The following is a 131,920-nucleotide window of genomic DNA, read 5'->3' as shown; positions in this document are numbered from 1 at the left end:
ACATCTGCAGCAGAACTGTGCTCAAACTTTCAACCTTAGGACAGGAACACTTTAATTGTCCACTAATCTTCAGATTTCCTGCTATGTTTTAAAAAACTTTATTTGTGAAAACCTTCAGCGTGGCGGACAGCTGGCCGCCTTAGGCGGCTAGTAAATAAATAAAAAGGAATTGAGCTTCTTCAACTTTTTAATTTTTTAGTCGCCTTTTGGCATTATAGTATAAAGTCTTTTCAAATTATTGTTTCATTTTCTTAATATTTCGTCTTTAGATTTGCTATTGATTCACAATAAACAATTCATGCATTTATACCAGTGGTAAATTTTTTTAAATAATACTGTTTCTTTATTAGTTTTATAAGACAATAAAAAAACTCACCTTTCTATTAAAAGCACGAGTCTTCTTTGAAAGATTTCTTTAATCGAAAGGGGCGATGTTACACGACAGAAATGATGTACTTTTCACTTAGCACAGTGAATGAAACGGTTTTGCATTTCACTAAAGCACGATTAAACTTTCATCTTAGCACTTATTGTAGGTTCCATATTAATTTACCCATTTAATTGTGCATACTACTTCAACAACAATTTACTACCTTGCATATGTTGTATCTTAGTTTAAATATTCTAATCATGCAGTCAATTTCACCACATATACCAAGAGTTTAGTATTTAATAACTAGAACTGTAATGTTAACGTATAAGATGTGGCTACCATATTTATCTCAAACCAGCCTTTAAAAGAATTGGCTATTACGCATTTATTATTACGAAATGAAACCAATGATCCAAATAACTTTTTAAATTCCACTAATTTCTTTTCTCTTCACAAAAAATCTTTTCTAAATATCATTTCAAAGGTGTTTAGATCAATAGCTATCGGTTTCTTGAAATAACAAATTATATTGCCATTGATTGTAACTGTTAACCATTTAATTATTAAGAACAAAATATTGCATATTTGTGCCAGGCAGTTTTGCCATTACAAACGTTTTGTATCATAAATTTTTGTTTCATTTTATGTTTGCAATAAATTCCATACATAGTTTGCTACCACAGATGCCAATCGAAGAAAGATAAATCTTTCGAACAAATCCTTTTTTCCAAGCTGCTATTTTTAATGATTACCAATTCATGAAGAGTGTAAATTTTGTAAATAAAAAACCTTCAGTTGGCCTTTATATTCCCTATTTTATTGGACAGAAACTTATTTTTTGCTTATTAAATCAACACCAGAAAATAACCAACTTTTCTTCAATTTGGAAAATATCGTTTTCTTCACCCAGGATATGAACGATATTTAGATCTTTACCTTTTTTTTTATTCTTTTGGCACAGATAACTTCTTTTTAATCCATAAACAAAACCCAGTTTATCAAATCAAAAAAAGCTTTTTTCTATAGTGTAAAACGTATCACACCATCAAATAAAAACATCTTCAACTAGTTAGTATTTTTCACCTTCTAATTGCACCAGTAACCTCTTTTCGATATAACCAGTAATAGCTTTTTTTGGTCTCTTTTTCACAGTTTTAAAAAAGATTAAAATCTTTAACCAATCAAACGAAATTCTTCGAATGAATTAATACTTCCAGTTTTAATGAAAGCTGTGATTTCCTTTAGATCCCAGCGTAAAATCCTGTCCATTAAATCAACACCAGTCATTATGGCTTTAAAATTATCACATTCTGAGGCAGTTGAAAGTTGATATTGATAGTTTATGTGGGCTGAGTTCGTTATCAAAGCAATTTGATTAGTTTATAGCTCTTTTATCCACAATTCCAATGCCTGCATCAGAAAATATTTCTCCGCACAGAATAGAATAGAATCATTGATGGGGGACCCCTAGCACTTGTCTGTTACATACTTTGGAATGAAATAAGAGGAGTTCGAGGTTGATTTCCTCAAAAAAGGGTTGCCACGACATCATTAAAGAGGATATGCCATAGATTATAGTTTGGGGTGCTTCATAAATGAAAGGGGGGGTCTGAGAACAGAAAGGGGATGAATAATTCGATTATTGTCCATCTGCATTCGCCGTCCTGAAGAGATTCGTCACGCTAAAAGGGAAAGTAGAACGAGCAGAATGTTACGTTCACAGTAATTTCCTGAAATCATAATCAGAAAACTATAGAATGGGTTAAGGATAGAAATAAAATTCCATTAGAAAAATGAAAGATAAAGGCCAACGTAAACTCAATGGGCTTTTCCAGTTTTTTTTTTAAATAAATAAATAAAATTACGTTGGGCCTTGATTTAGCGAATTCATCGGCACGAACTAAGGGTTTAATCGTAAAATCCGGGAGCAGAACTAAAAACAAAAAATTTCTGTACTTTCTTTATAAAGAAGAACTATTAGGTAAATGTGCAAAAATATATTAAAAATTTTGCAATTTTTATAGAGTAGTTAAAAACACGGAATTCAGTGGAACTAACTGGCTTCACTTTATAGAAATTTTTTATCTAGAGATAGCAAAATTTTTGATATAGTTAGGGTAGTCCCGGATGATTTAAAATTAAGAAACAGAGATGCCAACTTTCACTCGACAGCGGATCAATATTTTCGACTGGTAGTCTTTTTAAATATATATATATATATATATATATGTGTGTCTGTGTGTNTAGAAAAATCAATTAATTTCGATAATATATTATACCACTTTTTCCATAAAACCACTTTTTGTATCATTTCAATACATAAATACTGGACTAAACGGGTTAACATAGATGCAAACTGTTCCCGACGCGCCAAAATAATTTAAAAAACGGTAAATGACTACAAACTAAATTTTGCAAATATTTGACTAATTTTGCTTGTTTCTTAAAAGGTTTAGCATGGCAAAGCTATAAAAAAGAGGTGAATTATACAAACCTACGAATTATTCTGAAATAGTGGTAGATAATTGAATTCATTAAACCAAGAATCGCAATTAATAAATTGCCACTTGAAAATATTTCTTTGCAGTCCGGAGCAAGTTGGCATCGCTGCAAGTATGATGCTTGGAATGTGTAACATCTCGGCGTTTAGCGCGAAGCGCCACTAGACGATTCATCGAATCTTTATATCCTTAAATTAGTTAGTCATAAATTGAAAACAAATTATGTACTAATAAGTTTAAAGAAAAATAGGAGAAAACCCCATTGTCAAGTTAGAAATTATGTAAAAATTAAAGCACACAATGACAAGCACAATATTTAGTGGATAAGTTTAGTAAAATAGCTACTAATAATCATCAGAATAAATTGAGAATAATATACACTAAATGACGATAATAATAATAAAAGTAATAAAAATTACTTACAAATTCTATATATATTTCGTATTCCTCTGTTAGAATAGTGACCGGTTGTCCTGGTAGTAACTGCTCGTCCTGAAAGCAAAATTAACTAACTACTAACTAATCAACTTTTTTCAGAGTACCTATCCATGTATGGATATCTGCTCTTTCATCTAAATTGGATAATATGTGGTGGAAGGGAAGGGAGGTGCTGCGTTAACATTAAGTTAAATCTCAGAATGAACAATAATTGATAAAATCAAGTCTGAGTCATACATAAAAATAAGTCGCAAGTTGATACATAATAAAGGGAACAAATTGAAGATAAAGATAAAGAAAGAATATTTACACTATTTACAAATTTACAAAAGGGGGAAGACTCCCTGTGCACTCTCTCGCCTCCCACCGGTATAGCCGGGCTTCATTGGTGCAGAGAACACAGTTTGTCTAGGGCAGTGGGGATAGTCATGATTATCCGAAATGCTTAGAGAGAACACAGTCGCTTAAGAAAAAAGCGGTTATCGGGCTGAAATTTTTATTGTCATCTATGAAATCAATGTCTAATAACTTATTGAATTTACATGTTGAACAATTTTTGGCACCTTTAAAAAAGGATGCATTGAGTTTAAAAAGGTACTCGTCTATTTTGTCGATTTTGAGGTCATTATAGAGGGTGTTATTTCTGACAAACCAGGGAGCCCCAGTGATTCGTCTTAGGGTTTTGTGTTCGAAGACTCTGAGTCTCTTTCTTTGTGTATTTGTAAGCGTCCCCCATGCCGGGGATGCATAGCTGAGGATTGGTCTTATGCACATTAGATAAATGTGCCTTTTCGTGTTTAAAGCCATTTTGCTATAGCTATTTAAAATGGGTTTCAAAGCTTGATAAGCAGCTTCAGCTTTTTTAAGTATATTAGAGACGTGATATTTCCAATTTAGGGTGCAGTTTATAGTGATACCCAAATAGTGGCAGCCATGATAGAAACACACATTAATATATGTTCTTAATCTTTTTAAGAATAGTGGTGATCAAAATCATTTAAAAATTAAGTTTATAAAAGAAAAAATAGCATATATTTACTACCACTTTAAATGTGAAAATGAAATTTTACGCCAAATGCGTAAAAGTTGGCAGATATGCCCTTATACAGCAAGACGGAAAAGAGAAAAACCTGGTACGTAAAACATTTCATTCCAGCATCTTTTTCGAAAAAAATGAAATATCTGTAACTATCAAGATTTCTTTTATAATTCTGGCATATATATAAAACTGCTTCTTTTCCAAGATAAGGTAGATATTGATGAAAAATTTAAAAAAAGAATAAGTAAACTCATCCCCAAAATTAGCTATAACTGGAAAGGTTTTACTACCAGCCTTTCCTCGTTTCCGTCTCGCTTTCATCCCTGTACAGAAGTCAGTACGGGTTCCATGAATTTCTTTTCATAATGAAGGGGGAATTTATTTTTTTACCTTGTTCTTTTTATGCGTATTTTGAAGCGTTTTTTAAGGTGTTTGTAAAGTAAAATGGGTGAAAAGCGAAAGTTAGATAATTATGATACAGAAAGCTTATCAAGTTTTGAGTCTGATGTAGACTTTGTTCAAAGTATTTAGGTAATTACTGTATTTAAATGCTTCATAAAGTTTTACATTAGTTGTATTTATTTAGTCCTTTCAATTTAATATTTGTCTTATTTATAATTAACTATTATTTATATAATTGATTATAATCATTTATTATTTACTATTAATAATTATCATTTAATATTTTAAAGTGCGTAAAAACTGTTATTTATGTACTACAAATGACTTAAGAAATTTTTAAACAGCGTAAGGCGAGCTATCTACGGCACCACTTTGTTAAATAGTATTTTCTAGAGGTAGCGAAATTCAAGTTACTTTCAGTTTAGTATTTTTTCTCTTAAGTAATTTTTTACCACTAAATATCAAAAATTATAAGTATCATATAAAAAAACAACGTTAAAAGAACAATCTACTGGTTACTCAATTAAAAAGTAGGCGTAACTGTCCTTCTCCGACGAATTTTACTACATAATTTGCTACCACTTTATTATAACAATTCCAGAAAGCAAAGCAGTTGGCATTGCCAGAGAAGGGTGACATTTTCGGAAGAACGGCGGAGTAAAACAGCTGCCACTTTCGACAACTGCTCCTAATACTGTGCGAATTAATGAAACGAAAACTGCTCATATCCCTGACCGTCAAAGGGTTAAATTTGAATGCAAGGAAGATGTTAAGGAACTTACATCATTGATAATCCAATGCATAGTTAGATAGAGAAAATTAATCAAGTTTCTATCACTATTAACAACTTTAGGCACAAGTATCATCACTGTGTTTCAAGTTTTAAAATTAACGCTAATAAAATGAAATTTATAGCTCCTTTTATGACAATATTGATTTTAGGTTCTAAGATGGTCTCACAACCTACAGAGAATCCAAAGCGGTGGCTTTGTATATCTTTTCTCGCATTCTATTCAATGATGATTTAGTTTTTCTCATAAGCAACATTCTGAAAATATTTTTGAAAGAAAAATCTTCATTTAGAATTTACTACAAAGGGTTTTTAAACACTAGAGGTTTACGAACACGCGTCAATTTGACACATGAACGAATGCATATAACAGCACTTACAGAGATGCCAACTTGCTCCGGACAGCAAATATATATTTTAAAGTGGTAGTTTATCAATTGTGATTCTTGGTTTAATAAATTAAATTTAGTAGATTTTTATCCACCACTATTACTAAATAATTCATAGGCTTATATTGTTAGAAAATTGAAGTAAAAATATTTATTTTTATATTGCCACGACATTTATATTTACAGTCTTATATATATTACATACATATATGTAGGATTTGTATTTTACCATCATCCTTGAAGAATTTCTTCATTCTGGCTCAACGGTCCCCGAATTATTTACTGAATTTTTTATTATATCTTTAACAAAAAATATTGCACTTGTCTATACTAGCTATCTTCTTTCCGATATAACATTAAAATTTCTTNCCTGTGGTAACCCAGTAAATAGAATTATCTGGTGTCTTAAATAAATCTTAATATTAAAACACTTAACTTAGATCAACTATCACTTCTTTCATTTGTGAGAAAAAAAGGAGTTGCGATTTTTTACGAACGCTAAGCATTAATGGGTTAAATATGTGCAACTTAAAAAAAAAATTCTAAGAAGAGGGGAGTGGTTGCTATCTCTGAGAATTATAAATGAACTAAGAGTTCGCATTGCCTTTGAAAAAATAAACAAGGGTTTGATAAAGTAAGAAAAAAACTTTTTTTAAAGGAGTTCGCATTAACCATGCTTTGTATTTCGAAATAAATATATCCAGTTGTGTACTCGATTGTTTTGTAATTTCAAAGCTGCTTCCTGCACCAAAAAGTGAAAGAAGTGGTAACCGATAAAAAGATAAAATCTGAAAAAAAGATGTAAAAATTGGCAGTTAAACATTTTTAATCAGCTTATTATTAACCCTTTGACGGTTATGAACGAGTTCAGCTCGCAGTCGAATCGTGCTTCATAATGCGCGCAAACAAGTTCCGCTCGGGAGCAAGATTTCGACCGTAATGGTTAGTAACGAGCACTACTCGCGAAGTGAAATTTCTCCCCAATGCGCGCTGACGAGCTGAGCTCGTTCGCCATTATTATTCTGCATTAACTATGTTAAAAACGAATCCTACTCTCGAAACGTAGTTAGTTTTACTGCCTGCAGAAGTCAGTACGGGTTCCATGAATTTCTTTTCATAATGAAGGGGGAATTTATTTTTTTACCTTGTTCTTTTTATGCGAATGCATTTATTATTTCTTTAACTGAAATATTGCACTTGTCTACACTAGCTATCTTCTTTCCGATATAACATTAAAATTTCTTCGGTAGTCTGACTCACTCATTGAAATTTACTCAAGTTGAAAAAGAGAACCTCTTATTGGAAGACCAGAAACGCTTAGCGGCAATGTTTTTCTTAAAACGTTCACGCCGGGAAAAGTGAAAATACTGGTAGAAGAACTATTTCAATATTAGATAATATTCGGGAGTAGTTGATCTAATCTCAACAATAACAATTCACTGTAAGGAAATTTATCACGGCGAAGAAGCAATTCAATATAAAAATTGCATCCGTTAAAAACAATTGGTACTCATGGATTTTTATTTTTCTCGGAAAAAAACTAAAAAATGAAATTTATTGTTACCAGTTTTTACTCCGGTGCGCTGCCAAGATGAGACAATATAGCGTGACCCACCGGCGTGAACGTGTTAAGAAATCATTTGTTCTATGGTGTCATGTAACAATACCAAATTCTTTTTCACAAAACGATACGTTATTTTTCAAGGGAGATAGGGTTCATTACAGGGCCTGATCTAGAAAAGCGGGAGCCCTAGGCACAGAAATGTCAGGGATCCCCTTGTCGTTAAACTAAATTTACATGTTGTTAAATTATGAAGTGTTTTAAAATTATTAATAACACAATTGAATTACGATTTACTAGCAATTTTGAGTTTTTATACTTATTTAAATTTTTGTTAACTCATAACTCTAATAGACAACTCTTAAGGAAAAACACAAAAGGAATTATTTGTAACTTTAAGGCCTTAAGATAAATCAGGCATTGTATGCTTATATGCGAGTAGGTATAAGGGAATTTTCTTCAACTGAAAATTAGAAGTGTTTAGACCAGGGGTCGGCAACCTGTTTGTCCTTAAGGGCGCAATACTAAATTTGAAAATCACCGAGGGCGCATATTTTACAGATAATCATGCACAATCCTAAACTCAACTGACTACTTGCTGTATATCGCCGTTTGACAAGAGTTAAGTAAATCGCTCTGGCTATCATACATTTACATTAGTCCAGCGAGGGCGCATTAAAAATAGATCGGGGGCGCCGCGTTGCCTACCCCTGGTTTAGACAGTAAGAGCAAGGGTTTTCTTTTACTTTTAATAGCATTAAGAAATCAACGGAAGAGAAGTGACTAAAATTTATGGATCTCTAATCTTACTAACATTAAACTTGAATTTAAAGTTTAATCTACTTTTAAGATTTCTAATTCATAATAAAATTATGTTAACATACATAAATTTACTTAAATGCATTTTATTGTCTATTTATACTCATTAACTGAGGAAATATAATTTAATTTCTTATGCCAAGAAAATGCCTTATCAGTGAACTCAGCTATAATTAGAATCAAAAGTACCGTTGTGATCAACATAACAGCAGGCAATCACACTTACTATTTAACTAATTCTTTTTACGCCAGATGGTGCATGAAGCCATAACTTCGGTTTTCCATACCTGCCGGTCAAGACCAAGAGTCACTTCCATTACATTTCCCCAACTGGACCATCTCAGGATGTTTCTTCCCTTTATCACCAATCGTCTGTAGGACAGTTTCGGCCGGCCTCTTTTCTGTTTTCCATCTGGCACCCATCTGTTCAAGTTGGGTATTTTGGGGATAATCTTAGCAAACGCTCACAATTAGATTTTAAAGAATTTTTATAATTGTAAGTTTTGGACATTTTAGTTCACTTTTGAACAAATTTTAGACAGTCAAATAAAATGTGCTCTTTCTAAAATCTCATGACTTATGAAGTATTTAATAAGAGATCAAAACACAATGAATAAGGAATATTTTTTATTAAAGTTCAGAACAACCGCACATGACTAGAGAAAGGATCTCTCGCTTACAAACAACACAGCATTTTGTTTTTCAAAGTAAAAAAAGGACAGGACATTATATACAGATATAAATTGATGAAAATGCCAGCATTTCGTTTTTTTACCTATATAATAAATTAAGATAAGTCTAGATTATATTAAAAATATGGAGAAAAATATCAGACACATAATGATGAATTTTCATAAAAACACAACATTGCACATTTCAATAAGCGAAGTATAGTGAAGCAAATGTACAGAAAGAAATGGCATCAATTTTTACACTAAAAGCACTTTATAACTTTTACAATGATGTTTTTTACAATATTAATTAACTTCTTTTTACACTGTAAAACTTTGTGTTTTTTTTTCTTCAAAAAAGAAGAAAAAGTCATCAGAACCATATACAAACATCGAATACATTTTCGACAGTTTACAAAACAAATTTTGATGAAAATGCAATCAATACCAAAAGGCAACTAATATTTTCATTTACAAGGGAGAACTTTAATTATTCTGCAATAAAAAATACTCAGAAGTTGATATAGTTTAAAATAGAACTTTCAAACAAAAGCAGAAATTGAATCCAAAATAGTTTTGAATTATATAGAAATGAACCAGAAAATAAACGTTAGTAATTGAGCCTGATTAAAAAATGAAATGATATATTTGGAATAAAAAACTTATATGACAGAATTAATAAAAATGATAGTAGTATGAAATATAGTACAGATGAAGAGTCATGTAAAAGGAGTTTGTCTCAAGTTAATTACTAAATGAACTTTGTGGAACAAATGGCTAAAAATGAAGTGTTTAATATATATTTTTGAAAGTGTGTCAAGATTTATTTAGTTATGTTACAAAAAAACAAACTACAATGAAATAGTTTATAGAAACTGCATTGAACAATTCTCAGAAATAAAATTTAGATACAATTTAAAATAGCTTACCAAAAACTTAATAGATAGTAAACTATAAAAGTTATTTATAGCTTAAGACACAGACATTTTAACTATAAAATCAGCTATATTTATTTAAAAAAATTGTGCTTGAAAAAGAAAATTTAAGATAAGGTTTGCATTTTTTTTTCCAGAGGGGAGAGAATATACATTGAAAGACAGTATAGAGCTTCATAAAAATTAAAATAAGTTCACTTCGACACAAATAGCTTATAATTTTGCTTCATTTCCTAAGTTTAAATAATTGCTGAAGTTTCATTTTGAAAAATTTATTTTTTAATCATCTCCAATCTAACATACCTGGCAGGAGCAGCTGAAAGCAATAAGGTCCAGCCCTAGGAACAGATATATAACTAACTGGTTAAATAACACAAATTTGAAAATAAGCTTATTGAATATAATGAAGAAAACATATGAAATATGCCATAATATCAGGTTGGTGGGAAAATTGTGGCCAAGGAGTATCCAAAAATAATGGCTTATTATTACAGTACTACCCATTATACTATTACATACTGTAATAATAAGCTTTTACACTAGGATACTTCTAAAATGGACACTTTGATATTAAAGTAAACCTCCACTAGTTGAGATATTAATCTAATAAACTAAAACACATTTTAGGTGCTATAAAAATACTTTGTATTGCTTATTATTTTATTATTTAATATGACTAAATTTTTTTTTAGCAATTCTTAACTATTGAAAAAATTAACCAAATTTAACAAACTTAATTGTCAGGAGATAATTTCATACCAACCTAAAAAAAAAATAAACTAGCACTTTTATTTAATTCGTAGGATTTTTGGCACTCAATCACCGATTTCACACAAAAAATAAAACATAGAGACATTTGATAGAAAACAGTTATCAATATCAATTGCTGATTATTTTAAATAAAACATAGAAGTCTTTTTTTAAAATTAAACACTGTGTAATAACTTGTTAATTTTGAGTATAATAAAAACTAGTTTGTTGATTGGTCAACGGCACTTCAAGGTTAATTTTTGTTTATTAAAAAAGGCTAAATTATAAAGATTTAAATAGGTTGAAATTTTGACTTGGTTTTATAAAACAATTTAGATAAAAAATATTATGGAAAGAAATTTTTTTTTTCAAAATTAAAAATAATTTTCTAACAACATGGTAAATCCGTATTGTTAGAAGAATTTCGAAGAACTATGTACTTTTCACAAAGGAAGACATTATTAAAATTACATAGGTAACTTCCAATACATATTTGAAGTAAAATATTGAAATAGATCCACTTAAATTATCAAGCCATGAGCCAAGAAAATATGTACATATTTTCTTTATATCAATGATACTTTCAATTAGTTATTGTTTAAAATTGATATTTTAACATATAGAAATATGTTTATAATATTATGAATTTAAAACTTTTTTTCAGTCAATAAATGGTATTAAAATCAGTCTATGTTTGAGCATTTAATTACTATCTTAACTAACTAATTGAGCTTAATTAGCAAATTTATAAGTATAGATGATACTAAAATATCAATTACTTATCATAGTTACTTATCATAAAAAAATTTACTTTTAATGGTTTGAAATACATAAATTCTTTTTTGGTGTTAATAGAAAAAATTTTTTTGCTATAAGTTCTCATAAAACATTGGTTGTAAATTAAATCACTAATAATAAAAACCTATTGAATAAAAAATAACACACACAAAAAAAATTAAACATGAAAAGCTCTTATTATCTCATAGTTAAGAGATAGTAAAAGAACATTAGTCTTAAATTTAAGAACATTAGTCTTAATGTTAACATAAAGTAGTCTTATTCAAACAAAATAAATTCAACTTTTTAAACGTTTGAAAACTTGCCTGGAGTAAAATTTGTAGCTTTTTAACACAGAAAAATGTGTTCAATAGGGTTACACTACTTGATAGGAAAAAGTTTGATCAAGTAGCTCAATAACTTAAAAGGTAAGTACATAAAATAAAAAAAGTATGCTTAACATAAAATAAGCATTTTGATTTGAACTAAAAGGATAAAATGTTAAAAAGTTACAGATAAAATGTGTTAAAGTTAAAATGTTGGATGCATATTTTAATTTTGTTAACCAATATTTAGCAAGTTATATTATTTATAGTATATTAATATTATTTAAAAAATTATACTGAAGTTTAGTTTTCCAAACTTTTCAATATATACATTAAAAAAATCAGCGTTTTGTTATAATAAATTCAGAAAGTTCATGTTAAATTGGTAAATATCATTCCCATCATTCAAGTACAATGAGGCATAACATAGTATATTTGATAAAATAAAAGTATTATTTTTTTTTACATTTTAAAAACTAGTTTGTAAGTCTAGTTGTCTGACTGATTCAAAATGTTAAAAGAAATAAAATGAATTTCAGGCATCGAGAATTCCAGTATAATCTAGATTAAACATATACGAGCATATCACAATAAAAAATTATAAAAATTGTGAAATGTACAAAAAACATCACAAGTCATAGTAAAAACAATACAAAATTTTAAGAAGAAATATCAAAATAGAAATTTTTGCAGTGAACTCTTTACTAAATTCATATCTATACACAAATATATCTACATCTTCTTGCAACAGTCACACATAAGCTTGCCAAAAATGAAAAGTGGCAACAATGTTTTATGAATTATGTGAACACATTATTTGGTAAATACCACAGCAGCAAACTCTCAATTTTTTAAAATAAATATCGACTAATATTACAGTAGGGATTAAATTCATCATATATTCAACCTTGTTTATATTTCATTCATTATTCAATATTTCATGAAATTCATTCAACAGTTGCTCTCCTAACAACATCATTGTATGAAGAGATTTTTCTGAAGAGGAAATGCATAAAAATGTATTGTCTGTCTATGGAAAGAACTTCCCTCCCCATTTGTCTGTAGCGGTGACTATAATTATTATTAACTATTTCAAGTTGGGTCAATATTTAAGATAGCTTTTTGGCTTGGATCGACAAGAGAAAGAGAATCAGGGAAGAGTGAAGCTCCCCTCTTTGAAATACGCTATTTCTTGTTCTTATAACAATAGGAGAGAGAAGTATGCACTTATATACATTTACAAAACATTAGAGAGGTCTATTTAAATCAGAATCTGACTGACATTGACAGCTAAAACTTGAACAAAACTTTCTAAATGGAATCAATTATAGTACATTAACATATAAATCTTTTTGTTTATGTAATCTTATTTACTTACTTTAAACTGAATAAAAAAGTTAGTTTGAAGAAAAGGAAATAAGTTTAAGAACAATAGAAATATACATAAATTTATTTTTAAAGCAATGTAAAGGTAAAACAACTTTAGAAAAAGAACCTTGATAAAAAGGAATAAAGAGCAAAAATATTATTATTCACTCAAATATTGATCTCATGATAATAAAATTTTAGAAGTAAAAAATGAAAAGGAACTCTGACATAAAAAAATTAAAAGAAATATATATATATATCACTTTGATTTCTTATATCTGAAACGATATTAAGAAGAATTAAAAGTCTTAAGAAACATACAGTATTGTATCTATACAATAGAGTCTAATTATTCAAAAGATTTTAAATGCACATTTAAATCTGTAACTGAAAAAAAATTTAATAAGTATGTTATTTAAGCTTTGTAATAGAAATAAAGATCATGTATATTTTTAAATGACTGAATGTTTGAAGATATCTATTCACTTTTAGTTTTTCCTGTAGAAAAACTTACTTTCCTTCATGTTATTTTATAAGAAAGATGTGTATTAAGAAGAGATTTCTCAACAAACTTGTTGAAAGTCGAAAGGCTTAACTGGTAAAAGTATTCAATAAGTTTGCAATCTCAATACTCAAATAAAAAAAAAAAAGGTTCAGATATGTTTTCGGGCATCAGGCAGTAAGGTGTATATTTAGAATTGAGAGTTTGCTGCATATATTTTAGTGCCAGCTTAGTGGAACTAAATAATTTTAGTTTAAGGATGGCATAAATTGTAAAAATTATAAATGACTGTCAACAGTCACTTGTCCTATCCTCTGGACAATGTCTGTAAATGTAGGACGGTCTCTGGCACAAGAACTCCAACAAGTCTGTAACAAAGAACACAAACTCAGTGGTGCCCCACTTGGTGGCTTCCACCTCAGTTCCCCATTGTCCAGGAACCTCAACACAGCTTCATTGGTCAGATCAGAAAAGGGGAGTTCCGCTTGTGTAAACAACTCCCACACAAGAACTGCAAATGACCAGACATCACTCTTTGTTGACCACTCATCCTCGAGTATCGCTTCTGAGGGAGCCCATCTCAAAGGGACGTTCTTGTTACGATACATAAAATATTCCTCGGCGTAGGTATCACGAGACAAGCTTGGAAAACTGATTTTGATGTTCAAACGTGAAGATACAAGGCAATTTCTGGTGGCTAGGTCTTTGTGGGTAAAACGTTGGTTGGATAGGTGTTCCATGGCTGTAGCAATTTGATGGCACACACCCAGCATCTGTGGGACATTTAGAGGTGGTGGTTTGGGACCTTTTCTAGAAACATTATCTCGACGAGTAGCGAGGAGAAATTGTTTCAAATCTCCCTGCAAAAATAAATAATATTATACATAAAAGTTACACAGAGTTAAGCGTTAAAAAATTTAGGATCTAAATTATTTTTGAATGTAAGTTTCAAATAAAAGGAACTTTGAAAACTCACTAAATGGGTGTTTTTACGGAAGAATTTTTATCTAATTTATAGTACCTTTCAATACAAAAACAATAGGCAGCTATTAAAATCAAATTTAAAGGATAGATGACACTATAGTAGAAACTTTTTATACTCATTTAATAATATTATACTCAACTCATAAAAATATGATAAATAAGTTACTGCAATTACAATAGAAGATCGTTATAACAGAAACCTTGAAATATGATTTTTTGTATTTTGAAAATTTTGTGTTATATAGATGAGTGCTTCCAACCTTTTTATAGCTGCAGACCGGTCAATCTTTGATAATTTTAATGCTGCCTGCTGAGGGGAGTAAGTAGATTGATAATTATATTTTAGATTGTTTTGATTGAATAATCTTAATTTAATTGTATTTAAACATGCTTTCAAAATAAAATACAATTACATGCGAGGTATAAGTGCAGCTTTTTGTGACGTTTCTGAGCTCTCAGTTAACCTTTTGTTCATGTGAAGTCGTACAAACACTACAATATATAAAATGGAAATAATTTAATGTTTATTAGGCTGTCTGCTATTATTTGATCCACAGGCTAATAACGGTCAGCGATACGGGGGTTAGAGACCACTGATAAAGATCATTTCATTTATTTTTAAACTTCCTATTTAAACATGGCAATATATATCAGAAACAGATTAATAGTAATTTTTAAAATAATTTTTAAATACTAATGAGAACTTAAATACTTATTATGAGCATTAAAACTAAAAACCAAAATATTTAAAAATTTTTGTTTGCTTCAGAGATTGTTTGGCTAATATAGCTTATGAACACATTCTTATTTCAGCTAGATTGCAGCTGAAAGAAGAATTGCATAATATAGATCTTCTAGTACATCTGAAGATCACTATTTCTTGTACGGATTTTATTTAGTGTTAATGCAATTATAATCTTTTATATTAAAGTTTATACGATAGCTAAAAACTTTTGCTTATTTTCTTTTTAAAAAAATCTAGAAAAATTTCACAATTATTTTTTTACTGTTACAAACAATTTTGAACATCGGGTAAAACAATTAGATAGTTCCACAATTTATGCATAGGATCTGCATTTATTGAACCTCATAAATCACTTTTACAAAATAAATTTCAGGAGAAGATTTTTTTTTTTATTGTTAACCGTAAAACATTTTGCAATTTTTTTCAAAAAAATATTGAAGAAGATATTTACCCAATCACTGTATTCTGTTATAAATAAAAATGGTTCTGTCTCTCGACATATTCCTAAGAGCTTAGCAATATTTTCATGGCGTAGTTTGTTAAGCATATCCATTTCTCTTCGGTATTCGAAATGTGAGTTTTCATCTCTAGTCTGCAAGGCTTTAACCATGACTACAACCTCTTGGTCTGGATCGACAATGCCTTTTGCTTTGGCCAGAAACACCTCACCATACTCTCCATGACCTAAAATAATATCTCTAACTTAAAAAACATTTTTACAGAAATAAAGGATGAAAAATACATCTTACATTTGATATTACTCAATTAACAGCTTAAAAATACAGACAAATTTTAGCTTTTAATATATTAAAATACAATCTTCGTTAAAGGTTCAAAATTTTCATGAATTGAACTATTAGGCTATCATTATTTTTCGGGTAGGTGACTGTAATATTCCTTATGATTATTATGTGGTTGGTTCTCATGAATAACTATCACTTATATGGACAACACTTTTTATTATTAACATATATAAAAATAATATGAAATTAAAGGTAAGTTATTGACATGATTTTATCTGACTTCACAAGTCAGTTCCGAGAACGCTTCTCTCTTATTTTAATTAATTACTTTTTGGAGGTGAGTGTGCGAAGCGCCCTCTGGCGAAGATGTCCGCACTCTACAGGTGACCATTCAGTTTAATTTATGATATCAAACATCATTTGCATATTGCTATCAATAACCTGTTGAAGTCATTACATGCCTGATAAACGAACTAATACATTGTCTAATTTTCAAATATTTCTTCCTTATTCAAATTTAAGTGATTTAACAAAGCTATTTATTTCAAAATTTTTTAACATTAATAAAATTTATTTTGCTATTTAATTAAGTATTGTAAATAATACATTATCAAGTTCTTTGCATTAAAAAACAACATATTTCCAATCCTAGCTTTCATAAATATAAAAATTCAGCCCAACTTAAACTTCAAAAATCAAACTGTCTTAAACCTTATCAGGAGCATTAATTATTTGATCTATTCTCTTTAAAATTTAACAATGTTTACAGGCTAACTCTTATTTAGCTACTATTTTTATTAAGAAAGCACGCTCATAGTTTCAATTCAAATTACTAGGTCATATATTTAAAAATTATCTAAAAAACGAAAGAAAAAAATTTTACATAAAAAAAAATAAAAGAAAAATGCAAGCAGTTTAAAGGGCAGCAGTTTTGAAGTTAAAAAAAAAAAAAATAGTATAGAATGCATATTATGTATGTTATTTTGAGATGAACTACAAAATTTTAGACAAAATGTGATCCAACAACAAACATTTATACAAGCATATTTTTGACAAAACAATTTTATCATTCTCTCAAGATACAGTAACAAAAACAGAAATGAATAGACTTCATACTCAAATGAAAAAAGATTTGTTTACAACATTTTGAATTCTTGGCATTGATGATAATTTATCTCATTATGAATGCAGGGAAAAAACATGTTTCAAATGTAAACAAGACTTTATAAAAAGGGACATTTTTAATGAAATAGAAAATAATGAAGTTCTATAAGCAAAATTGTTTTTATCACCGTGTGCAATTCTAGAAAATGATTTTTTTTGGTTTCTATGTTTTCTCTTCCTTTAAACATAACAAGAAAACAATTCATCCATGCACTAATATCAATGGTAAAACAGTGATTTAACATAACAGATAACAAAATCAACTCCCTTCAGAAACTTTTAGGCGAAAGAACTATGATAGCACTATATACCACTGAGTTAGTTTTTTTTTAACAATTAGTTCTCAAATTTCTAAATAAAAGCTAATCTCAAAAAATAATGTTTCTCATGTATAGTTTAAAATAAATATGCTTTTCTTGTTTACATTACAAATTTATTTTAGAAATATTTTATAATTGAAAATATGTTTAAATGTAATCATTTTTAGAAACTATTTATAATTATAAATGGCACAATTAGAATTACCCATAAAAATTAGAAATATTAAGATTTTAGCTAAAAAAACGAAATAACAATTAGTTTATTCTTGATAAAATAAAAATACTGTAATATAACAGTTTGAAATATAAATTTAATAAGACTTGCCTTTTTCATTATATAAAAACGTAACATAAGAATATCAATAATGTTTAAATCAGTTTTAATTAACATTCTGTTTCGTTGTTATAAAACTTTGAACAATAACTTTTTTTTATATTATCAAGCTTGAAAATAAATTCAATAAGACATGGGCTTTTCCATTACATAAATCATGACATAATCCAAATATAACTAATGTTTAAATCAGTAATGTATAATTTTTTAAATAATGCTTTTTTGTACATAATGTTATAAATAATGTTTTTTTTTTGTACTGAAAAAAATAATGTTTTTTTTGAACTGAAACTATAACATAAAAACTTAAAATTAAATAAACCTAGAATTCATTTCAATTAACTACTCACCTAGCAGCATCATTGTCTGAAGTTCACTTCTAGGAAAGTGAGATTTTTCTAAAGAGGAACGACTTTTCTTTGAGTAATGAGAACCAGAGCTGTGAGACTGGGCTTCACAATCACTTCTCCCAGCACTCCCATTTAGTGGTTTTGTCACAATAGCATTCATTTCTGTGTCATTGGGCAATGTTCCATTTTCACTCTTAGCTGTGGGTAAAAATGAGGTTATTAAATTCTGTAAAATATTTATAAATTTGTGTTCTTTTAAAACAGTCATCTAAGAAACTTTATGCTTAGTCTTTTTTCTTTACCTAAAATTTATACCTTATGAGTACTTCTACAGACAGCGATTCCCAAAGTGGTCTGTATCGACCCCCAGGGATCGATGACAACCTGCAAGGGGTCCATGCCAAGTGAAAAAAAAAATTGGGGGTCCATGAAATGAAAATGGGGGTCAACGACAGTGGATCTCATATAAGCAAGTCATGACTTTAATTTTGGCATTTCATGAATGGAATAATCAACATACACTGATAGTACCTATTTACTTACATTATACTACCTTATAATATAAAGACATACATATATCTAAATTCTACATAATTTATAAAAGTAGCAATGAAGTAAAAATGTTATTAAAATTTAAGTTATTAGGATTATTTTCTGATATATGAAACTGAATTATTATAAACTAGCAGTTGCCTGCAGCTCCGCCCGCGTATGTTTTTTTTATTTTCTCTGTGTGTAAGGTTTTATTTTGTAACAAAAAAGTATTTTTCCGCGGTAAATTAATTTGAATTTAATTAATAAATGTATAAAATTAACATGTGTTTCTTCTTAAGTTTTTCACACTACAGTTAGAAATTTAAATCTTTCACAGTGAGTAGCACTATACTAGCTGTCAAAAATACATTTGAAGTACAAAAAATCAATATGAGGTCCACCCAAAACCGGAAAACATGGCAAGGGGTCGACAAGACCAAAAAGTTCAGGAACCACTGATTTAAAATTAAGGATTTGAATAAAGTAAGATAGATAAATGGTTTTTGTGTGTATGGATGAATAAGCAATTTCGTAAAATTCAAAAGTTATGTTAATTAAATTTGCTAATACTAAAGTTTATCTACATATCAGTGTATGTTTTTTAATGCAGAAGAGCTTGAATCAGCTATATTGAAACAAATTTATATGTACTTAAAGTAATAAAATCAGATAGGTAACTGGTTGAACTCTTTTATGATACATATAACTTCCTTTTCAATTTGTTTGCAAACTTTTTGTCAAGAAATAACTTCTTAGTAAGAAAATTAATGTTTTGTTAGAAAATTAACAATTTTTCTCTCTCTTTTATTGGCAAATAATAGCATACATAACTTGATAAAAGTGTAAAGATGAATTACTTGAAACTTAAAAAATACAGCTATCACAGTTTTTAAAAGCTCGTTTATTTTACAAATTATATTATTAATAAATAATTATAGTAAGATTAATTTTAAAAGCAGCAAAAATGAAAGAGAGAGAGAGAGAGTCAGATAATAAAGTAATTGTATATATCAAATGAGAAAATGATTAATAACTTCAGTTGATTCAAATAATAACTTCCGTTAATTGCTTATAAATTAATAAAGATAATACCAGACTTCTCCCGAGGAATAAAAAAAAGACAAGGCACTATAAGTTTTAAAAAGGCACTCATTTAACGCTGCACAAATTTATCAAAATGTGTAATAAGTAAATATATGTAATAGTAATCAGAATTAAACTTCTAAACACAGATAATTTTACCAATGTGTAATTATTATTTATACTGTGAATTAGTTTAAAAAAAATAGAATATGATTAAAAAAGCAATGTTTGTAAGGGATGGGCGGCTTATTTTTACAAAAAGGACTAAGACGGTGCATTTATAGGGGTCAAAGGGCAGGCAGAATGGATTGCTTAAGGGAGAACATTGATAATACGGATAAAAAAATTGCAAATAAAAGCTGTTAAATTCTTATTAAGGAATTCTTTAAGAACAAACAAATTGCTTTAATAAGCTTTAAACTTATAAAAAAAAGTAAGTATACCAAAGAATGTATTTTTTTGGAGCATTCAAAATAAATTTTCGAAACAAGAGTTTGATGGAAAAGGTTGTGATATCTTTTAATGTGATTAATACACTAGTGCTACTGAAATTTTGCAAATAATCATGTTTTTTTATTAAAAAATAAGAAAAAAAATTCAAGTTCTTCAATATCAGTACTGATGAATCAATGCTGCTTGAACATTCTATTCATGAAGGCCGAAAGACATAAACAAAATTGATTTTAGACAACAAAATTTTTTGAAATGAATAAAAATATTTCATTAAAAATAACAAAACAAGTAACATGTTTACAATTACAATACTTATATATTACATAACAGCAATTATATTTTCCAACTATTTTAATGTTCAATAAATTGAAAAAAGTTTTATAAAAGTTACAAAGTAATAGGAACTCACCAAAAAAAAGTTAGTTTATGGTAAAAAAAAAAAGTGTAGCAAAGAGTAAAAAAAGTAAAAAAGTAACACAAATTATTAACCCATTGCATTTCAGAGGGGGTCCTCACTGTTACATATTATTTTGTGGCCTCTAGGTATTACATGATTAATGTGAAAATAATGAGTTACATCTTGTAAATATTAAGTGGTTATAACTATTTTTTTAAAAAGATTAATAAAAAAAAGATTAGGTAGGTAGGTATTTTATTTACGTTGCATTTAAGCAGCACAATGGGTATTGGCGACAGTCTGGGAAACATCCCAGATGATGATCCGAATACACGCCATCACGAGTCAACACTAGTGTTAATTCATGACTCCTCTGCACAGGGGATGACTCCTCCAATTTGAAAAAAATAAATAAAAAAGGTCATTAAATGACCATGAAGAGCTAAGGGTTATTAAACTTCAAATAATAAAAATAAAAACAGGGTGCATAACCAAATCTCTCAACAAAAAATACGCACCTTTTAAGCACTAAAAAATATTTTTAAGCACTATATAACATTAACAAAATGCAAAATAATTTTCAAAGACTTTACATAATCATGACAAAATAACTAGTGTCTGACAAAGAACTCTTTTATTGATTATATTAGCCACCATAAAAAGATCTAGAGATTTTTCGGTTCAACTTAAGAGGGTGAAAGATGAAGCCTGAAATTGAGAATATCTTGCAAAATGCAGCAGAGTTGCACATGAGAGTGCAAGAATCTCATCGAATCCAGCTCAGTAGTCACTCCCAAGTATTTCATTAAGCATGATTGGCGCTATCATACATTACGGATCCATGGCACACCGAAATGGATCGTGGTTGAATGAATTGTGAAAACATAGAATAGAAAAATGTGAAAACCATGCATAACATGTAGCAAAAATCAACACGATAAAGTAAAAAAAAAAAATTTCCTTTTCGAAAAGGGAAAATTAAGCACTTTTTAAAAACATCTCATGAAAAGAGCACCAAAAGGGCTTAAAAAAAAAAAAAAAAAAAAAAAAAAAAATTGAGACCTGAAACAGCACCATCTTCAGTTTGGTGGCTGAGTTGTGGCGCAAAGAAAATCTGATTATAAGAGTGCTTGATATCTGCCATTTCTCTAGTTTTAGCCACATTGAACTCCAACAAGAGGAACTTGTATCAGTGCAAGAAAGGGCTCCTCTCAAACTATGGTGTTGGGTGAGAATGAGAATCCTCCTCTGGAGCATNCTGATGAATCAATGCTGCTTGAACACTATTCATGAAGGCCGAAAGACATAAACAAAATTGATTTTAGACAACAAAATTTTTTGAAATGAATAAAAATATTTAATTAAAAATAACAAAACAAGTAACATGTTTACAATTACAATACTTATATATTACATAACAGCAATTATATTTTCCAACTATTTTAATGTTCAATAAATTGAAAAAAGTTTTATAAAAGTTACAAAGTAATAGGAACTCACCAAAAAAAAGTTAGTTTATGGTAAAAAAAAAAAGTGTAGCAAAGAGTAAAAAAAGTAAAAAAGTAACACAAATTATTAACCCATTGCATTTCAGAGGGGGTCCTCACTGTTACATATTATTTTGTGGCCTCTAGGTATTACATGATAAATGTGAAAATAATGAGTTACATCTTGTAAATATTAAGGGTTATAAATATTTTTTTAAAAAGATTAATAAAAAAAAGATTAGGTAGGTAGGTATTTTATTTACGTTGCATTTAAGCAGCACAATGGGTATTGGCGACAGTCTGGGAAACATCCCAGATGATGATCCGAATACACGCCATCACGAGTAAACACTAGCATTAATTCATGACTCCTCTGCACAGGGGATGACTCCTCCAATTTGAAAAAAATAAAAATAAAAAAGGTCATTAAATGACCATGAAGTGCTAAGGGTTATTAAACTTCAAAGAATAAAAACAAAAGCAGGGTGCGTAACCAAATCCCTCAACAAAAAATAAGTGTCTTTTAAGCACTAAAAAATATTTTTAAGCACTATATACATAAACAAAATACAAAATAATTTTCAAAGACTTTACATGATCATGACAAAATAACTAGTGTCCGACAAAGAACTCTTTTCTTGATTATATTAGCCACCATAAAAAGATCTAGAGATTTTTCGGCTTAATTTAAGAGGGTGAAAAGTGAAGCCTGAAATTGAGAATATCTTGCAAATTGCAGCAGAGTTGCACATGAGAGTACAAGAATCTCATCGAACCCAGCTCAGTAGGCACTCCCAAGTATTTCAAGAAACATGATTGGTGCTATCATACATTATGGACCACAGTAAACTTAAATTTTTTTTTTCTTGAAGTTTAAAGCTTATTGAAGCAATTTGTTTGTTCTTAAAGAATTCCATTAATAAGAATTTAACAGCTTTTAATTTGAAATTTTTTAATCAGTATTAGCAATGTTCTCCCTAACAGATCCATTCTGCCTGCCCTTTGACCTCTATAAATGCACCCACTTTGTCCTTTTTGTAAAAATAAGCCGCCCATCCCTTACAAACACTGCTTTTTTATTCATATTCTATTCTTTTTAAAAATTAATTCATTGTTTAAATAATAATTACACACTGGTAAAATTATCAGCGTTCAGAGGTTTAATTCTGATTACTATTACAAATATTTACTTATTACACATTTTGATCAATTTTGCGGATCGTGGTTGAATGAATTGTGAAAACATAGAATAGAACAATGTGAAAACTAAGCTTTTACATAATACGTAGCGAAAATCAACATGGTAAAGAAAAAAAAATCTCCTTTTCGAAAAGGGAAAATTAAGCACTTTTCAAAAGCATGCCATAAAAAGAGCACCAAAAGGGCTTTCAAAAAACAAAAATAAGCACCTTTAAAATATGCTAAGCACCAGGAAAAAATATAACAAAAAATTATTACAAAAAATAAGCCACAAATTATTCGAATTGCTTTCATGCCAATGCTTCACAATCTAATAAATTAAAAAATTGAGATAAAATTATGTTATTTATAAAAATTTAGATATAATATAATACAATGCAGATAACTATTTCAACTTTTTTTTTTACAATAAATAAATAAATATAATAAAATCTAGATTATCAGGAAAAACAGAAAAAAACATTGAACATTATTTACTTTCAGCAGTAGCTTCTGCTAATAATCTTGCCTTCTTTCTAGCTCTTCTCATTCTGCAATAAACCATTAAACCAATCACAAGAAACATATAGACTCCTGCAGCTCCTAATGTGATTCCAACAGTTTTGGACATGGGTATATCCTCGTCGGTATTAAATCCTTTACCAGCACTATTTGGACTGTAATGTTCAGCACCTGCAAATACAATTGAATAAAATGTTAAAAGGTTCAACAAAGGATTGGAAATACTTGACTATGTAGAATAAAGCAAAAAAAGTTAAGGAAAAAAAAGCACAAATGAAAAGACATAAATTGACATACTATAGTTTCAGTTTTATTAACAAGAACATTCCTCAGTATTTAAAAGTCAAAATAATAATAATAAATAAAAAATTGTTTTTGATGTTAAGACACTGAGGGAAGGTTTTTGTTAATAGAACTGAAACTATAGTATGGCAATAATGCTTTTTCACGTTTTTCTGCATAAAAGTAGGATAAATTTTCCAGTGTAGATTCCCAGATGTTGTTACAATTTATTTATTCACTCAATTTTTTACAATTATTTGCATTTGCTAAAACAAACAAAAGATCAATGCTGATTTCTAATTTGACTGTTAAAATACAGCGCAATTGAACTTATTATAATGAATTCTGATAACGGCCTGTACAGAAAAAATTAACTAATTCATTACAGTAATGGAAATTGTTCATAAAATCATATTGCAAAAACACACTTCACTAATAAAATGGATTTTCATTTTTTTTATATTAACAAGATAATGCAAAATGAATAACACTTATTTTAAGTGTTATTCAACACATGATAATGTTAACTAAAAGATAAATAATTAGTTTTAGTTGAAAAACAAATATGTTAAATCCACTAACATACTGTGTTAAAATAACAAACAAGTTTCAATGCTACATTGAAGCATCTTCTTACTACACCAGACAATATAAAAAATGTGATGAAAAATATTGCTAAAGAGCACTAATAAATAAATAAAAACAAAATTATTCAATAAAAATTGAGAGCTATTAGACATCAAAATACATCAGGGGTTTTATAATATGACAAAACTAAAACAGATTAAATGGGAGGAAAAATCACAAATTTCATGTTTTCATTATTTCCTACCCATTCATTTTAGTTTCCATTTTACTGCATTTTGCATAGATGTTGCTTCAATGTAAAATTAAAACTAGTATTGTATTTTAACTATTTCAATATAATATATTCGTGAGTTTTAATATAATTTTTGTTTTTCGTATAGATTTGTATCTTAATTCAGAGCAATAAGTATAATTTAAGCAATAAGTATAAAATTTATATAAAATCATTCTGAATCAAACATTTCAGGTTAAAAATAAAAAATTAAACATAAATATCACATAGTAGACACTAACTTTTGACGTTCAAGGTTACTTCTGCCCTCTTAAATCCTCCACTATTGCCAACTGTACACCCATATTTTCCTTCATCTTCCATATGAACTTCAGAAACATAGAGAGACCCATTCTCCATCACTTGAAAACGTTTCTTGTCAAAATTGTCCATCATGTTGTTTTTATCCCACTGTACGGCAGGCATGGGATCTCCTAAAGCTTGACAATGCAAGATTGCAGGATAACCTTCATACGCCTGAGTGTCAACAGGTTCAACAACAAATTTTGGCATTACTAAAAAAGAAAATTATACATACAGAAATCAATGACAAAAGTTTCTAGACTTTCATAAGCATTTTTTAATCAACTTATATGGGAAATTGTCTTAGAATTCCAGAACATTACAAATATACTACATGAGAAATAACAATTTTTACATAGTGTTATAATGTTGTATAAGGTCATTTTGGCACTCTTTCTAGACTACAAACAAGTTGACAATCCAGCTTTCTGCATGAAACAGCATACTAAGTTAGATCATAAATTTATTTATGGCTAAGAAGTATGGCTTGAGTTAACTGTAAGATGGAAAGAACTAGTATTCTGTGTACAGTCATTAATAATCATGACTCAATAGTTGATAACCATTGTGAACAAACATATCACTTCGAACTCAAGATGATATTCAGGAAGGCTCATGAATTATACAGATTATAATGGTATTTAAAAAAAAAACTGAAAAATGTAATATTAAAATATTTATAGCAATAACAATTAAAATTTTCGTTTGGCTTGAAAGTATAAAAGTATAACTAACTTAAAGATTTTGCATAGCATTTACTAAAATCAAGTTAAATTTATTATAATTGTAACGTTTAATCAAAAGTAATTTTCATATCTATATTTATAGCTAGAGTAAATATATTTTTATGAGCTGTACATAAAATAATAGCTTTGAAAATCCAAAAACAATATAAAAACTAAACCAGCGTCTTTAATAATTTACTTTCATATCAAAATAAAATACCAAAATTAACAAATGATTAGCATCCAATTTCATAAATTATATGCATATCAATTTAACAAATTATAATTAGATTAAAAGAAAACAAGAACAAAAGTTAGTAGAGTTATTAATATTTAAGAACATGAACAACAAATGGATCTTTTAATTTTTAAACTCAGCTTTAAAACAAGTATTTTAATTAGCAAACAATAAATTTTAATCACATAAATCTGTGTGACAAACAAATTACAAGTCTTTTTGACAATATTTAGATTATAACAAAATGAGCATACATGATTATATAAAACTATGCATATGTGACTCACCAACCACATCAACATTAATTGTGGCATTGATGATTCCCTGAGAACTGGTAGCAATGCAGGTGTATTTTCCAGCATCTTCATGAGTGACTCCCTTGAAAGTGAGAGTCCCATTATCGTCTTGTATGTGAGAAGGCCAATCAAAAAAGGGCTGACCCATCTTTTTCCACCGGACAACTGGGGCAGAATTTCCCCTGGCCTTGCAATAGATCTTTGTATAAGCTCCCAACTCTAGTCGCGTGCTAACAGGAGGTGGTACAAATTTAAGTTGTTCTGAAAAAAAAAAAAGTTTTTTTTTATCAATACATTAATAGAAATTCCACTTAGAAAGATAAAGAAAAATTAGTCATAAACAGACAAGTAAATACAAATTACAGATATAGCAGAAAATAACAAAAAGTATTAATTATGTGACAAAAACCTGAAATTTAAATATACACAACAAAAAGAAGAGAAATGATTGTTAAATGGTACATATTTTATAAACAAACATACTTAAATTTGTCAGTTTTAAAATGTTATAACAGGGTGTTATAACATTTTAAAACTGACAACAGCCAAATTATTCAACAAAAATAAGCACCTTTTAAGCACTTAAAAATATCACTATTAGGCAGGGTTGGAAAGTTTTAGCCAAATGACGGTTTGATCTTGTTTTAACCAACATCTCGAAAAAAATGTTTGGGCATTGTTTTTGACAAAATTGGCATAAATCATGTAATTTTGAATCATGTAAAACGAATAGCATTTTCATACGCTATGGACCGACAATACGCCGAATTTATCAATGGATTGGCACTTCAGTATAAAATTTAAATTTTCTTATTTAAATTTCCCATTCTTAGAAAGGTAGTTTCAGAAATATGTTTCAAATGTACAACTGTAAAGAAAATGTCAGATAGCTTAAATATACTAATTCAGTGATGTCACTTTCATATTCCATCTAAATATTTTATTTTACTTAGGCTTACCTGACATAAGAAATAAAAAAATACTTAAGAACATCACCTTGCAATAACTTGCCACGTGTCTCATTTTTGATTAAATACACCTAATATCAAACATCACTAATTAGATTTTTTAAATTTATTTTTTACTTATTAAATTATTATACTACTTATTTATTAAAACAAATACAAATTTTAAAGATATATATATTCTTTTGCTTCTTTTACAAAATGTTAAGATACACAGGAAAAAAGTGTATAAAAGAATAGAAACATTGCATATTTATTGAACAATTAACATATTTAATATGTTACTGTGTCTAGATTTCTTTAACAACCTAAAAAATATAAAAAAAATATGGACTAAATTACGTTCAGACGGATAAATGATATATTTAATTCTAGGACATACTTAATATAATAAATTTAAATAATCAAAACACGAAAAGTAAAAATTATTGCCATTTATTTAACAATTAAGATACTGATTTTAACATTTCTCAAATGTTTAATTGCAGTAAAATGGTGAAGACAAAGCATATTGAATAAAACATTTATAACAATTTACATACTTCATTTAGCTATGTTTTAAAAGCTGAACTATATTCCAACAATTCAAACCAAATTATTTAACAATAATTTTTTTTTAAAAAATTCCATCTTAAAAGTACCTTTAACTACTAATTTAGCTTCTTCAGATGTAACAGGTGGAAAACCATTAGTGATGACCTCACATGAGTAATCTCCAGCATCAGACAGAGCAACCTTGTGAATAAAAAGTGTGCCGTTGTGGGAATAGATGTGTGAATGCCCATTTCTGGCTTTAAATGGTTGTTTATCTTTTAACCACCTAACAGAAGTAACTGGANAAAAGTACAACCCTATTATAGTAAATGTTTTTTCAGTATTCTGAGAAATATCGTGAGAAAAAAAAGTAGGCATAAGGAAGATAAAAATATATTGTCTTAAAAAATAATAGCTCGCATAATTTCTACTAAAATTTCTATTTTTGCCATTTTGTCTGAGCTCAAGGGGGGTGTTTAAACCCGTAAACCCCTCCCTTGCGTACGCCACTGGTACGAAAATGTGTATTTGGAAATGTGTATCTCACTGAACATTCTTCATTGTTAAACTTCTCCAGCATCTGAGTCAAAGTTAGTGAAATGAACAAAACTTTTTGGCATCTCTACCTGCACAACATCCATTTTATCAATAAAAGAGATTTGTATTTAAATTCATGGAGAGTTTCTTTTATCTCATCTAGCCCAAACTGAAGAATTTTTCTCTCCAGAAAGTCAAAATGCATGCAACATGGAAGGCAAAAACCAAACAGAGATATTATAACATCTATTAACATGGATTGCAGTCTTTCTGTAATGCACATCTTTGCATATTTAATTTATCTCTCTCTTAAAGTCTGAAACTAATGCTTCCCATTTTTTATATTTTATTTTATTAATCGATGTTAAACAGTTGACCTAATTCTGAGTTTATGACTTATCTTGAATCTAATTCAGAAGACAAGGAGAACACTTGGATCAAGTACTGGGAGAAATTTCGCTTTTGTGGAGGACTTTTTGATGGAACTAACCAGCATTTGAGTTACATGGAAAGGAAAACAATGAAAACCTTCCACGTTTAGCCTCATGGGCAAGGGGACACTAACCCATGATCCGTCTACCACTGAGGATATACAACAGCACTGGAGTCTGTGCGAGCAGAATTCGTATTGACTAGTCATCACTGGGATTCCAACCCGGTCACCTCATTGGAAGGCGAACACTCTATCCTGTAAGTCATCACGGCTCCATTTTTTATATTTGTCAGCTGACAGCTCAGAACTGTTAAGAAAAGTATTGTAGTTTCATTTCAAAAACAGCATTTTGTAAGACATATCTTACCCAACAGCCCTAAATATTCAGTCACCAATGATGTGATAATGGAAAAGAGAACTTGCCTCACAAATAAGCAATTGATCAATAATTTTTTAATTAAATTACTCAGAACAAAAAAAAGTTTTAAACTAATTTCTATAAATAAGGCTTTATTATGTATTAGTAATACTTATTTAATTATTAAAGCAAAGAATAAACTGTGGAAAAATTCTACTCAATACGGAATTTTTTAGAAACTTACTCAATTTTAAGAAATTTTCTAAATTAGAATTTAGAATTTTTACTAAACCAGTAGAAACTGGCAAAATCCAGTAGCGTGAGTAGGCAACTATGAATGTGGACTCATATTAGATTCAAACATTTAAAATAAAATAAATCAAACATGTAAAATAAATCAAGTTCTAGAAGATAATAAAATAAAATAGTTAACTCTTAGACTCAGAAAAAATTTTAATGTGGAAGATGCAGATACTTTAACTGGCATAAAAATGTTAAAATAAATATGAAAATTACCTGCAACATAAAAGTATAAAGATGTTTTTTCTTCACCAGCAATATTTGTAGCGACACACGTATAATTGCCAGTATCAGTCTTCTTTGCATTATCTACTATCAGCTGAGAATCATCCACACGAATTCGTCCGCTATCGCTAATTACGTGGCCACTGGGATCTTCCCACCAGATTCGTACTTTTGGCGTTCCACCAGGATTGACACACGTCACTTCAAACTGACTGCCTAATGCCACAACTTTTAACTCATCGTGCGTAATTGGAGGTTCAAAGGGATTATCCTCAAAAGAATTGATATCTAAAAAAAAGGATATTTAAATTGTAAAAATATATATATTTATTACAAATATTTTGTCTTTATGAATATCTTTTAGTAATGCAATTTAGTCTGTACAAAAATATTTGTTGCTTCAAGCTTATATAATTTTAAAACTTTAGAATACTATCTTTATAGCTTAATGAAAAAGTCTCAATAGTTTTAAATAAAAACACAATAGAATGAACAAGAAATTTTGCATACATTTGCCTAAAAAGCTCAAGAGTCAAAATTTCAAAGTTTTTTTTTCCACAATAAAATTTAAATTATCTGAAAATCGAAACAAAAGCATAGAAACTTTTAAACATTTACAAACAAATAATTAATCATTAACTCAAATTGGGCCAAGATGAAAGTCAAAGTTGTAGAGTTTAATTTATAATCAGATTAATTTAAAGAAAAGATATTTTTTTAAAAAAAAGGTTTTAAAACAAAGTAGGACAGGATTTTGAAGAATCTGCACTTCCAGGAATCTAATTTTTAAACTTAAGCTTCTTATTACCACCTTGTTTATTTATAAGAGGGAATGATAACAGATTGTTAGAATGCTGCTTTAAAAGCGATTTTACAACTCAATAATTTGTTTTGCAACATATGAAATACTAGGTCATTGCACAATCAAAAAGGTAGCTATAATAAGTACACTTTAAAAGTTACTTTAGGCGCTTACTAATTTAGATATTCAAAAAATTTTAAAGCAGGAAAAAATAAAATAGAATACATGTGTGTTTGTAAGACAGCACTTCTTCAAGGGTTCTTCTATACGTTTTCATTCTCCTACTAACACATAGGAGCCTTTTTGTTGTCAGTGGAAAAACCATACATAACTGACGGGGCCCCGAGGCCCCATAATGGATAGACAAATAAGAAAATCATTACCAGAATTGAAAAGCACTGAAAAATAATGAGCCAGCAAACACTACTTAAAAGTATACAAAGTAAGACTTAAAAATGAAAGGCCTACTTATAAATCAAAATATAAATATATAAATATAGTAAAAGTTGCAGTTAGATTAACCAATTCAAAATAAAATAAAATATAAATTGCCGAATCAGTAAGAAAATATTATAAATCAAGTGCTGACACCTGTTTGAAAATCCTGAACAACGAAACAAAAATATTCAATGATCAAAAAATTCTTCAAGTGATGTCACCTGCTTTTGAAAAAGAAATCCTTAATTTTCACCACATAGGCCTATTTAGGCGGGCTGCAATATCGGCCAAACTATTTTAATGTATTTAAAATATTTTGAATTAAAACATCAAAATTATAGTAATTAAAAAGAAAATTATTATTCTTTAAGGCAATCCTGAAAGTTCCAATAGCTGATAGAAAATCTGTTTAATTATTACAAAAAATTTTAAATCTAAGAATTTGACCAAAAACAATATTCTTAAAAATCTTAAAATAAAGGTTAGAATTAAAATGTGTTAAACTAATTACACTAAATTTAAAACTCATTGCGCAATCAAAAAGGTAGCTATAATAAACATACCTTAAAAGTTACTTTAGGCAGCTTTTTCTAACAAAGTTAAATGACATTTTAAAAATAACAATTAAATTCTTATTATTCCTGTTTTTCAAAATATTGTAGTACCCTGATGAAAATCTCACATCAACAGGAAAGGCACAAGTTTTTTTTATCAACCTATTAGTTTGTGGCAGCTGAAATTAGCCACAACCTGGAGAAAAGTTAATAAAATACTCCATGAACAATGTTACTATTTGATTAAGTTCTACTAGAAACGGTTACCTTGTAAATGAACTGTTTTTTTTTTGTTTTTTTTTGCAGATTGATCACAATTAAAAAAAAAATCATACAATTTAAAGGACAGTTACAGAAATTAAAGTTTAATTACATAAAGAGAAGAAATTTTTTTTTTTTAAGAATGCGGAGAATAAAATAAAGTGTGTTTCAGAAAAAATTTCTGACAGAAGATCATAAAATTAAACAACTTTGGATGACATTATAAACAAGATAATATCACCCAAACAACTTATAAACAAGAGTATATTGAACTTACAAGCTAATTTTAGTCTGGCAGCATATATCTGTTGAGGAGCTTCTTTGCTTATGTCACTTATACCAACACACTTGTATATTCCTTCATCAGAATCCAATATACCCTTAATGTGCAGGGAACCATTGGGAAACAGTGTAAATCTGTTTAATAAAAAGAATAATTTTAATATTCAACATATCAATTGATTAACACCATATTTGTATGCTTTGCACATAATTTAAAGGAAAATATGTAATTTTCAATTTTTGAGATGTGCTTTAAACTCCCCTAACACTATGTTGCAACATTTTTGAGACACCCAATATATTTAACAGAATAGGTAGGGTCTAAAAAATTTATTTTTTAAAACTTACCAATTTAAAGCTTTGATAAAATGTATTAATAATACTTAATATTATTCAAAAACAATAATATAGCTAAAATATTTAATATTTCCAACTAAAAATATTGCTTAATTACGACAAACTAATCAATCAGGGGTCTGTCTAGGTTTTTCTGAGAGGTACCTATTTTGTGAAAATTAAAAATATCAAAAAAATCAACACAAAAATACAGATTTATCCTTTCTTACGGAATACAAAAATAAAATTTTAAGAAAGAGTATTTTGTGAAACTACCGTTTTTCCTAAAGTTGAATTTGTGAATGTACCGCTCTACGGTAGTTAATTTGGCCTAGACAGACCCCTGTCAATGAATAAATAAAAACATGCAATTTTTATGCAAGCACAACAAACATCATAATTGTAATTAAATATCATTATTTATATAATTATATTTTATAAGTTTTAAGTACATGCATTTAAATAACTAAATTCAAAATGGAGATAATTGAGACATTTTCATTAAACAGCAAATTATTTGACATGCAGAAATTATAATTTAAAACTTATATCCACAATTTATTATTACTTATTAGTTTATTTTGAGCATCAAGTAATAACATACATATGCTTGTCATTATTTCTTTAACTTTATTAAAAATACAGTCTTAAGAATGTACTTATACATTATAGTGTTATATTGTATAAAAAAATATTTTGACTTAAGTAAATGCTTTACATAATTGCTTGATTTAAATCAAGTGCTAAATTTGATTTAAATCAAATACTACACCAACCCTGACACATTGACAAATAGATTACTGTAAATGAATATTTACATTTGGATACCTGCAAGTGACATCATTGTAGGCAAATTGTGTAATTTGTCGATTCAAAAGCCAATCACATTCAACACACACATGACGTTGCTTACAGATAGCTAATTATAACCAATTTAAATCACATGGTTAAGCATAATCACTTCACTTCTTTCGGAGTTGCAAGTATCCAGTTAAGGCTGTTTTTCAAAGACTCTGTCATAATATGAAATTATGCTTTTTTTTTTTTAAACGAATAATATGCTATTTTTTAATGACTGATGTGAGTTTGCAATTGTTAGGTCAAGTTTAGCCAATCTAAATGATACTAAACGTCAATATAGAGAAAAGCTTAAGTTTTGTGAAAATGAAAAGCTTTTGTGGTCTAATTTTTTAATCTTTAAAGACTTACTCCAACGCTGCATTACCTGGGCTCATAAAATTTGCAAAAACTGAGAATACGCAGTGATTCTGAAAATGCTTAACTAGGTGGGAAAATGACGATTTAAAAAAAAATTTAATAACTTTTAAAATTATTTTAGTTATTTGTTCTTGAGTCCATATAATTCTTTATGGCAAGATTACATACAGGGAACGTAGCCAAATCTTTCAACAAAAAATAAGCACCTTTTAAGTACTTTTTAAGGATTAAGAATATTTTCAAGCACTATATACATTAGTGTTTCCCAAACTTATGACTTTTGTGTACCTTTACTACATTTTTCGTGACGCTGTGTACCACTAAAAAAAAATAATAAATAAATGCATTTTTTAAAAATATGTTTCTTTTTCTTTTTTGGTACAGTTTCTTACATACCAACCATATTCTATGTTAGGAATAAAAATTATATTTTATAAAAATAATCAAAATAAGTAGAATTTATTACAAAGTTTTACTATAAAAAAATTGCACAAAAGTNTAACCCTGAGCATTTTTCCTTGGAATTAAAGACGGTTCCATCTGGGGGTAATCATAGACAATGCTACATTAAACATTAAAAAATTTATGTCACTACCTTTGGGGGCCAATTTTTTTAAATAAATAAAATTTTAATGGAACACAGATATTTTTAATTTGGATTTAAACCTAGGAATTTAAATTCCGTTTCAATGGAATGGGCGGCCCGGTACCATTTGATCAACGGACCCGTACCGGTCCGGGGGTTGGGGAACACTGCTTTACATGATCATGATAAAATAACTAGTTTCTGACAAAGAACTCTTTTCTTGATTATATTAGCCACCATAAAAAGATTGAGAGATTTTTCGGATCAATTCCAGAGAGTGGAAAATGAAGTATGAAATTGGGAGTATCTTGCAAAATGCAGCAGAATTGCATAAGAGAGTGCAAGAATCTCACCGAACCCCGTTCAGTATACGCACATGAGGACCCGCAAGTATTTCATCAAACACGTAAAATGATTGGCGCTTTCATATGCTATGGACCCCGAAATGGATTGTACTTGAATGAATTGTGAAAACGTTGAATAGAACAATGTGAAAACCACGCCTTTGCATAATACGTAGCAAAAATCGACATGGTAATGAATAAAAGACAAAATTTTCGAAAATTGAAATTTAAGCACTTTTAAAAAACACCCAATTAAAAAAGCACCTCCAAGACCTTTTAAAAAACGAAAATAAATAAATTTAAGCACTTTTTAAAAACTTTATGCATCATGATATAGTTTAAAATTATCGCATTGCTTCAAGTGCTAGGCACCTAAACTGCGGCTTTTTTAAAGTTTTCCTCATCAGCAGAGATTCGAAAAACAGCGTCAAACAGTTTAATAGGAAACATGTACCTGCTATTATTGACTAATGGAACATCATTTGTTTGAGTATACCACTCAATAGCAGCAGCATTTTCAAACACACAATCGAACCATGCAGATCCGTTTCTGGTAGATATTGTATCTTTTGGTAATACTTTAATATGAGCAGCTGTATCACCTAAAATACAACACAAATATATTATTAAATAAGAAAAGTACAGAAGTACTTATGGCTAACTTTATTTTCTGTTATTTATACACAGTCTTTTGATATAAACAAAGCACATTTTCGAAGTTAGGCAATGTTATGCAGATATAAACGTTTTTCCGTTTACAGCTAACACAAATAAATTAAGACAACTTTTATACAGAAATATAGTACTCAGTATGTACTTCTATAACACAACATACACAGAATGATACTTATATTTACAAAACTTAATAACATAGAAGCATTATCAATAAATATATAGATTTTCAAATTGTCCTTGTTATTTACTTTTTCATATAACTGTCCGAATCTCAAACTTTACTGAAAACAATGATCTGCAACAATCAAGTAAGGCAATTTGAATTTAAAATTAATAATAATGAATAGTAAGAAAAAAGTAAACATATTGATTTACCTTAACTCAGGTTATCATAAGTAAAAAAAAAATATATCTAACTGATTCACTTATGTATAGATAAATCAATCTTTTTTTTTATAATTTAATTTAAGTAATAATTCTATTGTTAGAACAAATGATAATTTTAAAGCTAAAGAATAATTTAGTTAAACAATGAAATATTTGAAATGCATTGAATTACAAGGAACAGAAAACAAGCAAAAATAAATAATGAAGTAAATTGCACAAGTAGAAAATTACATTTAATGACACTGATTAGAATGGTAAAATGATAAAATTAATGCACAAAAGACCAGCCATAAGTAAGCATTAGGTTTTGTAGTAAAGAAGCTGTCTAAAATATGAGGGAAGAAACTCAAGTTTAGCATTATTGTTCAATAAAAAGAATATTAACAACTTGGAATGCAAAACAAGGTGGAAAAAAAGTTAGAAGTTTAAGATAAATCAATAACAGAAATAAGTATAAACTAAAAATTAAAATAAATATAATGCTGCATTGTGTTTAGCCAAGATATTTAATAAGAAATAAATTTACCTTAAAATAATTTTTAATGGAGATCAAAAAGTTGGAAAGTATTATACAAAATAAGAAATTCTTAAAATTGGAAATTTTTCTCAGTTAAATATTTATGAATTCTGTTATTAAGATATTCACTTTACTTATGAATGACGTGAGGCAATAGAATGACTATTATAGAATTTTGAACTACCTATCTGGAAATAATATCTAAGAATTAGTTTGGTGTAAAAATGTTGCTTTTGTAAAAACTGTGTAGATTAAGATTACAATTATAAACTGCATAATTTTTTTTTTTAAAAGTTTGTTTTATTTCTTTTAACTTGGGCTGGAAGAAACCTATTTCTTCTGGAGTGGTTTGTCCATGGTTTTATCCATTGTGGAATAGGGAAGGTATTTGCCATCCCTGAATTTCAATTTTTGCACAAAATGTGAGCTATCGATATCGATGAAATGGTAATGTTAAAAAATTCTTTAATAGTGTAATTAGTTAAAAAAACAAAAACATACTAGGTAGAATCAAAGCAAAGTTGTCAGCACTATCAACAACACCCACATCGCTGATTGCTCGACAAGAGTATATTCCATTGTCTGATGGTGTGAGGGATGCAACCTGTAAACGCTTGTTCCGGAAAGAGATTCTTTCATTCCTGAACAGTCTCAGACCATTGTGGAACCACTCAAACCGAACTTCAGAACTTCCTTCCACTTTGCATCTCAGGACCATTTCACCCCCTTCCTTCAATTCCTCAGGAGAATCTGGACTTTGAAGGACAACGCGAGCTTGGTCTCCTATCCCTATAAAATAAAGAGATAAATCACTTTAAAAAAAGAACACCATTAATGTATTCTGAAGAAGTTCAATATAAAAAAATAGAAAAATTTAAAACAAAATTTTTTAATAGGACAAAAAAGGTTAAAACAACTCAGTTTTTGTCAGATCCAAAACGAAATAGCATGTCCTACGCCAGTGATCGCCTCACTTTTGATCCTCGCGGACCACCACCTCAATTTTTTGAACTCATATGATTTAGAGAGAGCGTTTCTAAATGTCTCCTTATAAAACAAAATTGATGTATTTCAGCTACTGTTGAAAAAAGTACTTTATTCTTAAAGACATTTTAAATTAACATGACGACCAAGATTGAGAAAGAAAAGTTGAATGATGATAATGATTGAGAAAGAAAAGTTGAATGATGATAAAGAATGAGAAGTTGAATGATGATAAAGAATGAGAAGTTGAATGATGATAAAGAATGAGAAAGAAAAGTTGAATGATGATAATGGTTGAGAAAGAAAAGTTGAATGATGATAATGATCGAGAAAGTAAAGTTGAATGATAATACTGATTAAGTAAAGTTTGCTTAATAAATAAAAGTACATAATAATATTCAATCCGCGTGACTTCACCTCATCAGATCAATGGGAAAGCAGGAATCCTCGTTCATTTATTTTTTCGCGAACATAAAAAATTCGTTCACGGACCATCAGTGGTCCTAAGTCCACCGTTTGACGACCGCTGCCCAGCAGCGTTATTGGTCTGACAAAAATTAATATTTCTCAATTTTAGTATACCTGAATACAAAAATACAAAAATTAATATTTCTCAATTTTAGTATACTTTAATTATTTTATTCATTTACTTTTGTTTGTTAATATTGGCAAGTTTTTAAAGTTTCGATTATAGATTGAATGGCGAAAAATGTTGCCTTTCACGAAAGAATGTTCAGATAAAATAGAAACTTTTATAATTAATTATAACATTAATCATTAGTAAAATTATCTTCTTCTATATTATAATATTTTAACAATTTTGGTAAATATAAAAATTTTCTTCCATTCTGCAGTGTTTCCTCAACACAAGAACTCCAGTAGTTGTGTAAAAGAAATACTATGAGATAATATGGAAAGTCCAGATTTTTGAGTCACCATTACTAAGAAACGTACTGGTACAATTAAATGAAAATTTGGTAGTTAAAATTGTGTCATACTTGACCGAATTAATCAATTGGTTTTGTAGTAAAATAAGCTTTTTTTTTTGCATTAAATACATATTATCACACAAACTTAGAATATGTTACCATTAATAATAATACGACCGTAGATTTAAATAACTTAGTTTAAAGAAAAAATGTATTCCCTGACTATGGTATAATTATCTGTTGCAAATATTTGTTTTTCGGGATGAAATAAAGTCGATTTTTGGAACTATTATTTAGAGAGGTAAATAAAAAACATTTTAAATTTAAGAGCACAAAGATGCTGCTTTTGCACCAGCAACGGTTTTTTCCAATTTTCTTTTCACTTTTATGAGTGCCTAGTAGATAATGAGCAGATTATCTAGGTAGTTCGCAGATTACCTAGTCAATTCGAGAAATGAAACAGTTTTTCTGACTTTTAAAGGATCACCCTAGTGAAACCGCACATTAGCTAGATAAAGTGCAAAATAACACTGATTTCTACACTTCGGCGGTAACATATTAATTATTCAGTGATTGATAAGGAATAAACAAACAGTAACGTCCATCTCCCCACATAGCAAAATTTAAAATAAACATTTGGGGGTGAGTCCTGTCTTAGTAGATAATACCTATATCTTAGTACATTTGAATATAATAGCATTATTAATCAAAAAGTAAATAAAAAGTATTAAGCTTAATTGGCTTAAAAAAACATTACCCGGATTTTAAAAATTTCAGCAAAAATCTCAAAGTACTTTAATGGCAGTGATTAACTATGTTTTGAATGTTCTACAAGGGGCATGAAAAAGGTTCGATCTACAGCAAAGTCAAATCATTAGTTTCCTTATATTTTTCCTCCCTCCCTCAAACATGACTCAACAGTTATTCCTATCTTCATTTTTTATGAGTTATTTCATCTACAAATGTGATTACTATCGATAAACTGAATAAAGAAAAAGAAGGGGGAAAAAAATGGCGATGGAACGCCGAAAAACTCGATGTGGCCAATGTTGCCACCACTACTCAAAAGATTTGCCGCCTAGTTATTGAGTGGACAGGTAGCATTTAAGCTGTCAGTCGAGCCTGGATCTAAACCTTCTCGAGGCGGTTGGCACTTAATCATCATCAGAAATACCACGAAATAAAAAAATAAATAAAACAAAGAGCAAACGAAAACAAGCTTTTCCTCCATGCATAGAAAAGAACGTTTTTCAACAATGTCGGCCTCGTCTGTTTTTATGAGTTTTTGTTTTCTTCAGAACTTCAATAAGTTTAAGATCTGCAAATACCCATCCCAGCAAAAACCCGAGGGTCACGCCCAAACCGGAAACCTACGCAGAAGGAATGTCTACAAATCTTCCCAACTACTGGGCAAGAAAAGGCCCCTTAATTATCATTACTCTATCATCGATGTGGGTAATTGGTCTTCTAAAAAGTAAACAGAATATAAAGAAATGAAGGCTTACAAATGCTTGCCGATATGCTATTAGCAGAAACAAAATCTGTCATCCTGTCAACGACGTAGAGAGTAATGAAAACTGCAGAAAAATAGAACCTATTCATGGAATAATCATCTGCTAACTAATAAGAGCCAGAAGAAAAGAAAAAAAAACAAGCTTTAAAATTATATTGATGACATGACATATTGAGGATTATATCTTCAAGGTACTTTGTATAATTAACAACAAATAATTGTCGACCATTTTTCTTCAAATTCGATAATGAAGCACGTTCCTCTATTTATAATCATACAATAAAATGCAACAATAATTCCAGATTAGGAGGTTATTGACAAGGGAAAAAAACATTTTTATTGAATTCTTTTTTCGCAGCCGGAGTATATACTGCTACCGAGTGTTATTTACGCGAATTTGTAAAAATACGAATGCCTGCTTTAATTTCAAACAGTCACCACCACCAATAACTACTAGTGCACTTCTAAGGCGACGTTAACAAGCAATTAAAATCATAAAGGGCAGTTTCAGGTATGGCAAATGATTTTGAAAATATTTTGTAATGTGCAGATATCATCCTTTTACAGTTTTTACGTTTAAGAAGCATCATAAACGGCAATAAATAATTTTGAAGATCCTTGTATATANATATATATATATATATACAAGGATTAATAATTATGAAGAAATATGAGATTAATATAAAAAACTAGTTTAACTGTTCAATGAAATTTAAAGATATTTCTTATCCGTCTTTCTACCCAGCGTTCTAAGGCATTCTAATAGGTTTTGACGCTTTGAATCTTCCATTTCTCGTTAAAACGATTGGTCAGTTTTTGATAAAGTATTTCTTTTTTCCCCCCGATTAAATATCGTTTTCTGACATTCATTTTGTGCATTTTATTGCATCAATTCTGTCAAGGATTCTGGAATTATATATTTATTTCGAATGCAGTAGCAGATTCAGAAGATATTACAAAGTGAAATTCTCACTCACTTGGGTTTATCGATTGATAAAATGTGGAGTTGGGTGGATTAGGCTGAACTCGTACGACACACTTAAATATTTAATACATGCATCCGACATACATGAAAACTTTAGATAATTAAATTAAATGGCTGTCACAAAAAATGCCCATTACTTTATTTTTTTAATTTGAAGATAACATTTTAGTTGGACTGTCGGTCAGATAAAAACAAGGAAACAAGCAAATAAATATATCAAAATGACATGTAAAGGATTGGTAGGTTGAGTGCATGCAATGTTCAATAGCATAAGAGCCAGAAACAACTATACTGATGCAACGAAATCAAAGAAAGAACAAAAGACTAAGAAATAATTAGGGAAGTGAAACTCGTGTTTACTTAGGGAAAAAAAAGTTTCGGTACAAAATTTTTATTAGTCCGTTTAGGACGGATATCTGTAAACCAATTTATTTTCATAGGATTAGCAGTATGCCTTGTTGCAATTCAAATTGCAGACGATTTTTTAATATTATTTTTAAAATAACACCAGTGATATTTTCCAGCTTACAGCTCCATTTAATCAAAGAAAGCGCTTCACTGATAGTAATTCTTGAGTAATTGGGTATTTGCAATTTGAAAAGAAGACGATCACTGATACACAGACAGGTGACCTATCACCTCAGAGCCAGCTGATTGTTTACAAACGAGACATTTATTAAATACAACGCCGTACCTCACATCGAATCTGTTAAAATATAATTTGTTCTCGTCAAAGTCTTTTACTTAATTTAGATTTTATGTATTTTATTGTAACCGTGATATATTTTTGCTTTGTGTACCTGGCAACTTCGATGCATTATTAGTTTGTCTATGTTCTATATGGCTCCGTGTGTGTTACTACATGTGTTAAATAAGAAATATATGGTGAGAAATTTTAAATCTTAGTGAAAGAATATAGTATGTGTCAATTAAGAGAATTGACATTCGACGCACTTGGATTACTCGAAAAAGAATGGAAAGAATAGTTGCTTACGTAAACAAATGCTACGTTTCAACAACCAATCAGGATCGAGATACTATGTCACTTGCAGGTGTTCCCTTATTTAACTTAGTCTCATCATGCCAAGCAAGCATAAATAAAATGAACGTGGACAGGTGCAAGTTAGGGTAGACGTCATAAACTAGTATTTTGAAAGCCTATCAAGCAATATTGGAGCAAACAAGTTCGCAAGTTAACGTTATGTTAGTATTAATTATGCTAGCTCTTTGCTCCAAAAATAAATGATAAGTCGGCCTGTCTAATTCAGGGGCTCTATTGAAAGCTATATGAAATCACGTGCTTACTTTGCAGATAAATAAGATTTTGAAACACGTTTCTAAAAACTTAAATAGTTTAAAGTAAACGAAAATTGAAGTAAAAAAAAATCTAAGTTTACATACTATGGACCAATTTATTGGGAAAATTACTTGGTTTTGGTAAATCTTAACTATCATTTGTTGACCGCGACCAATAGCATAATTTTCGATGCAGAATTAGAGCAGGGTATGCTGCGAGTCCTTCGAATACATCGTTTAAATTAGTTCAAGTATAGTTAATCTTTTTAGTGATAATTTTTATCTCTAAAAACGTGTTTTTCTTATTCTAGTAATGTTAAGTCACCAAAAAGTAAAGTGACCACATTTTCACTGAGACAAAGCGGGACAAATGGGATGAAATGAGAATTACAATTTAGTTATATATATTTTATTGTATACATTCATATGCTTGTACAAAAATGTATTTATTATTAATTATCGGTGACTATAAAAATATTTGTAAAAAATAATAATTTGAACATTATGATTTTTAATCAAATTAAATTTTTTATTTAAAAAAAATTATGATTTTCTTTCACGGTCATATTTTTGATCCGAGTGAATACTTTGCAATAGATTCGGATCATTTATTAAAATGTCGTGAAATATTTCACATGAATTGGTCAAATTATATTTTACACTTAAAATAGATTTTAAAGTTTTAATGTTCAACTGCGTTTTTTCAGTTGTCCATATTTTATTGATACTAGAAAAAACACGTTCTGTTGCTGCATTTGTTCCCGGAAGGGAGAGCGCGAATTCTACAATTTTCAAAATATTTTGATAAGGAATATTATTCTGTTTAAAATGAAGGAATAACTCCGTCCATTTTTTGTCTGTTTCCACATTTGCAGACAACCAACATTTAATTTTTTCATCTGTAACATATCTTTNTTTGTCTCTATGAAGTTTTAATGATTGTGATTTGAACGGTTTAATTTATTCGTATCAATAAATTCTATATTCGAATTTTAATACGTATTTTTTTTTTAAATCTAGGAAGTAACTTTAGTAGCTAGAAGCACAAATCCGATTCTGTGCCACCATTCCTAAGGGGGCCTATCACGGTAGCGAGTTGATTTTTTCGCGCGCCCCATGGTGGGTAAATCGAAGGTACGATTCTCTTATTAGCTAAGAGCTGCGATGGCTCAGCGGATAGAGCTTTCGTCTTCCAATGAGGTGAACCGGGTCCAAATCTCAGCGATGACTGATTGATACGAATCCACATCCGGCTTGCACCGACCACAGTGCTGACATAAAATATTCCCAGTGGTACACGGATCATGGGTTAGAGTCCCTTAGCCGTCAGTCTGACCGTGGGAGGTTCTCGTGGTCTTCCTCTCCATGTAACGTAAATGCGGGTTAGTTCCATCAAAAAGTCCTCCACGAAGGCAAAATTTCTCCCAATACTTGATCCAGGACTTCCCTTGTCTATTGGGTATACTATAGCCTACGTCACAGGTTGTGTTATTCCTACTAAATTTAACTAGTAAACAGCATTTTCTGCGAACCTGATTTTTAGCAACAAGTAAACATTAAATGAAGTGTGTTGTTATAAGTCGCTACTCGGCAACTTGGAATTGTATTTGTCTAGTTCCTTTTGAAATAATTTATTTTGTTGTTTTATCTAGGCTTATGAATTTAGTAAACATATTTAGAACTCAGTTTATTAATTAAAGTAAAAGGTAAATGTTATTCCTAGTAAAATTTTCGCAGTGGAAGTAGTTGTGTTTTTTTCATATTATACCCAATTCAAACTGCAGACGATTTTTTATATTATTTTTAAAAGAAAACCAGTGATATTATCTAGCTTACAGCTCCATAGCTCCTTTAAGTAAAGAACGCGCTTCAATGATAGTAATTCTTTGGTAATTGTGTACTTGCAATTTGAGAAGACGATCACTGATACACAGACAGGTGACCTATGACCTCAGCGCCAGCTGATTGTTTATAAACGAGAAATTTATTAAATACAACGCCGTACCGCAACATCGAATCTATTAAAATATAATTCGTTCTCGTCTATGTCTTTCACTTAACTTAGATTTTATGTATTTTATTGTAACCGTGATATATTTTTGCTTTGGCAACTTCGATGCATTATTAGTTTGTCTATGTTCTACATGGCTTCGTGTGTTACTGCATGTGTTAAATAAGAAGTATATGATGAGAAAATTTAAATCTTAGTGAAAGAATATAGTATGTGTCAATTAAGAGAATTGATATTCGACGGACTTGGATTACTCGAAAAAGAATGGAAAGAATAGTTGCTTACGTAAACAAATGCCACGTTTCAACAACCAATCAGGATCGAGATACTACATCACTTGCAGGTGCTCCATTATTTAACTTAGTCTCATCATGCCAAGCAAGCATAAATAAAATGACCGTGGACATGTGCAAGTTAGGGTAGACGTCATAAGCTAGTATTTTGAAAGCTATATGAAATCACGTGCTTACTTTGCAGATAAATACGATTTTGAAACATGTTTCTAAAAACTTAAATAGTTTAAAGTAAACGAAAATTGAAGTAAAAAAAATCTAAGTTTACATACTATGGACCAATTTATTGGGAAAATTACTTGGTTTTGGTAAATCTTAACAATCATTTGTTGACCGCGACCATTGGCATAATTTTCGATGCAGAATTAGAGCAGGGTATGCTGCGAGTCCTTCAAATACATCGTTTAAATTAGTTCGAGTATAGTTAATCTTTTTAGTGATAATTTTTATCTCTAAAAACGTGTTTTTCTTCTTCTAGTAATGTTAAGTCACCAAAAAGGGCCTTTTTGGTAAAAAAAAACCTTTTTTTCTTTGCTTTCGAAAAATCTTATAATTTGGCGAAATATAAGAAAAAAATCTTAAGAGATTAAGTATTTTTTGTGATATTGGGAAAAATTACAAAAACTAATCTGTTGAGAATTTTGAAAAAAAAAAAAAAAATCCTGTTTTGTGAAAAATTATTTCATAATTTTCTGAATCTAAGAGTAACGTAGAATTTGATTCTTTCTGATAGGGCCCTGGTTTTGTCAATAAGTAAAAATAAGGTTTAACTCTTGAAAGGAAAGGGGAAAAAAACACTCTGTTTTCTAAAAAATTATAATTTTAAATTGTGAATTAATGGCATCATCGATTATATTTTTCAAAAGAACAATTTTGAAAAGGGTCCATTTGTAAAGTGAAAAATATTGTGCAATAATTATTATTTGAATAATTAATATAATTATTCAAATATTAATTATTAGTATTATAATTATTAATATAATATAATTATTTGAATAATTAATTATTTAAATAATAATTATTCAAGGTAAATATTTTGCAAAGTTCGGCTTCCACGATAAAATTAAGAAAAGTCTTGTCTTTAAAATAAAATAATCTGTGAACGTAAACTGTTTTTATGTTAATATAATTTGAGAAAGGTTCGTTAACAGATTCAAATTTTTCATATAGAGACCTCTAATTATTAAAAAATAATAAGATTTTTCGATGTTTTTTAAAATTATTTCAATATATGCCTTTCAGTTTTGTGCATCAGCATGCAATTTTAATTACTATCACTTTTTTATACACCATAAAAAGAAAGGCTATTCAGTAATCATAAAATCAAATTCTATCAACTTGAAAAGTTCACCCAGCATTAAAAAGAATTCTATTTAATCATTGTAAATTAATAACGAAATAAATTCGCTAACAAGATAATTACGGATTTCCTTCAATTTCATTACATACGACAGGTGAATTTTAATCAATTCAGACGGATTATATACGGATGAATAATAAAAATAATTGCAGAGCTAATTTAATATGCATCGATAGACGGTTATCGCCATAAATAATCAGACGGGGAATGATATTATAAGGAACAAGATCCCTTCAGACGGCTGTCACTTATAATTGCAATTTCGAATTAAAGCTTAATTAACGTTTTAAATCATGTCGACAGTTTAATATGAATTACGCGTTATTACGTTATTCCTCTTGTCTTTAAAATATGTGAGATCCTTTAAAACAATTGAACGATGATGTAGAAAGCTATCTTCCATAAATGTTTAGTCACTGGAAAACTTAACATTAGAGATAGGTGGCAATAGAGATAAGAAATATGTAAAAATTATCTTTTATGTTCCACACAACTCACAATATAAGGCCGATTCAAAATTATTTAGATACCATATTCCTCAAAGTTGTCTTGTCTTTAAAAAAAAAAAGATTATTTTAAAACTAATGTATTTGTTATCGCGTTGCGTAATGAAGAGTTGCTAACTTGCTCCGGACTACGAATAAATATTTTCGAGAGGTAGTCTTTTAATGAATGATTTTTTGTTAGGTAAAATCGATTTAGAGGGTTTGTTTTCACCACTATTTCTAAATAATTCAAAGGCTTATGCTATACGTCTCTTTGTTACGGTTAAGCCTTTTAAATAGCTGGCAAACTTAACAGAATTTTTTAAATTTTAGTTTGTTCTATCGTTTTCTAAAATATTTTGTTGAATCCGAGCATTTGGCATCTCTGGTAATGTATCATTTAAATTATGAATTTGTTGTAATGTACATTGCCATAGTCATACCATTGGTCATGAACTTGTGCAGCGATATTCGATTTCTGCGATTTCNCTTTTAAATAGCTGGCAAACTTAACAGAATTTTTTAAATTTTAGTTTGTAGTTCTCTATCGTTTTCTAAAATATTTTGTTGAATCCGAGCATTTGGCATCTCTGGTAATGTATCATTGAATTATGAATTTGTTGTAATGTATATCAACAGTGTGCAATGCAGAGCACATTGCCATAGTCATACCATTGGTCATGAACTTGTGCAGCGTTAACCTCCATGAACAACCCGCCCCGCAACGAAAAAGCTTCATACTCTACTTCGTCGTTGGTTTATCACTATAAATTTCTTATTTATTCATGTTTACAAGGCAGCTGATTCTTTTTACAACAACACTCCCGAATGCGCGAAGACCAGAATCATGAAGTTTGGGGATAGAATATAAAAATGGTAACAAAATTGGACTCAACTGCAGTTTGGAAAATATCATATGATAATACCATACTACAATAGTGTTAAACGAAAAACCCTTGGTTAGATACCTATTGACCAAGCATGCAATGTTATCACATTTCTTCGTTCCTTCGACAGGTATTCGTTTTTTTCTGACAGATGCATCTACTGGTCATGCTTTTCATACTAGCTTATCAAATGTATTCACCATCTTTTACAAATATATTCTTTAATGAGACCACGGAAAACAGAAGCCACATCTGCTATCATAGACACTCATCCTTGCAATACAATTGTTTATGCTAATAATATTCCAAGATACAATAACGATACAATAGTATTCAATACAATAAAGCCTTAAACCACGTGACGTAGTGACCAAAGATGCAAAGTAATGACACGTTCTTGGACAAGTATTTTTTCCCCTACTCTACTTTAAGTGTCTGTCTATCGTCTAAAATCAATCTAAATCATCTATCAACTCTTATAAACGTACTCTTTATTAGGCCATCATACGTCTTCCACTAATATCATGAGCTAGTCTCGTAATACGATAGATAGATACTACTATATAGTACTAAAAGCACTTAACGATGAGAAATGAATACTAGTTCAGGGCTAGTCCTCGTCGTCTAACCAGGGTTCAAATTTAAGTGGTATTACCATGGCTGTCAAAAACGATAGACCTGGAAAACGGGGCTAGGTGCTTGGCAATGGGCGTGTGGCGTGCATAGCTCACGATAATGCCTTTGGTAAAACACCTACTGGTCAGAAATGCCACGTTTACCTGCACCAGATGTGTTCGTTCCCACTAACAGATGTGCTAACAAGCCGAATCCTTCAGTACCAGCAGCAGGCGTAGCATTCAACAGCAATTACTGAGGTACCTGGTACCTCTCCAGTACTTGCCAAACGATATATATTTTGCTTAATTAGGCACCAAAATCTAAGACAATAATTGAGTCTACAATAATTTTTATAGATAATAATTTTTAACTACCTTAAATAATTAATTCACGTACGGTAATTCGTATTAAAAGCGTATTGAATTACGCTGAATAAGAATTACATCGCTCATATACACATATTATTGCACATATATAAGCTTAAAAGTTGAAACTGATGAAGCTTATTTATGAGCAATGTTTAAAAAACAAAAATGTAATATATTTTAATGTATCAAATACGTTGAAAATTATAATAATGCAGCAACTCGTTGTCGGTCTTTAGTGAAAAAAAAAGGGAAAAATTCTAAAACAAACCCTATCTCTACCATCGATAGTTTGTTCAACGATTATCTTTAGACTTGAATCTTCTTTTAACTGTGACCGCCGCCAGAGGGTGTGTCGATGATAAAAACTGTTTTCCATGTCAGTCACGAAATCTTTCAGGACGGCGGAAAAGCCGATTACGTTGGCTAATCATGCTTTCATTCTAGTCGCCACAACCTCCCCTTTTTCCAAAAATAAAACTTTTTTAAAACTTTCATTCGGTATCCATTTTCGTTTTTACACCCCGTTTCACTTTCAAACAATCGTTATTTTCCCACATTTTTCACCGCAAAAGTGATTTTTTTTATTTTTTTTAAATGGTTGAGTAAGCCCTTTGGAATATACAAGTTTTAATGTGTTATTTCTATAAATAGAAAAAAAAATTAGATAGAGAGTTAGCTTACATTTCAGAAACTGTAAATAGTTTAGATTAAAAATAAGCTTTTTTAACAAACAAAAACAATGCAAAAAAAATTACATCCTCTTATAAGAATTTTTTAGCATTATAAGAATTTTTTAGCTTTATAAGAATTTTTTAACAAATTAAGAAAATAAAACAACTAAAGTCTTAGAACAGTAAAAAAANAAAAAAAAAAAAAAAAAAAAAAAAAAAAAAAAAAAAAAAAAAAAAAAAAAAATTCTTCACTTACAGCGAAACTAAAAAACAGCAATGTTATCAGTAAAAATAACTTAACACTAGATTGTCTAAGGAAGTCATTTTGACTGCTTTTTAATTTCAATTAGAAAAACAATGGTGTATAGAATGACTCAATTTCTTAGAATTTTGTGACTTTTTCCACAACACCAAATTTTTTTTATTGTTAATATTCACTAATAACTTGTTATATAACTCTAAATAATATAAAAAACATTAAAAATTAATTTTAAATAAATTTCTTTATTTATTCTTTTACAATCCAGTCATTTTGACTGCTTTTGGGCAATGTAGGTATATACTAAGTTTCAGTCTCTCTAGTGTTAAATTTGAGATATTAGAACAGTTACATTTTGGAAGCTGTTAAAAAAAAAAAATACGTGTGATTTAATGAGAGGTTATTCTACATGAATATAAGGTACTAGTTAACTTTCACAACTGAATGATTCAAAATCGTATTTGGGAAGGATGATTCAGATCCAGACATGAAGGCTACACCATTATGGATTTTACAAAATATAAATCGATATAGGCAATTCGACCCGTTTAGAAATACTACTCATTTACCAGCCATTGGCCAGGTATAGTTTCCATTAAAAAATCTTTGTTCTGATTTTTATTTGAATCAACTCTTTACCCAGCATGTCATTTAAAATACACATCAGAGGCATTTCGGTAAATCCATACTTCGTGGAGATCAAGTCATTTTTATCTGTCCACAATTCAAAGATATCAGGGGTAGGCATTTTCCAAAGAACTATGCCCAACAAGCCATTTTTGATTGTTTTAATAGACCCCAAATCCAGATAATTGAAATTTTCAATTTTAGAATTCAAACAAACCTGAAGAGACAAAATTATGTTTTGGAACTACTATCAGACTCGAGAGGATCTTCGGAAGTCAAAATAAGTTGACTTTGACCTCGACTTGGATTTCTTTCTAATGATAATTAATTTTCTGGTATTTGAACAAAAATTCCTTTTAAATTTTTTTAAACCTCAAATTGCTAGTTTTCTTGAATTTCTTTTAAAAATTTTGCATGTAAACCACAAGCATTTGTAGATATAGCATTTCTTAATATAAACGAAATGAGAACGGTAATTGAGTCATATAAGATACATCACGGGCATCAAACCTTAATTCATCCCAAAAATATCTTAACCTGTTTTAACATTTAGTTAATTCAGGCATTTTACAGGGCAGATTTGTTGGCCACTCTTCCAGGGGCAGCATATTAGGTGGGTCAATGTTGCTCCCACAGTAAGAATAGATAGTACAGAGAATAAAAGAACATTCATGCCTAGCCCGGGATTCGAATCCAGAACCCTTGAATGAGAGAGCATTTCCTCTCTCATTCACAGCAATTTGCGGACAAGTGATCATTAATTTTATAAATCACGCTTACGAAATAATTGAATAGCTTCTAATAACAATACAGATAGCGATTTTGTGAAAAAAACACAAAAACAAGTGGCCGGTTCAAAGTTTTTGTAAAAGGTCCTGTTTTGTAATACTGTGGAAAACTTAGCCTCTACATAATTTTGCGAAAATAGGGTCCTGTTTCTGTGATTCCGTGGGAAACCTACTCCGAATTTTGTAAAATCTCGTTTTCTTTTTTTTGTGATGCTGAGGAAATCCTATTAATAATTTTGTGAAAATAGGATCCTGTTTTGTGATAGTGGGGAAAACCTTAATTTTGTGATCCAGTTTTTGTGACACTGTGAAAAACCTTTTTATAATTTTGTGAAAATAGGGTCCTGTTCTTATGATAGTAATAGGGTCCTGTTCTTATGATAGTGTGAAAAATCCATTTGTAATTTTGTGAAAAATAGGGCTCTGTTTTTGTGATTTTATAAAAAATTACAAAAACTAGTAGTCTGCCAAAACTTTAGTAAATGATCCCATTTTTTATTTATTTATTTAATTTTTTTTTTAAATGTAAAGTTGCCGTACAGTTTTTATTTATTTATTTTTAATGTAAAGTTGCCGTACAGTTTTTATTTATTTATTTTTTTTTAATGCAAAGTTGCCGTACAATCGGATTTTGCTGGTAGGTTTATGTTTTTGTGAATATCTGAAAATATGAGTTTTTGTGGAAAAAACTATATTATTCAAGGAGTTTTGGTAATAAAGTTATGAATTAAGGACGTCATTGACAAAGTTTTCAAAGGGAAAAAAAAAAGAGTTTTATGAAGGACCCATTTTTAAAATGAAAAATGTAGTAAAAACGGACCCAATTTCCTCCTAAAATAACCCCTGCAATTACTCAAATATTAACAATATATTCAAATACGAACACTATTGCATTCATTTTGGCGCTTTTTAAAAACTTATTTAAGGTACAAAAGAAATAAAACAAAGAGGATTTAGAAAAAAAAAATACATGAAACTTAAAATCCAGTGAGGCTTGCGATCTTCTTTTTTCTTATCTTCAAAAGTACTTCCAAAAAATGGTTTAAATATTCCCCAAGAGACGCAAACAACGATCACCAACCAATTTTGAAAAGAGAAATTTTCCTTCAGAAAAACTTCTTTTTTTGGCGTGAAAATAAACTCTAGGCGATACTTTTTTACGAGAGTAAAAGCTATAAAAGTTCTTGAGAACAAAAGTATTACAGATATGGAAGCTTAGAGAGAACATGTTACTGTTAAAACTATTTCGCAAGGGTAAATAACTTATTTTAGAAAGTAGTTGGTTTACTTTGAGCACAAAGAACAAAAACACTTTCATAAATTAAAAGAAACTTTATTTTTTATGGGAAGTCTTAACATCTAAAGAAAATGGGGAAACATCTTATAATTACACGAACAACATTATTCGAATTATTTTGTAACAACCATGTGTTGTTTTGTTCTTAACTATACAAGTAACAGTTTTTTAAGGTATATACAATAGTTTTAAGGAATAAAGAAGTATGTACAATAGTTTTAAGGAATAAAGAAGTATATACAATAGTTTTAAGGAATACAGAAAATAAAGGGGATTCTTTAGCAGATGAGGAGAAATAGTTTGAAAATTTTTTGAATTTCTAAAGATTGTTTTTCAGAAAGGAAAAACAATAAATTTAAGCGATTTGCGGTTTCAAGTACGGAATTTCAAGCTACACATTTGTGAATTTTTAGATTTCTTTTCTTTTCTTAAACAACGGCCTAGTATTTTTCAAGTTACGATAGATATTGATTATAAAGTCAATAAGCACTATCACTTTATTTGCAAACAATAAAAAGGAATAAAAAGGAAGGCACATTAAGAATTTTCTCTCCCATTCTCCACTACATCGATAGTTGGAGGGAAAAAAAAAGAGGTCTCTTGACAATTTTTTTGATCCTTGAAAACGAGCCCCTAACTAATAATCATTAAAATATTCCCAAAAAAGAGAGAAATTTGATGAAGTCCTGGGTACATTACCTAAGGAGAAATGGTATTCTTTGATTAGGTGATCCATCAATATTTTGATTGCATTGCACGTCAATAAATAATGAAAATTTGTTTTGAGCATAAAAATCATGCTTCTGATAAGTTTTGGATTAAGGGGAAGGCAGTAAAGCTGATATATTCTGAATTAGAATCAAAACACAATTTCTGAAATTTACCAAATATCACACTTTTTTATCGCTCCCCTGAGATGAAAGTTGACGCTTCATCCGAAAAACACCAATTTAAGAACTACGATAAGATAAAATGAAGATATTTCTCTTTCTCTCTCTTTCCCTAGGGCGGGTGACATTGATGACACATTTATGAGTGTGAAATTGAGAAGAAACATTTGAGTGGTCGTTAGCCTGAAGCAGACGATTTTATTTCATTCCTCAGTCATCAGCGACATAGAATAAAAAAATATACAAAACTGATATAAAATTTTGTTCGATTCCTTTGATGTTATGTTTCGATTATTTATACTGGATAATAAAGCTAGAAAGTAATTTCATTTGCATGCAGAGAGCTTCGCGATGATATTATTTTATTCTACAAAAAGTATCGATACTAAAAAGTGACATAATGTAAATCAATAGTCCATATAATCGTCATTCATCCCTACTTTACATTAAGATAATGTGGTACCCTATAAATTCTAATTTTTATGATTTACTTCTAATCTTTATTACATCTAATTTTTACTTCACAAAGTAATTATCTTTGTGAAAATATAAATGGTTTTACGCTGGTTGGACGGATTTTGTTTCCAGACTCAATTGTGAAGAAATACATTATAAAATATACGACAATATACGAGGTTTAATTAGCTGAATCTTTTTAAAGAAAATATTTTATTTCCTTCATGGTTTTACTTTCTACTAAGATACATATTTTCTAATGCATTTTCATTTATTATTTAAAGTTACGGTTTCGGAAGACGGACGAGAATTCTCTATTTTACGATAATCTAAGACTTCAAAATTTTAAATTTAAAATCTAGGTAACTTGAATACGTCACCTCACTCAATACTAGAAAGGAGAAAAAAACAAACATATTCTGACAAAATATTCCGAATTTTTGTATTCCATTTTCGCCAAAACTTTAATCTCTTAAAGTTATACTTTTCTAAACCCAGGGGTCTGTCCAGACATTTTGTGAAAGGTCCGTTTTCGTAAAATTGTGAAAAAATTACTCGTAATTTGTGAATATAAAATAAATGTTAAGTCACATTCTTTCAACCAGGGTCCGGCTTTTGTGAATTTGGGCAAATAGGGTCCTGTTATTGCAAAAAACTTTTTCAAGGAGTTTTTAAATTGTAAAGAGATACAAGATTATGCTCAACGCTGTAAAATTATAATAAAAAAAATTTTATTTAAAAAAATAAACAGCAATTGCTGCTACTAAATTAGAGATGCAACATACAAATATTTGCTATTTAGCCTACACTGCTGAACGCAGAATATTCATTTCGGACGAATAAAGGAAGAAGCGTCTGCAAAGACAAAACTTAGTTCGTTTACATGTCTTTCTTTCCCCCCTCTCCCCTGGGAAGGGTATATTCGATTAAAAAAACGATAATGAAGATAAACAAATTAGTGAAGGGTCCGATTAAAAGATAAAAACGGACCCTTCACAAAATAATTTAAGTTAAAATATTTTGTGAAGGGTCCGTTTTTATGAAAAGATATTTTGTGAAGGGTCCGTTAACGGACCCAAATTTCTTCTAAACAGATCCCTGAAACCTTTATATTATTTTCTTGCAAAAAGTTTGGGGTTTAGTTGTCATTTTTTGCTTAGTAAAAACTCTTTATTCTTGTGCAGCCTGTGTAATTATTAGTTAGTTACAGCATTAAAATTAACGCTTTGTTCCTTTGCAGCCTGCGTTATTAATAGTTAGTTACTGCAGTAAAATTAAAAAATCTTGACAGGCAAAGCATTAAGATAAATGTCTTGAACGCGTGACTGAATAAGACAGCATCAACAATTACACTTTTTTTAAAAAGCAATTTTAAACCTATTCTTTACATTCTCGTTTGTGTTATCTGATCCCAACTGGGCCTCTTCATTCGATTCGTGAGCCTTCATCAAATAGAACAAATTACTGTCCTACTTTTATTTCAAGTAGGCATAGGAAGGGAAACTCAAGATTAGAAATGGATACCTTGTTGAAAAGCCTCAAGAACCGTGGTGTTTTTTTTGGACGAAAATTATGGTGACGGAGACTGAAACCTGTAATCTGAGACATTAAAAGATGGGACTAGCGAATAATCAAAGGACAGAAGGCGAGGGGGGGGGAGGTTCATCGTTTTTTTTGTAAATTTTATAGTATATATCTTCAGGACATTTTCTTCTTTTATAATCCTGAAGAAACAAAACTTAGTTTGAACTATTTTTAGTAGAACTAATCAAATTTTTAACTTAGCTCAAAATCTCTGCAGATCAAATTTTTGACTTAGATCAGAATCTTTTAATCAATTTTATCTTAAATCAAATATTTAACTTAGTTCAAAATCTCTTTAGTAGAATAGAACTTATCAAATTTTGCACCTCAGCTCAAAACCTCAGTAGAACATATTTCCAACTTCTCTTCCAAGATCTCTCATATTCCCTAGTTTCTGAGGCTTAGTAGGACGTAACATATCGAAGAGAATCAACCTATTAAAGCCTGCGTTTCTTTTATGTGCCGTGACGGAAAAAAAAGCTGTTAAAAAGTAATGATTTATTTTAAATAAATGAATATTTTCCTCTGTTAGCTACTACTCTGTTGATTTTTGAAAAGAATAAGATAGGTAGGTACTTTATTTACGTCGCACTAGAGCTGCACAAGGGGCTATTGGCGATGGTCTGGGAAACATCCCTGAGGATGATCTGAAGACATGCCATCGTAATTCTGATCCTCTGCAGAGGGGATGACTCCCCTGCTTTGGTAGTCCGACGACCTGAGTGCGAAGTCGAGCACTTTACGGCAGAACAGTTTAACGAGGACCGATATCGCACACCCTCGGTCCTTACGCAGGCCGATCAAAGTGGACATCCAACCGCTTATTGACTGCAGCCAGTGATGCTTGGTTTCGGTGTTCTGCTGGGAACCGAGTCTTTACGATCAGTCTAATACGGGACTGTGAAAATAATTATATATTTAAAAAAAAAAAATAAATAAATAAAAAAAAAACATATGCTTGGTGCGAAATTAGTCCTTTTTCCAAATCAGAAGAATTCTTATAATTTCCATTACATATATGTCCGTATAAAATCAAATGGAAAGAGTCTTATAAGACTGACTTTATTCAAGTTCTGAGAAAAATAATCAATAAATAAAAATGTGTGAATATAATTCAATCTTGTCTGCGTCATTTATTTAACTATTGGTAGTTTTATCATTTGTTTAATTGTATCTGTGATTATTTTTGTTTTAAGTATCTGGCAATTTCTTTTAATGTTAAGTTTGTTTTTTTAGTTCTAGATGACTTCGTGCCTGTTTTGTAAGTAAGGAATAAATCTAATCATTCTTAGGAAAGAAAATAGAATATATCATTGAATAAAAAAATAAAAAAACAAATATGAATTACAATTCCTCGAAAGGAGAAGAATGTTTGTTTTTTTAAATTTGGAAGCAAACTTTTTATTTTAAAACGAACATTAAAAATAAATAAATAAAATAATTCCAAACGCCATTAGTATCGGCATACAATACGCAGGATTTACAGCATAACTTTAATCATAAATCAATACGTTAACCAATAAAAAGATAAATTTTAATTAGAGCACAAATTAATTAAAAATATCAATGCAACTAGAAGAAAGATAAGAAAATATGCATATCGATAATTAATTAGGCTAGCAAAAAAGAATAACGAAATTACCTATCTTTAACAGCAAACGATTTAGTATAAAATTTTATCAAAATCAATAGAAAGCAGATGTTCTTTCTTTCAAAAAAAATTACTCGTGTTGCCAAAGTAGGAAGTGAAAAGAGATGGCGATAATGCAATTGCATTTAAGTCTCGGAAAAATTCATTCTTGGCGGCATTTTCCCCCATGATCAACAGTAATGGCACGGAAGACGCGCGGAAATTATCTCGGCATTTAATCAAGAAATGCACACAGAACAGCGGAACGCCTTTTGCGGAGGAGGTCATTATCGTTAATTTTAATGGCTGGCGGAGTTTACAAGCGGATTTTGGGAAACATCCCTTGTTTTCGGGGGTGGAAAGCTTCGTGTCGGAAGTGAAGGGGTTTCGCGGGCTTTTACATCAGAATGAGAATAAGAGGGGCGGATTTCAATGGGAAGGAAAGGAATGCTCAAATGTGAGAATTTCTACATCTGTGATGAATTGCACTTGAATTTCTCTATGTAATTTCAAATAATGTTATGATGCGGGGGAGGTTACATAAAACACAGCAAAAAGAAAAATTTATCGCAAGCCTATTTAGAAAGGGTTTAATAAAAGAAATTACAAAATGAGCAAGAAAAAACATCATAGCATACAACAAGCTTTGATATTTTAATGAAAGAAAACTAGTCAACTTAAAAAAAAAAGGCAATATTATGAAACAAAACACTTTATGTGTTCTGCCATTGGCGAAATTTAAAAGCGAAATTTATGACGAACAAACAATACCAACGATCCAACGAACTTCAGGGATGAGAGTAGTCAGAAAGTAAAAAGGAGGAAATTCAATNACTTCAGAAAATACGGAAAATTTTATTTTCTGAGGGTATAAGCGGAGAAAATAGCTATAAGTAAAAAATGGAAGGGTTGGCATGTACGTAGATTGAATTTTCTGTTTATCTTTGAAAATCGGAAATAAATATCATCATTTTATTTCAACGACTGAATTTTCAGAAAAAACGGAATATTTATAAAAAAAATCGAAATTTTAGAGAATCGGAGTTTTTATAAAAAGACTGAAATTCGAGAGACAAAAGCTGAAATCCGCTAAAAAGCGGAAAAATCTAATCCCTGGAACTTATAATGCATTTTAAAACCGTTCCCATAAAAGGACCGTGGTCACTAATGGGTTAATGTTAGCTTGTAATTGCTATGCAGAGAACAACACTATGAATGCTTTTACACAAAAGAAAAACAAGTATTTGCACGAATAGATCAAGTATCGTTATAGACTTTGGAGCTATTTATTCTAGTTAAAAATATAAAGTTAAATTTATCGATGATAATATTCATTTGATAAAATCTACTAACTTTTACGAATTGGCGCCAGTGTGTTGTTCCATCCATATTCTTATGTCCTCAACTATGTGGGAGACTTAATTTACAACAATTAATGGCATAATGATGACGTCATATATTAAAAGCGTAATTGAAGAGATGAGTAGATGAAAGTTCTAAGAGACATTTTACTGAAATTGCGTAGATTAGCTTTACAAATTTATTTTATTTCATGACCGTCGTTGAACAACCGACCTAATGTTTTGGGTTTACGACTTCTAATGTTCAAATCCGCCCCCTTCAAATTTGAACCAAATCCAGAAGACAAAGGAACACCTGGATCAAGTATTGGGAGAAATTTGTCTTCGTGGAGAACTTTTTGATGGAACTAAAACGGATTTGTGTTGCATGGAGAGGAAAACTACGGAAACCTCTCACGGTTAGCCTGACGGCAAGGGGGCTCAAACCCATTATCCGTCTACCACTGAGGATATTTTACGTCAGCACTGTGATTGAATACGGAATTCTTATCGACCAGCCATTGCTGGGATTTGAGCCCGGTTCACCTCATTGGAAGGTGAACACTCTCCCTGAGCCATCACAGCTCTAACAATTTTATTTTATTTAATATCCGTCATTGAACAGTCGACCCAATTTTTGGGTTTACGACTACTAATGTTCAACTCCGTAGCCTTGTCATTTTGAACCAATCCAGAAGACAAGAAACTCCTGGATCAGTACCCCCAGAGGTGTTGATTTGTTATGCTAACATGGAGGACTTTGCGACTCGACAGATTTAACGTGCATCAGTCACCATTTACTACACGGGGACTCTTCGGCCGGTGGGGATCGACTTACAATATTATTGTTGACGGAAGGAAATAAAGAATATGCCTTGTATATAAGTTTTGCCAACAAACTTCTAATTAGCGATGAAGATAAATTTCCAACGCCTATTTAAACTGCTTGCAAAACAATGTTCGCAGTCTTTCCGTTTAAATTTGCCAAAAGTCATCTTTAGGGTTACTTGTGCCGCTGTGGCTCAGGGGATAGAGCGCTTGCCTCCCAATAAGGTGACCCAGATTTGAATCCCAGCGGTTTCTGGTTGACACAAATGCTGCACGCGGCTCGCACCGACCACAGTGCTGACGTAAAATATCCTCGGTGCTAGAAGGATCATGGGTTAGAATCTACTTACCATCGGGCTGATCGTGGGAGGTTTTCCACTCTCTGAAACACAAATATGGGTTAGTTCCATAAAAAAACGAAGGCTAGTTTGTCCCAATGATTGATCCAGGAATTCCCTTGTCTTCTGGGTTCGGTTTAAAATTACAAGGCTACGGAGTTGAACATTGAATTAAGTCAAAATTGTGTCGGCTGTTCAACGCCGGCTTTAAAATAAAAGATAATGTTAAATAAGGTTAATTGGTTTGTTTCCAAATGCAGTTCGCGGTACTTTTCATCCAATTCCTATGAGATAACTATAAAAATTCGTCATCTTTCTTCTTCATTCTCTGAGATTCTCGAAATTCAAAGACTTGGCGAAATGAATGAGTAGTTAAGTAAGTTTAAAATAAGATCTTTTCTCGAGAAATCGCAATTTTTTTCAAAAATGTCTCTTAGAAAACCTTTTTTCTTACTAATCTCTTTTATTATAACAGCACTAATTACCCATTTTTAAGGATGAATAATCAATGCAGAATATTAAAAAAAAAAAAGTATATATTACTTCCAGGGTTGGGGTTTTGGACGTCCTTAACTGGTTTTGGACAGGACACGTGGGTTTTACTGTCTTAAACTGGGTTTTACTGTCCTAAACTGGGTAAAACTGTCCAAAACCTTGAACTTTGGTAAAAGGTAAAAATTCTATAGGTGTAACCATTGTACACATAATAATTACATGTATCAATAAATATTTGATATTTTTTATACAATTTACTTTAACTTATCAAAAGAAAATAATATAATATAATAGGAAAAGGTTTATAATTTTTGAAGCTCCACAATTCATTGAACAACAAAAGTGAATACCTAATCCTTTAAATATAAATATGCTTTTAATACTGATAAATAATATTTTTGCATAAGGATAAATATGGCAATATTAAAAAATAATAATTTTTCTTAAAAAAAATACTAAATTTGTTCAAAAATTAACCTTTTATTTTTCACAATATTTTTTTAAAAAAATTTTATAATTTCTGCATCACAGGATGATAAAAAAGACATCTATTTTAAAAAAAAATTGTTTTTAAATATAAATATATTAGTTTAAATTGAAAATACAAAATAACTGAAAAATGTATTAACAGTTTTGAAGGGCATAACATCAGTTTCAGTTACTGACACTGGTGATGTATCACCACTATGCTAAAAGAATTGAACATGAATGAAATAAAAGTATTCTTGAATAGTACTATAGATAAATAAACCTGTTTATGACGAACCAAGCACTTAGTCCCTAATATTTTAACCTGTATGGCAAGGCCAAACTTCAGTTATGTACTATTGAATGAGAGGACCAATTGAACTTGATTACTGATTAATCTTCCTTTGTTTAAATTGAAGAGTCAAACAATATTAATAAAACATTATACTTTTAAAAACAAATATTCTCTAGTATATTTAATTATCAATATGTTATTAGTTCTATGTTTATTTTACCTCTTAAATATTGTTCAGATAAAATTGTGACATAATTTGAGTAAAAGGGTTTTGGACAAAGGGGTTTTGGACAGGACGGTTTAAACCAGGGTTTAAACCGTGGATTAATCCATTCTGTCCAAAACCTTGCTAACCCTGATTACTTCCCTTCTACATCAAGTGGCGACTTTAATTTAATAGAATTATTAACCAATAAAATGGCCTTTAAGAAAGCTAGAAGACGCGTATTTCTTTAAACAATATATACAGAAAAAAGGAGGGAAAGAAAAAACAGTGGAAGGACAAATTATCAATCGAAGCCATGAACGTGTTTTCTCGAACAGTTTTTACTTAAACCTGGCTACGTGATAGAAAAGAAAAAGTTCGATTAGGCAACAAGAAACAGTTAGGTCAATTAATATCCAACCACCATTTCAACGCTCTTGCTCAAATGGGTTAAAACGAAGAAATCGAACAACCCTTCGGGCACCATCACTAAATATATTCTCGTTTGCTCTTCCACCCCTTCACCGACAAGATAAAAAAAAGAAGCCTTTTGATCATGCCGCTTAATGAAAGATTGGAATCGCCAGTCGTGTACGAGAGGCGTGGTGTTACTTGAACGCAAAAAGGTAGCCCTTATCTTTGCTCGCCAAAGAAATGGCAAAAAATGCATGCCCATCGACTAACCTTCCACCATCCAGGATAATGCATTATTCTTATGATTAGTCTCATAAAGTTCTTCTTGAAACAACAGATCATTTCCTTTTCGTGGACGGATTAAATCATGTGGAGATCAGAAGGCGGTCCTCGCAAATGGCGAGGTAATTTCGGCATGTCCTTACATCTCTGGCGATAGAAACAAAGAATGGGATTTCGCGGATTAGAGAGTTAAGATCGGATGATGACGAAAGGCGTTGATGTTCTGTAACGATCAAATTACCTTTAAGAAGTGCAAATTATCGAGCAAAGGAATGGTAATAAAGATAAGGCATGAGAACCTTAATAATGAATTGCTATCATTATCACCCATAAAATGTAATAAGATGGAATTTCATCAAATAGAGTAGTAGTGCAAATGTACAAATGTCTCATTGCTTAAAAAGCTTCAGTTTTGGTAGCAGGTTTCATGACCTAAGTTCATATTTTTTGTAATCTGCATTTTCGTAAGATAGTATTAGTTCTCTTTCACCTGCATCACCAAGACAAGCGTAGAACATTCAGAAATTATAATCATCAAAAGTATTGGAGAGTTCGTGAGCTAGTGGCATGATAATGAGAGCTTGGCATTTGTCCACAACAACATTGTGTACTGCAGCGTCTTTTAGAGGACTCCATATCGCGGAAAAATTCATCGCAAATCCTATTTCACCTCCATAACTAATTTAAAGTTTAAAGCATAGAAAAAGTTAGTTCTAACAAACATAGAGTAAACCCTGAAATGTTAATTGCTGAAAAAAAAAATTAAAATATCAAAATGCAAGCAAATTATTGGAAGAGAGTTTCTCCATTGCGTAATCTTTAGTTACCTTCTCTTAATTTGCATGAAGGTGAAAAATAATTTGCAATGAAAAATTTCTCCCTTGGTATGGCGTCCTCTTAAAAATATTCAACGACCTGATAAACAGGACAAGATATTTGTTTGAGGTTATCGATTAGACCAAAATAGTGACAAGGATAAAAAAAAGCAGAATTGTTGACCAGATAACATTCATTTTTTGCACTTTATTCTAATTCTAAATCATCACCAGTTTATAGAGTAGGAGGGTTCAATTCTAAGTACACATGGTCAGTTTAACTTGCTATTAACTCTTTAAAAGAGTGTTTAGGCTTTGACACCCTTGTATTTTGCATTTAATCTTACATAAAAAAGAAAAAATCAATAATACAACGAAGATTTAGTATTTCAGAAAATAACAGATAACTATCTCCAGTATTTTGTGTAATTCTTTAGATAAATAAATGTCTCGAATTGACAACAATAAATAATTAAATCATCTGACAGAAAAATATTTCAGAATTTAACCATATTGAAATAATTAAGTTTAGCAGTTTCAATTACCGAAAAGAATTTATTAACAAACAAGTAATTTAAAACCAGAAAAATCAAACAAAGCGCCAACCTTTATTTAACGAAGCGAAACAATTTTCCCAAACAAAATCAGACAAGAATTTTCAACTTCTCGCTAATTAGGAAGCAGTCGTAAACTTTTTAGTTTGTTCTCTCCCCAAATATTTGTAGCTAATTCCCTGATGTTAAAAATGAAGATAGGAAGGAAGTAAATCAAGCAAATGAGCGGGAATATGATGAAATTTGAGAGTATCTGGAGAAGGACCATCAGTGAAGGAAGAAAAAAAACTACTCTACCCCCCCCCACACACACAAGTTTTTCCCCAATTAATAATAATAATAGAAGTTAAAAGAAATAGGATATCATATTTCGGTCCCGTTCCACAACTTGGGAGTTCGAGTTCAACCATATAAAAACTGAAATGAGACATATGGTGAGGTAAGAAAACAACCATAGCGTGCTGATGAGGAGACAACAGCTGCATGCCGAAACGCCAAACATCATTTAACTGCCATCTTTGGGTTTCACAATAACATACAATAAAACAATAATCGTTATACGAAAAACTTATTTAATTTTAGTTAGATAAACAATAACGTTAACTCAGATGATAAAGCGTTAAATATTATTAACTTCTTATAAATTAAGCAGCGATTTTTAATTATCATAATATGGGAAGACCAGAAAAATAACGACATGAAATAAATTACTTTTGCTACAAGTTACAATATATTTTCTACTTGTCCACCTCTTTTTGTTACTACTTAAAAGCTCTTATAATAAATACTTGTTGAATAAGAACATTGGAAGAATTGTCAGCGATTTTGATTAATTCTTAAATAGTTCACAATCTTTTGGGAACAGACATGAAGTAGGAAGTTCTTGTTTAAATAAGCATATTTTTATTTCTCTTGTTAAGCTAAGAACTGAAATTCTATTCTGATTTGATAGTGCTATATATTTTTTTTTTAATAAAAATATAGAAAGTTTAATTTCAATATCTCTCCCTATGCAGCTAGTCAGAGAATAGCAACAAACGACAATTGTTTAATCATTTACATCGATTTATAAAACGAAATTTGATTTTTTTACACTTTGTTCCTAAAAGCGGGATATTCGAATATCCATTATTCAATTGTATGGGTGAAGGATTAATATTTCATCTTTTTTAAAATATTTATTCTTCAAGTTGTACAACGGGCATGTTGTACAATGACATTACGCCATGGAAAATTAAAGCAATTCAAAGCATTTCAGCATTAACAAAATAAATATTTTGTGTTCAGATCATTAACAAAAAAGAAACAACATGAAGATAAGTAAAACAAAAATGGAGGATAAACAAACTTGACGTTTCATTGCGTTTCTCACTATACATAAGAAACATTCTACTGGGGAAATAAAGTAATAATATAAAACAAGCCATTCCCAATTAACGTTCGGTTCACCGAATCAAGAAACGTGTTTGCCCCTACAGAGGTCCCCATAGAGAGGGCAAAACCTCCCTTAAACACATAAAAAGAAAGATGGACGCCAGAAAGGGCAAAAGGTTCGATTCGAGATATCGATGGATGCCGAAACGAACATGCAATCTCGTCCGAACCTCTCAACTCTTTCCATATAAACGATCCAATAAGATTAGGGAGAGGGCAGGGGATAATAGCCGGCAGTGAAAGAAAAGAATATTTCCAACCGAAAGAATATATTCGATAGCGAGCAGATGGATCAAGTTTCGAGAACTTAACTCTTTTTTACTCCAGATTTCTTGCTATGGAAATTCGAATGTTATTCATGAACGGAACGGCAGATAAAAATGACTACAGTAAAGATGTCAAATATTTTTTTCGTAAAGGTATGAAGGAATTCAAGATTTCCCTGGAGCGGACGGGTGCAGAATAAATTCTTTTTGCAAAAGAGATGTGGAAAGGCTATTCCGGGAAAAAGTAATATCCACACAAGGAAAAACTAAAGCATATATTTTCTTTTCTTTACATACCAACACCTCCAAACGATTTCATGTTAAGAAGTAGGGGTTTATTTATTTCGAAAACAGACGTCACCATTCGAAACTCAACTTAGGCACACAATTTTTTCAAAATAGTTTATGCTTTTTCTGGAATATTCCTTTTTCAAAACCATTTATTTTTCAGTCTTTTTATTTATTTCTTCAATTTTTATTTTTCAAAAGACCTATTTTAAGCTTTTTCACGTTTTGCGCTTACGAAGAAAAATAGTGCGGAAAAGGAATTACCATTTTATTTCATTCTTCAAAGAATAAAAGTTTTAATACGGAAAAAATACAAAAAATATTCTCGTGTGCATTATCATATCCTAGAGTACATCATGCCACATCCTAAAACATATCCTCCAGCACATTATCTTATCCTATGCAGAGCAAGTCATTCATCTTTATTTTAACATATACGGGTTATTCTCAAATAACATATATATATGTGCATATTTTAGAACTCTTGCGTAAATAAACAATAACGACTGTCATTGTAAGGTTGTTCACAAATGATAATTTGAATTAGGAAAAAAATTAAAAATTTTAAAAGACCTGACGAACCATCCATTGTTTGGAAGACTCGCTTTCTAAGTAAAATTAAAATAATCAAAATTACTTTTTTAAATTAAATGCAATTGAAGTAATTTGAATAGTTATAGTGAGTGATTCAGTAATGCAATTGCAAGCTTAGTGTGGAGGTAGTGAACATCATAAGGATTAGTCATTGCTTAGCAACGCATGGCCAGAAATAACATCGAATGCCACTAGGGGCGATTTTCAATTATGAAATTCTTGTGTATTTAGAGCTATTTTTTAGTTTTATGCTTTCGAATAATATTGTCAAAAATTTTAATAGCTCGAAAGTAGCTATTTTATAATAATCCTACGATTTGGAGACTAACTTAGAAAACCCACTAAATTGGTCGCCAAATTTTTAAATTGTGTAGCAGCCTTTTACATACCTGCCAACTCTTCGGAATTTTCGGATGATTTTTGTTTTGATATTTAATATGGTGGGGAAATGCATACGTTTAAAATTTTTATAAATTTAATCTTGTTTTGGATAAATTTGATTTAAAGTTATATGGGTTTCCACTGCATTTTAATAATTTAACGCTGTTTTTTAAAGATCTGTCGCCAAGAGAAAAAAAAAAGCCATAGTTTAAGTACCTTACAGTTGAAGCAATGCGATGATTTTAAACTATACAATCTTGCCGTGAAGAATTATCTGGTCCTTAGAACAGACGAATAACTTAAATATTTTAAGAGTTATTTGCTCTATTAACGACTGTTAGGTTACGTTTTATAGTTCTTTAGCCGCATCTTTTCATGATAATTGTGAAAATGAAGTGAAATGTCATAACGAAGAAAAGCAGGTTTTGAGGAAATAAAAAGCGTTTTGTGACTAATGCTTTTATTCAAAAAAGTAACTTAACAACTGCATTGTGTGGATTCATAAAGTGATGAAAAAAGTTAAGAATTATTCTATGATTTTAATAAATGAAGAAAATCTCGCAAAATTTGCTGTTTCTTGAAAAGTTCGACATATTTTCTTTAAAAAAAATGTTTCAGCAATTTGCGCGTTATTAAAAAAAAAAAAAAATCTCTACAACTAAAGGAAATATGCAGCTTACACAACACAAGAGTTTTTGGGAGCCCACCCTAATTTTTTCAACTTTAGAAAAGTTTATTGTTTAACGATTGATTTTTCGATTGATTCAATTGGATACCTGAGAGGGACGTCACCGTAGGTAAATTGTGGCATTTGTTGATTCAGAAGCCAATCAGGTTTGAGACACACGCGTGACGCCGCTTACAAGTATCTAATTAAATCTGTTTTAAATCACTTGGTTAGGCATAATCACTTCCTTTTTTCTCGAGTTGCAAGTACCCAATTCATGATCTTTACGTGACGTCATTATTCTTATTTAATAAGAATTCTTTTATCAATATTTTAAGCAATTTTATCAGACAATTGAGCTAAAATAATAAAGTTAAAGTCCTAGAAAATAATAATAAAAATTAAAAAAAAAACAATTCACGATTTTTATAAATTTAGAGAACATTCTTAGTGTACGTGATTAGATCGTACTACTTAAAATGCATCTATCAAATTCTCAATTTCTAAATGTATATTTTACATGAATTTTAATTTTGATGAAAAAGCGACAATATTGTCGGTGCAGCATTGGAAAATATTTTGCATTACCATAAAAATTTTGTTTTCAAAACACTTGACTTAATACAAAATCATTTATTTATAACAAAAAGAGAAGAAAGGAACATCTCAACTCTTCTCTAAGATGAAAACAGATTAAACTTTTCATTCTGTTTTCGAACGGGCTTCAAAAGTTCCGTGTCGTGGCTAACAAATGTAAGTTAAAAAGTAAAACTTAGTTTAAAGTTTAATGCACTCCAACTTACGTTTTATTTTCCTGTTCGAAAAAGCTTTAAGAATCTCAGTATTAGTCAATTTCTATTACATTAAAAAGTGAAAAGACGATCGGGGGAAAAAATCGAATCCAGGAAATCCAGTCCATGGGAAAGTGTTTCATCAAGTTCTGGAAGACCGATTTCAAGTGAAATAAAAAGCCATTAGGTACGCTTTAATAATATTACCGGCATCGACTTACTTCGAGGAAGAGGGGCTCTACGCTTGGCAGTTTTTATTATACAGAAAAGAGTAATTTAATATCCGTTAATTTAGGGCACCTGAGAACACAGTATGCACCGGTACAGAGGTCAAGCAAAACCAAATTCGAAGGACACATGTGATTATACGGTAAGATACAATTTTAAAGAGGAAACAGCTGTGAGTATTTAAGCACGATAATTTGCATTGATGTTTCTGAGTAATAAAATGGCTATGATTAGTATCATCTCAAAAGCTAGAATTGTCGTATTATTTGAACAGCGGAAATAGAACATAGAGTGTTCGACGGCGGCTAGTTAAAATTAAATAAAAGATGGTTCACACTGCCCGTAATTTAAGCAGACCCCTTAGATTCTTCCCAGTAAAACTTTCTCTGACTTTTCATATGGTTATCACTTTTCTTTAACACTATAAAACGAGGGATAAATTCCATTATATCCGGCACAGTCATAGGGTAATCGAAAAAATCAGGCTCCAGTCACCGATATTCGGTTATGCGAAAAGTTAATTGGTTGAATTGAAAAGTTAAAATTAATTCCTCAGTATTTTCGAAACAACCTGATATTTTTAGACTTATTACAATATGCTAATACAGCTATATTGGCTAGGTTAATTAGAAAAACTGTGAAGAAATACTCAGACTAAATTTGTTAGCATTTCCAGCAAAAAATATTAATGAGGCCCATAAACAGTAAGCCTTTACTACCATCTATCTGCTGAAATAAATCAGGCTAATTGAGAAATCTTATTTTCTAATTAACGTAAAGGTATGAGGCCTCCCTGCAATAAGCCTAAAAAGTGCCAGGCTGATTAGAAAAAGATTGGAGATTTTTCTCAATTAGCCCAACGCATTGCAAAATGACGGTAGCTGTTTGCTAGGGCTACGATGTACGTAATGAAATTGATTCATATGAAATAAGTACAAATAAGGAAATTATTGGACACCCTTCGTGTTTATATTTTATTCAAGAGGATCTATATCGCAAAAGAAAACCTTTATCGCAAATTCTCTTTTACTTACATAAATAATTTACAATTTAAAATATAGAAAAATTAAGTTCAGATTAACCGATAGTAAACCATTTTGTTCCAAATGCTGAAAAAAAATTTACAATATCAAAATGCAAATAAATTATGGCAGGATTACGCAATGGAAAAGTAATCTAGCAGTTTAAAAAAAAAAAAAAGTTTTTTTTTACAAACTAGAGACTAAAATAGCATGGGATGCTCCCTGATTTTTTCTCTGAATCTCTTGAAAATTTCTTGACATTTCTCCGGGAAATTTCGTTTTTTCTTTTCTTATTTTATTATTTTTTTTTTAAATACTTTATCATCTTGGAAGCACATTTTTAATAAAAAAATTTTCCTAAAGCAAGAGTTTGCAAATAGTTATAATATTTTATAGGAAAAAAATCATTTAAAGGAAATTTAAGAAGCTGATGTCAAGTTATGTTCCTTTTTTAGCAATGTCTCGCCTTCTCAGATCCTTATCGAGCAGAAACGTGCTTCATTCCACACCGACGAGATCTTCTCTTCTTTGTGCATTTGCCTCAGTCGCCGAAACGCTCATTATTTTTCGAATTCTCCGAAACCACTTCTGTCAACTAGCTCAGCACCACCAAAAGGCGTGAAGCCAGAATGAAAAAAGTCTTCATTCAAGAGTTTTCAACCAAAAACTAGCTGTGTGGGGTCACGTTTTCAAAACTGTTGAGAATTTTCTTCCATCCCTTCGCGAGGGCCTCTGCCTGAATCTACTGTTCTGTTCCAAAGGAAGTAATAACCCACGACCACCCCCTACTCGCATCGCCGAATTTTTAGTATTCTCTTTTACTCTAGGAGGGCACTGTTTATGGAATCTATCCCTTTTTATTGGCTTAGTAAATCGTCCACGCCACGTGCGCTGTTCTTGAGTTATAGATATCCATGGTTCAGCAGATGACGCTTTCCTTGGGGCTCTGCGAAAATTGCCAGGAGGGTTGGTGATGGGGGAACACTTTAAAATGGTGCTGACTCATACCCGGGGCTTAAACCAAAAAGACTGGCATGCCTTTTTCGCATAAAACATTCTGAGTAAAGAGAATATTAAAAGTGTTTAGGGCTTTCTAGATGAGGAATGCAAGCGCGTCTTGTTTTATGTCTTTTCATTTTGGAAGCATTAATTCGTGCAGTTTGCGGTACATTATGGATGTCACTAAAACAAAAAATGTGAAATAAATTCTCTAGTTTCCATAAGCACGAGTTTTGAGTTTGAGTTTTAAATAAACAATTTAATTTCTAAGCTGGGATTAAATAGAGATAAATTTCTAGAACCTTCTTAGGACAATTCACATAATTTTGATCGCTAAAAAAAGGACCACAAAATTCTTAAGTACGTCCATTTAACTTCTTGTTTAAAAGTTTACCAAGGGTCTGTCCAGACATTTCGTGAAAGGTCCGGTTTTTGTGAAAAAATTACTCACATTCTTTCAACCAGGGTCCTGCTTTCATGAATTTGTGCAAATAGAGTCCGGTTATTGCAAAAAACTTTTTCAAGGAGTTTTTTAATTGTAAATAGATACAAGATTATGCTCAGCTCTGTAAAATTTTAATAAAAATAATTAAATTTTCAAAAATAATCAGCCTTTGCTGCTTCTAAATTAGAGATGCAACATACAAATATTTGGTATTTAGCCTATACTGCTGAACGCAGAATATTCATTTCGGACGAATAATGGAAGGATCGTCTGCCGAAGACAAAACTTAATTCGTTTACATCCATCTTTCTTGTTTTCTGCCCTAGGAAGGGTTTATTCGATTAACAAAACAATAATGAAGATGAACAAATTTGTGAATGGTCCGATTAAAAGAAAAATCATTTTGTAAAGGGTCCGTTAACGAACCCAAATTTCATCTAAACACACCCCTGTTTACATATTTTTATATGAACATAAAATTATTTATTTCTTAGAAATATGGCTTTAGTTTAGAACTAAAATAAACTCCCTTAAATTAATAAATAAATGTTGGAAACAAAAACAGCTCAATTTTATTTATATGAATAAATTAAATTGAAAAAAAATATTATGAAAAATACATATTTTCTGACACTATGAAACGATATTGAAATTCTGAAACAGTTCATTCCTGTTTATAACCATCTGAATCGGGTAAATAATCATTTTCAAGAGTTAAAAAATAACCTTTCTTTTCTATAAAGTTCTGGCAAGAGAACAAGTACCTGCTTTTTATAGCACGCACTCAAGAATTACAATGTAACATGTTTATAAATAAGCTAAAATGAAAAGCGTTGAAGAAAATAAATTGAAATGTTTTCAGCGCGTCAAAAAATATTTTTTCTGGAAAAAGGCAATTTGCATACAAATGTTCGATTCTTTCCTTCCAGTTCAAGATAAGCTACTTCCATCTAGCGTTGCAATATATCTTCACCTTTCCTATTTTAAACAAGATTTGAAAAGAAAAACTCGGAATAATCACGCAATTTATTTCCCTTTGCTATCCAAGAAATGTCTTGAGTTCGAGTCTTTCTTTAATGGGATGCGACCGCTGATGCGTCCCCGTGGGCAAACACTCCCTCCTCTAATTTCCCCCATCGCTCCTCTTGAATCTGTAATGCAAGTCACGACGCCAATCTAATTGTTGGAAGAAAAACAACTTTAAGACTTAGATTTGTTGTAGAGATCCTCCGTAAGTTATTTGGATGGAAAGAAAAAGTATTTCATTATTTATTTTTATCCAAAAAGGTTTGGCGTTGACTAAACTAAGTTAATCTATTGCTCTAAAAGCAGTTTTCTGATGATTGTAATTATATTTCAAAACAAAGTAGATCGATGAAGTTTTGCAGTTGGTTATATGAACATGAAACATACATAGAGGAACAACGTGTAATAGTTTGAGATCAATGTATAGTAAAATCAGTATAAATTTGTAAATATTTTCTCATAGCCATACCCATATTTGATTAAAATTTGCAAGATTTCCTCAATCAAATAATTTTGAAGATAGAATTTCAATAATCCCGAAATGAAAACACGGTGAATATGCCATTTAACATATTTGTACAAAAATAATTTAGCGGATGATCTCTGAATTAACTTATTAAAAATTCTAGCATATGATTATTGTATTGTTGATTACAATGGAGCATTTCTCAAATCAGATCAAGAGACGAATCAATAATTGTGAAACTACTAAACTTCACTCTTTAAGGCTTGTTATCGCATTTGTTGAAAATAATAAAAAAGTATGCGGATCCCTGAATTCATCAATTTAAATTTGACAATGTAAGATTGCTAAATTAGAATTTGTAAAATTAAATTTAATAATGTAAAAATTGCTAAATTACATTTCAATTTTTAAAATTAAATTTGATAATGTAAAAATAAAAATTTGATAATGTAAAATTATTAACAGTTTCTTTTTATAAAATGATAGAATTCAAGGAGAAATTAAAATAATGAGTCCTGCAGGTAAGGCTACATGTCTGAATAATATATGTACAAAGTAGATGGTCCTAAGTTTGAACTATCGAAATTTGCAATTTTTATTAGCATTTTTAATAGGGTTCCCACTCAATTTCAGAAAAAAAATTTCCTGATTTTTCCAGGTATATCAAGTAAATTTCAATGAAAATCAATACCATATTTTATCTATGCGATGAAATTTTTCATCAGAAAATTTTGATTCTTTTATTTGTAATGCCAAATATTGGATTTTCCATGTAAAATAAATATTATATGAGGAGGGAAGCATTTCAATTTGTCTAAAATGTAAAATTTTTACAATAAATAATTGTAATAGATGTTAGAATTATTTAACTCGAATCTCAACAACTGAGTACTGTTACTGACAATTTTAAGACTGGTTTTTTTCCAGGTATAATGAAGAAATTTTCCAGGTTTTTGTAAAAAAATTGCAACTTTCCCAGACCATTCCCTGATTTTTGGAGTTGAAATAAAATTCCCTGACAATTCCAGATTTTCCCTGACCAGTGGGAACCACCCTGATTTTAATTAAAATAAAAAGATGGTGGTCCAAAAATTCAAATTTTTTGATACTTAATATCGATTATTTTAGAATCCGTCGAAACATGTCGAAAACATGAACCCAGCCATAAGCTTTTTTCCATCAACATCATCTGCTTTCAGAGATCTAGATGTAAAACGCTCATGCTTCTCCGATCGATTAACCGAAAGCCCAAAAGGCACACTCCACGCACCGTCAAACCACCTAATCTCACATAAATTAAATTTATTTAAGAGTTAAAAAAAAAAAGCATAGGATCTTATCGAATGCTTGTTGGCAGGAACCAGATTTTGATATCCGTGTGACAAGCAGAAAATGATGCACGTTAAATTCTATTTCTTATCTTATCAGAATGAAAAACCTGGCGAGGGCTGGTTTACAAGCTTTATGAAACGAATCCTAGGAAAAAGCTTAGCGTCTTTGATCGTTATGCAAACCTGACACCCGTGTCTCATGTGAATGGAATAAGTGTTAACATGCGAATGGAATAAGTGTGGCCATTGTAGATGGAAGAGCTGAAAATGAGTCAATAACTGATATCACAATTGTGACCGGTAGGGTTAAGTGATAGGTATGGAATACAATATATTCTTCAACACATACGTAATTAGTAATTTTAGACCGATGCAACCTTAGTACGATGCTAAGTTTTTTCATAGTGTCGTACGAATTAATTCCTTGCATTTAATCATTCAATATTACCGTTCAACGTAAACAGATATACCACTTAAACCAACATATTTATTAAGGTAGCGGCAAACTTGTATGATACAGTGGTTCTAAGTACCAACATTACCATGTATTAATGTTAAAGATCTTTTTTTATTTTTTATCAAATCCATGTCACCGATTTGAACTATTCTAACAAATAAGATTTTAAGATTTCAAAAGTGCATTTATACTAACAAATAAACAGCTCTTCATACAGATTCACTAACGAGCCTGACATAATAGTCAGTGCTTATTCAACGAGAATATTCACTAAAATGGTTACAAAAGAAAGCAATACGCTTAGAAAAAAAAAAAATTAATATTGCACATAAATCTTGTACGCTTTAAATAAGCTTAAAAGCCGCTGTTTTTAAAAAGAATCGTTCGTATAATTCATTTAACTTTTTCACAGAAATGATCGCGTAGACATATCCGGCCTGCATAACGTTGGAATTTACGAGGACATAAAACGTTCTTTCACCAAATACTTAACCCAACACTGACAAGACTTTAAGAAAGGACGACGAAACTTTTTGGTCATTAAGTAACAAAATCTAATGGTTTTTTTCCTTCTTTTTATCGTCTTTGGTTGACACTCAAGTCTGCTCGCAAATCATATTAAGATGCCTTCTTCTTAAGATCTCTTCCAAGTGAAATAAATCCGCGCATCATTAGTTTCACTCAACGAGTTTTATCGGAAAACTGGCTCAGCTTTCACGGGCGATGAATCAACAGCGTCCATTTGTATCCCAGAAGACTGGACGGTCACCATTCTTGTAGGTTTTACAGATGAATCTTCTATCGGAATCAATATTCCGTTAAAGGAACGTTAAAAGGTTTCCAAAACTTACACAAGAGAAATGTAAGAATATTTTGAAAGGTTTGCTTTCTTCTTGAGAGGCTCATCTTCTTTATTTAGTTACATTTATTTGAATTTTCTAGCAATATACACACCGTTTAAATTTCTGAAGACAATCGAATCAAAATATCATTTAAATTTATTGCAATTTCAGGGTGTGTAGCCAAATTATTCAACAAAAAGTAAGCACTTTTCACCGCACTCAAAAAATTTTTTTAAGCACTTTAAAAAAATATCATAATTAGGCAGGGTTGGGGAAAGTTATTGACAAGTGACTGTTTTATCTTGTTTTAACCGTCATGTCAAAATCTTTTGGCGTTGTTTTTGTCAAAAATCATGAAATTTAGAATCATGTAAAACGAATGGCGTTTTTATACAGAATGGACTAACAATACGGCGAAATAGATTGGGGTAGAATTAATTGTGAAAATGTTGAATAGAATAATGTGAACTGTGTCTTTTTGGATAATTCGAAGCGAAAATCAGCATAGTAAAGGAAAAATCTCATTTTGAAAAAGGATAAATTAAGCACCTCTTAAAAACACCTAATGAAAAAAGCACCTTTAAGGGCTTTTAAAAAACGATAATCGAAAATAATAACCTTTAAGCACTTTTTAAAAACGCTACGCACCCTGAATTTCAATATAGTGCTAAGTTGAGCCATATCATACTTCATCAACTTAATTTCATGATGCTATGGTTCAACTCTAACTGAAACGGGATTCAACTGAACACAACTTTGCAGATTGTAGGAAATTTGCAACGTTGATTCGATTTTTCTGACAGCGTAATTAAAGTGAAAAAAAATTTATTAATGTTCATTTATTACTTTCACTCAGACTAATGAATATCATTAATTAAACCCTCAACGAGTTTTAAAGAAAAACTAGCTCAGCTTTCACGGGCGATGAATTTAGAGCCATTTGTATCCCAGAAAACTAGACGGTCGCCATTCTTGTAGGTTTTGCTGAATCTATCAAAATTAATATTCCGTTAAGTACGATAAAATGTTTCCAGCACTTAAACAAGAAAAATATAAGAACAATTTGAAAGGTTTGTTTTCTACTTAAGGCTTACCTTCTTTATTTAGTTGTATACATAATAATTATTTCAATTTGGTAGTAATGCACCGTTAAAAATCTTGAAGAATAGAATCATAATATCGTTTAAATAATTGGGTGTGATTTTTATAGGGTGCTAAGTTGAGCCATATTATCGTACTTCATCAACTTGATTACATGATACTATAGCTTAACTGTAACTGAAACGGGATTCAACTGAACACAACTTTACATAATGTAGGAAATGTGTCCCATATTATAGCTAAACGTTGATTTGATTTTTTGACTAAGTGAAAAAAAAAATCTATTTTGATAAGGACTTTTTTATGGGATGGGAATCTTTCAATATGTACCACAAAATCCAGGAGAATGTTTGATAAAACCAAGAGAAACTAGCAATACATAATCCCGTATTGAAAAATCTTTTAAAAATGGTTATCTATGTAATCAGGGGTGATTGTGAGCCCAAGTTAAAATTCCGGAAAATTTCTTGAGAAAAAAAAAAAACAGTTTAAATGGGAAAAAATTTAAACAGGGTTTTTTTCTTTTCCTCAATCTTTCTTAGTTTACTTAAAATAAACAGGGTGATTCTAAAAAGATGGGCAAAATTTTAGGAAGTGATAGTACACACCCAAGCAAACAATTTTTATCAAAGAATGCATGGTCGAAAACAAAACGCAAAGGTGCTGGCGCATTTGGAAAGTTGTTTGATGCCAAAAGTGAAAGCTCCATTCCTGTTGCAAGTCACTGCGCTGCGTTACTTGTCGCCAAGCTTTCGGCCGCTGCAGGGAAAGTTCGTGATATGCTTGGTGTGTTTCAGAATGTTCGCCTATCTTTTCTTCGCCGTTGTACTGCGAGAATAGCCGCTGCCGGCCACTGTTTTGAACATTTATTGTAATCACATGCCATTAAATTTGTTTTTATAATTTAACTTCATCGTTCTTTGTGTGTTTTTGCCTCATATAAGAACATAAACTTTGACGCCCTCTAGCGGTTTTGCGTTTTGCTTTCGACCATGCATTCTTTGATAAAAATTGTTTGCTTGGGTGTGTACTATCACTTCTTAAAATTTTGCCCATCTTTTTAGAATCACCCTGTATTTAAAATTTACACATACTTATACCATTTACACATACTTATGATAACCTGGAGAAGTAATTGAAATTTACAATTTTTCTTTCGTGAGTTTATGATTATAATAACTATAATACAGATAAAAAATTTATATTAATCTTGAATATAAAGCTTATAATTATATAGTATCTGGCTCTCCCTTACAAACAATTAGGACAAACTGTGTTTTTAAGTTCCACCTTTCAAAATTTGATTTCCGGAAACTTTTGTGATCAATGATTTTTTGAAACGTCTGGACCTTCGTTCTCCGGAAACTTCCGGATCAAGGTTAGCGAAAAATCCGGAAATCCGGATTCTTTCCGGAGCACAATCAGCCCTGACGTAATAAACGTCTTTAATTAAATATATCATAAATCATTCGATCGGAAAAAAGATCCAATCTCTATGTTTCGGCAGAGGTTTAAAAAAATAATATATCCTGGCTTACTTTAGGTTTACCAGAATTCATGAATGAATTTTTTTTATACGTTAAATTTTAAATTTCCTACGTAGGTTAAAGAAAATTTGCCATTAATGGAATTCTAGAGTTTTTGAACAGCCTTCTATGGAGAATTCTTGAAGAAATCAGAATTCTTCGAGAACTATATCCCTCATGGTTGTAAAAATTGTTAACAAAACGTAGTGACAAACAAATATTTGCTCTGTGTTTCACAAATCAGTTATACCAAGTGGATTTCTTCTAAGATTATGCATTAAAAAAAACTTGTGTACTTACAAAGAATATTTAATTGAGCTCCTTGACTAGCCAGAGATATTCCAGTAGTGACGTTAGTAGCAATGCACTTGAATTCTCCAATATCCTTAGATGGGTCAACTCTAGTTATGTGCAAATTGCTACCAACCTGAAACCGGCGAGACGTGTTAGCAACTGAATCCCCATTCAATGTCCAATAGAACACCACGTGTCGGTTGTTTGACACGCCACATTCGAGAGTGACACTTTGTCCCTTTCGAACATCCTGATCTTGTGGATGTGGTTGGAAATAGTAACTGTCTTGTCCGAATGTCAAGGCCAGCAGAAAGTATTCTGAAAAAAAGTGCCGAATAAATTTATTAAGCTCAACAGAAAATAAAGTACAGTACGCACAAATAAATCCAGAATGTAGTTAACTTAGCTAAAGTTTAAGTCAACTTATAGCTTATGTACCAATGGATGATTAACAAATGTAAACAAAAAACAGGCAACTGTGTATACTATTTAATTACGAATCAAAAACGTTTGATTGCAGAATTTTATTGGCATAATTTTGCCATCTGTAGCCTCTTTCGATAGCCAGAAACGGACAGTTGGAAGCGTGAAAATTTACGGATCAAATAATTTTGTGTTTTTGTTAGCAGTATTTTCTCATTAGCTTATTAAATATTCCGTGCGGCTTGGTGTAATAATCGATAATAATAGAACACCGATAAGTAATAAAACGATTAATAATAGAAGTAAAATCTGAAAGTTTTCTGATTCATTTCCAATTTCTATTGGTTAAAGTTACTTTAAAAAGCTCTCTTTTCTGGTCTGTACTTAAGTTTTTTAAAAGCGTTTTACTTTAGAAATTGTAGTTTTCTTTAAACCTTCGAAGTTCCGGCATTATATTTTCTCCTTTCTTTATTGCTGCTCAAAATGCTACAATCCCTTCCTTTTCATGAAAAAAGATTTTTTTTTTTTAAAAAATCAGCCACTTATACTTAAGAATCTATTCAGTAAGGAAAGCAACTGATTCGCTTTCGAAAATAAATTCAAATCTAAACGATTTAAAAAAAATATTTATTCACTGTCAGTCGAAAAAAAGTCTTAACAAAACACGAAAGTAAAACATGTGCATAGTCGTTTAACTTATCCTCAAAATAAATAAATAATCAAATAAAAGACATCGTAGATTCCGAGAACCTCCATTATCCTCAAAAATTATGATTCAAAGCATTGTTCGCAAAGTGGTGATTATGTTTGAGTAGTGCTTCTTAGCCAAAGCTGGCTTTCATTTCAAATTTTTATACTTTCTCTTTGCTCGAGAGAAAGCAATAAGAAAAAAATCACGATGCGTGGCGAAAAAAAAATCAAGAAACATGATATAAAGCAAAACAGAAAAATGAAAAATAAACGAGCACAACAAAAACAATAAATAAAAGGTAGTTAATTTTCTAAGACGATGCCAAGTTATTCGGAATAGCGTGACCACCTGTTGTGACGTCAGCGGCCCGTCATCACTCATTGGAGATGATTAACGAGAGTGGGCGTGGTCTGACCAAGACCTTAAAAAAAAAGAAAAAGTTCATCTTGGCAAAGAACTCAAGTGGTTGTGTATTTATTTCCTTTTAAACCAAACCACCTTAACCTTCAGGTACAAAGATGACTTATACAATTTCAATAATTTTATGTTGATGATAAGATGCAGCTGCATTTTAAAAGAATTTGAAAATACAATCGCAATCACTTTCGGCAAATTATTTTTGTCTAAAATATCTGTCTTGAACTTTCGTCGGCAGGTGATGAGTTTTTTAAGATTCGTATCGCGTTTGAGTGAAGTATTGACAGAATAATTATTTTTCTGCTGTTGATGTAATTGAGCTAAAATGATACAATCCGCATACGGGACAGGTGTCAGGAAAAAATGTTAAACAGTGTGCATAGCCAAATCTTTCAACAAAAAATAAGCACCTTTTAAGTACTTTTTAAGCACTCAAAAAATATTCCTAAGCACTATGTACATTAACAAAATGCAAAATAATATTCAAAGACTTTACATGATCATAATAAAATAACTAGTTTCTGACAAAGAACTATTTTCTTGATTATATTAGCCATTAGAAAATAATCGAGAGATTTTTCGGTTCGATTTCAGAGGGTGGAAAACGAAGCTTAAATTTGAGAATATCTTGTAAAATGCAGCACATGAGAGTGCAATAATCCTCACCATACACACAACTCACTATGCGCACATGCGGATTTGAAAGTATTCCACCAAACCTGTAAAATAATTGGCGCTTTCATACATTATGGACTGACAGTACGCCAAAATGAATTATGAAAACGGCTGAATAGAACAATGTGAAAAGCACGCTTTTGCATAATGTGAAAATCGAAATGGTAACGAAAAAAAATCTTATTTTTGAAAAGGAAAAATTTAACACTTTTTAAAAAAATACCAACAAAAAAAAAGCACCTTTAAGGACTTTTAAATAACGAAAATCGAAAATAAGCACCTTTAAGCACTTTTCAAAAACGCTACGCATCATGTTAAATAAAGCCAAATTTCAACGACGAAGGGGGAAAAAACTGTTGAAATTTTTTTTTCAATCCACTTGTTTAGTTTACTATGAAAACATATTTGCAGTTTTACAATATTTCTTTACTCACCATTTTTTTAAAAAAAAAATACAGTAAAACTAAAAATATTTTTATTTTAAAAAAGTTGATAAAATTTTAATGATAAATAGTCAAAAATAAACAGGGCCATTAAAATTTATTTTTGATTTGAAATATATTTTTTTATTTGTTTTATTTATTTATTTTTTCTTTGTATTAAACGGAGAGAGATTTAAAAAAGTTAGTAAGAAGGCCTTATTTGAATAGTGAACCACTAAATCTTTTAAAAATACGGCGTCAGCCTATTTTTCATGTCCATACAAATTATTACTATCTTAATATAAAATTAGTTAATTATTTCTGCAACCAAACAGGGGTCACTACAAAAACAAATTAAATAAGAAAGGAAAAATAATGCACACACGCGATCATGATGCTCAGGACAAATTTTGTTAGAATACACATTGAAGAATTTTTAAAGGATAATTTTCAAAACTTGTTGACAGTTTTGTAGTAGCAACTCGAGAAGTGAAGTCATTATGCTTAACTATGTGATTTAAATCAGATTTAGTTGGATACCTGTAAGCAACGTCACACGCATGTGTCGAACCTGATTGGCTTCTAAGTCGACAAATGCCACGATGACGTCNAATACCTTGTAAAGGCAAAATCTTCTATGATGATGCACCAAAAATATTCAATGCTTTAAAAAATAGAAGAAGTTAAAAATTTATTATAATTAAAGAAATAATTTTTTAAAAGAGTTTTTGTGTTTTTTTTAGTTTTTAGAAATCTCACTTAACTTTTTGAAATCTCACCCTGCTTTTGAGAAAGGGTGAGAAATTCTCACCCATTTTTTTTTTCTATGATGAAAACACTGCTTGTAGGTATCCAATTGTAAAAAAATGTCAAGTTATCTAAGTTGGTAACGGTACGGTATTTTACGTTCATTGAGTTGATGTGCAAGTGGAAACTTTTTTCTTTTTCTAGCCATTTTTAAGCATTTTTTTCCCTGTTGAAAATATAAATTTAATGATTCTAGATTCAAGAGAAAAACTGCTTTCGAATTGGCAATTAATATAAAGAATTAAAAAATATATATATACCAACTCCGAAAAGTCCCTTTTAAAAGACGTTTTCTCCAAAACCAAATATAATTTTAAAAGGGATGTTTTCGAAAGGTGAGGATAGAAAAAGATGCTTCTATCCATTGTTATTTAAAGTTAACAAATAAATTGATAACTGTTATTTACTCGGCAGTATCTTTCTCGGCCAATACAGGATACAAGGTCGTAGCTCTATCAGAACTATATTTACCGAGAGGAAATTAACAATTCAAACGGATCTTTTCTGCCTAATTTGTATCAATAAATTCCGCTATCGCCATCTTTAGAAAGATTGTACAATATCATACCTTTATCTGCTTTTAGATTTAAAAAAAAAATTGTTTTTGGATAATTTATGTAAAAGGAATTTCGAAGCTACACACAAACCGGCATGTAAAAATGAAAGTTAATATTTAAATATCTAAACACAGAAAAAAAATGCAGCATTAATTTAATCAATTCAAAATTATTAAAAACTTAATTTTATTAATTTTACGAAATTTTGGAATAGATCTGAAATTCATAAAAAAAAAAACATTCAAGTTAACAAGATCTAAATTTTCCTAATATAAAGCAAAGCCTTTATTTTTCATTTTTTGGACAATTTGTTTTCATTTTGGACAATTTGTGTTAAAGGAATTTTGAAGCTACACCCAAACCGGCAAGTAAAAATGAAAGTTAATATTTAAAAATGTAAACACAGAAAAAAATGCAGCATTAATTTAATCAATTCAAAATTATTAAAAGTTTAATTTTATTAATTTAATTTTATGAAATTTGGGAATAGATCTGAAATTCATAAAAAAAACATTCAAGTTAACAAGATCTAATTTTCCTAATATAAAGCAAAGCCTTTATTTTTCATTTTTTCTAAAAATATTGCACGGAGGAATGATGACGTTCTCTCATTATAAGTTAGTTAAAAACAAAGAGCATCGTTAAAACTAAAATCAATAAGTTTTTCTAAAATCCAAGAAAGCAAAAGCAGAGCGCTCCTAATTATCAAATATCAACTAATGCGTCGCATTCAAACTGAAGTTCCGAATTAATTTTTAGATTGAGGAACGAAACCATATAAAAATTTAAAAAAAAAAAAAGTTCCATTTTCAGCACATAGCTCAATTACCAAACAAGATGCGATTCAAAACTTATAGTTAATTCTTATGTAGTAATCATACGATAAAAAAATTCGGCGTCACAACAATATAGGTGATAAGACACATCTTATAAAAAAAATTTCAGCTGCTATGGCTTCGTGCTAGCATTGAATACGTAATGAAAATGTCAAATTGCTCCACTCTCTACCAGGAAACTGAAAGTAAATACTTATCAGAGAAAAAAATTAAAGAAACCAACTATTGAAGTGTAACTTTCTGAAATATGCAAGGGGGTGACGTGTAAATGTTGTGGGTGGTTACTCTTAGCAACGCTATCCGACCAGAGACATAGATTTGCGTGTTAGTAGGCAGTTCGTGCAAATTATTAGAAGTCCCGCCTTCTCTTTTTTATTTCTAAGTTTTCTTCAAAGAAATCAATAAAGTGCATAACATTTAGTTGCTACTTATCATCAAATGATTCGATTTAAATCGTAAATGATTAATGAGTAAAATATTTGTTGTTTGATTTTTGGTTTTGGATGATAGGTATGGCTCTATTACAATGTATACTTTCAGTCATGAATTACTGATATTTAAATTAAATTTTATAAAACTCACTTCGTTTAATTCTGAGAAAACACTGAAAATAAAATTTCTAAATTACTTAGATGCCAATTTAAAATTACATAAAGAAAATTTTGTTTTAGACATTTTATTTATTTAGAGTCAAATTCAAATAAAAAAAATTATTTTTAATATGGGAAAATTTTAAAATTTGCGATAATTAAATTCTATAACCTTTAAGATAATAACATGCGTAAGCATTTAAAATCATTTACTTTGCAAATACACATTTTCAAAGCTATATAAGTTATTGTGCTAAGGCTTTTATTAAGAAATTGATATTTCGCTCATGAGAAATGAATAATATATAATAAGTAATTGGTACAAACAAAATGTGCGTTAATATAACCTGCAAAATTTTAAATATACTTTTTGAAGCCCCTTTTTAAGAAAAGTTTGGGCAGTCCTTTTAAAAACTAAGTGCAATCTTCAACAATCATAGTTTGTTTTAATGCATAATTTTAAAAAAAAAATGAAAGAATTTAACTTGAATTGATTTTATTTGAAAACAATGACTGATTTTTGCATTGGTAAATGGAAAACAAGGTATCCTTGAAAAGGGATGAGGAAAGTTCTAAAATTACTATTTTCAAGACCAATATTATGGAGATACTCCAGTTAACATTCCTTTCCCCCCATTTACTATTCTTAATCAAGGTTCTAAATAAAAGTTATAGTTAGCTATAGCCAAACGGCTTTGTCGTTCACTTAATGAACGTCAACTAACTCTTAACAAATAAAATGGATACACTGAACAGAATTAAACGGACATCCTAATCAACCAGTTAAACGACATAACGCAACTGTAAGGGACTAATGTAGAAAATTATCAATACAAAGGGCCCTTGAAGTACTAAAAAAAGTACAGGCTTATTTTCTACTCCACCAGACGGTATAGCACCATCTGAGTCACAAGAGAAGTACCAAATTGGCCAGACTCCCCCGCCACTTCACATGGTCAATAGTTCTCCAGAGATGAAGGGGGGAAGATTGAAGTACACCCATATACAGGGTACAGCCATAAATTGCGCCACTCCAACACAACGAGAACGGGAGCTGAGGATTCGACAAACGGAAAAACCAATACAATGGAATAGTTGATTCACCTTAAAAGGCCACCAGAGACAAGAGAAAGAAAAAAAGATTTGAACTATCCATCATAGGAGAGTGATCCACCTAAAACTAGTTTTACTACAAGGAATATGAGAGAGACCTCATTCGGGTAGATATTTGGAGTTTTATTTTTTACTCTCTTTGAATCGTAAGCAGTGATTGAAGCTGTAATTCTCAATTTAGCAGCTGTACAGTACGGAAAATCTGCTTACTAACAGTTACCAGGGGTCTGCTTAGATGAAATTTGGGTCCGTTAACGGACCCTTCACAAAATAATTTATCTCTTAATCGGAACCTTCATAAATTTGTTTATCGTCATTATTGTTTTGTCAATCGAATAAACTCTTCCCGGGAAAAAAAAAAAAAGACGATTCGAAACGAACTAAGTTTTCCAAGTTTCTCTAAGTTGAAATTCCAAATGTAGTATTCTAAGAAAATATTTCTACTTTTACAAACATCGTGTGCACATCACATTATTATTGATATTAAATTAAAATTTTTTCTGTATATAAATAATTGATCAATTTATATTTATTCATAAAATTAATTAATAGAAATTAATAGAATTAATTTTTATTATGTAAATCAAAATTTACTTCTGGCAATTTTCCAAATAAAATATTATAAATTTAAGAATTGTTTAAATTTACTTAAAGCGTAACACATTAAAAGTGATACATAACTAAGTTGTGCTATTCAAAATACGTCAATTGAAATTATTAAAAATGTGAGTGATTTTGTTTCCATTATTCGTCCAAAATGAATATTCTGTGTTGAGCAGTATAAGCTAAATACCAAATATTTGTATGTTGCATCTCAAATTTAGTAGCAGCAATTGTNGGGGAGAGAAAGAAGGTTCGAAACGAACTAAGTTTTCCAAGTTTCCCTAAGTTGAAATTCCAAATGCAGTATTCTAAGAAAATATTTCTACTTTTACAAACATCGTATGCACATTCTCATTGATATTAAATGATAATTTTTGTTTTCAAATAAATAATTGATCAATTTATATTTATTCATAAAATTAATTAAAAGAATATTATGTAAATAAAAATTAACTTCTGGCAATTTTTTAAATAAAATATTATAAATTTAAGAATTGTTTTAACTTACTTAATGCGTAACACATTAAAAGTGATACATAACTAAGTTGTGCTATTTAAAATACGTGAATTGAAATTATTAAAAATGTGAGTGATTTTGCTTCCATTATTCGTCCAAAATGAATATCCTGTGTTGAGCAGTATAAGCTAAATACCAAATATTTGTATGTTGCATTTTTAATTTAGTAGCAGCAATTGTTGAGCAGAATCTTGTATCTATTTACAATTTAAAAACTTCTAGAAAAGGTTTTTAGCAATTTCTGCAATAACAGGAACCCTATTTGCACAAATTCACAAAAGCAGGACCCTGGTTGAAAGAATGTGACTTAACGCTTATTTCATATTCACAAATTATGAGTAGTTTTTTCAAAATTTCACAAAAACAGGACCTTCCATAAAATGTCTGGACAGACCCCTGGTTACTATTACAAAACATAACTTAGTTCGCCAAGGAAAAAAAAAAAAAAAGACAGTTTAAGTGCCTTACACTTGAAGCAAAGCTACTATTTTATACTATGGATACCATCATTCTGCGAAGAACTATCTTGGCTTTAATACGAACAAATAACTAAAATATTTTAAAAATCGCCAAATTGGCGACATTTTTCAAAATACTAGATGAAAATTATCAAAATCACTGCCTTATTATCAGGTTTTGTAAATTTTTATGAACCTAGATAATGCGGCATTGGAATAAATTTTTAAACATTAAAACATTAGACCACAAACGCTTTTCATTTTCACATAACTGTGGATTTTCTACATATTGACATTTTGCACCATTTTCAGAACAAGGATATAGATTGCTGAATATTTATAGGCTAAACTTGACCTAACAGTCATAAGTAACAGTAGCAAACTTACATCAGTTATGATAATAGTATATAATTCACAAAAAAAAAAACATTATTTCATATGACGAACGGAACCTTCGAAAAACAGCCTTACGCACAAACTAAGTATGTATGCTGTGCATTCGAAACATTTCTACATTCGAAACCAGTGATTTTTAAACACTAATGTTGAATACTTTTAAGATCTTAGCAGAATTTTTTTTAAAAAGAAATTATGGTCCATTCCCCAACATAGATAAACGAAAAAGAGAATATGTGTCTTCTACAAAATAGCAGAATTTAATTTCATTTTTTAAAAAAAATAGCCTTTCATATGATTTTTCACAATTTGAAATGATTTTTCACTGTTTTCATACGGATGGCCGGCCTTTCATCTGATTCTTCACAAATTGACAAAAACATGTATCTACAGTATGTATTCTACAGTCTTTTCAGACCTCGGGGTTTTAAGATTCAGTATTTAGGATTTCAGTATTTAGGATCCTATGTTTCACAAAGTAGAATTTTCATAAAAAAGGCCATTCATAAAGTCTGCTCAAAACCCTGCTTTGACAAATACTAAGAGTCTGAATGATTATTTAAATGTGCGAAGAGAGTTGTGTTGAAGGTCCCAAAAATGTCTATTTGTCAAAATAATTAAGAACGGAAATAAATTTGTAGATAAGATGTTTAACTTTCATGACAGGTAATATTTATTACACATCTAATATAAGCTTAGCTAGGATAAAATTTCAAATTAAGATTTCGCTGTTTAATATCCGTTTATAACATAGGATTATATAATAGGAAATTCCTTTGTCAAAATTTTCCAAAATAAGAAAGTCGGTCTTTCTAAAACAGCGCCATCATATTTTTTGCTTAACTTCGAACATTCCTTTCATTGTGATACTATTTACAAAGTGCAGAAATTAAAAAAAAAAAAAAAAAAAAAAAAAAAAAAAAAAAAAAAAAAAAAAAAAAAGTATCTCAATAAGTTTTAATTCAGTTAGATTTTTTATCATAATTTTCGAGCATGTATTAAGATATAGTTCGTTAATAGCTATATCTTAATCCTTATAGTTCGAGATCCTAGCGTCAAAATTGTTAATTAGAATGCCGGCAAGTGACATCAGGCGTGTGCGACGAGCCTGATTGGCTTTTGAATCCACGATTTACCAATGTTATGATTTACCTATGATGACGTCATTTGCAGGTATCTGATTGAATTGTGCAAAAGATATTTAAAGTTACAAAATCTGACACAATGTACTACCTCAGAAAAAATGCATTTCGAATAGGTTTAAAACTATTATAAATTTAAAAAAAAAAAAAAAAAAAGACTTTTTGAAATTTTGTTTCAGAAACTATTGGACCGATTTCATTCAAATTTTGTAAAAATTCGCCCGTTATAAAAAATTTTTTACAACCATTATAATTCAAAGCAAAAAAAAAAAAATTTTTTTTTCACGAAAATATTTTTGAATTAACGAGCCGGACAATTGTGCGATGAAGTTTGTTCGAATTAAGTGCTTTTCTCTGCCTGATTACGTAGTTTAAAATGTCGTCTGATCGAGTTCATTAGCATAATTAAAACTTTAAGTCAATCCTTTGAACAATTAATAATGTAATTAGTAAGTGTAAATATGATCAATAAATCAAAATTTTAGACGTTCTGTTTTCATTTTTGCGCACAGAACAACCTACAATCTTGATGACTTTCCTTTCAACTCAAGAAATTATACTTCATTCTTTTGAAAAAAAATGCAAGGTATCATTATGTTTATGCAATTTCTTCGGCTATAAAATTCTTTAAANAATATTTTGGAAAGGGTCCGTTTTTATGAAAAGTTATTTTGTGAAGGGTCCGTTAACGGACCCAAATTTCTTCTAAACAGACACCTGATTATGTTTATGCGATTTCTTCGGCTATAAAATTCTTTAAACTTATTATCAACAATATATCTAAACAAATAATGATGGTCATCTTTATTTGACATTGTACTTCGATAACAAAAGCAAACCAAATCATAAGCCACGCTTCTATTACAACAAAAACTAATCTCATCCATTCAATTTCTGAAAACGATTTTGGAAAAGTAGCTACTACTGTAAATTATTCCAGTAGCGCCATTTCTTTCCCAACGCGTAGTTTTCACTTCTATCCTAGGCTATCATTAAATTCTATTTGATGTTCGAGGCGAGAAAACCCTTTTAGAGTAAACAGAAAAAATAGCTTCGAAGTCAACCAACCCATACACGTGGGATTTCAAGGAAGATAAGGAAGAAAAAAAATATGAAAAATATATAAGAATAAGTTATTTTCTCCTCAGGTCCGAAGAATAGATCTTCCATTTCCCAAGATACAATGGGATTTTTTTATTTTTTATTAACACATGAAGAGAAATAACTTAGTCGCAATATTCTTGTAATGTCTATCTGTGTGATTGTCAACTTCAAATTTATTCTTCAAGAGACATTCAGGAAAAAAAGGAACGGAAAACAAACATTAAATAGTTAATATAGAGTGGGAAAAAAACGTTCTAAACCATAATAATAATAAAATAAAACAAATAAAACGCTAAGCAAACAATTGACAAAACTTGGGCGTAAATTTTTAAATTTCGGAGGTCATTTACCTCTGATTGTTTATATATATATACTTTTTTTGAAACTGTCAAAAATTTTCTCACAATTTTGTGAATTTAAAAATTAGATCCTGCTTTCGTGAACGGTGAGTCAGTTCAGATGTTTCGTTAAGGATCCGTTTTTGTGAAAATCCTGTCTAGGGGTGAAAAAAAGGTAGGGTGTTTCGAAGAGTTTAGTTCTAAAATTATGAATTAAAGATATTATTTATTTAGTTTTTTAACGAACAGTTTTATGAAAGGACCGTTTTCGTAATAAAATATTTTGATAATTTAAGTGTAAAAATGTCCGTTTTTACGATTAAAATAGTGTTGTGTTAATGGACCCAAATTTCTCAAATAATGATCCCAAATGCATCACCTAAATAAACACTTAACAGAAAGTCTTAAAGCTCCATGAACCGCTTTCTTAATCAACAAAAAAAACTTTGTATTCTCAAGAATTTTTTTTAAAAAATAGATTGAACTATTTTAAAAAAAAAATTAAGTTCTGAAATTACGGGAGAAATAAAAAAAAACGTTATACAAAAGGTGCTGTTCGATTTTTGGAATTTATATAAAATAATAGATGCGTTTCAAGCGAATTATATGATAGGATAGGAAAAAAGAATCGACAAATAACTTTCTTAACTACCTACTTAATATAAATAGGCTAACTTTATTTTGAGCTTGAAAAGAGATTTCTTTAGCTTGACTCTATTTTTGTTCTAATTAAAATAAAATAAACAGAGGGTATCACAGAATTTAGATTTTTTGTAATAAGTACTGTTCTGGTGAAATTCTGAAAAATCTACTCATTGTTTTGGGAAAATCACATCCTGCTTTTGTGGAAAATAACCAAAACTAGTGGTCTGTTCAGATTCTTTTTTTCTTCTTTTTTTTTGGGGGGGGGCNTTTGAATTTTTTCTTCTTTTTTTTGGGGGGGGGGGGGGGATATTGTAAAAATCTATTCAATTTTCTGTATCTAATATATTTGTAAAATTCTGATTCTTGTCAGAGGGTTCTGTTTTTGATAATATCTAAAAATAAAGGTCCTGTTTTAGTTGGAATTAAAGGGGGAAAAAAATCTTTCTGAGTATTGATTTTAAAATTATGAATTGAAGACATCGGCTACATTTTTAAAATGAAAACTGTTATTTAAGATCCCCGTTGAGGTAAAATATTGAGTATTGGGTTTTTACGATAAAAACATTTTGCGAAAGGTCCGTTTCTACAATTAAATATTATGTGAAAGGTCCGTCTTAACTATAAAAAATATAGTTAAGTGCCCGTTAACGCTCCCGAATGTCTTCTAAAATGACCTCTGAATTTAAAAATATTTATTTAAAGCTCTATATCGTTTTGCAGGCATAGCTTTTGGGCAAAAAAAATGCAAAACAGACAATTATTAGCTTAAAATTATTAAAAGTAAATATATTAGCTAAAAATGTAGCCTTGCTTTAAAAAATGTTTTGATATTGTAGATTCAACTATTGTAAGGATCTATTCTACCTTTCAGAAAATTTTAGAATAAAATAAAAAACGCAAAATGTAAAGATATTTAAAGATCTATGTAATTTCATGAATTAAATTTTTTTGAACCAATATTTTTTAAAAAAAGGTAAAAATAGTTAGTTATTAGAGTTAAGTAAGTTTTAGAGTTAAGTAAAAGTTACAATAAGTTATTAAAAAAAATTTAATGAAAATAAATATATTAACCAAAAAATAGCTTCCCTTTAATAGTTTGAAACTGAAAATATTAATTTAATGAGGAAATACTAAAAAAAAAAAAAATAGAAACCAAAGCATTTTAAATATGAACTCTAATTTTTTCCATCAATAAATAAAATATAAATAAACTAAATAGGATCTATTCTACCTTCCAATAAATCTTTGACTGATTGATAGAATAAAAAGCAATTTCTTAAGGTATTGGTGGCAGGGTTAACATAACATAAATCAGTTGATAAATCACATTTAAAAAAAAATAAAAGAAAGAAAAAAAATCATTATTTAAAAAAAAAATTCTTCATTTAAAACAATTGATTTTTTTAAAAAAAATCATCAAGTCGAAAATATTTTTATAAATATATTTTTTAGGCTGTGATTCTCTTTAAAGTCTGATTCCATTGATAATAAAGGCTTCATCCAAATAAATAATGAAAATAAATTATGTTTCAAAATGACTAATAAATAAATAAAATTAGCGAAAGTGGAAAAAAGTAAAGTTAAACTGATAAATTATAGTTTTTCATTCACTGCATTTAAAATAGTTTGAGGGTATCATCATCATTGTTGGTATGACAAACCATGGTGGGCCTTGGCTCCTTTGGAAAATATTTTCAGTCTAGTTCTTCTGCATATAAAACAAAATGGATATAATTGAAATATGTTTAAAGCTGGTCATAAAATATTTCAATTAGTTTTGGGCCTATTTGAATACTTTAAGTGCTTTTAAAACTTGTGATTTTCAACACTGAAGAAAAACTTATTCAGTCTAGAGAAACTAAATTTTTTTTTTTTTTTTTTCATGTATTCTGATCTAAACTAATTTATAGATTGAATATCTAACTTACAAATTGCCTTCCTGTCCTTAAAGTTTTAGGATGTTTAAGTTGAATAAAAATAAGCATGATTTATTTGTTTAGTGATTAGTTCATAGTAATTAAATAATAATTTTTTTTAAACATCTTAGTTAGAAATTTTAACTATTTTAGCCGAATTGTTGTTTGTAAATAATATTAAGAATGGCTACTAGTTTTTTATCAGATGATTTGGCTAGTAAATAAAAATTTTTTTTAAAAAATCATATTTAAATAAAATATATCTGATTAAAGAAAAAAAAAGAAAAAAAAAGAATTTTGCCAACCCTGATTGGCAGAAACATATGATACTGTATATGAATGCGGAAAACTAAACTAATTGCAAGGATTAATTTAAAGCTTGAATTACTATATTTCCAATACAAATATTTTCTTTTTTCATACTAACTATAATACTATATTAACCATAAAAAATTAAGGAGGTAAATCTATTTTTTAACAAACTTTTTTCAAAGTCCCCTTTTTTAATCGAAAGTTATTATAAATATATTTATTTAGAATCTTGACTACTAAAAACATAACTACAATTACTAATTTATCTTATGTGGTAATTAACCTGTGGTTGTGGTCGAATCAACCTTAAATAGTCATTATGCAACCCCCAAAGTTACAATTACTTGAATTGAAATGTTGTGGGCAATTACTTATGTAATAAGCACACTTTTTCCAAATATGACATTTTTACAACAAACTGTTTCTTGGTATTGTTTCCAGATTGCTACTTTAAAAGTTTCTGAAATTTCTACTAGATAACACGCTAAATTACTTTTTATCTACAAAAATGATGAGCGTTACTATTCTTTTAAATAACTTGCCTGCATAATTTGAAAATATTACTTATCATTAAATTGTTCCTAGCCCCCAGCCCTTACACTAATATCAATGTGGCTGACTAAATTCAAGTATTGTACAATAAACAAATAATATAAAAATAGTAAGAGAAATACGTTTACTTCACATTTATTTAAAGCAATAAACAACTGAATTAAATTTTTAATACTCCATTTTAAAAATTCATAAAAAAATTAAGAATCCATTAAGAATTAATAAATATACCGAAGATTTACATATTAATCTTAAATAGCAATAAGATCTATTCAAATAATAGTTTTGAAATAATATATATTATTATTTAATTTATAAATATATCATATATTAACATAAATTTTGAATTAAGTTATGATCAATAGGTGTTAGCTTAAATTCAATATTATGAATAGAAACATGTTTAATTTTGTTTATTTTTAATCTGAGAATCAAAATATTATTCTATAACAATACATAATTGTATATTGAAATATAAAAACAGTAATAATTTACAAAATAATTACGAGACAATTAAAGGATATATTTATGATATTTATTAAAAAAACTAATTTAGAATAACAAGTTAAAATTTTGTTGTTATTAATAAATAATTAATCAATAAGTTCGCATATTTTTTTAAGAACCAGGATGAAAATGTTGTTATATGTAAGTAGTACGTATAAATTGTTTACAGAAAAAAATGAGAAAGTAAAAATTTACATTAAGAATAAAGATTGATCATAATTTTAAAAATTTGATATGACAGTACATTTGATGTATTCTAAAAAACATATTGTGTGATAATTTATTTTGGTATAAAGATGTAAATAAAAATAAATGTTGCACATAAAAAAAAATATTTCAAACTATCCAATTTTTTTTTGTAGAATTTATCAATAACAGAATTTAGTATTAAAATTTTTAAAAATCGAAAACCGATCAACACACATAAGATCATACCATATTGCTATTAATGCCGGCATCATATAACAGAAAATAGTGGACGCGAGAAAATATATCGTAAGAAAGAAAATAAGAATCGAATCGCTTACCTATGAAAAAACAAAGAAAGGTTTTACGAAATATATCCATTTTTTCAGCTGGATGATTGGCCTTCGAGATGATGACACTATATCTAAATCATTATAATTCTTGAAATTAAGCGCGTCGAATATCCATGGAAGCGTTAAACACAATTTAAAGAAGCGGGCAAAATCATGCGTTGCCTAGCCGGTCGATACACGACAACAAGAAAGATTCAACAACTTGGCGGAGTGCTACACTGATGCCGGGAGAAACCATCAAAGATACCGCGAACCGGATCTAAATTCTAATACTCCGCCACGAAAAAAAGTTCCGTGTTTATTTTTACTATTTTTCAATTTCGAAGGTATTTATATAAAGAAATGTATAAAAAGATGGAATAGTTATACTTTTTCTGTTATTTTTCATAATAATAGTTGAAATAATACTCGGTGTTTGAGAATTCTCCGTATCCTTCCGCGAATTCGAATGTTTCGCTTGAGGACTTCTCGGTTCAATTGTTTATCGCTCATCTGGCATAGTATGTTTCCATTTAGATCATAATGCTGTAATTATGGTAATGAATTTTAGAAAGCAGGTGTTAACTAATGGGGTTAAGGTTTCGAGGAAATGAACTTGAAATCGTAGCTGTCGTGCTTGTGTTGTTAGTAAATAAAATACGATACGACATTTAGGTTCTTTTAAAAATATTAAAATCAATTAATTCAGCACATCTGATTTTGATTTTTTTTTTTCTCTGCATGCATCATTTTTATAATAATAACTGGATTTATGTTTTTTTAACACACAATTTCTATTTCATAGCATTAAAATTTAACTCAACGTTAAATCATTAAAAAATAAGAAGATTATTAATTTATAAAATCACTTACACTATCTGCATTATTTTTCTTTCGGATATTATTTTTATTAATAATAGGTATCACACCTAAATGCAACTAAGTGTATTTTTGGTGATTTTTATCTTATGCAGTTTTTAAATCTCAGTATTCCTTTATGCTTAAGTAAAAGTTTTTTCAAAACGTATTCGTATTTTTATTTATTTAACAAATTTATTTATTTTCGCTATTGTTAAAGAAGGACTTTTTTTCCTCATTGAAAGAAATTTAATGAAAATTTTTAAAGTATAAATAATATTAAATAGTTTGCAAATTAAGTTCTTTATGATCATTTTTATTTAATTTAAAATACAAAATTTTATTACAGCTAATATGAAAAAAAGTGCAAATTGAGCTTATTTTGATTGTATTTTCTTTAAAGATATATATTTCTCTGTTTTTCAATATAGGCCATTTATTTAGAAAATGATATTTTTTCAATCACCTTTATATTTAAAAAAGAAAAAGAAAGAAAGAAAAAAAAAACAATCTAGGTGTTGGGCAGATTTTGCATTTTATAATTCAGTTTCAATTGAACAATTTGGAATGAACGGATAGAAATATTTAACTATCCTAAGCAATATTTCTTCTTTTTTTTTTAAAAAAAAGGATAAAAGAAAAAAAGAAACTTTTTATAACACTATTCAATTCGGATCTTTATATTTCTTATAAAAACTTAGACTTAGAGCTCTTTCAGTGTAATTATCATTCTGTAAATTATCATCAATAATCATCATCATAAGTTATCAGTGTAATTATTATCAATCGTTAATAAATAGCCGCAATTACTCTCCTTTCAAAAAAAAAAAAAAAAATTAAGAATGTTTTTTAATTCAATAAAATTGTTTTGTTAATAAAATTATTTATCTAATTAAATATTAAATCCTATCCCTAAAGAATAACTTTGTCTCTAAAATAAGAAGAAGAAAAAATCCTATTAAAAATAGATGCATGAAGAATACATGCAATTCTCATTATACATGGCCATAAGGAAAAACGTTGAACAACTCATTAAAAAACGCGTAAATAAACAAAACGATTGTTATTGATTTATTGTTATTGATGTTATTTTATTAAACTACATGAAATTTTTTTTTCGTGCCGTATAGTTCCAAGAACTGTACCTTATTTCTTTTGTATGTATTGCGTGTCAAAGTTGATTGTAATACTTTAATGGCATTTCGATTAATTTAGGAACTTACGTTTAATTTATAATTCTTTTTATAACATTTTTTAGCCATAAAAATATTGCAATGTTTTTGAAACCTAAAGAATGAATTCTTTTGTGAAACCAACTAGTGTTTAAGCGAAGGGCACGCCTAAATGTAGGCTTTCTGAAAATTACAGATTTCATATTGATTAAATTAGGAATTACGATTATTGATTTTCCATATACCTTGATTAGCAATAACAAAATTACTCATTATTTGCATATTTGTGTTCACTACCTAAAAGGCACATTAAAAAATATCAAAAAATTTATAACCAACAATTTACTGTTACGATATTTTATAAAGACAAATTTACTTTGTTGAAAGGGGAAAAAAAGAAAATGGCATCCACTCTCATTTCATGGAATTGTTTATTTTCTTATTCTTTTGAAATACGAAACATCAAGAACTATTATTTCGTATAGACATTCAAAAACACTGAATCCATTTCTTACATCGCTTATTCAAACGGCCTTTGCATCTCATAAATCTGTCAGGTGCAATATTTATTTGAGCACTTATTTATTTATGCAATTCGGTTCAAGCGCAGGCACCTTTTGATCGTAAATCGTAAACAAGGCTATTTCATTCCTTTTTTATTTTATCAGCCGAAATCTTCTTTGTAATTCAAGTAAGTAACAATAATGTTTCAGATGAAAGTTGGTTTTATTGATCGTACTTGAATAATGTTTTAAAAACGTGCTATTTTTCCCTCTTTCTTTCTAAAATGTGCTTCTTACATGTTAAAATGCAAAAAATAAAAGACATAAAACTCTTCCTTTATAACTTTTCATCTAAATTTCAAATTTTCGCGAATTGAGATGCGAACTTCAGAATTCGAAGGGCTAACCTTAAATATGCAAATTTAATGAGCAAACGATATATTAAGTCACAGTTTTATCTGATGATGATATGATCTTGGCTTACAGTTTTAGTACATTGAGGTTGTTAAAGTTCTACAACAGTGGTTCCCTATTTTTTTTCGGCTGTGGAACCCTAAATGATCGATCTTCTTTCAGTGGAACCCGGAGAATTAAGGCACAAACTGTTAATTATTTTAAAAATATGTAATGATCTTAATTTCATAAATTATTTTGAAATTATTTAGTGAATGAATGAAGAAAATGGAATTTTTTCAACATCTTGTTTTACTAATATTAGTCTCTAAATTGGATCTTATGCCGGACAGTTTTTATAATTCATTTTACTGTTAGAAAAAAAAACATTGTTTTGAAATTTCTTTCTTCGCAATTATTAGATTTAAATAATTTCGTAAAAATAACGAAAATATAAAATAACAAATAGCTTATTACTTGAATATAAATTTAATTCCAGGTTTCGAATTCCAAACTCATTTAATTGCAGATTCAAAAATTTCCAAATTTCGGAACCCTAGGATTCCGCGGAATACCATTTGGGAACTGCTGTTCTATACTTTCAGTCTAGAATCTATTCATGAAAATTTGGATTTTTCACTAAACATATCTTTATTTTCATGACAAATTTAAATAAAATAATGTAATTAAAAACAAAAAAAGGAAGCGAAATGTTTTGAAAACTGAACTCAGAAAAAAAAAAATGTGATTAAAGGTTACTTTATGGTAGTTTTGAATAAGTAAAAACATGAAGAGCTTAATTTTATTCTTAGTGCTTTTCTGGTGCTATTAGTAGTACTTATAAAATTCTTCAATGCCGCAAGATTTTTCAAAACTGGTACTTTTAGAAGTAAGATTTTATATAATGTAGTAAAGCATCTAGAATGGAAATCATAAATGGTAAGTATAAATAGCGAGCAATGTCCTGCCGGGTTATTGATCTGGTTAATCCAGTCATTATTATTAATATCCGGTGATTATGAACAATAATCACGTCTTTTGGTTAATGCGACAAAAAAAGCCCATTATTCATATTTACCTGGTATATGCTTATTTATTGTTATTCTCCACACCCCCTTTTTGTAAGAAAAAAATAAATTATGGCCATTATCTAATATTTTTAACTTATTTGGAATTAAAAAATTTCGTAGGAATTTTGGAATTAAAATGTCTACTGTTCGAACTTTAGATAATTTAGAAATATCGCAAGAGAGAGTTTGAAAACTAAATGCTTTTACTCAGGGCCCGACTTTGCTAAATTGGAGCCCGGGGCAAAAACTTCTTTGGGGGCCCTCCTCTACTTCACTATTTCAGTTATGAAGAACCAAACTTTATGGAGGTATTTAAATTTTTCACCTCATTATAGATATATAACAAGAAAATTGACAAGAACCTAAAATAGCTATAAATGCCCCCCTCCCTCCAATGGTCAGACGAAATATCGTTCTGTCTATTTTATCCATTTTCTGATCATTCTGTGTCCATCATGCCAAATGCAGTTTTCTGATTATTTACTTTGTCATCTATCTACAAAAAATTCCTATCCTTGCTGACATTAGGGCGGAATTCAGCTAAATTTTTGCAATTACGGTGTTTCAATTAAGCCAAACAGAAACCTGTATTTTCTTTAACATATCGCATTTTTGCAATATGTAAAAATACAGGCTTTTGATTGACCAAATTTCGAAAATTTAGTTATGGATTTACGAACTTTTTTATTTAGCCATGGATTTACGAAATATAGATTGTGTTCATACAATAGATTAATGAAGACGCCAACATAAAACTGACGACTTTACACTGAACTGATATTTCGTTTTAAAAAAAGTTCATTAAAGAAGGAAACTTAAAATAAACTTTCTATTCGATTTGGGGGCCCCCTCTAATGTGGGGGCCCGGGGAAGCTGCCCCGTATGTCCCTGCCTTAGTCAGGCTCTGCTTTGAACGCATATGCAACAAAATGAAGTGTTATTTTAACATTTTGTTGACCGACAGTTTTGCACAAACTACGTCATGCTACAGGCTATTACTTTGTCATTGAATATGGAAGTAAAGTTAAACATTCTAAGCGATGCGCAAGCTTTATATCTCCCTGGGTTTCTTAAATTGAAATCAATAGTGCAAGTGCAATGCCCAATTAACTCCTCATCAGTCAACAACGTTTGGGCATGAAAAGACGAGTTCAAACGTGACCGGTCAACTATAAGTTATTACTAAATTGTAGTGCTCTGCATTTTTTTCTTATAGACCATTAACAGTATCTTTTCCGTATTTTGATTTTTTTAAACAAATATCTTTCAGATGCTGGGTGGTCACTTGGAAATTCATCTGGAATCATAAATTTCATCGGACAAGTAACCCATATGATAGATGACACAACTTCAGCTGTGATATTTACAATGTTAATAACAATAACAAAAAATATACTATTTAAATTTTGGCAGATGCTAAATTTTATTTAAAAAAAATATTTTTTTATAGAATTAAAATAAAATGTATTATTTTTGTAAAAAATATTCATAATTTTATAAGTAAATTATTCGTGCAAATATAAAGTTATTCCTGTCTGAAAATAATAAAAATTTTATCTTTTTTGTCAAGTTGAAGAACGTAATTTTTTAAATTTTTATTTTATTTTATTATCGTATGGTGCAGAAAAAATATTATTATTACAATTACAAATAAATAAGAATTATTTTCACATTTTACAAATTCTATATTCATATCCAAATATATATTCCACATTTCAAAACATAAATTTAAAATGTAGATCCGAGGATATGTACGATGAAAAAAAAAATTCTCAGGCAAAAGAGAGATAAAATAATTATTAATTATGTTTCTTAAAGTAAATAAACTCCTCTTTTAGCATTCGGTCATATTTTTTTCTTTTTAATATTATTTTCATTATTGCCGGATAAAGCAATGACCCGCAACTCTATAATAAGACACTCCTTTAAATGTTGTGAAATCTTTTTTACCAATTTTTCACAAGCAGACTGCAGAACTGATTTGAATAAAACTTTGGCTGAGATATTTGTTTTGCATTTATATAAATAATATAATTATAAGATAGATAAAATAGTATCGTAATTGGTTTATTTAAACTTTTTAAAAGACTCCGTGTACAGAACGAAACAACGGTCTTGAGTTTAATTGCCTTTGAAAAAATTTGTCTGATATAAAATTCGATATTATTTTAAATATTATAAGTAATAAAAAAAAATTACGTTGCATACTTACTGAACAAAAATTCAAAACACTTTTTTTTAATAAATTATTCGTAAGTAAAAATGTTTAAGAATACAGGAAAATATTTTTGAAATTTAAAACAAAAACAATCTAGTTATACAAATACATTTTATATTTGCCTTTTTGAATATACAATATCATTAATAAGATTTCAAATGTAAAATAAAAATCAATTCCTCTTTCCCCATTTATGAATAATGCATTAAAAAAAATAGAACAAACATCGTTTGTTTTATAATGATGCAATAGAATAAATGTTCGTTTTTTTTATTTTTATTTTTTTTTTTTTAAAATCAATTTGTGATTTTTAGAATCATTTTTAAAACGTTTCTTTTTCCTTTCTCTAGTAAATTTCAAACACTTAAAAAGTTTTCTGTGGTCTTATTTTATATTAGTGTTAAATAAAATAACTATTTATAAAAAATATGTATTAATTTTCCCCCTTTCTTTTCTTGCAAGATTTTATAACTTATTTCTTGCAAGATTTTATAAGTTTTTTAAAATGTTTTGTCTAAATCCATTATCACTATACTGTCTTTTTTTTTCAGTAAATTACATTTCATTTTTTTTTTCAGAATAAACTAGCATATTCTGTTCTTGGTTCTAGACTCTTGGTGTGTACTATTTTATACCTGTTAAAAAAATAATTTATCAAATTATAACTTGGTTATTTTTTTTCGTTTCTTTCATATTTTTAAAGATGTATGAGTCCTTTGTTAAAATAATTAATAATAATAATAATAAAAATAATAATAAGTCGCCTTAACTGTCGTTGGTTATAAAATAATTTGTCGAAAATCGTGATATGCGTTTTTTTCCCGTCTCTAGATTTGGTGCGCATTATTTTATGTTCCTATATTATATTTAAATTAAAATTAAAGCTATTTACCAAACTGTGACTCAATCATTCTCTCTCTTACTATCATTCTTTTTTATTTTTTCGAGATATTTTAGTCCTCTGTCAAAAATCGAAAAATTATAAAATGTTTTAACTGTTGTTAATTCCAAATTTTGCCCATTACAACTATTTCCTTTTTTCTTCTTCTTTCCTTGTTTTTCCTTTTTTTTTCTTTTTTTTTTTTTTTTTTTTTTTTTTTTTGATCCCTTCTTCTAGACTTGAAGTTTAGTAATATATGGTTTTGCAGTCCTATATTATTTTAGTATGTTAATCTATCTATCAAATCATAATTTAATCGTTTGCTTTCTTTCTTTCATTAATTTTTTTCTTCTTGTAACATATATTAGTTTTCTGTTAAAAGATAAGTCATAAAATAGCAACTTAAAAATGTTTTGGGTTAAACTACTACCACTATACTGCCTTTCCTTTCTTTTTTTGAATATATTTCGTCCCGGGTTCTAGACTTGATGTGTACTATCCTATGGCCATAGCTCCATAATTTATTAGTGTAAAAATAATTATAAAATTATTACTTAATTATTTGTTTTTTCTTATCTTGTAAGTTGTATATGTCTTCTGTTAAAAACTTTTTCTTAAAAAATCTTAAGATGTTTTTATTGCCGTCGGTTACAGAATAATTTGCCTAAAATCGGGGTTTCCAGTTTTTTCCTCCTTTCTTTTTGTTGTTGTTGTTCTCGGCTCTAGATTTCGTATGTAAATACTACTATTTTATGGTCATTAAAATTAATAATAAAATAAAATTACATTAAAATTAATAACAAAACTATGACTAAATTAATATTATTGTGAGTTTGTCAATTTCTCTTTTCCTTCTTTTTTAAGTTCTTAAGTTATTTAAGTCTTCTGTTAATAATAAATAATAACTGCCGCCAGTTTTAAAATTTGTCCAACACCTCTATTTTCTTCTCTCTTCTTTCTTTTTTCTATCTTTTCTTTCTTTCTTTTTTTTTTCGTTCCCGGATTCTAGACTTGGAGTGTAGTGTTCTATGGTTCTATTATTATTTTAGCATTTAAAATTATCTATCAAATTATAATTTAATCATTTTGTTTTTTTCTTTCCTTCTTTTTTTTCTTGCAAGAAATAAAATTTTTCTGATAAAAATTAATCATAAAATGTTTTAACTACTGCTGTTGGTTACAAAATTTCCCTCGTTTAAAAACAACTAAAGAATGATCAATACTTGTAAATTATCTTACACTTAGGCATGAAGAATAAAATCTTCACCTTTTCTTATGATTTATGATGTTTGCATAAATTTGTTTTAAGATTTATTTTTTCCTCTTGGCTATTAGTTTTTGGCGAGGAAATAATTATCATGAGTAAGTCCTTTTAGCCATAAAAAGCTAGAATATTTTGTTTTTATTATTTAATTTTGCCCTGGTAGGAAGTTTGGTTTTAAAGGAATATTAAAAACACGGAAAAGGGGTGAGCTATTTTCTTTAAAGGGGATTTGTAAATTTATCACATTACCATAATTTGCTTGGGTATTTAAATTTCTTTTTAAATGTTTTTCTTGTGTTTGATTAATGTCCCTCGATAGGGATAAAGAGAGAATAGAAAGGGAAAAAACTCTGAAGCAAAGATGGGTTTAGGGATTATTAATGTCCATTGATTAAAAAAGCTAATTCCCTATACCTCTTAATTATTTTTAAACATATAATTGGTGAGTGATTGACCTTTTTTAAACATAATATTTCAAAATTGTCGAAAAGTTTAGCAGTGAGGTTTTTGGAAACTCAATTATTTAGAAAATAGTTTAAAGGGTATCCCCAGGGTGGCTCAGGGGAGAGAGCGTTTGCTTTCCAGTGAGGCGGACCGGGTTCGATCCCAGCGATGGCTGGTCGATACGAATTCCGCACCCGGCTTGCACCGACCACAGTACTGACATAAGATATCCTCAATAGTGGACGGATCATAGATTGGAGTTTCCTAGCCGTGAGACAAGCCGTGGGAGGTTTTCGGGGTTTTCCTCTCCAAGTAACGCAAATGACGGTTAGTTCCACCAAAAAGTCCTCAATATTCAATACTTGATCCAGGAGTTCCTTTGTCTTCTGAATTAGGTTCAAAATTACAAGGCTATGGAGTTGAACATTAGTAGTCATGAACCCAAAATTGCGTCGACTGTTCAACGACGGTTATAAAATGAAATAGTTTTAAGGGATAACAGCCTTTACAAAAAATTAACGAATTATTTCCTTGAATACAAACATACAGGTTATATTTTTGGAAATATTGGAAAAATGTTTGTAATATATGTTTCTTAATCTTCGTCAACTAAATTCATTGTCTTCACCTTCTTTAGGTGTTTTGCGATTTCTCAAAGTATTCTTATAACCATGTCATCATTCGACATTGCAAATTTTTTTTATTAAATTTAGTACTTTATAAATCAAAAATCTGTTTAAAAATATTAAAAATTTTATTATTTTTTTCATTTGATATTTTTCTTTCTCCTGCTTTATTATTACATCATGATACCATTAAAAATAAAATGTTACAAACCCCAAGCGTTAAATATCAAATTTATGAAACAAAGCATTCAAATGAAAGCCAGAGTTGTTCCAAATCGAAAATATCAAATTTTTGGTGTAAAGCATTCAAATTAAAATATGCATAGCACCAGGTGTTAAAAGCTAAGTTTATGAAGCAAAATATTCAAATTGACTTAAAAATTGCACTAATAAGTGTTAAAAACTAAATTTTTATGCAAAGTATACAAAGTAAAATTTACATTGCACTAAGTGTTAAATATCAAATTTATGATGCAAAGTTTTCAAATTAAAATTTATGTTACATCAAGTGTTAAATATCAAATTTCTAGTACAAAGTAGTCAAAATAAATTTTACATTACCCCAAGTGTTAAATATCAAATTTATGGCACGAAATATTCAATTTAAAACTTTACATTGCATAAAGCATTAAATATCAAATGTATGGACCAAGATATTCAAATAAAAGTTTATATTGCCAGAGATGCGAACTTGCTCCGGACTGCAGAGATATATTTTAAAGTGATAGTTTATCAATTGTGATTCTTGGTTTAATAAATTCAATTTATCCACCAATATTTCTAAATAATTCGTAGGCTTATATAATTCACCACTTTATAATACTTATGTAGTGATATGCCTTTTAAAAAGCAAGCAAAAATAGTCAAATATTTGCAAAATTTGCTTTGTAGTTATTTACCGTTTTTTTAAAAATATTTTGGCATGTCCGGAGCAGTTGGCATCTCATTGCACCGATAATTATCAAACTTAAGCAGCAAAGTATTCAATTGTACCAAGAGTTAAATATTAAATTTACGGTGCAAAGTATTCAAATTTAAATTTCGCGTTTCAGCAAGTCTTTAAATATCCAATTAAGTAAAATATTCACATTATTGATCAAGATACAAATCTTCGCTACTACATGCTAACTTTCATCAACTTCCTTTCTCCCAGTTTTGTTTGATTATCAGGGTGGGATCTGCATTATGTTTATTTTCTTTAAAATACTTCTATTTTCCAACAAAGCAACTGGTTTTTGAGATGCATTATTCGTATAATAGCCCTGGCGTGAAATTTGGCGAAACATTTTCTTTTCTATAACCTAAAAAGTAACCCTAGTAAAACTGCTGAAAGCTTGCCTCACTCGCCTTGTTAACAAGCTTTCTGTCCTTTCTACAAACCCCCCCCCCCCATTCAANAGCCCCCCCCCCCATTCAATCTGAACCAGTACTGAAATGGGGGGCCCTAAAGACCCCAAATTCTCGAGAGTCTAGTTTTTTTTCGCGGAAGAGAAAGAAAAAAATAAACAAAATAATCGAATGGACCCTTGTTGCTTGAACACAGCTAGACACAACAAGTCGCGATTTTTAAGATAAGCTCTGTTGAAAATGAATCCAACCCTTACGCCCGCCTCAAATTTTTCGAAAATTGGTTGGGGGTAAGAAAAGAAAAGAAAAAAAAAAGACTTTAATTTCAAACCCTCTCGGCATGGTTATCTTTTTATTAAATTTTTCCTAGTTGTAAAGTTCAAAAGAGCTTTTGTTCGTTGGACATGAATGCGTTTTTGTATTTTTCGCCACATGAGGGAAGGGAATGACTTTATCGAATGTTTTTTGAACTGCGCTTGATTTAATAGTCACTGGGGTGTCCATTCTAAATATTTAAATAAAATGAATTCAAATAAATATGCATTTTCTTTTAATTTTTCATTTCGTGTTCATGATTTCTGTCCGCAGACGTGAAACAAAAGAGAAAATATGCAAGGAAAGCATGAATGATCCTATTTTTAAAGTATTAATATTTTCGAAAATATTACAGTTATTAGAACAAATAATGCATTAAATAAAAAAGTCAAGCTTTTTTTTCTGTCTTAAATATTCTTTGTCAGACATTAAAAGCATCTAATCTGTAATTAAATTCGTTTGCTCATTTTGTTGTTGTTGTTCATTTACGTCGCACTAGAGCTGCACAATGGGCTATTGGCGACAGTCTGGGAAGCATCCCTGAGGATGATCCGAAGACATGTCATCACAATTTTGATCCTCTACGGAGGAGATGGCACCCCCGCTTCGGCAGCCCGACGACCTGCACGCGAAGTCGAGCACTTTACGGTGGAATAGTTTAACGAGGATCAATACCGCACACCCTCGGTCCCTACGCAGGCTGATCCAAGTGGTCACCCACCCGCACACTGACCGTAGCCAGTGATGCTTGACTTCGGTGATCTGCTGGGAACCGTGTCTTAACTATCAGTCCTCTGCGGGACTGCTCATTTTGTATTTTAATACTTAAACTGAACAACTGATTTCTTTAAGTTCAATTTTAAGATTTATAAACTGTGTCAACAAATCCCAAACCCCTTAAATATAAATTACACGGTGTTAGGTTAGGGAGCTATGTGATTATAGGTTACAACGAAACAAAAGGGTTAAGCATCCAAACAAAGGGAGTACCCAACAAAAGGGTTACACATCTAATAACTGGGGAAAATATTTGTATATTTTTCTTTGGTTAGAATCTTCTTGCGTCGAGTTAAAGGTGTTGAGTTTCCGTAGTTTTCTTCTCCATGTAACACAAATGTGGATTTATTCTGTCAAAAAATCCTCCGCGAAGGCTAGTTTGTGTCAATGCTTGATCCAGTAGTTCCCTTGTCTTCTGGATTGGGTTCAAAATTTGAAGCCTATATTGTTGAACATTGATTGTCGTAAACTCGGGTAGTTCCAATGAACGGCTGTTCAATTCCGGTAATAAAATAAAACTAAATATATTTTTCATTAACTTCGCGTATGATTTATTGTAATATGACATTACTTATTGTTTCAAAAATATAATTCGTAGTAAATTAATTCGATTATTCATCGGTGCGAAGTCTGTAACTAAGCAATTAACAATAGCACCTAAATCATACACAAGTGAGGAATCATAAACAACTAAGCAAAATTTAAAAACTTTTATTTTTCATATCACGTTAAGTTTTTATTTTTAAGATTATAAGAACGCATTTTTAACTATTCACAGAAATTTATATTTACATTTTATATCAAATAAAAATAACGCGTGCATGTATAAACTTTGCTACCACATTAAATATAAAAACAAAATCCTCCGGAAGAGTTGGCCTGTATGTATTATATTATTTAGTTACACTACATTATTTGAAAATGAGTGAAAAAATTTAGATTTTGGAAAAGTGAGTACAAAAAAATAAAAATAATATTTTTGAAAACCGCGTTTTTGTAGTGGAGAATAATAATTAAAAAACAAAAATTTGAAAAACGAAAAACTTGGGGCGCATGAAATACACATGATACAGTATGTGTGCACATGAGAATATGTGTATGTATATCTGTAATTGTATCTGAATGTGGATGAGGTTGTGCATGTGTATGAGTAAGAAAATGAGTATATGTATGTGTATATGTACTGTTATCCATTTCCTGCTCCCCACGTTTTTCGTTTTTCAAATTTTTGCTTTTTAATTATTATTCTCCACTACAAAAACGTGGTTTTTAAAAATATTACTTTTATTTTGATTTCTTTTTGTACTCACTTCCAAAATCTCAATTTTTTCACTCACTATACACAAAACTTCTCAACTGACATGTGACATTAATTTGAAATAATCGAATCGACAACAAAAGACAATCGCGAAAATATTAATTTTTCTTTAAGTTTAATTTACTTTGTATGTCTTTTTTCTCTTCATTCTCATGCATTGTCATCCAATTCTGAACTATGTGCCAAATTTGAAGTCTGTAGCTAGTCGGGAAGTTAGTTTAAAATCGATTACAAAATTCCACCCGAACAGACATACTCGAAGGCAAGTTGATATAAACGTGGTAAAAATGTGAAAAATTAGTGACTAACTTTTCGCTTGAGAACTGAAAATTTTATAAAGTTAGCTTCAACTTTAGTTTTATAATATCATTTTTAAGTTCTCACACCCATATAATCAAATTTATAAAACTGTTGACAAATATGAATATTTACCAGGTTTATAACAGTTCAAAACTAAATAGTTTATAGTTGCTTAAACAATAATTAGAAGTTCCTTGCGTTTATTACAATAGCTTGACGGAAGTAAAATAAATTAGTGCACGGCAAGTATTCAAAATTTGAAAACATTTAATATTTATTTTTTATTGCTTTACGGGAATTAAAAAACATTGAAGAAACCTTTTTCTATAAAACTTTCATTAAAAGTAAACTTGTGTTTATCTCTAAAGAACTCACACGCCCAGTATCAGAAACCCTCCAGCAACGCAGCGAACGCTGCAGAGTTTTGCAACTTCTGCAGATTGAATTCCGTCTGTTTTCTTTTAATTTTTAAAAACCAAACAAGCAAATGGTGGGAACTGCTAAGACTTCTTTTTAAAAGATTTCTAAATTTGTTTTTAATAAACATTGATAAGCTGAATTGAGAAAACACAGCAAAGAACAAAAAGTTAAGAATTTTTCTTTCTGTTTACTTGATTACAGGCTTAACTGTAAAGAGATTTATTTCATTTTTTTTCTCGCCTCATTGTATAAAATTTAACTAAAGAAAAGTTTTTATGTAATATTTTTAGGGACTTTATAAATACCAATTCTGATACAAGTATGTTACATTAAACTAAATTTTTACGATAATTATCTCCAACTATGTAGAGTTCGTAGGCAAATTTGAATTTAAGAAAGTAGTGTTACAGAGTCACACCGTAAATTCTGCTACCGGGTACAACAGTATATCTCTCTCTCTCTCTCAAAAAAAAAATCATCTAAAAATACTCCAAACCTGCCATGATTTTAAAAACTTTTATCAAATAAGATCTTCAAAAACTATCTTTAATTTTTATTTATTTATTTATGTACCTATTTATTTATTTTTTGAAAATTAAAAGCATGAATACTCTTATTGATACAGAAAAATTTAATAACGATAAAAAATAGTAATCAAAACTGCATGAGGCTGGCGAGGATAAAAGTAACTGAAGTACTTTCCTCCGAAGTTAAAAAGAAGTTTTCTTGAATTAAAAAGACTTCATCTTTTAATCAAGCTTTTAATTATTACTTTATTTTTAGCTTGTTTGAGGAAGTCTTGGAATGTTAATGAATTTCAGAATGCTAATGAAGGTCAAAAATTCTAAGAATGTTGATGAAAAAAGAGAAAATGAGAGGGCTGCCTTTCAAGCTTTCTATTCATGCAGAAAATTAAAGAAAAGATATTAAAAATCACAGTCAATAAAAGCTTTCATTTTTATTAAAAAACGAAAACGAAATGAATAAATAAAATTAACTTAGGCAGTTTCAAAAATAACACCAATTGTTTTTAAAAAAATTGCAATAGCCAAATTGATTAGTGTCATAGCTGTTCGAATCATTTTCATTGAATCTATTCGATTTCATTCAAGTCGATTCATTTTTTTCGAATTTATTTCATTGGATCTAAAGTCGTTACATTTTGCTAAAAGCATAAGCTTTTCTATCCCTGCAAATGAATAAAAAATTTAAATAAAATGACATGGTCAAGTAAAATCAAATATATAAATTGATAAGATTAAATTATGTAAATAAATGTATAAAAAACGTTCTTGAAAATAACTACTTTTATTTATTAAAGTTTAGTTAAATTAAGTTAATAAGCAATTTGCATGATAAATTGTACGTCACATTGGTTATTTATATGTTAAAAATAATAGTGGTCTTTAATGGTTAATAAATATACAATAACGATTACATTAAAAATAATAATAATGGTCGTTTCTATAACAACTCTTCCAGTTTTCTGGAAGATTTTAGTTTATAATGTGGTAGCAAAATTTTCGCATTCATGCATTATTTTATTGATTTATAAATTTAATTTCAAATTAATTTGTATTTTTAATTAATATACTTTTAATCACATCTAAGTTTAAATAGTTTTAACTTGCATAAAGTGGATTAATTAATACCTCGCTGTAGTACCGTCTTTTCGCATGGGCACACCTGGGGAGGGCCCCAGGAACTCAAGGGGCTCTTGAGAATCTTACTTTTTATAAATTGTGTTTAAAAAAAAGCTAAGAATAAATATTGCTTTTGAATATACTTTTATATACTAAATAATATGCTAATATACTAAATATATACTAATATACTATATATAATATAATAATAATATATTAAATATACTTTTTAAAATAAATGCATTCAATTACATAAAATGTATTTTTCTACAAATAGTGATTGATTATCACGCAATCACCAATAATTTGAATATTTTATCAACAAGAAAACTTAAAGAAGGCAACTGAAATCTATTTTTCTACGTTCCAGTGAAAATTTTAGATACTTGGGCATTGAAAGATGTTTTAATAACTTTTTAGTTTGACAAAATAAATCATACCTTTTGAATTTATTTTAATTTGTTATACCTTTATGTTTATTTAATTTAATCATTTTAATTAAATTCCATGATTTTGAAAATTATTTTAGGATTTGAGATTACTACTGGTTAGCTTCTAAATTTTTTTTAAAAATTATACATAGTTTAAAAATGTTTTATTTGAGTTTTTGGGTAATCAAAAACAGTTTAAATTTGTTGAAATTATTGCATCATATCTTAAAAATGATTTATTTTATGTATATGAAGTTTTTTAGTTCGTTTTTAAACATTGTGGTGTGTTCTAGGGATCTAGAACATTTTTGTGCCCGGGGGCCTTGCATGCTATTAAGACGGCCCTGCCTCGCTGTGTTTTAAGTGATGACAAAAATTGAATTAAGTATTTGCATGCATTATCACTTTAGTAATTTGGCTACCACAGGATGGAAAGTTTTTTGTTTTTTTTTTCCTCCTTTGTTTATAAGTTTTTATTATACATAGCTTAACGTTGTTTAAACGTATTTGTTTTAAAACTTATAGTAAATAGACATTTATTTTTTTCTGTTATCCAACTTAAATATGCCTAGATTTTTTTTAAAAAAAACAACAACTTATTTTTTTTAAAGTGAAAATTAGCAATGCAATTGTGTCATCATTATTGTTTCCTTTAAATAAACAAGATAGTTTTCTCTACTATAATTTAATAATAATATAAATATTTATGCACATTTGGATATAAAATCATAACACGACACAGTTTCTTTTCAAAGCAAAAGTGGTAGGAAATCGGAAGAAAGATATCACTTTGGAAAGAAATATCGATATTGCACTACACACGTATGTCCAACCACTTTTTTCAAAATCCTACTTTTTATAATACGTCTCAATGCGAACAAACGGCGTTTGTTTCATTTTTTTGAGAAAGGGATACTTGCACTTCAAGAAGAAGAAGATCACGGATACCCACACATGTGACCTATGACATCAGCTCTAGCTGATCGTTTACAAGCAAAACGGCCTTTTTAAGTTGTGTTAAGTTTCTCCACTTAAGTAAGAATGTTAATCGGAGCGAAGTTAATTAAATACAGTGCCGTATTGTACATCGAATTGGTTGAAATATAATTCTTTCTTGTCCACTTCTTTTACTTAACTTAGATTTATTATTTGTTTATGTATTTTATTGTAACCATTGTCACAAAGCTCTTCATGTTCCCATAACAAATCATAGCACTGGGGGTACTGATTCAAAAGTTTCCTTGTCTTCTGGATTGGTTCAAAATTACAAGGCTACGGAGTTGAACATTAATAGTCATAAACCCAAAATTGGGTCTGCTGTTCAACGACGGTTATGAAATAAGATATAAAATACTTGATCCAGGAATTCCCTTGTCTTCTGGATTGGGTTCGAAATTACAAGGCTACAGAGTTGAACATTGATGTTCGTTAACTCTGAATTGAGTCGGCTGCTCAACACCATTTATAAATAAAGTTATCAGCTTAAGTTAAAAATACTAAATAGCTCAGAGGAAAAACGTGTCACCACTTTTGATGTCTGTTTTAAAGAACAAAAATGTAAATCGAGATAATGGTAAACCGAGGTTAAACTTAAATTTAATAACTTTTACAGGATTGCTACGACTAGAGAAAAAAATCAGTAAGCGATAGCTAAGGTTTCTCAACGCTTTCAAAAAATGCTTAAATTTAATTGTTTCTTGAGCATTGCAAAAGCATTCTTAATGATTTTTGCACTTATGTATATTTTCTACAAAGTCGATCGGCCTGTGTAGGAGTCAGGGAACTGACCTTGCAAAGTTTCTGGGTTCGAAACCCGGGCAAGGCATGGATGTTCTTTCATTCTCTGTACTATTTGTCCTTACTATGGGAGCAACGTTGTCCACCTAATATATGGTGCCCCTGGAAAAAGTGGCCAACAAATCTACCATTCAAATGCCTGCATGGCATAGGTGGGCATTGGGAAGAAAAATATTTTCTACAAATTAACTTTCCTCTTCTTCTTTTTTTTGATACAAATAACTTAAAGCATTTATATTTCTTACATTTTACTACCTTTTTAAAAAATATTTCAGATCATAGCAACTCTGTCTTACGTTTCTCGTTAATCTTGATATTGCGTTGGCGTACCCTTTTATTAACCTTTTAGGCCTCCTAATTGTAATTGATCATCTCAGGTAAAACAGGTATGGAGGTTAGACTGAATTTTTTGATTAAAGTCTAAAAAAAAATACACCGCACTTAGTCTAAATTGAAATTAAGGGCGTTCTAGCCAGGCGTTGTCGAGATTCGGCTCAGCAATTATTTCATTCTTACAAAAGAGAGGCTAGTGAGTAGAGTTTTTATAAATTTGCCAAGAAAGTTTACTAATCATTATATTTTTTTTTGTTAAAATTTGAGCATTTACATTCATTTTAAATGTTATTTAAGCTAACTTAGATGCATATTTGTATACTTTTTTAATAATACATATATTTGTTAAAGACATATATTTTTTACATATTTTTTCTCTCCAAACTATACTCGTAATATCGGACTAGTTGGGACACGACTTAAAACTATTTATTTAATCTATTTTTATTTTCAAAAATAATTTAAGCTACTAATTTTAGTATAAAAATGCAGTTCTGAGTAAATACTTCTTCTTCATTTTTTGTAATATTTAAATGCAAACAACTCCAATTTCACCAATAGATTAGTAGCAAATAAGTAGGGTAGTTTTAAAGAGAAGGTAGTTTTAAAGTAATTAAAAATGTTAAACTTCACTATTTGATTTTTGATACAACAACTTTGAGTTACTCACATTTTTCAACATTTGATTTAGCCATCGTGACTTGCAAACAATTTAAACAAATATATGAGATACTAGGAGGCTCCGCCCCCTGCTCGCTAACGCTAGCCAACCCCCGAGGATTGCTACGCAATCCTATGTGGTTCACGCCGTGAACCATGGCTCGCTGCGCTCGCTCGCCAATGAACACAATGTTCTAGCACAAAGACATAATATATTATCATCAAAGACATAGTATTTTATCATCAAAGACATAGTATTGTACTTATGTAGAAGAATTCTACCAATGTTCTTATTGGCTTTTAAAAAAGTATATTAGCTATTTAGATTGTACATGGTGAAAAAATCAAAACATTAGCTAAATAAGAAACATATTAGCAAAATAAATTATCAAATATTGCTTCACTAATATTCTGCATTTTAAAGCGTGAAAATTCAATGCATAAATAAACGCGAAATATAAAAAAATTCAATGCATTCAATACAAACACTTAAACGTTTTTTAGACGTTTAGGTAGCTCCCAGTAGAAAAATATCAATTCAACAGCGGCCTTTTAAAGCATTCTCACTTCAATTAATTAATTAATTCCTAATTGAGTTTAAATTAAATATTGTCATGTTTTTAGTGCATGAATCTGAATTGAACAACCTGATAATGCTCACTCTGGTTATTGTTATCTGGTTGCACTACGTGCTCTTGCGCGCCGAATCCAATCAATTAAAAATGAAAACTGTTGCCAGCGCGAGAAAAGAAATATCATCGGTTTTATTGATACATACATACATACGTACGTATTAGCGTTTTATATAATATAGATAGATAGATGATTGTTGTGCTTCAAAGTTTCTAATTAATAGTTAAATGAAACAAACTTTGCACATTAGCACTTTAAAAATTCTTAGAATCTACAACTTAAGCATTAGTAAATATGTAAATATTGCGTCCTACATTCCTTAGACAAATTTTATGTTCTTAACGAAGGTCTAGACAAACTTCGATAATTCAATGCATTTGTGACCACCAATATATACGCTATTTTGAAATAAAAATATATATCTGTGTCTCATTTGTTCATATGCCTCGTATAATGTCTTTCGGTGTTTTTGATCCAATTTTTTTTTATATTTTAAAAATTTTAACAATATTTTATTTTATGACCACCATTGAACAGCAGACCCAATTGTGAGTTTATGACTATCAAGGTCCAACTCCTTAGCGTTGTAATTTTGAACCTAATCTAGAAGACAAGAGAACTCCTGGGGGGAATTTGCTTTCGCGACGGACTTTTTGATGGAACTAACCAACATTTGCGTTAATAACCCACACCACAAAAACCTTTCACTGTTAGCCTGACGACAAAAGGACTTAAACTCATGATCCGTCTACCACTGAGGATATTTTAAGCCAGCACTGTGGTCGGAGCGAGCCGGGTGCGGAATTCATATCGATAAGCCATGGCTGGGATTTGTACCCGGTTCACCTCGAGGCGAACGCTCTATCTACTGAGCCACCACGGCTCTTTTCAACGACATAACATTCTTTGAACACATTAAAAAAAAATCGCAAATTATTTCTTGATTTAAAATTTTTTCTTTCAAACGGAAAAATCTCGCGAAGTCGATGATTTTTTAAATAATTAATAACGTTTTAAATATTTAATCTTGTTGTCTTCTTTAAAATCCTGATAATTTTTGAAGATCAAGATAATGTAGATAGTTAAAAAGTATAGCTTTGTTTAATGTTTTAAATACTCAAGCTATAGCTTTTTTGCTTATGGAAAGAACATCGAAAAATCTACTTTTATCCACTTGCAATCGGTTCGTTTTACTTAATAAGTAAGATCGCGAAATTAAGCTACATCAAATTATGCCTATTTTCTTTGGTTTTTTTATATTTTTTACTTATTGCTGCTGCCTGGCAGTTTCACGCTTTTCGTCACGCAGGTTTTTCTTCAATCTTAAATGGAACATTCTGTAAATGACGTAATTAGGGCTCGTGAAAAAGATCAAGTCATTGGCAACACGTAATGAAGTCTTAATCATCTCAAATGGAGAAAGCTCAAACATAATGGAAAGACATCGTTAATAAGGTCCTTTTCAGAAAAAAAGAAGTATTCTTCAGCCAAACCTTAAGATTTGCTCGCCAAAGACAAGAAAATTAAGTTGATACAGATGTTTCAACGGCTGGCAAATGATTTCTTTAAGGTAATTTCCTATGAAAAATGACATTTTGGCTGTCATTAATTGAAATGTCGGTGCTTATAATAAAGAGTGCTTGTCGCCTGCTTTTGCAACACCAGTGACTTGTGCCTTCGTGTTGTAAAACACGAATTGCGATAAAATTTAATTGGAGGCCGTTTTATACTTTATGAATGAATAAATATACAGCAACTTTATGAATAAAATAATAATTTACCCCCGCAACGTAGAATCAGAACTCTGTACCAGTTTCTCCAATTTTTTTCCGACTACGGAACACTAAATGATCAATTTTCTTTCTACAGAACCCCGACTCTATAAATAAAGTTTATAAAGGTAGTTGTGAACCTATGAAAGATAATTTTTAAATATTTAATCTAAACTATGTATTTATCTAAACTATGCCTAGAATCTTAAACTATGTTTTATGTCCGACAATTGAATTTGCAGTCCTTGTGCTAATTTAACCCCTTAACGATCGGTCAATTTTCAAGAAAACGGTCATAAAAGTGTCTATTTTGTCAAATACACGTATTTGATTTGTGCTAGTATCTAGTTTAAAATAAACTAACTATTTACAATTACCTTAAAAATATCCTGGTACTGCTATATGGTGTGTAAAATGAGAAATAAAATGTTTTTCAGGCAATAGATATGAATTAGTTTTATTCTTATTGGCGCATTACTACTGAACACTCCAGCCCGTCAATATCACGGGAGCGAGAAGAAAGGGGCTAGTCTTGTTATGAATTCGTTTTTGGTGTATATACATGTGCTGAAAATGATTAAAATAAGAAAAATTATGGTTTACTTTGAAATGAAAACTTAAAAGAACTGTTATAAACACTAAAAATGGTTATTAATGAAACATATTACTTTATTAGAGACATTAATTATCTTATTTGGTTTGAAAAGCTTAATATTAAATACTAATGCAATATTACATAAATGCTCGTCCTTTTCATGATTCGTTCAATATATTGTAATTAGAAATATTATATTTTCTTTTAAACATGCTATTTCTATCTCTTTGACATTCTACTTTAAATAATTTCATAAAGGCAAACGGAAGGATAAATAAATCTAAATATAATCGGATTTTTCGAAACTCATTACTTGTTTAAAAAAGCACTAACTTACGGAACCCCTTTACCTTTTCCACAGAACCCTAGGGATCTACGGATCATTTGGAAAGCCCTGCTCTATACTGCCAGCCTTTTCGAAAACTGGCAACCATATTGAGAATTTAACGAACTCATAATTATTTAAATTTAATTTGAAAAAATTTAGAGTGTAACTCTAAAATTTTGAAAAAAATCAAGTTAAACGTAAACATTTCTAACAACTTGAGGAAAAATTTGCTAGCTGTTAAATAGCATTTTAAAACGTTCGAGCTTTCGAGTTCTAAGCACTGTATCTAGTCTCACGTTTTAACTACCACTTGCCACCATCGTGTCAGTTCAACTTTAAAGTATCGTGTCAAAATTATACGTGGCATAATTCTTTAAGTGATAAAACATTGAATAATTACAATTAATTTACTTTAGTGGCCAGTTTCTATCAGATTTCTATATCTACTTTTTGTTTCATGGATTTCTTTGATTCAGAAAGTGTAACAGTATGTTAATTAGCACTTTTTGTTTTCAAAATTACATATGGCATAATTCTTTAAGTGCTAAAACATTGAATAATTACAAATAAGTTACTTTAGTGGCCAGTTTCTATCAGATTTTTCTATATCTGCCTTTTGTTTCATGGTGTTATTTGATTCAGAAAGTGTAGCAGTCATATGGTCATTAACAATTCTTTTCATCTATTTTTTTAATTTATTAATATTTTTTTTTGCAAAAAAACATTTTTTACAATATTGGTCTGATCAATATTGTAAAAAATACAATATTGATCTGATATTGATCTATACTCTAAAATAATATACTGAGAAACCAATAACATACTGAGAATACTCACAATAATATACTGAGAAACCAATTTTTATCGTATTTTTATCGTTAATCGATTTTGAAAATGAAGCACAATTTGATTTTGAAATAAAGTCACTGGCGCAACTTTTTTTTCTCTTCTTTTTATTTAACGAAAAGAGGCATGTCTTGCATCGTTGTAAAATTCGTAGTCTATCGGCTAAAAAGAAGAGGGTAAACAAAACTGAAATAATCCCACACTAGATTATTAATCAATTACTGTCTTTACCTTAGCAAACAAAGAGCTAGTATCCTCTCGTATCCTTTGGCCAAGGTTTTTACTATTACGGTGACAAGTTAGACTGATTCTGCTTATATTTTAATTTCTTTCCTTTTCGTTCTTAACCTTTATTATTATTTTTTTTAATGTAAATACATTTCACCGAACTCTTTCGAAAATAACTTTCTGCCTTTTAGAGCCTTTTTTCATCCATAAATTTGTCAACAAATGAAGATGGGGAAGAAAAAAAGGACTCAATTCACAATTATCCGACACAGCAGAGGAGCTTAAGTAACGCTTAAACGATTTCCTTGAGACGTGCGCCTGGCATTTCCAGATTATGATTCAACCCTCAACTCCTGGGATTTCGGGAGAAGGGAAATTGGACACAGTTCGGAAATTAAATGAACCGTTCATTCCATCACAGCAATCTCCAGTTTTTTTCCTTTACAGGGTTAGGAGCCGTAATGCCGTGAATCCCTTATTTATATTAAATTTCGATCGAAAACTGACACATTCGACTAAATTTTCTGCCATTTAAGTATAATCAGATCCCCATTTTTGTAATTGCTTTGAATTAGTTTCATTCTTAAGATAAGTTTTCGTGGCTTTACTTATAAATGTGTAATACTCGTCGTTTGTGCCCTGGAAGAGATAAAAAACTGGTAGTAAAACCATTTCATATCTAGCTTGTTTTCAATGAGTCCAGCAGTGGACTGATTGTTAAGACACGGTTCCCAGCAGATCACCGAAGTCAAGCATCACTGGCTACGGTCAGTGTGCGGGTGGATGACCACTAGGATCAGTCTGCGTAGGGACCGAGGGTGTACGGTATTGGTCCTCGTTAAACTGTTCTACCGTAAAGTGCTCGACTTCGCGTGCAGGCCGTCGGGCTACCGAAGCGGTGGTGCCATCCCCTCTGCAGAGGATTAAAATTGTGATGGCATGTCTTCAGATCGTCCTCAGGGGTGTTTCCCAGGCCGTCGCCAACAGCCCATCGTGCAGTTCTAGTGCGGCGTAAATTAACTACAACAACAACAACAACATGGCCGGGATAGCCTGGCCGGTAGGGCGCTGGGCCCATATCCAAGAGGTCGTGGGTTCGATCCTCGCCGGCCGAAGACTCCCCGTGTGAATGTACGTTAAATCTGTCCGAAATGGTGACTGATGCACGTTAAATCTGTCGAGTCTCAAAGTCCTCCATGTTCCCACAACAAATCAATACCTCTGGGGGTACTGATCCAGGAGTTTCCTTGTCTTCTGGATTGGTTCAAAATTACAAGGCTACGGAGTTGAACGTAAGTAGTCGTAAACCCATGAAATTGGGTCGGCTGTTCAACGACGGTTATAAAATAAAATAAAACAACAACAACATTGAGGTAAATGAAAAACTCTGGTTACGGTGACCAAAAGTTTCAATTTAAATAGAATATTGTTTTCTATCGTTGAAATTAACTGTAAATAAAGGATATACTTTCCTTTTGCACAGAGATGCCCAGTGCCTGATTTATCATTAGGCCGGAGAGGCCCAGGCCTAGGGCCTCCCACATTTCTGATGGCTCCCTAAATCTTACAAATAATTCCGTTGTGTGTTTTTCCTTAAGAATTGTCAATTAAACCTATGAGTTTGCAAAAATTGAAACAAATATAAGCTCTAACTTACTAATATATCGTAATTTACTTGCGTTATAAATAATTTAAAAACATTTCATTGTTAAACAGCATGTAAATTTAGGTTTAACTAATGACCAGGAGGCCCCTGACAGTTTTTAGTCTAGAGCCACCACATTTCTAGATCAGGTCCTGGAGATGACATTCAATCGGGATTACTACTATGACATACATTGTAATTAATTAACGAATTATTAATTATTATATGTAACGAAAAAATTCTTCGCATTTACTTTCAATAGTAAACTGAAAGAAATATGCCAGGAAAGTGTTGCGCATTTTTATCTCTTTTAATAGATTTTTGCTTTTTATTAATCACCACTTTTTAAATTTTTTGTCGCCTTTGGCATCCCTGCTTGTGAAAAAAGAAATGGTTTAACCAAAGAATATATAATGTGAGTATATTCTATATTCTCTCACTTATATATTCTTTGGTTTAGCTACCAATTTTTTCTCTTTTCCGGGGTACAATCAGACTGGGTATAGGGTTCGTACGGTGCTTTTTTAGTACTATTTAGAATAATACCATTCTTATTGTCTTTAAAATTATCAACTTTTTTAGAGAGACAATTTTAGAGAGAAAAGCTTTCAATATAATTGGCAACTTTTTCTGATTTTCATTAAGATTTCATATTTAAAGTGGTTGTAAAATTCGTGCTTTCTTTTCATATTTCGAATTAATAAATTTTATCTAACATGATTTGGTCCACCAATATATGTAAATAAATTGAACATACATATAAAGAAATGCTAATCAAACAATAGAGTGGTTACTTACTGGCAAAATGAAAAAATACTTCTACATACAATTGTAATTCAATTGTCATCTTACCACCACTTGCGAAAATTATTTTCGGCAAGAGCGAAAGTTAACTAGTAAGAGAGGCTAATTTTTTACGTATCAATCTTGGATAGCAATAAAAAGGGTGGTAAAGCATTTTGCAGTCTAGAACAACTTATGAATTCTAGATTACTACAATAGCATGGAAAGCAAACCGCTCGTTAACACTTTAAATCATTTGTGCCTAAAAAGCACAGTTCTTTCTTTCAAAGAAATGAAAACTTGTTGTACAAGTGTTTTATTATTAGCATTTACACTGAAGAGCCATTACGTTATGACCACCCTGCTAATAACATGTAGGACCACCTTTAGCCATCAAAACTGCTAGCACCCGCCGTGGCATTGATTCCACAAGGTGCTGATAGGTAGTCTGAGGTATCTGGTACCAAGTGCTTCAACTGGTCCTGCAATTCCCTCACATTGCGAAGGGGTAGCGTGGCAGCACGAATTGGACCACAAATGCTCTATTGGATTAAGGTCAGGTGAATTTGGGGGCCTAGACATGAGTTGAAAGTCACTGGAATGTTCCTCGAACCAATCCATGACGATTCGACCATTATGACACAGTGCATTATCCTGTTGGTAAACACCATCCCCCGCAGGAAAAACTGTTGCCATGAATGGGTGAACCTGGTCTGCAACTATGCTCAAGTATCTATGAGGATTATGGGTCCTAATGAGGATTATGAGGATTGGCTCTATGAGGATTATGGGTCCTAATGTGCCCCATGAAAACATTGTTCCTGGGCGAGAAACCATGAAAATCTGGGCGAGCCCATTGTTATAGATGGAGGATGGTCATTATGTAATGGCTCTTCGGTGTATATTGCAGACACAAACTAGTTTTTGACTTCCATAAGTACAAGGTAAGCCTATATAGCTTGTCTAAAATAAAAACTGTTCCAGACATTCGTCTGGACCTGTAGCGGTGACTATGGTAACGAGGTATGACTATTTCACGTAGGGGTGTCGGGTCACTGTTTTGGAATGGTTTCGGCTCGGGTCGGCTAGAGAAAGGGAATCTCTTTCTCCGGTCTATTGTGTTAATCCTAGAGTGAAGCTACCCTCCCTAAAATGCGCCATTCTTGTTTCCATAGCACCAGACAGCCTCAGACTTCGTGGCGGGAGGAGTTCTTAGCTTAGACAAACTATACGTAATTCATACAATTTCAAAGGACCGTATTTTTATAAATATACGACTTACAGAGACGGGTGGTACATTGAAAGATACATGCACTCACCAAATATCTGGTTTCCACTGTCCATTGCTATGGAAACGAGAAGGAACAAATTTTAGAGCGAAATGCTTTCAATATTTTCCCCACCGACTCCTGTTAAAACTTTCCCCAAATGTTTGTCTCACATCATATTTGAAGTAGTTCTACCTCGCAATCATAATCACTGATAGTGCTCCAGACAACTGGCGAATGGAGTTCTTTAGATAGACACACTATTCACTCCAAAAATGCTTAATGCGTGCACATTGTCCCCTGAAACACATAAATGGTAAACCAGTTGCATGGAGACATGTCGTACATATCGATACGTGTGATAGGTACAATTGCATGATTTGGTCAATGCCACGGAAACTGTGATGCGCAACTTGTTTGAGCGTAAAGGGTGCAAGTGAATCTGCATGTATTTACCTGGTTGTTCAGTAACCAATATGTATCAGAGATTTTGTGACATGTATCTACCATTTATCATCCATCTTTGAACGGCGAAAATTCGTGAAAAAAAATAAATAAAAATAGTGCTTTGAAACTAAAAAAATTATTTAGTCTAACCCTGAGATTTTAGTAAAATTATTTATGCATGATATAAGGATAAGGCACAATGCCATTTCTAGACCTGCCTGCTATTCTAACTTTCAGCCGGATATTTTCCTTCAATATTTAAGAAGGAAAATTTTCTGCGTTGAATTTAAAACGGATTTGACCGCAATGATTTTAAAATAATTCACACATACATAAATATCCAGTAACATTGCAATGACGTTTAATGTCTTAGTGAAAGTTTTAAAAATATTTGTTTATGCTTAATAGTTATTTTATTAGCACATTAAATGCAGAGAAGCTCTGATAAACAAATAAAATACTCATAATTATTATTATTATTCCAAATTTAAAAAGCGAAAAATTTTACTTTCACACTAAAATCATTCGTGTTTGAATCTGTTCCGTTCAAGTTCGAATCTGAGAATAGAGCAGTGGCCGGAATTTACCTATAATGTTTACTTAATAGTTATTTCATTAGCACATTTAATGCAGAGAAGCACTGATAAACAAATGAAATACTCATAATTATTATTATTATTCCAAATTTAAAAGCGAAAAATTTTACTTTGAGCGAAAATTTTACACGAATGACACTAAAATGATTCGTGTTAGAATCTGTCAAATTTAAAAGCGAAAAATTTTACTTTGAAAATTTTACTTTGAGCGAAAATTTTACACGAATGACACTAAAATCATTCGTGTTAGAATCTGTTCCGTTCAAGTTCGAATCTGAGAATAGAGCAGTGGCCGGAATTTAGGAATAATGTTCACTTAATAGTTATTTCATGAGCACATTAAACGCAGAGGAGCACTAATAAACAAATAAAATACTCATAATTATTATTATTCCAAATTTAAAAGCGAAAAATTTTACACTAAAATCATTCGTGTTTGAATCTGTTCCGTTCATGTTCGAATCTGAGAATAGAGCACTGGCCGGAATTTAGCTATAATGGAATCTACTCGGCAGCAGCTCCGGAAACAACAGATTATGAAAGCAATATCCCCTCCCCATATCCCACTTTCCACCTTAGCAATCACCATTTATCATGTGACTCAGGGCTTTTCTAAGGGGGGAAGGAGCCTAGCAACAAGACAATGGAAACAGTATGTCGTATATTTCTATTTGTGATTGTTACGGTAAAAAAAAAAAGTTCCTTATAACCTCTTGTGCGGCATTAATTCCTTTTTCTATCCTTCTTCTTGGAGCAGTCAAGTAATTCTGAATTATTCTCATTGGCTTGCAAATGTTACAGAAAATAATATTAGTGAAAGTAATAATGGTAATAAAAAGTAATAATAATAACGAGCTAATCTCTATTTATATTTAGTGTCGAAATTAAAATCAACACGAATTTTCAAAATTTAAGTCTTAATTAAAATGGGAAACTATTCATAAATTTAACCATCTTAGTTGTAAATTTCTAAATTTATTTTCTGCTTAATTTAAATATTTTTGAATTATTCTTTTTTAATACTGAAGTTGAAAAATTAATCTTTAAATAAAAAATTATTCTTTTGTTTAATATAGCAGTTCAATAATTCTAAATTATTCTTTAGTTTACATAGCAGTTCAATAATTTTAAATTATTCTTTCGTTAATAAAAAGCAGTTCAATAATTCTAAATTATTCTTTTGTCAATATAGCGTTCAATAATTTTGAATTATTCTTTCATTAATATAGCAGTTTAATAATTCTCTATTATTCATTCGTTAATATAGCAGTTCAATAATTCTAAATTATTCTTTTGTTAATACGTTCAATAGTTCTAAATTATTCTTCAGTTAATATAGCAGTTCAATAATTCTGAATTATTCTTTCGTTAATATAGCAGTTCAATAATTCTGAATTATTCTTTAGTAATACAACAGTTCAATAATTCTGAATTATCACATCATATGTTAAGATATATTGTATATATGAGAAATGAAAGATAAAAATAGCGACTATTGTTTCAACAAAAAGGATGTGCATCTGGAATCGATATCCAAGACCCGTTTTGTTTTTTCAGGTTGCAGTAACAATCTCATTTTAGAAGTTGTGAAAAATTCAAATGGCAATTTTCACGTATTTTTTATAGAAATAAGAATGCGTAACTCACATTTAACATGCATTTATCTAATATTTCTACGGTTTTATGATAGCCAAAAAATTAAGCTAAGTTTGGCACAAGGCATTATCAAATTTGGTTGTTACCATTTCGTTTAGTCGCCAATTTCCTTAAACAAAATTATTAATTAATAAATTTTCATAATTAATTAAAAAAATTTGAAAATGTTACAGACTTCCCAACGGGTCTTTGAAAAATTTAATAGTGGTAAGGGAAAAGATACAAATTTTGATCATTATATATTTATCTGAACATAGTTTTCCTGTAAATAGTTTTGTAAAAAAAATTACCATTTCGTTTAGTCGCCGAATTCCTTAAACAAAAATTATTACTTAATTAATTTTCATAATTAATTAAAAAATTATGAAAATATTACAGATTTCCCAACGGGTCCTAGAAAAATTTAATAGTGGTAAGGGAAAAGATACAAATTTTGATCATTATATATTTATCTGAACATAGTTTTCCTGTAAATAGTTCTGTAAAAAAAGTTACCATTTCGTTTAGTCGCCGAATTCCTTAAACAAAAATTATTAATTAATAAATTTTCATAATTAATTAAAAAAATATGAAAATATTACAGACTTCCCAACGGGTCTTAGAAAAATTGAATAGTGATAGGGGAAAAGACACAAATTTTGATCATTATATATTTTCCTGAACATAGTTTTCCTGTAAATAGTTTTGTAAAAAGAAATTAATGCATGTAAGAACAGTGCTTTATCAGGCCTCTAAACAGTCTCTAAATCAGGCCCTAAACAACAAAAAAGGAAATTTCTTGCTAAAATTTTTTATAAATTTAAGACCCTTGAGGACGCAGTGTTAATTATGTGTTATGTTCCTCAATCAACTTTATATTTTAAAATTATCAATACAGTACAATAGTAACACAATAAACTGAAAATAAATAAGTAATTAAAGATACAATACATTAACTACAGTGAATCGATAAAATGCAATATACTTAATAATTAAAAATAATATAAAAGTAGAGAAAAATTGAAAAAAAAAGTTTATTATTGATAAAATAATAACCGTATAATTTTAATGATATGTTAGATATGCGATTCATTTTTTTTTATCAAAAAATAATAGAAATGAGAGGAAGGGAAAATTGTAGTTGCCGATTGTTGGTTGCCAATTATCGGTTTCTAAACATTTTTGTTTATTTACAGATTCACCCATCCACTAATGCAGTGATTCACTGATTATAACAATTGCCAATATTGTTTATTATTAAAAAAGGTATGCTTGTTGTATCTTGGACTGTTCCAAGGTTCAATGTAATAAGCTCTTTCGTGATTTATTTTTTGCAGTATAATTGCAGCAATCAATAATTTAATTGCACTAATAATTTCAATTTAATTTATTTATTAATATTTAATTACACTAAATAGATTAATTAACGATGAATGGTTTAAAATGATCAGGCCAACAAATAATGTTCTAAAAAACGTTATTGAGAATATGTAAAACTTCTGATAGGTAGTAGGACAAAACCCACCTATGTGGATTTAGAGGGAAAAAAGTGTTTTGATAATTTGGCTGATCTGAATTCAGAATGTCCAATAAAGGGATAGGGTATACTTCTCGCTGTGTAGACTAAAGCAAAAAACAGCGTGAATAAAACACAATGGAAGTTTAAGTTCTATAAACAAAAACCTTCCTCAATGTCTAAACATGAAAAAAAAATTTTTTTTAGACACTAACGAATTTTTTTGTTTATAGAACTGAAACTATTATTTGTCCATTTATGTACTTTGTACACGTTCTTTTTTACTTTAGTATGAATTCGTAATGATTCATATTAAGAGGTTGTTGTTGTTGTTTCTAATGCTATTTGCCAGAACCAGCAAGCCTGTTCGGAGAAACCAAGGGCATTTAAGGCAGAGGGTGCTTTCTTGTTTATCAGTGGTACCATCTATAGCCAAGAATACGACTTAAGACACACACACGTCAAAGCCCGTTTTAAAGGGCGGACTCAATCACACATCCATTATTTTATCGCGATCGAGCTCACTCTCGTGGACATTGGCCAACGCCCTACCAACCAGGCTATCCTGGCCTTATATTAAAAGGTTAGATAAAACTACATGCTTCATGAATAAGTAAAATCAAAATATTGAACCAAAAGTATTTTCTCTCATACGAAGAAAACATGCATCTACATATTAAGACTTGAATATTATATAGCCCGATATGCCCGGAGCATGTAAACATTGGCATGATTTTTTTATCTTTACATCTCCAGCTAGATATGTAAATATTTAATCAGAAATATCGATAAGCACCCCTCAAAATTTTATAACCGTCGTTGAACAGCCGACCCAATTTTATGGGTTTACGACTACTAATGTTCAACTCCGTAGCCTTGTAATTTTGAACCCAATCCAGAAGACAAGGGAACTCCTGGATCGAGTAATAGGAGAAATTTGCCTTCGTGGAGGACTTTTTTGGTGGAACTAACCCGCATTTGCGTTACATGGAGAGGTAGACCACGAGAGNATAATTCCGTATTATTCTTTCGTTAATATAGCAGTTCAATAATTCCGTATTATTCTTTCGTTAATATAGCAGTTCAATAATTCCGTATTATTCTTTCGTTAATATAGCAGTTCAATAATTCCGTATTATTCTTTCGTTAATATAGCAGTTCAATAATTCCGTATTATTCTTTCGTTAATATAGCAGTTCAATAATTCCGTATTATTCTTTCGTTAATATAGCAGTTCAATAATTCCGTATTATTCTTTCGTTAATATAGCAGTTCAATAATTCCGTATTATTCTTTCGTTAATATAGCAGTTCAATAATTCTGTATTATTCATTCGTTAATATAGCAGTTCAATAATTCTAAATTATTCTTTTGTTAATATAACGTTCAATAATTCTAAATTATTCTTCACTTAATATAGCAGTTCAATAATTCTGAATTATTCTTTCGTTAATATAGAAGTTCAATTATTCTGAATTATTTCGTTAATATAGCAGTTCAATAATTCATAATTATTCTTTAGTTAATAAAGAAGTTCAATAATTCTGAATTATTCCTTAGTTAATAAAGAAGTTCAATAATTCTGAATTATTCTTTAGTTAATAAAGAAGTTCAATAATTCTGAATTATTCTTTCGTTAATACAACAGTTCAAATAATTTTGAATTATCATATCATATGCTAAGATATTGTATTTATGAGAAATGAAAGATAAAAATTGCGATTATTGTTTCAACAAAAAGGATGTGCGTTTGGAATCGATTTCTAAGACGCGTTTTGTTTTTTCAGGTTGTAGTAACAATCTCATTTTAGAAGTTATGAAAAATTCAAATGGCAATTTTCACACATTTCTTATAGAAATAAGAATGCGTAGCTCACCTTTAACATGCATTTATCTAATATTTCTACGGTTTTATGATAGCCTAAAAATTGAGCTAAGTTTGGCACAAGACATTATCGAATTTGATAGTTACCCTTTTGTTTAGTCGCCAAATTTCCTTAAACAAAATTATTAATTAATTAATTTTCACAATTTAATAAAAAATATGAATTATTACAGCGTTCCCAATGGGTCTTAGAAAAATTTAATAGTGGTAAGGGAAAAGACACAAATTTTGATCATTATATATTTTCCTGAACATAGTTTTCCTGTAAATAGTTTTGCAAAAAAAAATTACCATTTCGTTTAGTCGCCGAATTCCTTAAACAAAAATTATTCATTAATTAATTTTCATAATTTAATAAAAAATATGAAAATATTACAGACTTCCCAACTGGTCTTAGAAAAATTGAATAGTGATAGGGGAAAAGACACAAATTTTGATCATTATATATTTTCCTGAACATAGTTTTCCTGTAAATAGTTTTGTAAAAAAAAATTAATGCATGTAAGAACAGTGCTTTATCATGCCTCTAAACAGTCTCTAAAGCAGGCCATAAACAACATTAAACAACACATTATATTTTAAAGACGTGAATGTCGCTGAAGATAAATATACTAATTAGAATTTATACAACTAAACTAACTTATTCCTTTTGATTCCCCTAGTCATACTTATTTATGAGAAAAGTTTACAAGTTCCAAAGACATTTTAATTATTATATTCTATAGAGAGAAATAAAAATTTAAACTTGTTTCACGATAGTACACCTCCACTTCATGGGCATATATGCTAATTAACCTATAATATGAAATAGAAAAACAATACTTGATGAAGCAATCTACAATGATGCGACAACACGGTGGTATCGCAAAGCTTAAGTTCAAACCCAGTCAACTCCATCATCAAACCCTGCTTTAGGCCTCTATAACGCATAAGTACCTCTTTTTAAATGTTGTATACTGTTTGGCACCTCCAAACGTGACAAATATTTAAACTCCATAAAGGCACTATCAGAAGCCAAATCATATTCAGTTTCATCTGAAATAAGTTCAAAGACAATTTTTATACCTGACCCCGGCTTGGCGAACAAAAGAACAGGAAAACATAAATCCATAAGAACACAAACGTTCCAAGAAGATGATTCATAGATGATAGGTCGCGGGGAACACACCATCAATTGTTTTCGCCGATATAGAACAATTGAAGATCATACGAATCAGCCGGGCGCAGATATTTGCATGATTATCGGCTCCGACAATTTGCATTTTAGTAATCGAAACACGTAGTACTTCCATAAATTTTTATTTGGGGGAAAAAAGAAGTCTGCGAAATTATGCGTTTCACATATAGCATTCTCATATCTTTGGAGGATGAGGTACTTTAAAGCGAGCATTTGCCTTCTGGAGATAAAATATTTGAAAATTTACATAAAAATTCTCTGAAGTGTTTCGTTCTATTACGTGATGTAAATTAATGGAGCATATTTTTATGAAATTCCGAATTCTATTTTTCAGTGTTATCGCGCAATAATATGGTATAAATGCTCTTTCTTTTGAAATAACATGAGAAACGTTTAGCCTTTAATAGCACAAACACTTTTTAATTGTCGCTTGAATTATTCTAATCACGTAAATGTGAAAGCTAATAAAAACCATTCTATCTGACATTTCCTAGATTAAAAATGGAAAGGAGAAGTTTCGCGATATTACGCTGATATCGAATATTGGGTGCATAGAAAACATTTTATGCAAACAATTTATATTGCATAGTACATTTAGCGTTATTAACAAAAACTATTTTGCGGCTTATCAATTTTGTAATAACTTTCTTTCAACATTAAATGTATGTACAACCTTAGTTTTACATTAATTTTAGTTTTAAAAAAAAGTTTAGGTGAAAAACGACAGAACTAACACTGTGTTTTTATTTTTATTTTTTATTAGAGCGAAACAAAATGACTGTAAATTGAACACAAATTGGAACATAGAAGCCAATGGGACAGCCAGAAAATTCTTCTGGATGGTGTTTTAAAATTATAGTTATAATATCCACACATGGGAAATTAAATGGGAAACATGGGACATTATATGGGAAAACTTTTTAATTATAATCTACTTTTAAGTGAATTTATTGAATTACGTCTATTAATTAATAATTATTATTCATTCAATAGTTTTAAACAATTAAAATATTTAATTTTATGAAATGCAATGTAAGGTAAAAAATTATGAAATTAAAAATATTTAATCTTTGCCATTAATTACTTTAATCATAAGCTCATATTCCTTGGTTTTTTAGCTAAGTAATTCATATAATTAATCTGGCTAATTAATTCTGCTAATTAATTATAGACCTCTTCTTCAGATAAATTTATCACTTCATGAATATGTGAGAAGAATTCTCATATCCTGTATGCAGAACTGTTATATAGCTGTTAGTAAAGTTTCTGGCCTGAGCTGTTAACTGGTAGGATCCGAAAGGATGAAGTGTAGTTTGTCTATAGAAAGAACTTTTCGCAATACAAAATCTATGGCCGTCTGTTGCTATGGAAACAGGAACTTGCACATTTCAAAGAAGGGAGCTACTTTAAATAGCTAATTTAACCTCGTAACCATAGTCACCTCAACTGTTCAGATGAATGGTGAGGGGAGTTCCTTCTATAGACAATCTATATAGGACTGTGTGTTGTATATATGAGAATGAGAGGAGAGAGTCCACTTCGGACATCGAATTTCTTAGAAACGTTTTTTAAAAAAATTAATGTTGAGTATGAGCGCTTATTATTTCATGTTGTCACAGGAAAAGGTAATCAGTATGGTTAAAAGGCCGATAATCTGTATAGTGGTTAAGGAGCTGACCTCACATAAGAAAGGTCGTGGGTTCGAATCCCGGACAAGGCATGGATGCTTTTCTATTCTCTGTATTATCTGAACTTACTATGGAGCAACATTGATCCACAGAAATTTGAAATACTGATTCCCAGTATGAATTTAATGCTAACTTTATGACAAAATTGTTAACTTTTTGGTAAAAACTACTTATTCTTCACCTCACTCATATTTTATAATAAGCTGTATTGTTTGTGTAAATTGTAAAGTTTGCTTCAGATTCCAATACAAGAATTATATCACGGTTAGAAAAAACATACACTTTACTACCCCTTTAAATATAAAAATAAAATCTCGAAAATCTGGAAAAATTGCCCGATATGAAAAACTGAAACAGTCTTCCATTTAGAGATTTATTCCTATGCTTCGATAAACGATTTCAATCAGTTTATGAATGCTTTTACAGAATTTCGTTTTCTGACTCAACTCTTTAAATTTGCGGATTAAAAAAAAAAAAAAAAATCAATATCGCAACTTTTCCATTTCTCTAACTAAAATTCCTTGTATTTCTGTAAAATAAGAAAATATCTTACACTTATGAATCATGCAGTTTCTGCAGCAGCATGATGAATTAAGTTTGATGCTATATTCACTGAAAATATTTTCGATTTTTTGGGGAGGATATTACAAGGTTCAAAAATAATGCGAAACCTACTTATTCAAATCTCTATTGTTATAAATTAGCAACTGATTCATTATTTCGTAGGGGTTTTTTTTGTGAGGGGTCTTAACCCTAAGCCCCCTTGCGTATTTGAAGTATGTTAAAAAAGACTAAGAGAAGTTTCTTAGTAAATCTGTTTAAGTTTTCAATTTACATTATTCATAATACGTTCTTATATGTTCACCTTAGCCTAAATGCCAACATCTTCTGCTTTTATTTTAGACATTTTACCCTCATTCATTAAATGGTAAAAAAAAAAAANAAAAAAAAAAAAAAAAAAAAAAAAAAAAAAAAAAAAAAAAAACATTATACTTTATTATTTGATTGCTTGATTCATTAAATTTGGTTTAAAATGATTTAGACCAACAAAACATGTAATCCTAAAACGGGGAAAAATTATGGAACAAAATAGTAAAATTGAAAAAAGTTTAAACGAAATCTTAAAAAAAGTTTAAAAAGTGTTTAATATAAGTTTGATAAATAAGTTAATTTTTAAATAATTAAGTGAACTTTTTTTTAATAACAAAAATCACTTTTTACAATTTTTAAACTAGCGCTATCTTGCATTAAATTCGCCTGCTTCACCCCCTTTTTATTTCAAACGAATAATTTTAAACGTCCCCATCTTTAATCTGACCTATTACGGTCTGTTCTTAAGTAGGCAAATTGGAACATCTTACGTGACTGTTTCTCTAATTACGACGAAAATACTACGGAGCAATTTGCAAATACGTCTATTATCAACATCGAAGATATCGAAAACTTGCGTGTGGGGTTCTTAAATTCATCCATTAGAATAAATAGATCCTAATTATATTGCTCTCTGAGATAACAGCAAACTACTATTATTTACCAAGAGAATAAGATCCAAAAAACTTTTGTATTCATCCAATAGTGGCAGTGAGTTGACAGGTCTGCGTCTTTATCATTGATCATCAACACGTAACAAGTTCACCTCCAACTCACGCTCACATCTCTTTTTCTTCTCACACCAAACACGTAATTTTCTCTGAGATTAACAAAAGTATTAATTTTCTCGTTGCCAAGTGACTAATCTGAGTTAATCTCCATCCCATTAGTTGGGTGACCGGTCATTGTCCTTCAGCGACACTTCTGCCACCTACACAAGCAAAGATTTGAAAATTTTACAACGTTAGAGTTCTTTTTTTAAATTTTTTTTTCGTTCTTCCGCAATATATAAGACAATGTTCAGTGCAGTGAAATCATATGCTTTACCCCAGTGTTTCCCAAACTTATGACTTTTGTGTACCCCTTCAAAATTTTTCGTAACTCTGTGTACCACTAATAAAAAAATAAATACATTTTTTACTATAAAAAATTGCACAAAAGTTAAAAATCACAACTGGCTGTTGACACAACTAATTATTAACTGTTATCTCTGCAAAAAATAGTCAATAGAAAAATGCTTAATAGTAAATTTTCATGGTTAGCTTTGTTTTAAAAAAAAATTTATTTTTTGAAATTTTCGTTTGTTGCAAGATATTTTGCATAAGAACGCGTACCCCCGCTAAATTGTTCCCGTACCCCTGGGGGTACGCGTACCACACTTTAGGAAACACTGCTTTACCCTATAATGCACGAGTTTTAAATTAAATTTATAAATTAAGTAGATTTATAAGTTAAATACACGATTTTTAAGGTTTTGTTTCGAAAAATTATGTATGCTTCGCATTCATTCTTACAGTCAATTACAAGTAAAATTTCAGAATGTCAACAAGGAACCGTATCTGGACTATTAAATGAAAAGCGAGAACAAAATATAAAAAAAAGCCTTTTTTTTCTAATACTTATATTTATAAATTAATATTGGGTACTTACAACTTGAGATAAAGTGAACTGATTATACCTAAACCTGCAAGCGTCACGCATGTGTATCTAACCTGATGGCTTCTGAATTGACAAATGCCACGATTTACTTATGATGCAACTCTTGCAAATATTCAATTAAGATTTCAAATTAATTGAACTGAAAATAGTTTTTATGAAATTTGTTTCTGTTAAGTGGCAACAGTGAGTCAAACGTTGGATGTGTGACATAGTGAATTTTAAATATTTTATTTTAAATATTTTATTTAAGAAATAAATAGTTTAAATTGAATAACTTTACATTAAGAAGAATACATAGAATAACTTTACATTTAAACTAAACATCAATTTATCGTTATTATTGGATAAATTAACTGAATTATACAACTTTTTCAAAATAAATAAATAAGAATAAATTTTTGTCTTGTGCGATTTTGTTTTGATATCAAATTTATCAGAATATATATTTTATTCTCATAGAAAAGAAAATGAAAAATTATAAATACTGAAAGCATTTTAGGTGATTTACAATAGATAAACCGTATGCAGGGAATAAACAAAACGAGGGCTAAATGAATTTAGAGAACAATGAAAAAGATCATATAAACCTTACTTCCTGAGTTTCCAGAATTTAAGAAAATATTATACGATAAAAGTAAATAATTCATGATTTATATCAGAAAAAAAAAAGGAATAAATCAAAAGGTGACGCATGCCTATTTGTCCAACACTTACTCTTACCTTTTGATCCAATTGCATGTGTAATTTGGGGGAAGATGATTCATAAGAAGATAAGATAATAAATAAGAACACTATCATTATACTTCAAAATGTTAGGAACCTTACTAACGATGATGAAACGAGCAGAGCACCAAAAAATGTTTGACTTTTAAAATTTTAATAAAAAAATTTTTATAAAAAAAATTACATTTTCTTCTATTGAACCTTCATCTATGAAAAAATACCCCAGAATAGAATCGAGTTAACATGTCTTATATACTAGGGAATTGGAATTATATACTTGTAGTAGGCGTGTTCAAATCGTATTGGGAGTTTCTGTCGAGGTAGGCGCGTTCACATCACGTCCGGGTCACCAATGTGGGGAGAGTAGATATCGACAATGTCAACCTTCATCTATGAAAAGATTCCCCAAAATCGAATCGAGTTGACATGCCTTATATACTAGGGAATTGGAATTGCATATTCGTAGTGGTAGATACGCTACAGTGCCACTGCTAGAGTAGAACATAAGTTTTGCTCGTTATAGTAGCTGTGTTTCATCTAAGTCTTCAGTCAGTTCAAAACATTCTAATTTATATTAATATAAAGGCCAAATATGAAGGCATGATATTTTTCCACATTAAATTACAACACGATGCAGTTTTTAAAATGTCTGAAAATGAAGATGAAAGAAGCTACATATTATGAAATTATTTGTGTTCTACTTACATCGACAAGTGCTATTATTCATGGAGCTAAAGAAAGCTAGCGGTCGGGATAGCCTGTTGGCCGGGTGCTGGACTCAGGTTCGTGAGAACGGAAGCCGGC

At 29.9% G+C, this 131,920-nt stretch overlaps 1 protein-coding gene across 1 annotated transcript; it reads right to left on the bottom strand.

Moving 5' to 3' along the window:
• Positions 1–12,248: 12,248 nt before the first annotated feature.
• LOC107440672 (inactive tyrosine-protein kinase 7) lies at positions 12,249–92,319 on the bottom strand. Its single transcript, XM_071178839.1, has 13 exons — positions 92,063–92,319; positions 76,521–76,832; positions 36,893–37,180; positions 35,267–35,414; positions 32,324–32,463; positions 29,942–30,279; positions 28,246–28,483; positions 26,631–26,900; positions 25,320–25,592; positions 23,913–24,107; positions 18,282–18,479; positions 15,822–16,054; positions 12,249–14,501 (listed from the first exon to the last, which is right to left on the bottom strand). Exons 1-13 carry the CDS (start codon positions 92,100–92,102, stop codon positions 13,920–13,922), a joined length of 3,255 nt encoding a protein of 1,084 aa, XP_071034940.1. The 5' UTR covers positions 92,103–92,319; the 3' UTR covers positions 12,249–13,919.
• Positions 92,320–131,920: the final 39,601 nt, after the last annotated feature.

This window comes from Parasteatoda tepidariorum, chromosome 3 (assembly GCF_043381705.1).
Source record: "Parasteatoda tepidariorum isolate YZ-2023 chromosome 3, CAS_Ptep_4.0, whole genome shotgun sequence".
In the NCBI taxonomy this organism is placed as follows: domain Eukaryota; kingdom Metazoa; phylum Arthropoda; class Arachnida; order Araneae; family Theridiidae; genus Parasteatoda; species Parasteatoda tepidariorum.
The sequence above is the reverse complement of the archived record's forward strand: the minus strand, read 5'-3'. Positions and strand labels throughout refer to the sequence as shown.